General features: G+C 38.6%; 1 protein-coding gene across 2 annotated transcripts; it reads left to right on the top strand.

Annotated features, from left to right (window-relative positions):
* The first annotated feature begins 29113 nt into the window (after positions 1-29113).
* Positions 29114-114640, top strand: LOC149147339 (cytochrome b-c1 complex subunit 9, mitochondrial-like). 2 transcript variants are annotated; one of them, XM_089439701.1, is made up of 4 exons: positions 29114-29413; positions 69010-69057; positions 113686-113743; positions 114174-114640. In XM_089439701.1, exons 1-3 carry the CDS (start codon positions 29297-29299, stop codon positions 113707-113709), a joined length of 189 nt encoding a protein of 62 aa, XP_089295827.1. In that variant the 5' UTR covers positions 29114-29296; the 3' UTR covers positions 113710-113743; positions 114174-114640. The 2 variants fall into 2 exon arrangements, with proteins under 2 accessions (XP_089295827.1, XP_089295826.1); XM_089439700.1 differs by lacking the exon at positions 113686-113743 and having other exon boundaries at positions 29121-29413.
* The last annotated feature ends 29539 nt before the right edge of the window (positions 114641-144179 follow it).

The raw sequence follows: 144179 nt of genomic DNA, 5'->3' as shown, positions 1-144179 counted from the left end.
TAGCTCATCAAAAGAAAGTAATGGATATGCATCTAAGAACGACAAAAAGGAATTCCTACTCATGAAAATGGAATCTTAATGCACTAAGTAAGAGAAATCAAATTCAGAGGAAGAAGATGTTGATGGGAAGGTAGATTTTGAGGGAGAACTTATCAATGCCTTTAAAAAAAAAGACTTAGAAGAAATAATAAAGAGTTGGAGGATATATTACATAAATATGAAAAGAAAGATCATGATTTTGATGAAGGATCAATTATCTGCCTAAAGACAAAACTAGAACAGGCTAAGAAAATATAGGATACATTGATAATTCAGCTAAAAGAAAAGGAAATAAATTGTGAGAAGCTAGAAACAAAGGTTGTGTCATTAAAAAGGGATCTAGAGAAGACAAATGCTTAATTAAATATGAACTTAAAGTTTGTAAAAGGTATTGAAACATTAGATTATATTCATACTAGTAGAGATATCCCTCTACTAAAATAGGTCTTGGATATAAATAAGAATCTAAAAGCTATGCTAATGTGCTCAAAGGATCTAACAACAATGCAAGCAGAGTAAAAAATGAAGCTAAGGATCAGTAGAGACGTGACCCTATCAACAATACAAGCAACATCAGAAATGAAGTTGAGGAACAACAAAGATCTTATTTTCAAATGAAAGAGAGCAACACCAGAAAGGAAGCAAAGACTCAACAAACTTCTGAGTTTCCTCTCAAAGACAGTCGGAATGGGTTCAAGAGAACAATTTCCCTAAGAGGGTCCTTCACATCTAAGTATCAAAATCACTTTTATGGTTATTTCTTCTTATGTAATAATTTTTGTCATAAGGCAATATATTGCAAAGCATATGTAAGAAATGACTATATGAGGAATAGGAGTAGGGGATCATATAAGATCTCAAGGAATGGTTGTGTGAGAAACAATCCTATAAGTTTTAATGAGAATGATATCAAAAATTACAATTAATTTCCCCCCTTATTAGATCATGTTGAATGTTTCAAGTGCAATAATTTTGGGCACAAAGCTCAAAATTGTAGAAGTAATACATTAAGGCCTCTAAATCTAAGCAGAGAAGAAGGCGTTGTCAGAAATTCAAATAAAAGAACAAAGACATGGGTAAGGAAGCAAGAGAAGTAGGAAGAATGTGGTCTAACTCTATGTGTTCAAAACGAAGAAATCCAATGGTATGTAGATAGTGGATTTTCACATCATATGATAGGATATAAAAACATATTTTTCTCTCTAAAGGAATTCAAAGGTGTTAATGACACTCTTGGAGATAATAAATCAGGAAGAATAATGGGTAAAGGAATAGTTAGCCTTGATAATGAAAAGGTTAAAGTTGAAGATGTTTTGTTTGTTGGAGGTTTAAAGCACAATATTTTGAGTGTAATTCAAATGGTTGATAAAGGACATGAAATCATATTTTATTATAAAGGTTGTAAAATAAGGAAGGAAAGATATGGAAGATTAGTGGTGAAAGCAACGAGGACTTCAAACAATGTATATGCACTTAATAAAGGTAAAGGAGAAGATTGTTGTATGAGAGTGTTATTTATCTCATATTATCAGTAGAAGGCAAATGAGAGACTACAACACCTCAGGCCACATTAAGAAGATGGGGACATTTGGGAGTGAGTTGTAGGAAAATGATGATGAAATGGAAAGTTTGTGGGATGTGAAAATAGTTGAAAATGAAGCGAATGGTGAAATTCAATTGGAAAAAAATTCAAAAGGGGGAGAGTTACAAATAAGGAGAATCATCAATTTAGAGGGGGCATCACTTTGATGTCAAAAGAGTTAAATTGCAGACAAAACAAAGCATAAGCCCAGGGGGAGCGGTCCGAAAAACAAGAAGTAAAAGGAAGTTCAAGCACAGGGGGAGCAGTCTCAAGAGTAGAGCTACAGAAGAGGAAATATTCCATGCAAGCATAGATAGACACAACCTTGATAGGGGGAGCATAGTTGCATACAAATGAGAAGTAATCAATGAGAGGAAGTAATTATGTTGTTTTTAAGATCTTAAAGGGAGAAATTGTAGCCATAAATAAAAATAGCCCTATGTAATTATTGTCAAAGGGGGATAATACGCAGACATAAGGAGATATAGAAAACAACATGAGTAGATGCAATCACTAAGAGAAGTTACAAACAGAGGAATATTTTCAAACACTAAGAAAATTTGCAAACAAAAGAAGGATTGCAAATAAGGATAAGCACAAGCTCAGGGGGAGCATCCCTTTTCCATTGATGTCAAACCGGAGAAGTTGCAGGCGCAAGGAGAATAGTTGATAAGGGAGTTCTACAATATTATCATATAATTGATTAAGGGTTGCCATCAATGACAAAGGGGGATATTGTTGTCATTGATATCAAATACAAGGAGAGACTACATAAGTCCAAGATAAATATTAGAAAAGAACATTGTTGGAAATATTAATATTGGACTTTTGATATCCCATTGGATACCCTATATTTGAAGGCATATTTACTTCAATTACCTAGCTCAAATGGGAGCATAGGATATATGGTTGGAAATCTTACCTTGCGACCTTTCCAATGGTATATGGAACTCCGTCTAATTCCATAGGAATGAGGAGATATTAAAAAAATTTGTAAAGATGACCCAACTAAAGTATAGGCAAGTTGACCCAACCAATTTTACAAGTTAGCCCCATAAGTGAATGTACAAACATTGTAAATAAAGGGAATATTAACTCATTTGTACATAATCAAAGTGAGAAGATATCTCAGGTCAAAAGAGGAGCTAAGGAATAATTTTTGGGGTGATTATTGGAGTCTAAAGGTGGAAGCAAAAATGTGATTTATGGGGTGAACAATCCATCTTGGAATTTTCACTATAACTTTTTCTTTTGAGATGTTTTGAAACATGAATCTTGGAGTGTTAGGTGAACAAATCCTTCTTGCAGACTAGATGGATCTCCCTAGATCTCAAACAAAACCTAGTAACAAACAAGAAAAGAATGACTACCTTTCCTTAGCTTATGACTGATTGAAACAAGTAATATGCGAAGAATCACTTACTGATTTAATGAAGTGCATGTTGAAGTCCTTTCTAGTGCTTTCCACAACTTTTCCATGATGTTCCCAAAGAGATATGCATAGACAAAAATGCATAAAGTATCAAATCATCTAGCATATAGAATAAAAGATAAATGAAGTTCTTAACTTAGTATACATCATAAATTGAATCAATAACTAGTTGAAAAACCATGTGAGTGATCAAGGAATCTCACAAATAATATCATAATAGACATGATTAGGAAAGAACAATTGATTTTTATTGAATTAAAAGGAGAATAAGCTTACAACCTGATTTCCTTGATGTCACAAGCCTCTTCCCATGATCTCCAACCTTCTCCTTAGATAAAAAGCCTTCTAAGCCTATTTCTGCAGCATAATCCTACCTTCAATGGTCCTCTCCAACCCTCTGGCCTGTGTTTGATTTATAGGCCAAGAGGAGGAGGTTAGGGATCCTCTTCCTAAGGAATGTGATCCACAAATGATGGGATAGGGGATCCACAAAGAGAGGAAATTAGCTTCATGACGAGAGGGATCGGGCTTGAGTAAGCATCAACTCGAAGTTGTTAGTTGGGAAGGATTCGACTAACAAAGCTTCTAAACTTTAATTTTTAATTTTTTACTTACGTTGAGTCATGTGCGCGGGCCATAGTGTAAGACAATTTACTTTTGTGCTTACTTTAATTGTCAACTCTGCGTATGCAGAGAAACTGACTAGGGAACTGCGCATGCAATCAAAAATAGGTTTTTGGGCCTTATAATCCAAAAATTCCATTCTCCTTGGGATTGTTTAAGTTCTAGCCTTCTAGGGGGGTGCTTTGGAACACTTTGATGGATAGAGAAAGATCTAGATTAATGGTCATTTGCCTAACACGACAAAATGACGTGTAACATGGAGGATATAGATAAAATATCTTCATATACCTGTGGTTAAAATTCCATACCTTGGTTTGCTATAATTTTGGAGATATGGTATAAGGAAGTTAGGCTTCCTAAATGCTCATCAAACATGTTAGCTTGGCATTTTCACTATAACTTTGTTATGGGATGTTTTAGAATGTGAAACTTGGAGGATACAGATATAAGATCTTCATGTACCTGTGGTTAAAATTTCAAACCTCAGTTTGCTACAATTTCAAAGATATGATCTGAGAAAGTTAGGCTTCTTGAATGCTTATAAAATCTACTTCAAGCATACAAGCTTGGTATTTTAACTATAAATTTCATTCTATGATGTTTTAGACATTGAAATCTGGAGGAGACAAAGAAGAGATCTCACGATACATGTGGTAGAAATTTCACACCTTGTTTCTCTATAATTTCATATATCTGATATGAGGAAGTTAGTGTTCCTTAATGCTCTTGAAATAAGCTTCAAATAGGACATCTTGGCATTTTTACTATAACTGTATTTATAAGATGTTTTAGATTTTGAAATTTGGATGAGACAAAGAAGAGATATATAGGTACCTATGGTATAAATTTCATAAACATATTTGAAACATTGGATATGTAACATGTTGTGAAAATTCGTTCTTGGGAAGAAGCCAAAAGCAACAAGTTTTGGGAGAAGTAGACTTGAACATAGTTATTGATCAAATGAGAACTATTACCTCAAAATGAGAACTTTAGCCAAAAAACCCCAAAAAAAACATGAAAAAACTGGATGAAAATGAAAAGTGTTGATGTTGGAATAACATTTTTTTTCAGGGTACATTTTCAACATTTTTTAAAAATGACAATCAAAACCAAAAAAAACTGTGCAAAAAACACCCTGAAAATGAAAAGTGTTGATGATGGAATAATGTCTTTTTTTTAGGGTAAATTTTCAACATTTTTTAATAATGACATTAAATAAAATATCATGACTCTGAAAAAACTTTAAATTTCCAATGATTTTCAAACATGACATTAAAGATAAAATATCATGTCTTTGAAAAGTCTTAAAATTCCAACGATTTTTAGGCATGACATTAAATTTAAAATATCACGTCTTTGAAAAACCTTAAAATTCCAACAATTTCTAGGCATGGTGCTAAGAAAAAATACTTATAAGTGTTTTCAACCATAACATTAAAGATAAATATCATGACTTGGAAAAAATTAAAATTTTGACAATTATTTAACCATGGAATTAAAACCAAAGATTATTACTACAAAAAAGTCTTAAGTTTTCAAAATATTTTAAGCATGACATTATGGAAAAAAAAAAAAAAAATAAATAAATAAATAAATTGTGACTAAAAAAATTTAAAATTGAACCCCTGAATGAACGAGTTATTATACCAAGAGTAAATTATTTTTTAAATGCTAAATGTATGGAGATTTTAAAATCTTAGCCTAAGACAACTTGATACATTGCAACAAAAATTTAAAAATCAACCATCAAATTGACACAACCCATTGTAATGAAAACTTAAAGACCAACCATGAAATTGACACATTGTGGGGGCATAGTCGATTCATTATAATGAAAATTTTAACTATCAAATTGCATATAATGAAATCGAGTTGCTATATGAGCATCGACATAGACTCTGCAACATATATATATATATATATATATATATATATGAAAAATAAAAAAGAAAACAAAAATTCAAATATTGGAAAAAAAAAGGAACAAAAGATAATACAAAAGAAAACAAAAATTCAAATATTGAAAAAAAAAAAAAAAACAATAAGAAAAATAATACAAAAGAAAACAAAAATCTAAATATCGCAAAAAAAAAAAAAAACAACAACAACCCTATAAAATGTAAAGAGAGTCAAAATTAACTTGTAAAATTTAAACAAAAAAAAGGGAAAATGTTTCTTAAATATACATAATTTAAGTAACAAAAAAAAATAAAAATTAATAATAATAAAATCAAAAACATTTTTTTAAGTTAAAAATATATAAATAAATAAAATTAAAAAATTAAAAAAAAAATACCAAAAAAAACTTAAAAAACAAAAAATAATAATTTAAAGAAAAAACAAATTAAAAAAAAACCCTCCATGCCCACCCTGCAGCCCAACCGGCTTGGGGTGGCAAGGGGTCGATTTCAAGAATTGGCCCCTTGCCACCCCGGGTCAATTAGGTCGCAGAGTGGATGAGGAGGGAGCTACCAAGAAGAAGATCCAACACTTCCATGAAAAGTCATTAATAAAAATGACAAAATATTTGTGTCTGGGAATGGAGGCTGTCAAGAAAGGTCCATAGAAATCAGAGTGGATCCTTTCAAGAACTTCATGTGCTTTCTTGTCCCGATCATGGAATATGGATTTTGTGTACTTCCCCAAAGTACATCATTTGCATACATCATGTTGCTCAAGTGATCCTTTGGGAGGCCTATGGTTATCTGTTGCATGATCTTCAAAGCACCATGATGCAAATGGCCAAGTCTTATATGCCAAAGTTCACTGACATCGCGACTCTGCACCTTCTCTACCTTTGTGCTTAATGCAACACAATCCTCCACATCTAACTTGTACAAGTTCTTCACACAAACCTTGATCTACTTCACCTGCCCCATGGCTATGTGTCTCAGGAATGCCTTTCCTTTGTTGAAGATCACATCATAACCATGGTCTTCCAAAACTGCAACAGAGACGAGATTTTTCTTTAGGCCTGGAATGAACATGACATCCTTGAGCCTAAGTGGGGGAGACTAACTCCCTATGAAAGGTGACTGTACCAATCCTGGTCAAGCTATACCTTCCGTCGTCCCCTATCTCAATGTGCATCTACAAATATTTCTCCTTCAGGTCACTAAAAAAGTATCTACACCCTGTCATGTGGAATGATGCACTTGAGTCCAAGTACGACACACTCTGCATCACTGTGTTGGTCATCCATACAATTAGGATAAATTCAAGCTCAAATTGTGAAGATAAAGCTTCACCTATTTCTCCTCTTGAGGTCTTCTTGCTTGTCTTCTTGTGTGGACACTTCATGGCATAGTGCTTGAATTCATGATAATGGAAGCATTTAATTTTTTAAAAATCTTTCTTCTTGCCACCTTGACTAGATTATGGTTTGGATTAGGATTTCTTTCCTTTTCCCTTCTTTTCCTTTCTAGCTAATGTAAATTTTTCTTCATCCTCACCCTTGGATGAAGTCCCATCTCTGGTATTTCGCCTTATTTCCTCCTGTACCAAATCGAACCATAAGCGTTCCCAATTCAGTAGTTTCTCCCTCTCATTCACAGAATCTTCATAGTTATGCCAGATCTTGGGAAGGCCCAAAAGGTCTAGGCTTACCAAGTCATCTTCAGGGACAATAACACCAACCCCGCCCAACTCATCATGGCATTGTGTGAACCTGCTCAGATACTGCGGTATAGTGACATTGTTCCACATCTTGATACTTCAAAGTTTATCCTTGAGTGCCAACTTCCTGTGGTCACTACTATTCTCGAATAATTTTGTTAGTGTTTTCCACATCGCAAATGGAGTTTCTTTTCCATGGATATTCGAGACAATATGATCTCATACTCCCTCCAAGATTATTCTCCTTGCCTTGGCTACATCTTTCTTCCATTGTGCAAGGTCCTGGACATCAACTGCCAGTGGTCTTTGAATATTTGTTTTGGCATATTCAAGCAATCCATTGTCATCCAATACTACTTCCATGCAACAAAATTTGAGGTGCCTTCCAAGACATACTCTAGCCTTAGTCCATTGAAGGCCATATTCTATGCTCTGAAGAAATCCTGCTACACTAATCTTCAAATTCAAACCTCTAAAAAACAACTTTGAATTTCCTACTCTACTACTGAGGATGGATTCACATTAGAGCAGGAAATTCAAAGTTGTTTCTCAGGGTTCGAATTTGAAGATCAGTGTAGCAAGATTTCTTCAGAGTTGGAAAGATGGCCTTCAATGGACTAAGGCTAGAGTATTCCTTGGAAGGCACCTCAAATTTTGTTGCATGGAAGGACCACATGGAGGAAGTATTTGATGAAAATGGATTACTCGAATATGTCAAGACAGGTATTCCAAGACCACCAATAGTTGATGTGTGGGACCTTGCATAATGGAAGAAAGATGTAGCCAATGTGAGGAGAATAATCTTGGAGGGATATGGGATCATATTGTATCGAATATCCATTGGAAAAGAAACTTTGTTCATGATGTGGAAAGCACTGACAGAATTGTTTGAGAATAGTAGTGACCATAGGAAGTTGACACTCAAGGATAAACTTTGAAGTATCAAGATGCAAAAGAATGACACTATACCACAATATCTTAGTAGGTTCACACAATGTCTTGATGAACTCGGTTAGGTCGGTGTTATTGTCCTGAAGATGACTTGGCAATCCTAGCCCTTCTTGGCCTTCCCAAGAGCTGGCATAGTTATACATATTACGTGAACGAGAGGGAGAAACTACCAAATTGGGAGCGCTTATGGTCTGATTTGATACAGGAGGAAATAAGGCAAACTACCAAAGATGGGACTTCATCCAAGGGTGAGGATGAAGAAAAATTTGCATTGGCTAGAAAGGCAAAGAAGGGAAAAGGGAAGAAATATCAATCCAAACCAGAATCTAGTCAAGGTGGCAAGAAGAAAGATTTGTCAAAAATTAAATGCTTCCATTGTCATGAATTTAGTCATTGTGCCATGAAGTGTGCACACAATAAGACAAGCAAGAAGACCTCAGGAGGAGAAGGAGGTGAAGCTCTAGATTCACATTTTGAGATTGAATTTACCCTCATTGCATGCATGACCAGCACAATGATGGGGAGCATGTGGTACTTAGACTCAGGTGCATCGTTCCACATAATAGGGTGTACATACTTTTTCACTGACCTGGAGGATAAATATTTACAGATGCACATTGAGATGGGGGACGAAGAAAGGTATAGAGCGACTTAGATTAGTATAGTCACCTTTAAGAGGGAGTCGAGCTCCCCCCTCAGGCTCAAGGATGTCATGTTTGTTCCATGCATAAAGAAAAATTTCATCTTTGTTGCAGTTTTGGAAGACCATGGTTATGATACGATCTTCAGCAAAGGAAAGGCATTCCTGATACACATAGCCACGGGACAGGTGAAGCAGATTGGGGTTCGTGTGAAGAACATGTATAAGATAGATATGGAGGATTGTGTTGCATTGAGCACAAACGTGGAGAAGGTGCAAAGCCACAATGTCAGTGAAATTTGGCATAGAAGAGTTGGCCATTTGCATCATGGCACCTTGAAGATCATGTAACAGATAACCACAGGCCTCCTCAAAGGAGCACTTGAGAAGTAGGATATATGCAAGGGATGTACATTGGGGAAGTACACAAAATCCACATTCCATGATCGGAAAAACAAAGAACATGTAATCCTTCAAAGGATCCACTCTGATGTCTATGGACCTTTCTCAACAGCCTCCACTACCAGACACATATTTTGTCATTTTTATTGATGACTTCTCACGGAAGTGTTGGATATTATTCATGTGGAAGAAGGATGAGACATTATCCAAGTTCGTAGAATTCAAGGCATTGATTGAGAAAGAAATGACAAAGAAGGTGAAGGCTCTCAAGAGCGATAATGGAGGTGAGTACGTGTCGAATGAATTTAAAAATTTATGTGCAAATGAAGGCATTTGACGAGAGTTGACAACACCCCACAACCCATTGCATTCTGGGCATGATTACACCAGAAGTGGCTTTCTTGGGGAGAAAATCGAATGTGACACACTTCAGGATTTTTGGAGCCTATGTTTGTTGCAATGTCTCCAAAGAATCAAGGAAGAAGCTAGATCCGACAGCAGAATTGGGGCATTTGTGGGTTACACTAAAACTCCCGACAACTACCATGTGTACTTTCCATCCCTCAGAAGACAGTTGTGCGAAGGGACGTAAAATTTGATGAAGATAAAGTGATGTGGTGCTCTTTTGAGGGAAGCTTCAAATCCCACCAAAAGAGCGTCTTTTAGCTCTAAAGGAGGAGCCTCAAGGATTTGTGGAGCAACCACAAGTTGAGGAGAAGAGAGTGGAAACAACCACTCAAGCAAAACCACCAGAGAAGGTAGGAAAAGGACCATGGAAGTTGAGAGACTTGTACAAGATTCGAGTGAGAATGTGGGTGCTTCTTCAAATTAGTGCAAGTAGAGAAGGTCACCAGATAGGTACACTGGCTACATGGCTCTAATGACTGAGCTTGTAGAGACCGAGCCATCCTCTTTCGAGGAAGCAATAGAGTAACCTGTATGGGTTGATGCAGTGGTGGAGGAATACAAGTCCATTGTAACGAACAATGTTTGGGAAGTGGTCCCAAGACTAGTAGATAAATCAATTGTATGTTCGATATTGATCTTCAAGGTAAAGCATGTAGCAAACAGAAGCATAGAAAAGTACAAGGCCATATTTGTGGCCAAGGGGTACTCTCAAGTTGAGGGAATTGACTATGAGGAGACCTTTGCTCTTGTAGCAAGGTACTCATCCATTAGATCAATTATTGCTCTAGCTGCACAAATCGAGTGGAAGATCCACCAAATGGATGTAAAAACAACATTCCTCAATGGACTTATTAAGGAGGAGGTGTATATCGAGCAACTAGAAGGCTTTGAGACTTTTGATCGAGAGTCTCATGTGTGTATACTCAATCAAGCGTTATACAGCCTCAGGCAAGCACCATGTGCTTAGTACACCAGAATCGATAGCTATCTCACCGGTTTAGGCTTCACCAAAAGTGAAGCAAATGCAAAACTCTATCATATCTTGATAGAAGGTAAATTGTTGATTATTGTCCTATATGTTGATGATTTGATTTTAACTGGTGACGAGAAGTTGATTAGAACTTGCAAGGAGGACCTTGCGAGAGAGTTTGAAATGAAGGACATGGGTCTCATGCACTACTTCCTCAAACTGGAAGTATGGCAACGTGATGGGGAACTATTTACCTCTTAGGGCAAGTATGCCAACGAGATTCTTCATAGGTTCTGCATGCACAGTTATAAACCCATGGAGACACCTCTAGCGACCAACTTGAGGAAAGAGGATGTCACTTAGGGTGAGGAAGTGGATGCTACTGTTTATCGACAGTTGGTGGGTTCACTAATGTATCTTGTGAACACACAGCCAGATATGTGCTACACAGTCAACCAACTAAGTTGAGTTATGGTTAGGCCAACCAAATTATTTTGGAAGGCAGTTAAGCATGTTCTATGGTACCTCAGAGGCACTACCCAATTTGGACTATGGTACAAACATGTTATAGGCCATTTTGTCGCATCCCATCAATAGTCTTGCAAACCGAATCAATCTTCATCCGTTAACATGTTTTCATCATCCCTACACAAAGCCCTGAGCATGGCCTTTCCAAATAGTTGAGTTTTTCAGTCTAACTACTTTAAATCAATGCTTTTAAGCCCCAGCACACCCTACCCCTTTAGGTACCTGCACTGAACAATAAGTTGCTCCTTTTTGTACCAACGGTGATCAACAACAACTTTCTCCTTGTTGAGGGGTGCATTGATTCTAGAAATTCAAAAAGAATCTTGAAGTTTCCTCTTCCAGAAGCTTTCAGGGGTTGTTTTAACCATTTACCTTATGTAAGAAGCTTGTATCCTATCTGATCCTACCTTGGAGACTTCACCTCATATCCCTTGAGCTCATCCTCCCATCATAAGTGGATCACAAGCTCATTATGGTAAATACTAAACTACCATCCCTCTCCTATAAATTTACTGCCATCTACAACATCAAGGTTGGATTTTGGAGATTGATCATGCCCTCATGTTGTTGCCTTGAATATAAGAGAGTCACCATCTTCATATATTAGGGTGACATTAAAGTGTGTTTTATGACAAGGAAGGACAAGTCAACTTGGGGATACCTCTACAAGATTAGTTGTTATTGTTGATTGTAAAATCTCTCCTATTTCTATTAATATGAAGAGTGAGTTGTTTTTCTATATGTGCTATGTTATGTTCACATTCGTGTATTTTAATGCGTCGTTGATTCATTGAATATAGTAATTGAATTATGCTATGTAAATGTTGTGGATCCTTGGCTTGTTGTGGTTATATGTGCAGGTTCTAATTATAGCAATCAAACCTACAATTGGATCTTACAAGCCGAGAGGAAAGTAAAGCTTGTGACGGATTCCAAGTAAGGCTCTTTCTTATTCTTCAATTTCTCTAAGGGAAACCTTATATTCTTTGCTTTCTATTGTTCTATACCAGTCCACTAGGTCCAGGGAAATTACTTTTGTCCACAATTGTAAATTTCACATAACAAATTGGCGACTCCACTTGGGATTGTTTCTTTCCCTCAATGGTTTCCTTGACTTTAGCACTTGTTTCACCTCTTGAATCGACCTTCATTTCCTCACTCAGATCTTGATTGACCCAAGGAAAACCCTTCTTTGAGCTTGATTTGATTTTTTGTGTCATAATTTGGTTGGATCTACATCAGCGCTCCCCCTGGTCTAGAGATAGAGCACCCCAGTGCACCTTCTCCTTCTCTACACCTGCGTTGTAGAGTAGTGGTGCCCTTTCTACATTTGCGCTGATCATGAAGGATGCATAATTGCATTCCTCTTCCTTGCTCTCTAATATGCTTTGGTCCAACAAGTTTTCCTTATGTCTCTGAGTGTGTCCCTATCTCTGCAAAGTCAATCCCTTGTGTGAAATTGCGTGTTTTTGCTTGTATTTTTGCAAAAAAATCCCCCTAAATTGCATACGAGTGTTAATCACCTTTGAGTGTCATCACCTTTTTTATAATATTTTATTCCATTATTTCTTTCGTCTTATTTTTATGCATAGTAACATAGTTACTGATCAAACAGGAACTATTACCTCAAAACAGGAACTCTAGCTCAAAAACCCTCAAAAAACATGAAAAAAATAAATAAAATAAAATAAAAATGAAAATTGTGTATTCCAAAAGATGTTTTTTTAAGGGAAATTTTCAACATTTTTTAAATAAAAGTAAAAACCATTTTTTTTTTTGCAAAATGGATGAAAAAAACACCCTTAAAAAAAGTGTTGATTCTGAAATGACAAAAAAAAATCGGGTTACAATTTTGACATTTTTTAGCAATGGAATTAAAGATAAAATATCCAGACTTTGAAAAACTGTAAAATTTCAACAATTCTCGGACATGATGTTAAAGATAGAATATCATATCTCAAATTCTAATAATTCCAACAATTTACACCCATGTTGTTAAAAATAAAATATCTTGACTTTAAAAAACCCTGAAATTGTAATTATTTTCAACCATAGCATTAAAGATAAAATATCATGACCTAGAAAAACATTAAAATCTTGACAATTTTTCAACTATGCAATTAAAACTGAAGATTATGACTACAAAAAAAACTCAAGTTTTCAAAATATTTCAAGCATGACATTATGAAAAAAATTATGACAAAAAACTTTAAAAATGAACACCCGAGAGTAATTTATTTTTTAAATGCTAAATATATAGTGATTTTAAAATCTTAGCCTAAGACAACTCGATACATTGCAGCAAAAATTTAAAAATCAACCATCAAATTGACACGTGGTGTAGGTGAACTCCACTGGTTGTAATGAAAACTTAAAGACCAACCATGAAATTGATACATTGTGGGGGCAAACTCGATTCATTATAACGAAAGTTTTAAAATAAACTATCAAATTGCCCATAATGGGATCAGGTTGTTAGATGAGCATCGACACTGACCTTGTAGAGAAAAAAAAATGATAATAAATAAATAAATAAATAAAATTTATTATTCAAATATTGAAAAAAAATATAAAAATATATATATATTGGAAAAAAAAAAACAAAAAAACAAAAAAGACAAAACACACACAGGCAAGAAAACAAAAAATATAATATTAATAAAAAGAAAAAACAATGAAAAAAAACACAAAACAAAATTTAAATATTGAAGAAAAAACAAAACGAAACAAAATTTGAATATTGAAAAAAAAATAAAAACAATAAAAAAACACAAAAAATAATATAAAAGAAAACAAAAATTAAAATATTGAAAAAAAATAATAAAAAAACACAAAAATTAATGCAAAAGAAAAAAAAAAAATTAAAATATTATAAAAAATTAAAAACAATTAAAAAATAAGACAAAAATTCTAAAAAAACAACATATTTCTTTTTAAATAATAACATGAAATAAAGCATTAAAAAAAAAACTTTAAAATGTGACAAGAAAAAAATCAACTATAAAAAAAGGCAAAGAAACCTTCAAAAAATGTAAAAAATAACATAAAATTAACTTAAAAACATCATAAAATAATTAAAAAAATAAACATAATTTAACCCAAAAAAAATAAAATTAACAAAATAAAACTAAAAAACATTTAAAATAAATAAATTAAAAAAAAATCAAAACAAAACAATCAAAAATTAAAATAAAAAACAATTAAAAAATTAAAATAACTAAATTAAAAATAAATAAATAATTAAAAAAAAAAAAAAATTATGGCCACCCATCGGCAGGGTCAGCCGCGAGCGGCGTGGAGGCGGCTGCATGCAGCTTGCCTCCCCGCCCTTTTCATTTTTTTGTTTTAATTTTTAATTTTATTTTAATTTTATTTTAATATTTATTTTAATTTTTTTTATTTTTATTATTATGATTTTTTTTTTAACTTATTTATTTTTATTTTTGGTTTTTTTTAATTATTTTTTAGGTTATTATGTCAGTTATTATGGTGGTTATTTTGTTTTTTTAACTTAAAAAACTCTTATGGATGTACTTATTTTTGGTTTAATATTCAAATTTTTTCTTTAAATTTTAGGTTTTTGAAATATTTTGCTTTTTTAAATTTATTTTTTGACATTTTTATTTATTTTTTATTTTTGGTTTATTTTTTTATTTTTTTTACAATTTAATTTTGTTTTCCTTTTACATTTTTATGTGTTTTTTTTAGTTTCTTTATATATATATATATATATATATATATGGGTTTTTTTTTGTCATGTTTAAAAAAAAAATTTAAAAAAAAAAATTATGTTTTATTACAAACATGAAAATCACAAACATTTAAAAAAAAAATATCCCACTTAATACATTAGAAAATTTAAGTGAAAAAATAAGCCGTCTAAACAAAAAGGGTTGATGTTGTATCAACATTTTTCAAAATCAAGATGAAAATCACTAACATTTAAAAACGTGTTCATACTTGATACATAAAAAAATTTAAGTGTCAAAAATAAACTCTTTAAAAAAATGTTGATGCTGCATCAACACTTCTCAAAATCAAGATGAAAATCACTAACGTTTAAAAAAAATGATCATACTTGATACATAAGAAAATTTAAAGTGCCAAAAATATGCTAAAAAAATTGTATCATGGCATCACCATTTTTCAAAATTGGGTGATTGTTTGCTACCTCAAAAAAACGGGTACTAGTTCATTTTCTCGTTTGATCGGTAACTATGTTATATATTTTGAAAAGTAATTTTTATATTATAGTTAAAAGTCTGTGTGGTTTCTTTTTTCTGTGATCAAGTTGCATTCATTTGTTTCTTTGCATTTGACACATTAAAAGAAAAGCAAATAAGAACAATTATTTGCATTGCATATAGGGCTTTGATTTTGATTGGAATAGTGTAGTTGAGGAAATCGATTATCGCATCACTTGTTTGTTGCATTATTGATTGATTTCTTCTTCCCCTACTTATTTATGCCTTTCATTATTAAAAGGAAAAAGAAAAGAGTTGTTTGTGTCATATTAGTTGCATTATAGGTGTGTTCAGGTGACAACGAGTTTTGAGCCTTGGAAATTGAAACATAATTCAAGATAAACTTTAAAATTTACTGAATCAACCTAAGCAGCATTTGTAATATTAACGAAAAACATAGAAGTCTAGGTTAGAGACGTGTTCCTACGTCTTTAAACGTAGTAGTTGTCATTCTTTGTCAGTGTTACATTCCGGGGTTGATATCACGTTCCACGTACGTAAGTGCATAAGACCGTTCTCCATGTACTTTCAGGTATATCGGATGGCGCTCCACACATGAAAAGTATATAAGAACGCTCTCATCATACGGTTACACATTAGACAACACTACCACAGACTATGCTTCCAAGTACCTTCAGGTATATTTTGGAAGTCCCCTATAGGTTGCTATCCCACCATAGGTAACCGAGCCAACTGCCTTGCACACTGTGATACATCGAAGACAACATTTGGGGAGATTTCCTAACCGTACGTAAATCCTTGGTTCATCAAAGTGGTATATTGCAGTTCATAGTGACTTGGTAAAACCTTCTACCTAGTTACCCCTTTATTTTATATTATGTCTTTAAATTCTTAAAATCAATTAATTGATCATGGAACAACATCCTCCATGTGGAACAACTCCTTAGTGGATCTTAGGTTGAGACTAATGGTGATAGTTCGCAAGTCTACCAATCAAGGAAACCCCTTTGATGAGAATCTTGGTCCTTTTCCTTCTTTCGAAAATATTGGTGCTCCTTATATGGCAACGCTTTCCCTTCCCAGATTTACCATTGGGTTGCTAGTTTAGCTATTTTCGACCCCTATGGTTGCGAATGTCCAAACTACTTCTCAACCAAGTTCTCCTCCACCTAAACAACATCAACCTCAGGTTGATTCTAAAGCTGACCCTTTGCCTTCTTCACCTATTGTTTCTTCATCCCTTTCTTCCTCCTCGCTTGGTGAAAGTCTTGATTCTAGTAACTAGAAAGCTAAGAATAAGAAGAAAAAAGGTGAAGAAGAAGAAGCAAAATAAGTAGGGGTCCAACCAAGAAAACATTGCTATGACTACAACTAATGTTGAGAAACCTTCAAAGCCCCGTAAAGTTGAATTCCCTTGCAAGCTATGTAAGGGTGACCACCTTCTTAGAGATTGCTCTGGTATTCCACATGTATTAGAAGTGTGGTCCACAGGCTCACACCAACCTTTATCGTCAACTTCTGGAGATCATGTTGGTGACAAACCATCGATTAGTGTTCATAAGGTTCACAGGAAAAAGGGTAAAGACAAGTTTCCATAAGATATGTGAAGGAAATCATCCTATTCAACTTTGTACTTATATGGATTAAGCCTCTAAAGTGTTGGAAAATCTTACAGATTCTCAACCTCAATTTCTGGCTAGTTACTAGAAGCTTTCCCCTAATCCTCCACTAGTTGATGAAGTGATTGATCATAATCCAAATACAGTCAATCTCACTCTCTCTAAACGTGATTCCAATTAGTTTGTTCTCGACCAACCACTAGTAGAGAACATAGTTGACTTGATTCCCCCTTTAGTTCATCGTACCTTTCTCATAGATAGTGAGTCTCATATCACTCAAGTTCTTCTCATTTCTTCAGGTTCCAATGAACTGGGAGGCGATCCTCCCGTTCCCACAGCACAGGAGGGTAATTCTCCCATTCCCATGACACAGAGCGGAAATCCCCCTGTTCCCATAACACAAGGGGGTAGTTCTCCTATTCCCATAGCATAAGGGGGAATTTCTCCCATTCCCACGACACCCCCTCCAAGTAGTATGGCCGCTTTCTTTGATTGGAGTCGATTGACAGGATATCGTCTTCCTCCTTACGTACCCTTCCAAATCATAGTATAAGCCTATAATATGCCTGTACCTGGCATAATCATATATGAAGGTGCATCTATTAGTATGTTGTCCTCAAGTACTTGACAAGCTTTCAGTTCTTCGCAACTTGTGCCTGTTACCTAGAATTTCTTAGCCTTTAATAGAGGAACCAGTCAACCGTCAGGGATCGTTCCTTAGTTTCCTATTACTTTGGGAGGGAAGACTGTCTATATCAATGTGATGGTAGTCCAAGTCCCTTTGGATTTTAATTTACTCCTTGGGCATGATTATGTTTATGACCTTAGAGCTCTTGTCTCTTCACTCTTTTGTGTGATGTGTTTCTCGCATGAAGGAAGAATCGTGACCATTGACCAACTTCAATTCGTTGGTCCTAATTTGACTCCCAATCAACCATCTTCCCTAAATGGTCCTTATATTCAAGTGGTATCTCCCCCTCCATAAATTAATTATGTGGCAACTTGTCCCATGCCCATACCTACTTATGAAGATGAGCCTTTCACAGCTTGTTCCACTCCTTTTGATCTAGATCCAGTAGGTGATATGGTAAATCATTTACTGGGAGCATTGGCGCCTGATATTTCCATTGGATCCTTTGATATGTATCCCTTCCATAGCATTTTTATCCCACCGAATGAGATCCTCTTGGAAGCCGTGGTCTCTGAGGAGCCATGATTAATATAACCAGAGATCTCATAGCATAGTTCCTTTTTCTTGTGTCAAGCTCGTCAAAAAATGAAACAAGGTCCCTTTAGCATAGTTTTTTTCCCATGTCAAGCTCGTTAAAAAATGAAACAGATCCCCTTCCAATTCAAGTCTTTGATTAGATCTCGCAAATTCCCAGTTGATTCTTTTACTTGATCTCATAAATAAACCTTCATTCCATCCACCTGTTAGTAACCAATAGTCTACTTAGGTGAATGAAATGAAGCTTGGGGGGAATATGCCTAGAATTGAGTCATTATGTTGGGGGCATGCAAACTTATTTCAAGCATAGTTTTTCTCTATTTCAAGCTTGTGTAAAAATGAAACCACTCTCAAGCATATTTTTTCTCATGTTTCATTCTTGTGAAAAAATTAACCCATCTTCAAGTATTCTAAAGCATAGTTTCCATATGTTTCAAGATTGTGTAAAAATGAAACCCTTTTCATCCTACCTCTCGTGATTGCCATTTTTATCAGCCTATTTATGCCAGTTGAGCCTTGGTTTTCTCATTCCATCGTTACCATCTGCTTGGTTGATCATACACTTTCACTTGGTTTTTTTACCCTTTCCTAAGGAATTATTGCGATGAGTACTCTTATTAGCTAGCTTCTCGACCTTTACGTGTTTTGAGCAGTTCCATCATAACATAACCATCTACTACTCTTTATACCACTCATTCCTCTAGAAGGAGTCTTGTTTCAACTCTTTTCAGACTCCCTAAACATGAAAATATCGTCGAGAACTTGTCTTTTCGAACTCGTTAAAGTAAATGAATATATGTCTAATCAATATAAGTTTAACCCTTTTTTGGATTGGGATAGACTATTTACGAAAAAAGAATACCTAAGTTGAACATGAATAAGAGGTTCTCATGAGTATCATTTTCTACCTTTCAGAGTCAAGAGACAAGTTTACGAAAAGGAACCTTTGGAGTTTTCTTTTTCACCTCTTTTTCAAACTCTCTAAACATGACAAAGGAGTCGAGTTACACCTTCACTAGACTCGTAAAGGCATCAAACAATGATGGACTCATCGAGCATGACGGGACCGAGCCACTCCTTCCCAGGGTTCGTTAAAGATACTCAAAGGGATTTATCTAAAGGATGAACTTACATATCAATCATATGTTATCCTCCTCACACTTGTTAAGAAAATAAAGAGGTATTGACCATAAATTGTTGGGGAAATTAGGAAAGCAACCTACTAATGGCAGTGAGTCACTCTTGAACATGACACTCTTCCACTTCATATTCATGGTTGTTGGGTTGGGAACTCTAGTTGTCTTTTTGGTTCATCACGCTGTATCAAAGCCGCCGCTTTTAGTTTTGGGTCAATGCTACCAAATCCATTCAGTGTCATCGATATGTTCAAGAGAAGTCATTCAATTGATATTTTCTATGATACTCTTAAGCCTTCCTTCCATGTATGTCATCCCTGAATCAGTTCACATCAACATCATTTTTTCACAAATCTTGATATGCATTTCGTGTCGTTGATGGGGGATACATCAAGGCCCTCCTATGACGAGTCGCTTCCTACCAACATCAACTCATTATCTAGGAAGTTGATTTAGAAATTCCCTTTGGTACCTTGGAGCTTGCATACATCAATGACAAGTTTCCTCGCTCTCGGCAACAGGTTTTCATAATTTTCCTTCGACCGAAAAATTAAGTGTGGTGTTTGACTTCAACTCATTCAGTCAAACCACACATATTGTACTGCAGTGTCTTGAGAGTCATTAACATCATTAAGGGTTTCTATCGCATTTGTTAACAACTTCCATCATTGTTCGATAATCAGACGGTGTATGTCATGTTCGACTCCAACTCCTTTACTTACATGGTTAGACTCGTACATTGGATGATTGAGTGAACGAGATAGAATACCCCAAATCTAGTTCTATCCATATGGGTTGCACTTTCGGGATCAATACAAGATTACAAAGCATGATGGTTATGACCATAGAGACAATCATGAATCCACACTTTTTCGTCAATGGAAATGACTTCTTGATCATTGTACATGTCATGTTAGCTTATGTGTTGAGCATGGGTATGCCTCCCTCATAAGAGATATCACGATGAAAATGTGTTGTAACAAATAATGATCTCAACTAGTTGCTCTTGATCTGAACTTGTCGCAAGGTAAAGCACTTCATTCATCAACTATTGTTTCTGAATTTGTGCTTTAGGGGGTGATATGTTATATGCCATTTTGTCGCATCCGGTCAATAGGCCTGCAAACCAGATCAATCATCATCTATGAACATGTTGTCATCACCCCTACACAAAGCCCTAAGAATAACCTTTGTAAATAATTGAGTTTCTAGGTCTAACTACTCTAAATCGATGCTTTCAAGCCCCAATGCACCCCGCCTCTTTAGAGACCTACGTTCAGCAACATGTTGCTCCTTTCTGCACCAACGTTGATCACCAATAGCTTGCTTCTTGCTGGGGGTGCACTGACTTTAGAAATTCGGTAAAATTAAAAAGAATCCTAAAGCTTCCTCTTCCAAAAGCTTCCAAGGGTTGTTTTAACCATTTACCTTGGATAAGAAACTCAAATCCTATCTGATCCTACCTTAGAGACTTCACCTCTTATCCCTTGAGCTCATCATCCCATCATAAGTGGATCTCAAGCTCATTATGGTAAATCCTAAACTAACATCTCTCTCCAATAAATTTACTGCCATCTATAACATCAAGGTTGGATTTTGGAGATTGATCATGCCCTCATGTTGTTGCATTGAATCTAAGAGAGTCATCATCTTCATGTAGTAAGGTGACATTGAAGTTTACTTTGTGACAAGGAAGGACAAGTCAACTTGGGGATATCTCTACAAGATCAACTACTATTCATGGTTGTAAACTCTCTCCTATTTCTATTAATACAAAGAGTATATTATTTTCCTATATGTGTTATGTTATGTTTACATTCACGTATTTCAATGCCTAGCTCATTCATTGATTAGAGTAATTGATTTATGCTATGTATATGTTGTGGATCCTTGGCTTGTTGTGGTTATATATACAGGTTCTAATTATAGAAATTCGAGCTTACAAGCCAGGAGGAAAGTAAAGCTTGCAACAGATTCCAAGTAAGCCTCTTTCCTATTCTTCAATTTCTCTAAGGAAAACCCTATATTCTTTGCTTTTTGTTGTTCTAGACCAATCCACTAGGTTTAGGGAAATTACTTTTGTCTGCAATCTTAAATTTCACATAACAAGACAGACGAAGGGAGTGAAGTTATGTGGCTTCACAAATGCAAATTGGGCATGGAGTCCATCAGATCGAAAGAGTACACTAGGTGGAATTTTCAATCTTGGGTCCGCAACAGTTTCTTAGTACAACAGGAAGCAAAGATCTATGGCACTCAGCTCGGCAGAAGCAAAATACATGGCTGCTAATCAAGCAACATGTGAGGCGATTTGGATGAGAAATATACTTGTTGGATTGTTTGGTTAGATGATGGATCCAACTGTGATAATCAAAGTTACATCAAGCTCTCTGAAATTCCCATTTTTCACGATCGATCCAAGCATATAGATATCTGGTATCATCTTTTGTAGGATTGTGTGCAAAGGCGGATAATTTTCTTGCAGTACATTCTGACAGAGGAACAAGATGCTGACATTTTGACAAAGGCCTTGTCAAGAGGGAAGTTTGAGTTCCACAGGTGCAGGATAGGGGTGGTTGATAATCCCTTTCTTGCTGAGAGGGAGTGTTGAAAAATGCAACAAGAAATTCTCAATTTGATTTTGCCTTGATTAAATTGAGAAAATTCAAATTTCCACATCAACAGACAACTTGGATGATGTTAACTTGTGTGACATGGCTTGTGTCACCTAGTTTACTCAGTAAATTCGAGTTGGAGGAGTTAGAGTTCAGTTAAGCATGTGTGATTGCTAATTTGTAGCAATCAAGGTCAGTTATCTAAGGTTGTTTTCAGTTAAACTAGTTCCAATTATTGGAGGAACTAGTGGAGGGTCAAGTTGTGCAGTGGGACTTTAGTCAAACTCAATGATCATCCAGTTAACTGATCAATCAACCCAAAATAACTAGTGCATGCAAAGAATTTGAGTTCCCCAAGCTTGGTGGAGATTCCAAGGCAATGTAACATCAGTTGTAGACTAGTCTTGAGTGTACAGGTGTTGCATGCAGTTAGATGATCAGCCTAAGGAATTGTGCAATTCAATTTGAGGAATGTACCAACCCTAGTTAAAAACTCATGTAAAATATATAAACACCATGGATGACAGGACATGTATTCCAAGTTGAATGGTGGGCAAGACATCCTAGTGTGGGTGTTCATTTGGTTTTTTATGGCTAAGGAAATTGGCAAAGGCAATGGCTAACGCTTCAGAAAGGCAAAATGGCATTTTTGGCACATTTATTTATTAAAATAATGGAAATTAGGAGAAAAGGAAGGTGAAAGGTCACAGGTTGCATGTGAGGAGGAAATTGAAGGAAAATGACAGAAAATGAAGAAAATAGAGGCCTCGTTGAGAAAAAGGCTTATGAGGATCAGTTGGCAAGCTTGATTAGTTCAGTTTTGGAGCTCTCTCCTACTCTCTCTCTCTCTCACACTCTTGGACACTTAGAGTTTTCTTGGAGCACTTTGGCATTGGAGCAAGAAAGGTAGAGAAGGCAAGAGGAAGCAAAGATCAAGCAGGGAAAGGTAGGATCAAGTAGCTACAACAAAATTCATTGCAAGTATCGATTTGCATGTGTATTTTCCTTGTTAGATTTGGCATGCATTGTATTGCATGTGTTTTTTGCAGTTGTGGCATGGGTTTTCCTAAGTGTAACAACGTTTTCAACCTAGCCTTGCCATTTACAGATAGCCATGGTGTGATGGGGTTCTCATGTTTTGGTTGTGTTGGATTGTCGGATGGATTCGAAGCTTAAGTGAGGTGGATCTCTGTAATGATAGAACACATGGCTTAGTAACCCCTGAATTAGACTGTGGGTTGTGGTAAAGCCAGATTTTGTGTTGCCTCAGATGGCCTAGGAATCCTTGCTGATGAATGGCGGGATATACGGTAAAGCCTAGAGGTGGTTTACTCTCCATTGGGCCTAGTAATCTCGGGTTTGGGGTATTGGTAAAGCTTAGAGAGTGGGTATCAGTTTAGGGCCTAGTGATCTAGTGTGGATTGCAGTAAAGCTTGAGAGACTGGGGTCTTGGTTTAGGGCCTAGTGATCTAGGTTTGGATTGCGGTAAAGGCTGAGAGACTAGGAGACAAGAAAATTCCTCACGACGTAGGTGGAAAAATCCGATGGCATCCATGCTTGTTGGTGATCCAGATTTAAACAGGAATGCAACAAATTATATATATAACCATAAATACAGAGATGCAACAAAAATAACACTTCATTTCATTAATATCAAACACTGAAATATGCTTACAAACAAAATGGAAATAAGACTAGCTCAACCGATGGTAGCTTATCTCTGAGAAGAGATGTGGCGGCTACATGCCTCTGAACTGAGTTACGATGAGGCTCAAGGGCCATTTTTTTATTGAACAATAAGGGAAAACCCTAAACAACCAAAACCCTAACCCGAGGAGATGTATCACCAAGAGTTTATGACCCCTTTGGGGTTAGTTGGGTAGCCAACTTCCCGGGGTCGTAACTTGGTCATATTATCTCTATTTGACGAGTATAATACCTCATTGGAAATATCTCTCTGAGGACTAGAACTACTAATGTGATTTCTATAACAATTAATTAATCTATTTTTCCAAAAAAAACATCGTTTAAGGCCTCAAAACAGATTTGGAAGTTCAGGACTCGAAAAACTGCCAAAAATAATAAATTGTGCTATAATTAAGGAAACTGAAAAATTGAAAGAGACAGTGGTGGGGATCCAAGTGGGATAGGCAGGTGGCCACCAACATCCACTTGGACCAGTTGGCCTAGTGATCAGGTGGAGATGATGGTAAAGCTTGTTATGATGTGTTCATTGTGTCGTCCTAATAATTCGGGATGGATTACGGTAAAGCCTAGTTTCTATTGATGAGAGTGACGTGGTTTAACCTCCGTATGCCCTGGTTGGTTCTTTTTGTTTGAGTCCCACATTCATGCTTGGAATATGGCACGAGGGTGAATGGTTGAAGAGAGATTTGCCATTCTATGGTTGGGTGGAACATGGAAGTCCCATCCCAGGTTTGGTTTTTGCATCATTAATGAAAGGTTATTTCTCCTTGTATTTCTATGAGCATTTTGATGGATTATATGTGGTTTATATGGCTATACTTTCATGAGTATTTATGTTGTTATTATGCTGGTTATATGTGTGTTTTATGACAACATCTATGTATGGCTCTCAACATATTTTTACTTGTAAATGAATGGATAATGTATCTATGGTTTAATAGATGGTAATGCAGCAAATGACATCAGGGAACAATGGTTCTTAGCAATTCTCAGATAAGTACAACATCTCCATGTTTAATTATGTTGGGTACACCTATAGATTACATGCTTGCGACATGTTTGACGAAATTCCTGTCATGGCTAGTAAGTGTCTGATTAAGGTCTTGATTAACTTATTTCTTTTGCATCATTGATTCCCTATTCTTTTAATACTCCTAAGTTATCATTCCATTTTGGGCAGTGACCTGGGCTCTAGGCCTAAAAAAGTGGCTCAAATCTCAGAGTCGCTGGCATAACACTAGCAAATTGAGTCTCTGGACGCTGGCAGGAAAGCCTGTGAGAGCGACTTTGGGTTTCTAGATATTTTCATGCCTATAGCATGAGAGCGATTGAGGCTTAAGATGTCCAGAACATCAGTGGGACCTAGGGACAAGATGTCTGAGTGGCTGACATGTCTCCTGAGGGTTTTGTTGCTGATGTGGATAGGTTGGTTGATGTGTTCCGTCGATTCCACTTCCTTAAGGTCACATAGGAGGTCGAATCCAATCATAGTAGCCTCTTGTCGCATGTTTACCTCATTTGGCTGGTTACTTGGGTAGATTTGTGAGGAGGGTGTTACTAGGAATTTCCTAAATAATAGGGGCCTAATTCCTCAATGAACAACACAAGGAAATAGGAGCTCAAGCTGAGGTAAAATTTGATTAAGTCTCGGTCAGATGACTTTAGTGAGTAGAGACATAGGTTATGCACTTGTAGGGTGTGCTCAATTGAGAAAAGCAATTGTAATACATCACTATTCATTTGATTAATGAAAGCAAACATTGGGGTTTTTAGCATATTGCTTTCCCTAGATAAAAATATTTGTTGCAAGTGTGTTATTTCTTCTTGTATGTCTGAGATTTTGTTATAAATTGTGAATTAATGTCCTCAGAGCAGTAGCCTGGGTTTATGTCTTGTGATTTTGATTAAAACTTCATGAGCAGTTGCAAATCTACAACATAGTTTCTACAAGAAAGAGGTTGCAAAAACTTCTTTTTTGGTTGGAAATTGCACTGCCAAAAACCCAAAATTGAGCACTTTGAACTTTGTGGTTCTAAATTTCTTACTGAGTGGTGCACTTCATTACCACCATCAGTGGTCCAAAGTCCAAACTTGTGAACTTCATCTACAAGTGCATTACCCTCATTCATGTAGTGGGCTAGCTCGAACTCCTTGACATATTCACCCTGCCTTGTAAACAGTGAGAAAATTGATAGCAATAACTCCTTATTTCCCAAGTCAACAAAAAATTCCTTGCAGGGATGGGTTGCACAATTTCTTTGCATACATTTATGTTAATTTTGCCTTTGCTACTAAATAGAGAAGGCGATTTGCTTATTCAACTAAAACCATGCCACCATTGCAAAATGAACATGATGAGAACTAAGGGTGTGCATTATGAATTATCCCTCACTCTGATGATTGCATATTATCATAAGGTCAATTATGTGTTGGTAACATTTGATTGACATATCCCTATCAACACATTTTCCAAGTATCTTACATGCCAACCATGTGCAATAACATACCCAAAACAAAACAAGTCATCTCATATCCTCAACGATCTTCCTTAACACATCCAATTAATGCTAACTTTTCTCTAATAGGATGTACCCTCTAGCGTTCCTTCATAATATTTCATCTTTGTTATGCACTTGGATTGTTCTCCATTAAGTTCGTGCTACAAGAATATATACCAGCATTAGGATATCTATGTGATTCATACATATAATGAAGACAAACTGATGATAGAGCAAGTGGAATGACCTATCCTTCAAGGTGAAATAATTTGTTGTATTTGGAATTTAAAATTCACTCTTTAATCTTGATATCCAAGGGTTTAAAGTTGATATTCTTGATATGATTTTATCTTGTTGGTATTGATATATCTCCTAGAATAATCTATCCCTTTGACACTCACAAGCACACAACACTTCTTGATCTCAACTCTTTAGTACAATTTGATAAGGGTTTTAACATGTCTTTTTTGGGCCACATTTCATTGCTATCACACTCTTTACAAAGCCATTCTGGATGCTCTAAGCCTCTAAATTCTCCTTTATGACTGTGATTGGCAAGCTTTAAAAATTATGGGCATTGATATTACTTGGGTCATCTTTGAATATTAAGTTTGAATGGTGTGAATTTGCTATGAGAAGAGTTATAACTTATCCTGAACATGGTTTGAATATATAGCTTGAATAACAATATGATTAGATAACACTTGTTTTCGTGATATGAAGTTTGCAACAAGGGGTAACACTCCCAAGCATGGGTAAATGAGAGAAGAAGAGCACCCTATCCTTATCTAATGTTAACCTAGATTGACATTAATATGCATGCATAGACAACAAACCCCAAAACACAAAAAAAGTGCTCATTTTCCAGGGAAATTAGATTAACAATTACATCAAAAGTCCGTAGGTTTTCTATTCCAACAATCCCATAAATTGAACTTGTATGTATAGAGGCCCTACACAACCTTAACAATGCAAAGACATTATCATGCTGGTTTATATGCTACTTGATCTTTAAGTCCACAACATATTTACACTAAATGGGGATAATATAACATTGCATATACATTGAATAAAAAGGTAAATCAAAGAAATTTACTGATTAATAATATAAAAATAGTTATAGCTTGCCTTATTTCTCTTTCTTTTATCAAGTTTGCATACTCTCCCAAGTAAAGAGGAAATCAATAGGCATAAATAAGCAGTGAAATATAGAAATATATTTGTCTTGATGTTAACTTATCCTTTGGGAAAGTCCTATAACGTCCAATAAAGTACTTGAATAACCTCTAAATTGAAGAATGCTAAGCTTGAACTATATCAAAATTTCATAGTTTTTGCAATTGGGAAAACAAATATAAGATTAAATTGTAATACAACCTTGCAGGATAATACAATGTTGCAAAAAAACTTCGATTTAACAATCATGATGCAATTTCTCTAGGAAAACTAGTTTCAAGCCTTTGTAATTAATGAAATTTGATTGTGAACAATTGCTCTCGTGGATTTTCCATTTTGTTATTTGCCTACAATTTGAATAGTTAATATGCTTTTAAAAGCCTAGATCAATCTATTGTGATTGTATACTTTTACGATGAATAGTCATTAGATTTTAAAAATCTATGTCATATTCAAATGTTAGTCCCACTGGACTGAGGAAAACCCTATCCAAAACTCTACAATGAGGAAATATATATACTACCATGATTTTCCCAAGATGTATTGTTTTGTTCTAGGTTTTGCCATGATTTTCCAAAGATGGATTGTTTTGCTCTAAGGTATTGGCAACATAAGTCCCATGATTTTCCTGGGATGGACTATTTTGCTTTAGGTTTTTAGCAACATAGGTCCCATGATTTTCCTAGGATGGAGCATTTTGTTCTAGTTGTTTGGCAATATAGGTCTATAGGTTCACTTAATATCCACTTCTTTCGATATGCGCTAGACCCTTCAAGTAATTTCCTAGCTACAAGTAGCCACCACCGTTGTCCAATGTATTTGTGGCATTAACTTAGAATCTGTATTTTCTAAGGAAAGGTTTCCCTCGTCCTATTACCTGAACTGTTGTTTACTGCATTAGAGTAGATAAGAAGTTACCACTTCCAAAGATTTATCAAAACTACTGCAAGTACAACTTGGTAAAATTATTACTCATCCATGTTTGTTTATGTTGCTATCAATATACTCTACATAATTGTACTATTATGACATGTCACTAGCTAATAATAACATACCCATAACGCAATACAATTCATACCAACATTTGATATTCATTATTTGAAAATGATTCTCAAAGATAAAGTTTGAATAGTCATTATCACTATTACTAAAACAAAATAATCTAAATGAAAATTGGTTAAAACTATTAATATGAAAAATTTGACTAATTTCAAATAAACATTTTATGATATTCGTATTAATATTAATATTGCCAAACTCAATTGGCTTCTCTTACTTTAAACTACTACATTTTGCTCATATTAATTTAAACCACCAACAATAGTTTCGTATTTGATTTATATGGCTAAAAAATAAATGAATAAGATAATTTATATTCAAAACCAACATAGAAAATAATAATTTTAATGTTATTTATATGGTAAAAAAAAATGAATAATATAATTATGTAGAAAGGTGTATTCTATAATCTAATATAACCTAATAACCTAATATAGTATGAGGGTGATGTGTGATTATTTCTATATTTGATGTGAAATTATATACACATCTTCTAATTTTTTTTAAGCGTAGATGCATAATAAATTCAAAAATAAATAAATCTAAACTTGTTTATATTCAAACCAACTTATAACAAATAAAATTACTAATACAATAAAACTTATTCATATTAATATTTTTTAATATGCCATAACTTACCCCGTATTAAAAGATTAAATAAGTTCTGAATTTCATTTCCTTGAGTGGCTTTACAACTCTCTAAACCCGTGGAAGGCCATCTCCGCCGTAGGTCACTTCTATCTATATCGATCCCGAAGGGCATTTGTGCTTCAGGCATTATTAACGCTGTCAGTCTGCTTATTGGCAGGGTAACAAAGCAAAATTTTCTTCGAAGGGTCCATCAATCACGAATCTGGCCATGGATCCAACGGCGAAGAGAACAGGAGGCCTCTTGGAGGGGGCTTATCGCCTTCTGATGAGAAGGAATTCTGTCTACGTGACCTTCGTTGTTGCCGGCGCTTTCTTGGGAGAACGGGTAATACTTTCTTCTCATATGCCCATCAGATCCGTCTAGGGTTCTTCTCATGTACCCGGCGGATCCGTTTAGGCTTCTGATTTTTGGGGAGAATATTTGTTATCTCATTGTTTATATTTTTTCTCCTTTGATTGCATGTTAGCATATTTGCATTTTGAACCAAGCAATGAATCTATCAGAAAATTATTTTCAGATATTCAATGTCAAATTGTTATTACCGAACCATTTTATGAAGAGTTTTTTCCCCAATCAGCAAAAGCTATCTAAAAGTTATTTCTGAAAAAAATGCCCAATTTGAATGTTACGCTTGGTTACAGAGATTAACAGATCATAAGCGTATTGGAACATTTTTATAATCGCCAATCCCAACTGTCCATACCAACCAACATCATTGTTTTTAATTCAACCCAAAAATCCTCGCGCTCATCAGGTTCCTCTTCAAGAATGCCTTTTCTCCCTATTCTTTCAAAATCCAACAATCTACCACGAAGTCAATGAATTATTGTTTCTTCTAGGTCAAGGGAGTACTGATTCATCCACCACAGTTCCATTCTCGTTGCGGTTAGACCCACCCAAATGGAATGTTAGAAAATGGATAGGGCTGGGTGCAACTCTCACGAATTTTGGCAGAACTGATACCACTCAAAGCTAGCACCATAGCCGAAGGAAGTTCTCGTGGTGCAGCACCTCGGGCGGAGGTGTGCTTTTCGAATCAACTTACAAAATAAAATCCAACTTTCTGTTCTTCCCTTAATCGACCAATCCTATCCCAATCAATTTTTTTTACTTCATCCCTCTTCCATCACGTCCATATCTATGTCAAAGGGCGAAATGCACAATCCCCTTCTGTTATCGTGACACCTGTTTCATGGATATATAATATATATGTACAATCCCCTCTGGTCATCATGAATTATTGTTTCTTCTAGGTCAAGGGAGTACTGATTCATCCACCACAGTTCCATTCTCGTTGCGGTTAGACCCACCCAAATGGAATGTTAGAAAATGGATAGGGCTGGGTGCAACTCTCACGAATTTTGGCAGAACTGATACCACTCAAAGCTAGCACCATAGCCGAAGGAAGTTCTCGTGGTGCAGCACCTCGAGCGGAGGTGTGCTTTTCGAATCAACTTACAAAATAAAATCCAACTTTCTGTTCTTCCCTTAATCGACCAATCCTATCCCAATCAATTTTTTTTACTTCATCCCTCTTCCATCACGTCCATATCTATGTCAAAGGGCGAAATGCACAATCCCCTTCTGTTATCGTGACACCTGTTTCATGGATATATAATATATATGTACAATCCCCTCTGGTCATCATGATACGCCTTTCATGGATAAAAGGAGGATTTAATATTCTAATTTATGGACGTCTACATCATTCAAAAGGTTGGTGTATTTCTATTTATATTATTCTCCCGAGGGAAGTGTGAAGCCCTTCTGTTTTCTGTCATACAAAAGCTTCTATTTCTAAAACTTGAATTAGGAAGGCATTTGTGAAGTTTCGAAAGGGTTTTTTAATTCTCATTTGTATTTTTGTGTTAAAGGCCAGATTGGGCGCTACATTAGAGATTATTTCATTGTTAGCTAACTCTAAGAAAGTAAAATGCGTGCAATATATTTATTGTGGGAGCTCTATTCTTTTATTACATGCCTTGTTGCACAAATTGAGAGCTAGGCTTAGAGGTCACTTGTTTTGTAGGTCTTTGGTAGATTGTTAGGTGGTCTTGACTTTGCTTGGTTTGCCATTATGTGATGTTAAACACGTAGTAGTGTGGCATTTTAAGGAGGAAGTACATTGTGTGTTGGTTGATTTGATTGTTGCAATATGTATCACTGTATCTTTCTTTGTTGTTTATTGACTGTTGTAGTGTGTCAATGAGGTTTATAGGTTATGGTTTTGTTCCAAATTAGTCAGTGTTGCACTAAAATCTTGCCCAACATATAAGATTTTGGTGTGACGTTAATCATGATTCCAACATTTACTATTTGAATTTTGATTCTACCCAGTTTTGAATTTTTGTTTGAGATGATTCCTTGTCAATTGTATAATGAGAAAGATCAAAAGTCAAATTTAGACAAGCATCCGGGAGCATTGAGGATAAATAAAATGGGTATCCGTGGGTATTAATAAGAAGCCCTTTCTGCAGCTATGGCATGCAAACCTCTCACTAAGAAAGGCCATTGTTCAACTTCTTTTTCCCCTTTCATTCCCATCCATCACTGGATCATCATTCCAGTTCCTTGATTGTCAAATGAAAGTAGGCTTTGGAGATGCCCCACATGCTCTTTTCATATACTATCCAACATCTTGCAATATGACACTCTAATTTCTTAGAGTTTGAATCTGATAGAATCTCCCCATAATTCCTCTAGGTTAGAAGATATTGGCAAATGTAGCTCTTCCAAACATCCAAGCTCACTAAAACCTCGTGAAAGTTTTACCAAACTCTTACATTTTGATAAGCTCAACACTGTTAGACATCAAGGTTTGCTAAAATTTTAGGTACATGACATGTCCAATACTCTAAATGCTACCAAAGAATGAAAGTCACCAGGTAGTTGCTCCATCCAATCAGAAAATGGCAAGACTTAACATCTATAAACAAATAAGTAGCCTTGGAAGCCTCCTATATCAAGAAATGTTTATTTTTTCCAATGCTTCCAAAGAATGAAAATCGTTAGGCAGTTGCTCTAGCATTTCCATCCATCTCTAGTAATAACACTTACAAAGAACTAAGCTCACTAAAACCTTCTGGGAGTCCTGAAAACCCCCCCCCTACAATCACATAAATGCAACTTTGATGAACATCTTAGTTCTTAGAATCAATTGGGAAGCATCTTTTAGCTATAACAGTTTCTTATAGACACTTTGTCATTTTAAGATTGCGAAGTCCTTTTGGTAGTCTTTTCAAATATTGACATGCTTCAAATGAAACAAACACTGACAAGGATGTTAATTGTCCAAAGTTGGCTGGAAAACTTCTCAGTGGCATAGACATTCATACATCTAGATGGATTAACGATGTTAAGATTCCAAACCTTTCAGGAAGTAGAAGCACGTTGCAGTAATGGTACAATGTCGAGACTTGTAATCATGCAAGTTTTTCAAAACTACTTGGAAACTCATAGAAATCGTAGTAATTAGTCAACTTGAGCTCCCTAAGAATCAAATTGACCACTGGTTGTTTTGATTCCTGAAAAATTGTTCCAGAAATATAGGAACACAAGGAAAATATATTTGTTCATGAAGTTGAGCATTAAAACATGAACAAGTCCACTTTGTATTGTTTTTGATGTTGCTAGCAGTACCTTTGACCTATTTGTGGTCACTTGTTGGACATTCATTGCACAATTATGATTGATTCTTTCACGGGGGAATGTGTAAGAGTTATTTTAAGATATTAGCATAAGTAGGGTGTTGAAAATAGTACCAAGGAGGTGTTTCCAAGGCATTTCTCCTTTTGGCCTAGGAAGACACTTAAATCCTAAAGCACTTAATGGGTGCTATGAGTTTATTAATATAAAAGGGGCTACTGTACTTTTTATGTGGAGACTTACTAGGTACTTTATTATTAAAGTCACATGTGATTTAAAAGTTAATTTATGTGAAAAAGTACAAAGTACACTTTATTTTATTAAAGTGACTTTATAAGGAAAAAGTGACCATGGTACTAAAACATTAAAAATACTAGGAAGTCTTTTTAAAAGAAGGGGACCGCATGTAGGAGGGGTCAGGTAGGGGACTCATCTCCACCCTTGATTTAATGGTTTGATTAAATCTCAACCATTAGATCTTAGGGATAGGATTGGATAGGGTTCCTATCTTATTGGAAAGACAAAAAGGGAGTAAAGGAGGCAAGAGCTCATTTATTATTCTTATGAGAGCATTGAGGAGAAGGGCAAGGAGAAAGGAGAGCTTGAGAAATTTCTACAGCAGAAAACAATGAGCCATCACCTACAGCAGTTTGATTATGATATTCCTCTAAGGGCCGAGTTACAGATTTCAGAGGAGCTAGAACATCAAGGCTGAGAGCATATTTCTTAGCTGCTACGGTCTGGATTGATATAAGGGTGGTTTCCAGCCTAAAGGAGGCTGTGTATCTACCCACAGACAGCCACTTATGGATCCTGGAATTTTAGGGACTGTCAGCAAAACTCGGGCTCCCGAAATTTTAGGGTCTGTCAGCACGAAACTCGGGGAGCAGTCTGAGACCTTTATGGGTTGGTTTCCTCAGCCAATATCATCAGAGGTTCAAGGCAGAAAAGGGGTCTGCTTAAATGTAAGTGTTATCAGCTGAAGGAACCTGAGGTATAGTGAAGATTGAGCTTTAGATCATGGCTTTCTGGAGCAGACAAAGAGATTCAATTTCCTGTGCGTGAGAGCTGCCAAGAGAACAAATTCCTAGCTGGAAGGAGGATGACTGTGTGTGCATCAGTCAATAGTTTCAGTGTGAAAGAGGATATCTGATCAGCTTTTCAAAAGGGAAGAGATAAGTAATCTCTTATTATTATTTTTGTTGTAAAAAATTATCTGAAGAAGCAAATAAACTCCTTATAAGAGTGGTTTTCCCGAAGAGGCTGTGGGGTTTTTCCAGGGTCAACTTGACCAAAAATCACTGTGTCTAATTGTATGTGTGCATATAATTTGTCTTTTGTATTAGCTGTGCTAATTAAATGGTAGAATAGTCCTAATGTTTTATGTAAATGCAATTATCAGTCTCATGTTTCATGATGGGTTTGGGCATTAAACCATGCAAAACATAAAACTGGGTTGGGCTACAAGTTAGACCCAAATTTCTACATAGGGTGCGTTGCTTGGGAGAGATTCTTTTGTATGTGGGTTGCACTATTTGAGGTTTATTATTAGCAGTTAAGTTTTGTAACCACTTTTGTCATGTTTGATTTACCGAGGAGAGGGTGTATGGTTATATATTCATACATGTGACATGAATGAAGGCTTGAGAGAGACCATTGAAGCCCATCCTGGACAATATTATAATCCTTCTATTGTGTTAATGAGAAGATAGTCATTGCTGTTACAAAATTCCAGATTGCTGCAAATTACACAGATGCTGCAGATTTCTTAGATCAACATTCATCTTTTGTAGGACGAATCTTGTTTTTTTCCAAGGAAAACTTGTGGGGGAACCGAAGGGTTATTTCCCCACATTAGTGCATGGCATCCCTAGCAAACATGTTGGCATGGATTACTAACCTTACTTAGGGGGTTGTTTGGAGTCCCTTGTTGGCACAAAACTGGCAAAGTGCCCAACAACATTGGTGACAAGCAATTAAGCTAACCCCTGGGCCTTTCTGTAGGATTGATCTCATCTACGAATATGTGGTGTTTGCACTTCCAAGTTTTCCATTCAACACTTTTGTCTATGCAGAATTGAAGCTTTGAGTGATGTTTGAGTATTTTTGTTTTTGTTGTAGGAAAAAATCTCTAGTATAGGACTATGTGTTGTAGATATGTAAAATTTTGACATGGTATTAGAGCTATCAATTTGAGATTCTTGATATTTATGTATGGTGTGGATTGTTACCTATGAGAGGGCATTGTGGGAGGATCTTACTGAGTGTGATGCCCAACAGACTCCAGAAATTTGAGTGGTCTTTCCTTGTGAGAGGCACCAGGCTCTGTGAGATTGTGGGTGGTATACTCATGTAGCTCCCATGATTGGAGTGAATCTGTAGCTTGATATAGGCACAATGAACTTGTGATAGGTTGATTTTATTGGTTGGTCTATTTGTTGAAGTGTGTTCTAAGTTTGCAGGATGATTGATCTCATTCTTAGAGATAAGATAAATAAGTTTATTAATGTCTAACAAATGACCACAAAAGTAGCTTAATGGGACCAAGTGCAAAAGGCAACTCCTAGGTAACACTAGAAGTAGGATGAAGAAAGCGAAAGAAAAGGTGCATCCTAGAGAAGTGTTTAGTTAAGCCAATCATTAGTTGTAACTAAACCCAAAATATATGTAAGTGTCAGACATGTAGTGATACAAAGTGAGAGTGCGAGTGGGAGTGCAAAAACAACTCCTAGGTAATGCTAAAAGTAGGACAAAGAAAGCAAAAGAAAGGGTGCATCCTAGAGAAGTGTGTAACTAAGCTAATAATTGGTCTAACTAAAACTAACCCCAAAAGATATATAATAGTGTCATGTGTAGTGATACAAAGTAAAAGTGTGAGTTTGGACATCCTGATGCTAACTAAGAAGGAGAAATATGGATGATGTCAAAGTCTCCTAGCCTTGATGAGCAAGGGTGAAGGGAGTGATGAGGTTATTGCGACTAAAAATTTCAACCATTTTGAATGTGATGTGAGAGTGCAAAGCAACTCCTAGGTAATGTTGAAAGTAGGATGAAGAAAGTGAAAGAAAAGGTGCATTTAGAGAAGTGTCTAGCTAAGCTAATCATTAGGTCTAGCTAAAACCAAATCCAAAAGATATATAATAGTGTCATATGAGTAGTGATACAAAGTGAGAGTTTGAGTTTGGACATCTTGATGTTAATTAAGACAGAGAGATATGGATGATGTTAAAGCCTCTTGGTCTTGATAACCAAGGGTGAAGGGGCCACTTAGGGTGTTGGCTCACTGTTGGAGTTCTCAAGAGCCATAGTGGGATTTCGTTGTATGATCCTTGGAGGATGTAGGTGTGGGAGAGCCCATCTCTCTTACCATCTAAGGTCGAAGGAAAAAAGGCCTTAAATAGAGCTCTTACTACCAGTGTTGTGAAAAGCGCGATCGGGATTAAATCGGTGTGAGGAACGAATCGGAAAAAATCGGAAAAATCGGGAAAAAATCAGAAAAAATCGGGAAAAAATCATTTGGTACAAAAATATTCATTTTTTTTCTTTTTTTTTTTCAATTTTTTTAATATCTAAACCATCTACAACATAAAATAAATACATTGACACATAAATATGATAAAAAAACTAATATATAAGATGTTTAATATCATTTCTAGTGCTAAAATCACACATAACATTGAATCATGTCCTGAATAGTAAGTCCCGACTCCTGAGTCCCAACTCAGCCTCAAAATATCAACAAAAAATATGATAATGTATCTCATCATGTCATAATGTCATATACAATAAATGAAAGTCTAATCCTATTGATTTCCTCTGCCCCTCTTTCGAAAAAATGCCACAGCTTTCCCTTTCCCTCTAGATGTAGATGCTGGTGCCCGTGCTGGTGGAAATGGCAGTGGAGTCTGATGTGCTCTAGAAGCTAAAGAACTAGAAGTAGGAGCTATAGGAGGTAGACCACGTCCTCTACTGGTGGTAGTGGTACCCCGGGCAGGCGGTGTCGCCTCCTCCTCTTGTTCCTCCTCCTGCTCCTCCTCCTCCTCCTCCTCCACCTGCTCCTCTTCCTCCTCCCCCTCCACTACATCCTGCACTAACCAATCATCAGTAGAATCCATGAGAGGCCTCTCGGCCTCAACCCTCCATGCAGCAGTGGTGTCAATCCCATCTAATGAGATGGCATCCACATCAGGTGTCCTCTCAAGTTGCCTCACCCACAATCGAAGATTGTAGTAAACGTAGACCATGTCATTAAGTCGCTGGGACTCCAACCTGTACAAAGATCATGAAATAATAATTAATAATTAATATTATAAAAAAAATTTGTTTAATGAATTCAAAAATTTATTTGGAAATTTGCAATATTTTAAATATTTGAGTGTTAACCTGCTGCGCTTCTTGTTGTGTATTTTTTCAAATACACTCCAGTTGCGCTCACATCTTGAGGAGCTGCATGTTTGGCTGAGGATGCGAATGGCAAGCTTTTTCAAAAGGGGTACCCTGCCACCATACATTTTCCACCATGCATCTACCCTCTTCTCCAAGAGCTCCTCTTTCCTCCGCGCGCGCCACTGTCCAAATGAGCAACTGAAAAACCAAAAAAAAAGTTTATAAAATCGTGCTGCCCCGACCCCGCACGATTTTTTCAGTAAAAATCGCGATTTTTTGAAAAAAGCGTGATTTTTTTTTTTATTTTTTTTTATTTATTTTTATTATTTATTTATTTATTTATTTTTATTTTTATTTTTATTTTTTATTTTTTATTTTTTTATTATTTATTTTTTTTTTTATTTTTTTTTTGCCAGTAAAAATCCGCAAAAAAAGTAGGCGATTTTTTCGTATAAAAATCGCGATTTGATCGGCAAGCTGAAAAAATCGCTATTTAATCGCGATTTTCACAACATTGCTTACTACTTTGTTGAAGTTGGAAGGTAGTCTGATGGGTGGGGGGTGCCTTGCTTTGGGTCAGTTTGGGGTTTGAATTGCATGTCACTACAATAAGGTGTGGATGGAGGTTTGGTTTGGCTCCTCCAAATTGGTCTAGGGGATATTGGTTGACCACCCTAAGGGGAAGGTTAAGGAGAGACATGGGTTTTCACCACTTTATGGTTTGAAATACTTTGAAGATCACCTTGTCTCTCGTTGCCTTGATTTGGCGGGGCGACATGAAAATATAAGGATCCTTCTTGTAGTCTCACTATGAGGTATAGGTGTAAGAACATGGATTTGTGGCTAAGTATCTCCTTGATCAAAAGGGCCAAGCATCTTTGATTGTGATATCGGAAGAAAGTTAAAAGGGGGCTCCTTGAATCCCCATAGAGGTGTTGGTATTGCCCTTTGATCTCATAGGAGGAGGGACACTTGAAAATGAGGTGCACTTTTGTCTCTGGTTTTTAAAGGTGGTGCATCTAGCATATCTTGTTTGGTGGACGAATATGGTGATTAGTATCCATCCAGAGTCCATGAAATCCTATTGGTGTTGGCCTTGAGGGATCCTGAGTGAATGCATCCAATGTTTATATGTGCATGGAGGGTGGACGATGGTGCCATCTTGCAATCTCAGGAAGTGATCTAGATAGAAAGACATCATTGAGCCTAGGTTCTCCAAAGGTAAGGTCCAAGTAATTGGATGTACAATCTGTAGATGTCCTCTTTGATGGCCCAATTTAGTTCTAGTCTAGTTGGTAAGAGATGGATTAGCGTGTCTAGGGAGTACTTAAAGTGGGGAAGGCACTTTGGGGAGATGGTCATCAACTAAAGAAGTTGAGAAGGTTTTGAAAACCAACCTTGTGCATGATTTGTAGGGAATTATATAGTAATGGTCTTTGAGGAGTATAGTGCAAGGTAGGGATACCTCTCTCTCTTAGTGTGAGAGTCAACAAAGATCCCAAGTCTATTTGGGAAAGAGACTAGATGAAGGATGACCTTAAAAAGGTGAAAGGGGTGGACTCTAAATATCGTTTAAATAATGGGCTAGGGAATTGTGTGTTTGCATTGAATGATGTGATTGAGAAGCAAGGTTTGAACTCTCTCTATTTGTAGCAAGCTTGGTTTCCCAATCTTTGAACCATAGAGGGCCTTGGGTTTAATAATCATCTCTAGGAGGTAAAATTTTGAGGAAATGCCCTGAAATTGACTATGGAAACAACATCTATCGATGAGGGCTAGGGAGTCACATGCTTTGTTGAGTTGAGGTTGGAGAGCTTGTCACATGCTAAAGTGAGGCCTCGTGGATTGGACACCCAAGTAGGTTGAAGTTGTTGTGATCTCAATCTCTGCCCCTTGGAAGTAGAAATGTAGTTCAGAAAGAAGATCTTTCATGTATTGAAGACCATTGCCTGGTTTTACGGTTACCTAGGTTGATTGTCAACTGTTGAAAGGTCTCAAAACTTAGCCAAAACATCAATTTACCTTGGTAGACCCTTAGGAGCAGAGGTCAGCAAGATCAGATCATTGACAAAAAGGAGTAGGGAAATCAACACTTATTGTAGAAGGTTGATCACCTTCATCTTGGATGTGCTTGTCAAGATAAGTTTCCAGCTTGTCAATGAAGATCCCAAAGGGAGTTGGCGAGAGGGGCCACCCTTGCTTTATCCAAATGGTAATTAAATCTCTCCATTGATTCCTTGAGATCCTCATACCTAACTCCTCTCCTTGTCTTCATCTTTGCTTCATTTGTAGACTTTTATTCTTAGTCTACTTTATTAACATATTATAATGTTTTCATAATATATCACAAGTAGGAATTAATCCTTCATACTCCACCTTAACAAATACTTGTGATTTCGATATTCAATCATCATCCTTTGTCTCTTCAACTGGTCCCTCGATGCTCTTTGTCTTCATCATCTATCTTTAACAGTCTTCATATTCGATCTTCGTCATTCTTGACCTTCAATCCTTTTCAATTTCCATCTTGTACATACAAAATATAAACATTGTGTTTGTTGAAGTTCATATAAATAGTTACTATCCACCAAAGTACATGCGTTGCTAGCCACTGTATCCATCAGTTCTTTAGGAAGGTTTTCCTTTTACATGGTTCATAACAATTCTTGAACAACAAATCTTCATACTAGTGCCTCATCATCAATCATCACCTTGGGTTTTCTTTGGCTTACTCATAACCACACTCTAGGTTTTGTGTGGATTACCCTCAACCATCACATATTCTCATTTTTACATCGATTTACCCTTAACCATTACAATTCTCAAGTGCTTTTAACTTACCACAAACCATTCATCATATCAAGTGGTTTCTAGTTGACCAAAAACCTTCATTTTTTCATGGAAAGTGGTTTTTGGAAATATCCCATGCCAAAAAAATGATAATTTGACAACCATGCCTCTAACTTACTTGTCACTATACCGAACCCTCATCTAAAGGAGCTTCCAAAGGTGTCCTTGCCACTCAAAATGTTATTTAGCATGCTGGTCAATTTCATCATAACAATACACACACACATATGTATTTATATGTATCTGTATATATTAATTTTAGTTTCATTACGGTGTTTACCACTCTTGATCTAAACATTTATTTGCCATCCTTGCACATTATGCCTTGAACACCAATTTGTCCATAAGAAAGGACTTTGTTTCCTTTTGCTTCAACTTTAAGTGAAATTCTGTAACTAGAGGTTGTATTATATGTGTACCATCAATGGATTCACTAGATCAATTTCTTTTGCTGTTTTTAATTTGAGCATGCTCTTCCTTCCTTTTCTCTTCGAATTGACAACCCTCCTCTCTCGTCACCCAACCCACTTACTATTTTCCATTTTGATGAAGGGGACCCAAACACCTTTGCTTTGCTAGATGCTCCCATTAGAGACCCAATTCTCCTTACTACACTCTGCCTCTACCAAGTATAATAACCTTGTATCCATCACCTGGGATGTAGCCCTCAAGTCCTACCCTCACTCAACCTGGCCCACTTCCACATCTAAAAAGACCAACACTTTCCCTATGAACTAATGGTATGATTAGACAAGGTTGTCCATCACCAATGTTGAAAAACATTCACCCATGCTCACCCCTCTTACCCCAACATCAAAGCCTTTTATCGTTGTCTTTTTTGCAGCAAGAAATGCCTCTTTGTTTCTCAAAGGAGATGGGTTTTGTGTACCTCATTTACTCACTCCCCTAAACATTTTTGGTGCATTATCTTTCCTCACCACTCCCCCCTCCTATTTGACCTTAACCATGGATCCATGTGCTCTCACATCTCGACTCTATGATATTCTTCAGCAACCCCAAATTTGGGTTACATCTCTTCCTTCTTCATGCTTCCTATTCTTAGATAAGGACATTAGAGAGGTCGTTTTGGTGATGAACAACATTAGAGTGATAAATGAGGATGGTTTCTAGGCAGAGTTCCTTAGGCACAGTCCTCATCCTCTATTTCCTTACTTTGTTGATCTCTTCGAACATGTGGTCCATATAGGTTTTCCGTTGACATGGTCACATCATGTCATTCACTTGATAGACGAATCAAGTCCTAGCTTTGATCTTGATAACTATAGGATGATCATGGTGGGCCACATGTTCTCAAGTTTCCGTGCTATTTTTTTCCATTTGAAGCTCTCTATTGAGCCAGGTAGTGGCGTCTTAGAGCTAGAGAGCAAGCTTGATTTCAATCTGAGCACTAGACTATTGATCACATCCTTACACTGAGGGCCATCATTGAGGAAGCATGTACAACGTGTTAGTTTTTTTGGTAGCATCAGACATGTTTTTAGTCTCGATTTGTGTCGAGGGGCTAAGGAACAAAATGTCTCCAAAACCCAGAAAATGTTTCGGGAGAAAACACCTAGACACCACTCAATTAAGTTAATTAATTAATAATTAAAAAATGCTTAAGTATAACTTAGAAAAATTGATTAATTAACAAAAATTAATTGAGAAAGATTGAGAAAGGTCTAGAGACTCACAGACCGAGTCTAAGATGATATTAGTCATTGATAACGATTTAATCATGGTTGTTGGTGCTCCAACAAGAGGTTATAAGGTCATATCGATGGGATTGAGATAGATAAATGTGTGAGACACAGGGAGAGTGAGTTCCTTAGCAGATCGAGCTATCCAATTGCAGAGATTGAGCAAGGAAGAAGAGTGCGAGCCAGAAGGAGATCAGGAGAAAGAGGGAGCAACAGAGAAATTTTGGAGGAATTTCCCAGTGATTTTTCATTGCCGCAGAGCCAACATAGAGGAGGCCGAAATATTCTGCAGAGAACGCTATCTAGGTGGTGAAAGTTAGCCAGATTAGCAACGAGAATTACCAGAAAGGGTTTGGATCAGTTGCTGGAGACTAGAAAGACAATCTAGAAGATAGAGCAAATTTTTCCAGTGGCAAGAGAGGGCTAGACAACTAGTTTTGGAGCAGTTCCATAGGCTGTATGAACTGCACAGATCAGGTGTGCGAGCATCCAACAGGTAGTGCGAGTAGGCCAGGAGGGAGGTCGAATTTATCTGCAGAGTGAAAATTTTTCTCCAAATTATTTATGGCGAGATTTTTGCTGTAGGATTGCTAGTAGGCATCCAGATTATTGTACTTGGATTTTACTGATACATAATAATAAAAATAAACCCTCATCTGTTGCACCGGTTTTCCCTTCGGGGTTTTCCTAGGGACTATTGTCCAAAAATTAGTGTCGATTTTATCATGTGTGTGCATATATTTTCTTAGTTCCAACATTTTATTTAGCTTTTGTAGAATTTATTTGCGAAGAATTGCAGTGTGGTTTATTCGGTATTAATTAGAAAATTAATAAACTGCTAACCCGTTGAAAAAGTAAATTCTAGTGACTGCAATTCAAGAAAATTTCACACAGTATCAGAGTGATTTTGATCAAATCGGAGGCTCAAAGGTGAAAGGAGAAAATTTGTTCAACTTTAGAGGGAGATCTGGGCACAATTTCTCCAAATTTGCGCGGGCTAGCCAAGTGTGCGAATTGTAGAGGCACAGGGTTCAATTTTCAGTTACACGTGCAGGAAAATTCGATCAGCCTCAGAAACAAAGTTTGCAGACAATAGAGTTGCTGAATAGAGGGTTCCAGTGAGCAAATCAGTTAATCCGTTGAGCAGATTTGGGTGCAGTTGGGTTACAACAGGTTTTGCAGCAACAGATCAATGCAAAGTGGAAGGGAAAAGCACACGAAATTATACTTAGGATGTCATCAGTAGATTCCTCAGATTTCTCCAGTATGGCCACAAAAAGATTTGACATTCAGGAGGCTACAAATTTGTCTTCCAGATTGGAGGATGAATTTGCTTAGATAGCTTGCCTCTCTAGCTCAACTTCACAAGGAGTTTGGTATATAGATAGTGGAGCGTTAACTCATATGACAAGAGTTAGAGAATACTTCTCCAACTACAAGGAGGAGCAGATGGACTTCCAAATTCAGATGGGAAACAAGAATAAATGTATTCCAGTTAGAGCAGGTACCATCAAGATTCAGAGGGAGTTGGGAGCAAGCACTAGTGTTACAGATGTACTGCATGTGCCCGACTTAGGTATGAACCTTATTTCAGTATCCAAACTACAGGATAAGGGATATGATGTCCACTCTGTAGGGAAGAAGGTGCTTATTAAACACCAAGATTGGAAGAAGAAGGTGAAGCAGATTGGAGTTCTAAGCAACATGTTATACAAGTTGCAGCTCGCTTCTCCAAAGGCACTAGTTAGCAGCAAGTTGCCAGCAACAACAATGGGAGAGACCTGAATGAACTATACATTTACACCATGGAGCACTTAGGATGCTTAGGGAGACAGTGATAGGTGTTCCAGAATTAAGCATAGAACACGATGATGTGTGTAGAGGGTGAGTGCCTAGGAAATATACTAAGACAACATTCCTTAGAAGTGACAGTAGATTAGATGGTGTATTACAACTTATACACTCAGATATTTGCGGTCCTATGTCCACGATCTCTTAGAGGATACGAGTACTTTGTCATCTTCATCGATGACTATTCCAGGAAAACCTGGATCTATTTCATGAAGACCAAAGATGAAGTCTTCAGTCACTTTAGAGAGTTTAAGGCTCTAGTAGAGAAATGCGATAGGAAACAAGATCAAGGTACTTCGCTTAGATAAGGGAGGAGAGTACACATATAGTGACTTCACGAGATTTTGGGCGAAGGAAGAGATCAGAAGGGAGTGGACAACTCCATACAATCCACAGTAGAATGGGGTAGCAGAAAGGAAAAACAGGTCTATAATTGGGGCTGCAAAGGGTATGTTATATGATCAGGATTTGCCCAAGTTTCTATTGGTAGAGTCATGTAACATGGTTGTGTATATACCGTACAGGGTTACTCACAAGGCGTTGGGGAAGATAACACCAAAAGAAGTCTTCTCAGGGAAGAAGCCAAAAGTTAGTCACTTTAGGATCTTTGGCAGTGTAGCTTATTGCCATGTGCCAGATGAGAAGCGCACTAAGTTGGATTAGAGTGCGAAAAGGGGGTTTTTCGTTTGGTATAGTGAAGCCTAAAAGGCATACAGGATCTACATTCCTAGCAGCAGGAAGATTATCGTGAGATGGGATGTAAATTTCATGGAGGATAGAGCCTTTAGGAAATCTCGCGAGTTGCTAGCAAGTGATCAGAGTAGGCCAACAGAAGCTCCATTAGTCTAGTAGCAGGGGTAGCCACAAGGAGAATCATAAGGACAATCACAAAGATCTAGTACAATTACTAGTATCAACACGACCTTAGGTGTAGGAGATCCAATGAGTTCGCAATAGAGGCAGGATGAAGAGTTGGTCGAGCTGTTGAGAAATATAACTAGTTTCGGTCTTCATAATTGTTGTTTCATTACAATATGTATCTTATGTAACAAACAAGAAAAGAAGAAAGAAATTTATTATTATTATAACATGGGTTTCATGCTCATTATTGATGGTCTTTTAGGTAAAAGCATGTTCTTCGTGCTTCTAGGCTTTGGTAGGTCATAGGATTTATTGTCATGAGCCAGTGGAATCAACATCATGTTTATAAGACCCTTTCAGGCAATTTGTAATTGTAAAATGAATTATTTTTGAGTCTAGAAAGTCTTGGAATCTCCAAGAGTACAAGTCGGCCCTAGGGTCCTCAAGTCTGCCTAAAAGAGGGAATTCGACCCCTTGAGAAGGCTATATAAAGCAATATTGCACTAATCGTTATCGGGATATTATCGGCCCGGGGAAAAATCGTAAAAATCGGGAAAAAATCGGTAAAAATCAGGAAAAAATCGTAACATACCAAAATATTCATTTTTTTGCAATTTTTTTAATATCTAAAGCATCTACAACATAAAATAAATACATTGACACATAAATATGATAAAAGAATTAATTTATAAGATGTTTAATATCATTTCTAGTGCCACATCACACATAACAGTGAATCATGTCCTGAATAGTAAACTCATGACTCCCAACTCGGCCTCGAAATATCAACAAAAAATATAATAATGTATCTCATATCATGAGTCATAATGTCATATACAATGAAATGAACCAAATAACTAAAGTCTAATACTACTGATTTCCTTTGCTCCTCTAGATGTAGATGTCGATGGAGTTGGCAGTAGACTTTGCTGTGCTTTAGAAGCTGAAGAACTAGGAGCTATAGGAGGTAGACCACGTCCTCTACTGGTGACAGGGGTAGCTTGGGTCACCTCTTCCTCATAATATTTTTTTTTGGTTGTTATTTTGTTGTTGTTTTTGTTCTTTGTTGTTGTTTTCAAGATTTTTTCCCAAAAAATCAGCTAAAAAAAACTCGGTTTTATCGCCTGATTTGAAAAAATTGCGATAAAACGATTTTATCGCCCGATTTGAAAAAATTGCAATAAAACGATTTTATCTTGATTTTTTGGCGATTAGTGCAACACTGATATAAAGAACAATTCGATTCATTTGGAGACACACTTAAACGCAAGTTCTATATCCCAAGAAAGAGTTCAATCTATAGCTTGGTAGCTGCAAGGAGGAGAGCGAAGATCCAGATGAAGGAAGAAGGATGAAGTTTCTTGTTTTTTGGGCTCTATCTTTCTCACATGTGCAAAATTCGAGGGTTTTTGGGTTGCAGGAAGAAGTCGAAGTTGTATGTTCGAATTGTAGTAGGACAAAGTGCAAAAACTTGTAGCTGGGAAGAAGGAAACTCTGTCTAGACCTCACTGACCTTAGGAAGAGCTGTCTTGCTCCTGGAAAGTCCCAGAAGGAGGATGTATTAGGGTTTCTTTAGGAGTTGCAAGGTTGAAGTTGCAAATAGAGTAGCAGTGCTATAAATGGCAGGTCGAAGTTGCAGTGTGTAGTGGTTTGGTGCAGATTCAAGGACGACTTGAGGAAGGGTTGACTTGGTATTCAGAGAACTTGGTCTAGGGATTTGGGTCTTTATATCTATTTGAAGCAGATTCTAAGAAGATAAGAGTTTTCGGGTTTTCCCCTTAGAGGGGTTTTGTCCTGGCTCAGAGCCTACATCTGTGTCCTCTTTTGTTGTTGCTGTTTCTTGATATTGTTTGATGAAAAGGATCTAACTAAAAGAACATAAAGAAGATAAAGAATTACAAGCAAGTATCAAGGATAAAGAAAATAAGTTTAATAAGCTGCCACTTTATCATTTTCTAACACGACCCACCCACCACTAGTGGCCGAACCAACATAGAAGTTCGTCAGATGCTAAACTATGTAGAGGTGTTTATTGGGACTCCCAGGACAGGTTGGAGAGAACGCATACAACTAGATAAGTACAAAGAATTGGTGGCACAAGTTGTAGAACCTTAAACTATCAGAAGGCCACAAAACATCAAGTGTGGGTAGATGCCATGGTAGAAGAGTATAGTTCTATCATGACAAACAATGTTTGGGAGCTAGTGCTGAGGCCTATGGATAGGTCAGTTGTGGGTTCTCGATGGATCTATAAGATCAAGTACACTATAGACAACAATGTGGAGAAGTATAAGGCTAAGTTTGTGGCAAAGGGGTATGCACAAAAGGAAGATTATGAGGAGACCTTCGCCCCAGTTGCTAGATATACTTCTATTTGGTTAGTTATATCTCTAGTGTTGATTTTTGGTAGTTTGGGAGGTACTCCAAGGCCTAGTGTTCGGGGTTTGGAAGGCAAAGTGTCACAAGTAAGCTTGTGAGCTTGAAACCCAAGCTTGGGGTTTTGCACCCATCGGGATTTGGGCCAAAACCATGAGCACATTTCTACATGTGATGGATGAGGATGATAGCTCTCGATGAGATGAATGTAATGCAACGAGAATCATCTGATTCTGAGTTGTAGAAATGGAGATATGAATTTTTGAACGTTATAATTGGGTTTTGCACATGTGTGTCTAGGTCGGCTTAGAGTTAATAAGCCAAGTGACAGCTGTTCAAGCCCTATTGTGACGTTTTGGAAGCCCCCATATTAGTGTATAAATATGAGGTGATGTGAGGACATTTTACTCATCCAACAAGAGCACAACACAACACAAACATAAGGGTTCGTGGAGAGGCAAAACACATCTGTTGGAGGCTGCAACAAGAAGAGAACAGACCAACGAGGGTACAATGTTGTTTCAGGGCTGTTGGAGGGTGACTGAGCTCATGGAAAGAGGGCCGAGTTGTTGTTCTTGAAGGCCGAGGTCATTGGAGACTATTTTATGGTGAAAGGAGGGTGGGTTGACCCTTGTGGTGCATGCCGCAACTTGGATGAGGCTCGCTGTAGCAAGCCGCAACAGTTTGGAGGGAGGCCGAAGGGCTGGAACAACCCAACATCATTGCGAAGGGCCATATCCCCTCATGAAAGGGCAAACACACTTCTTTGGTGCAATTCTTGGCAGAATTAGAGCGCTGTTAGGGGCTGAGTCATTTGCCTTAACCAGACCTAGATTGCAGCAGTGGAGCTACAACAAAACAGTAAAAAAGGTATGTGTTTTTGGTGAATGTTTATAGGTGTTGGATCCTAGTTTTGGGTCAGATTTGGATCAGTTTACCTTGCAGCCTGTGGGTGCTATTTGGAGGAATTTTCGTGGAGGTCAAAAGTCCATCCTAGGTGCAAAACTTGCAGTGAAGCGTTGAAACCTAGATTTGTGCAACCACTCCCCTATTGCAGAGCAAAGGGCAGATAAGTCTGTGGGCAGCCAATAGAAGGGTCTCCTAGGTGTGAGGATGCCCTAACTAGGAGCAGATGCTACAATGTGTATTAGCCACTCGTGGATTGTTGGAGGGCAACGTGAGAGTGGACCAAGTGTGAACGTGGATTTTATGGTCTGCTGGAGGACAACGTGGTAGTGTCCAAGTTGGAGCTCGATGTGCAACACCTTGATGGACAAAGGTAGTTGCTAGAGTGGCAGTTGTTGTCATCAAGGGTTGACGAACCAGAGGAGCAATTGTGGAGCCTGAGACGTGTGTGGAGAAGGACATCTACAACAGATGATGGGCAGTCCTCCTAGCCCGTGTTCATTGTGGGAGATGGACATATTGCATTGATAGGTGGCAACCTTCCATGCCCTATGTTGGTCTTTAGCGGAGCAGCGCAGGAAGACCATAGTGGGCTGAAGTCCTTGAGTAGTTGAGGAGCAACAGTGGGCAGTTGAGAGTTGTTCACAAGTGGAGCTGTGAACAACTCGACAGGAGTCTCGATGTGTTGCGGCGTTGATGGACTAAGGCACAACTAGAGAGCAGATTGACAATCAAGGTTCAGTGGCCAGGTGGACTTGGAGCATTGATAGAGGCAAGAGCTGTAGATTGGAGCCAAAGGACTGAGCAGGTATAGGGTACGACCGAGAGGCGTTGAGAGCGTGGACTACATCAACTAGATGGTCAGAGTATCTTTTTGAGGGTAGATTGGTTGTTAATGGACTACCACCAAGCCCCAATTTTGTATCTTGTACTAGTGGATGTATGAGGGGCCATTATCCTTGGTACAGGAGCCCTAGACTGTTGTATTATATGTTGTTTAATATAACGAAGTTGCGTTGAAAAATGTAAAAAGTTGTCTATATTTTGTGCATGTGTGATTTACTGCTGTTTATATTCCGCTGTCTAAAGTAATATCGTTGATATTGTTGGTTCGGTAGCATCAGAGATTTTAAGATTCTAACCTAGACCCAAGATCGTGGAAATTCAACATGGTATCAGAGCATATCTGAGCTACTTTGAGGGACAGTGAATCAGAGTGTACACATCGAAGCAACTTAGAGAGAGTTGTGGGTGTTTAGATCATGTAGCAGGGGTTTCAGTTGAAGACATGGAGATGTTGTCTTGACTGGCTTGGCAACAAGATTGGTTGGGAGTTCTGGTGGATTGGTGGTGAGCCTAGTGAACAATAGTTTGTTGTAGGGCAGGTTGCTGATCATGGACTTCTGTTGATTTGTCATGGATGGTTGGGACAACTCGAGGGTTTCCTTGGCTTGGACAAGATTAGATTGGTCGAGATGGCTTCATGTGTTGGACTGGATATTGGCAGGCTAGAGTTTTCATCGGATTGTGATGTTGCATATCTGAGATTGGTGGGATTTGCACGAGTAGTATTTGATTTAGGAGGATGAGTGCTTGTAGGATTGAGCTAGTGGAGATCGTGTAGGTTGAGAGGGAGCAACCCTATGGAGGTTTGGGATCTTCAGGTTCAGATATGATGAGGTAGAGGCACTATCGAGATTGTCGGGTTCATTCTACAGGGTACGCTGTAGCGATGGATGCCAGATGGGCTAGTGTGGTCGCAGATGATGATGATTACTTCCTAGTCTTGGAAGTGCCTCCCTCGCTAAGAGGGAGTGTTGATTTTGGTAACTTGGGAGGTACTACAAGCCTTAGTGTTCGGGGTTTGGAGGGCAAAGCGCCACAAGTAGGTTTGTGGGCCTGAAACCTAAGCTTGGGGTTTTTCACCCATTGATATTTGGGCCAAAACCATGAGCACATTTCTACATGTGATGGATGAGGATGATAGCTCTCGGGGAGACAAATCTAACACAATGAGAATCATCCGATTCTGAGTTGTAGAAATGGAGATATGAATTTTTGAAGGTTATAATTGGGTTTTGCACATGTGTGTCTAGGTTAGATTGGAGTTAATAAGCCAAGTGATAGCTGTTCAAGCCCTATTGTGACGTTTTGGAAGCCCTCATATTAGTTTATAAATGAGGTGATGTGAGGACATTTTACTCATCCAACAAGAGCAACACAACACAAACATAAGGGTTCGTTGAGAGGCAAAACACATCTATTAGAGACCGTAGCAAGAAGAGAGCAAACCAATGAGGGTACAAGGTTGTTTCAGGGTTGCTGGAGGAATTTTTAACTCATGGAAAGAGGGCCGAGCTGCTATTCTTGAATGCCGAGGTCATTGGAGACTATTTTGTGGTGAAAGGAGTGTGGGCTGACCCTTATGGAGCATGTTGCAGCTTGGAGTTGGCTTGCTGTAGCAAGCCGCAACAGTCTGGAGGGAGGCCGAAGGGCTTGTGAGGACTGGAACAACCCAACATCATTGCGGAGGGCCATATCCCCTCATGAAAGGGCAACCACACTTCTTTAGTGCAATTTTGCGGAGAATTAGAGGGCTGAGTCATGTGCCCTAACCAAGCATAGATTGCAGCAGTGGAGCTATAGCAAATTAGTCAGAAAGGCATGTGTTTTTGGTGAATGTTTGTAGGTGTTGGATCCTAGTTTTGGTTCAGATTTGGATCAGTTTACCTTGCAGCCTGTGGGTGCCATTTGGAGGACTTTTTGTGCAGAACTTGCAGTGAAGCGTTGAAGCCTAGATTTGTGCAATAACTCCTCTATTGCAGAGCAAAGGGCAAATAAGTCTGTGGGCAGTCAATCAAAGGGTCTCCTAGGTGTGAGGATGCCCTAACTAGGAGCAAATACTACAACGTGTATTGGCCACTCGTGGACTATTGGAGGGCAGCGTGAGAGTGGACCAAGTGTGAACGTGGATTGGGCATTTATGGTCTGCTGGAGGACAACGTGATAATGTCCAAGTTGGAGCCCGGTGTGCAACACCTTGATGGACAAAGGTAGTTGCTAGAATGGCAGTGGTTGTCATCAAGGGTTGACGAACCAGAGGAGCAATTGTGGAGCTCGAGACGTGTGTGGAGAAGGACATTTTGCAACAGATGATGGGCAGTCCTCCTAGCCCGTGTTCATTGTGGGAGATGGACATATTGCATTGATAGGTGGCAACCTTCCGTGCCCTATGTTGGTCTTTATCGGAGCAGCGCAGGAAGACCATAGTGGGTTGAAGTCCTTGAGTAGTTGAGGAGCAACAATGGGCAGTTGAGAGTTGTTGACAAGTGGAGCTGTGAACAACTCGATAGGAGTCTCGATGTGTTGTGGCGTTGATGGACTAAGGCACAACTAGAGAGCAGATTGACAATCGAGGTTCAATGGCCAGATGGACTTGGAGCATTGATAGAGGCAGGAGCTGCAGATCAGGAGCCGAAGGACCGAGCAGGTACAAGGTACAACCGAGAGGAGCTGAGAGAGTTGACTACATCAACCAAATGGTCAAGAGTATCTTGCTGAGGGTAGATTGGTTGCCAATGGACTGACACCAAGCCCTAATTTTGTATCTTGTACTAGTGGATGTATGAGGGCCATTATCCCTGGTACGGGAGCCCTAGACTGTTGTATTATATGTTGTTTAATATAACGAAGATGCATTGAAAAATGTAAAAAGTTGTCTATATTTTGTGCATGTCTAATTTCCGATGTGCAAAGTAGTATTGCTGATATTCTTGGTTTGTTAGCGTCAGAGATTTTAAGATTCTATCCTAGACCCAAGATCGTGGAAATTCAACATCTAGCAACTTAGATGGGATGGAAAATTCACCAAATGGATGTCAAGACTGCATTCTTGAACAGGGTGATAGAGGAGGAAGTATATATAGAACAACAAGAAGGCTTCGAGACACATGAGAGGGGTGCACATGTCTGCAAACTGAAGAAAGCTCTATATGAGATCAAGCAGGCTACCAAGGCATGGTATGGTCAGATCGACAACTACTTGCAGCCTATGAAATTGGATTCCTCCTCCCCCTGTGTCTTGAATCCCATGAATCAGACATGATTCTCTAGGACACGTGTCCGATTCTCTAGGACACGTGTCCGATTCTCTAGGACACGTGTCCGATTCTCGTGTCCAGTGTGTCTAGGAGTGTGTCCTGGAGTACACCCATCTATCATTGTTGAAGATTGCAGATACATGGTTTGCCTCTTCATTCATCATGTTGAAGAGGTTAAGGGAGGTCAAGACCGCTCTTGGGGCCATGGTTATTTAAGAGTTTTGGTATTTTTGGAGAAAGACAGATCAAGTAGCCTTAAAAAGAGTGAAGGACACAATGTTAGATGATGCTTGGTGGGAGAGGGTAGATCTCACTATTAAGATCATGGACCCTATCATTACTTTGCTACGATTTGCAGATACAGACCAACCTATCCTAGGTGAGGTTTATGAGGGATGGGATTCCATGATTGAGTCTGTGAGTACCATTTTTTTACAGACTGAGTGCCTCGAGAGTGAGACATCGTTAAAGGCCTTCTTCACCACCATATAGGATATTCTTGTGAGCAAATGGGACAAGAATTTTACACCTTTGCATTGTTTGGCTCACTCATTGAACCCAAAATACTATAGCCATGAGTGGCTGAATGGTGGGCCTTCCTACAGATTCCCTCCTCACATGGATGCTGAAATTTCACAGGGGAGGAAGGATGCATTAAGGCAAAATTTTCAGGATAGAGCATCCATCGATGAGGTGGAGGATGCCTTTGTAGAGTTTTCCATTGGCACTAGGCAACTTGCAGGCTATGATGTGATTAGAGACAGTGGGGCTAAAAAGCCCTATTCTTGGTGGGCAACTCATGGGGCAATAAACCCTCCTCTACAACAGTGAGCCATGAGGCTCCTCCCTCAGGTGACTTCATCCTCTTGCTGTGAGAGGAATTGAAGCACATATGGGAATTTTTATTTTGATGACTTAATGAGAAAACTGCAGTTTCTTGTCTTTCTCCTATTGATCATTGATGAATATGTCACAATTGTATTTGTATGCATAATGCTACTTTGTAAAACTTACAAATTTTAAATTTACAATGTAGAATCTAGATTATGTCTGAATTTGTATCATGAACGAGAATTTGTGTAGGGAATATCTATTTAGTATATATATATATATATATATAATAATAATATATAATGTGTCTTGTTCCGGGGGGTCAACGTGCTCGTGTCGAACACTTGAATTTTCGTGTCTTGCGTGTCCCTTGTCCCTGTGTCAGGTGACTTAGCTTGCAGCAAATGGGATTTGTCAAGAGTGACACAGATTCCCAATCTCTACTATTTGATGGTAGAGGGTAAGCCACTCATCCTAGTGTTGTATGTGGATGACCTCTTCTTAATAGGGTCATCAGGGCTCATAGAGGATTGCAAGAGCAACCTAGTAGCAAAGTTTGACATGAAGGATTTGGTGCTGATGCATTATTTCCTAGGCTTGGAAGTATGGTAGAAGGATGGGGAGATCTTCCTTGGTCAAGGGAGATATATTGCAGAGATTCCGAAGAGGTTAAGGATGCAGGACTGTAGGCCTATGTCTATACCTATGATTACGAATTTGAGGAAGACAGATGCATCAGAGGACGAGGACGTTGACCCAACCTTGTATAGACAACTTATCAGCTCCCTCATGTATCTGTTCAATACTAGGCCAAATATCTACTTCGCGGTCAACACTCTTAGTCAGTTTTTGGTGGAACCTAAGAGAGCGCATTAGACAACAACGAGGCATATACTAAGGTATTTGCGTGGCACAGTCGAGTATGGATTGAGGTATACTCGAGGTGATGGTGTCAGACTATGTGGGTTCACGAATGTAGATTGGGTAGGCAATTCAATGGATCAGAAGAGCACATCTAGGTATTGTTTCAACATTGGATTAGGGGTTGTATATTGGTGTAGCAAGAAGTAGAAGTCCGTGGCACTGAGTTCTGCAGAAGCAGAGTACATGGCAGCCAACATGGCCACATGTGAAGCTATACGACTTCGAAAGCTGGCTTGTTTAGTCAGAGGTTGGAAGCGACTAGTATCTATTGTGAGAATCAAAGTTGCATCAAACTCTCTGAAAATCTATTATTTCTTGATAGGTTGAAACACATAGACATTTGATACCACTTCATCAAAGATTGTGTGCAGCGTGGAGCAGTCTAGCTACAACATGTTCCCACAGAACAAGAAGTTGCAAATATACTCACGAAAGCTCTAGGGAGAGCTAAGATTGTGTATTTCAGAGAACAAATGGGTATAATGTAAAAATTTCTTATTTCCCACCCCGGTTTTCAGTTTCCCCTTATTTCTCCCATAATAGTTAAATGCCCTTTTCCATATCCATACATTCAACAACTGAAAAATAAATTTTGCTGAAAACACAAATTTTGGAAATTTTACAGAATGCTGGAAAATGCAGAAATAAAAATCAGCAGGTACAGACAGCCATTTAACACATTTAAACACAGTGATTTTTGGTCAAGGTGACCCTGGAAAAACCCCCTACAACTCTTGGGGAAAACCAGTTCGAGAGCTCTTTCTTATTTCTGGAAAATGCTTTTACAGTAAGAGAAATATTTCAGCAAAAAAATCAGCAAACAATTTTACAACTTATCTCGTTCTTTGTGCCTCACAGCCAACTGGAAAAACTTGCTACAGCAAAACAAAACAGCAATAAATGCTGTACAGCCTCCTAGAAAAGCGTGCCCAAAAGTCTGCCTTTCACTGTGTGCTAACTCAGCTGTATGGACTTGCTGGAATGCTGCCTTGGAATGTGTTCCAAGCTGCTACCTCCTTCTCCTCCCTGTCCAGAAATCTCCCTTGCTCTCTTGCTCTCCTTCCCCCAATATGCTCATGAAAGAATGAATGACTTTTTCCTCATTTTCTTCCTTTAATCTAACCTTAAGTGACTTTTGGGTGATCTCTAAATCCAATCGCTGAAATAGATTGAGATCTAGGGCTGAGATTAAATGCTCATTTAAATCTCACTTTCTATTTTTTAATTCACCCCACTTTAATAAAGACCCACTTAGTCATTTATTTCCAAAGTCACTTTTCCTTTCTAATTTTACATTGACTTTATTAAAGTCACTTTAAAATTAGACTTTAGTAACTTTATCACTTAAAGTCACTTTTAAATTAGATTTGACTTTATAAAAATTATAAAGTCACTTTAGGAGAAAAATTAAATTCTTTTGGACACTTTTCCCTAGGCCAAAGATCAAAGCCTTAGGGAACCATCTGTACTTCGGTACCAAATTTCAACACTTCCTCTTACCGAGGAAGGTGTTCCTCACCACACCCATCCTGTGTCTGAAGTAGACATGCTTGTCCCGTGGTAAGGCTTTGGTAAGAATATCTGCAACCTGCTCATCAGTGGGAAGATACTCAAGCTTTACAGCTCCCTTCTGAACATAGTCTCGGATGAAATGATATTTGATCCCAATATGCTTTGATCTGTCATGGAATACTGGATTCTCCGTGAGTTTAATGCAACTCTGATTATCACAGTAAATCATTGAAGGTCTCAACGGCTGACCAAATAAGCCAAACAACATCTTGCGAAGCCAGATGGCCTCACAACTAGCTAGACTGGCTGCCATATACTCTGCTTCTGCTGAACTCAATGCTACTGACTGCTGCTTCCAGCTGAACCATGACACTACTGCCGAACCCAACCCAAAACAGCACCTTGAAGTGCTCTTCCTATCAGAAGCACAACCTGCCCAATCAGAATCAGTATAACCTGCCAATCTCACTCCATCCCCCTGCCTGTAGTCTAGACCATAATCCACTGTCCCCTGCAAGTACCACAAAATGTGTTTTGCAGCCACCCATGGAAACTTCCTAGGCTCACACATAAACTGACTCATCGTGTTGACTTCAAAACAAATATCTGGTCTAGTGTTGACCAAATACATCAAGGAACCAATCAGTTGCCTGTATAATGTGGGATCCACCAACTCGGAATCCAAAGCATGAAGCTTCTTCTAGTTGGTGATCATCGGTGTCGACATGGGTTTACAATCGTCCATGTGGAATCTGCCAAGGATGTCCACAATATACTTCCCCTGCCCCAGGAAGAAATGCCCCTCCTCCTGCCACACCTACAAACCCAAAAAGTAATGCATTAAGCCGATGTCCTTCATCTCAAACTCTGCCGCAAGATCTCTCTTGCAGTGCTCTATGAGTCTCTCTGCACCTGTAATGACCAAGTCATCCACATACAACACCAGAATGAGAGGCTCCTCACCTATCACAATATAGTAAAGGTTCGGATTTGCCTCACTCTTTGTGAAACCCATCCCCTGCAAGTATGTATCTATTATGGAGTACCAAGCTCTGGGAGCTTGCTTCAGGCCATAAAGGGCCTTCTTCAGTCTGCACACATGGGACTCCTTCCCATGCACCTCAAAGCCCTGTGGCTGCTCAATGTACACCTCCTCCTGTATGAAGCCATTGAGAAATGCAGTCTTCACATCCATCTGGTGGATCTTCCAACCCATCTCTGCTGCTATTGATATAATGGAGCGGATCGAAGTATATCGAGCCACGGGAGCGAAGGTCTCTTCATAATCAACTCCCTCTACCTGGGAGAACCCTCTAGCCACAAACCTCGCTTTGAATTTCTCAATGCTGCCGTCTGCAGCATGCTTTACCTTGTAAAGCCATCTGGAAGTAACCACGGATTTGCCCTCAGGCCTCGGCACCACCTCCCAAACATCATTCTTCATGATAGAAGAATACTCCTCCTGCATGCCTCTCTCCAGACTTGCTGGCTAGCTGCCTCCTCATAGCTAGAAGGCTTAGAGTCAAGGATGCTGGTAGCCATTGCCATATAGCTACAAAACCTCTCAGGTGGTCTACTCTCTATGATCGACCTCTTAGGCTCAGCAACAGATGTGGCATCTCTCAAGGCGTCCTGAAGCCACTTGGGCTTCCTCTTCCCTGAGCATACTTCTCCCACATGAGAATGAAACTCCTTCTCATCACCATCAGTAGCCTGAACTCCTGACTGCCTGTCTGCTGTCCTCCTGCTTGCACCTGAACCTGTAGAAGCTGAGGTACTGTGTGAACTGTCCATCAGTGGACTCCCTAGTGAACTACTTTGTGAACTGCTCTGCATGCTGCCCGGAGCACCACCCCTCTGGCTCGGCGAGCCACTGCTCACTGACGGACCTGACATCCTCATAGATGTACCTCCGGATCCTCCTGATCCCTGCCCACTGGATCCTTGCGACTGACTCAACTGCTGCTGAGGGTCTCGCTGATCCAGATACTCTAACTCCCGTGACCTCCTAAAGGCCCTGTCCTCCTCGAACTTCACATCCCGCTTGACAACAACTTTCCTCTGTGCAGGAATGTAAATCCGAAAGGCCTTTGAGGTCTCACTATAGCCCACAAAGATACCCTTCTCTGCGGTGGGCTCTAGTTGGTCCTCTTCTCCTTGGGTATGTAGGAGTATGTAATGCACCCAAAGATACAAAGATGACCAATATCAGGCTTCTTCCCAGAAAAGCCTCTTCCAGAGTCATGTGCCCCAAGGCACGATGCGGACTCCTGTTCTGCAAATAAACAGCGGTGTTGCAGGCCTCTGCCCACAAGAACAATGGCAACCCTTGATCATGTAACATGGCTTTGGCAGCCCCTACGATGGATCTGTTCTTCCTCTCCGCAAACCCGTTTTGCTGGGGGTTGTAAGGAATAGTGAACTCCCTCCTAATGTCTGCCTTCGCACAATAGTCAACAAACTCTCCAAGTGTGTACTCTCCCCCATTGTCCGACCTGAGGGACTTGATCTTCCGACCTGTCTGTGTCTCCACAAGAGCTCTAAACTCCTGAAATCGCTTGAAGACCTCACTCTTGGTCTTCGAGAAATAAATCCAGGTCCTCCTGGAGTGATCATCAATGAATAAAACATAGTATTCATATCTACTCAAGGAAACATGAGACATCCGACTGTTCACATCGGAATGAATCAAATCAAGTATCCCAGTCGCTCTGCTGGGAAATGGGGATTTGGCAAACTTGCCCATCGCACATCCTCTGCAAGTATCAAAGTGATCAGTGCTGAAATCTGGCACACCTGTAGTGATCTCCCGCAAGGTCCTCAAGGCTCCATGATACATATGCCCCATCCTGTGGTGCCAAATCTCACACAGCTCAGAACTGCTAGCTCTGCTGTCGGTACTACTGCTCAATGCCAAAAGGGGCTGGAATGCAAACTTGTACACCTTTGCATGGCGTACACCTATCACTCTAGCTGAATCAGCTAGAGTGCCCCTGGGATACATCAACACCTGTCCTCCCCTGAATAGTACCTCATATCCTCTGTCCTCCAAAGCTGAGACGGATATGAGGTTCTTCCTCATCCCTCGCACATAAAGAACATCTGACACCTTCAAGGGAGGTTTGGACTCCCTCTGAAATGTCAGTGTCTCCACACCCACTGCTCTAACAACTCTGTCATCACCGAGTACTACCTCTATATCAGTGCCACTCTCTGAAAGCTTGGAGAAGTACTCACGGACTCCTGTCATGTGACGTGAAGCCCCACTGTCCACATACCAGATACCTGAAGATGCTCCGCTAATCGAGGGAAAAGCATGCTCCCTCTGAACCTGTGTGGCAGGTGATCCTGCACTAGAGGACTCATACGCAATGAACGCAAACTCCCGGTTGAAACGACCTGCAAAGTCCCCAACCTCTGCTGAAGCTGCCAAGCTCTGGTCCTTCCCCTTCTTCTTCTTCTTCTCTGGACACACAACTGCATAGTGTCCCATTTTTTGACAATTCCAACACTTCACCTTGGAATAGTCCTTTTGTGTGTTAACCTGTTTACCTTTACCTTTGCCTTTTTCCCCACCATTGCTTGTGGAAGCCTGCTTCTTTCCTTTGCCTTTCTTGCCTTCTACCAACAATGCTACATCCTCATCCTGCTCAACTGGATTGGCTGTCCCAAGCTGACCTTTCCTGATCTCTGTCTGAATGCAATCATCCCAAAACCTCTCCCATGTGGGAAGGGTCTCACGTGCACAAACCCCATTAGCAAAGTTCATCCATGAACGGGGGAGGCCATTGACTGCAATCCGCACCAACTCAGTGGGTGGAATGACCTCTCCAACTGCTGCCAACTCATCTCTCACATTAGTAATCTTTGTGAGATATCCAGCTGCAGCCAACTCATCTCTCACATTAGTAATCTTTGTGAGATATCCAGCTGCACTATCATTACCCATCTTAATGGTCTTCAAATTCTCCTTCAGGACCATTTTCCGGTTCTCATTGGTACTCTGGTAGAGATTGGACAATGCTGTCCACATCTCATGGGCATTGCTCTTTCCTCTTACATGAGGAATGCAATGGTCTTTGACTCCGTCTATAATCAGTCTCTTACCCTTGTTGTTCTTTTTATTATAATCAGCCAACTGAGTAGCATCAGTGCGTACAACAACAGGGTTCTGTGCGGTATGCACCATGATGTCCCAGACTTCTTCCTCCTCCAAGATACTCTGCATTCTCTCCTTCCAAACGCTGTAATTTGTATGCCCATCCAACCTATCCTCCACCCTCAATCCCAATGACATCCTGCTGTCCTAAAACTGAAAAATTGCATTGCTGTAGTAAAGATAAAACTGCTGTTTGTGAAAAATCAGCTTGCTAGAATTTTCTGAGTGAAAAATCAGCAGGCTGTAATTTTCCTCCTTGCTGTTCCAAACTACACTTCAGCCCTCAAGCTTTGATACCATGTAAAAATTTCTTATTTCCCACCCCGGTTTTTAGTTTCCCCTTATTTCTTCCATAATAGTTAAATGCCCTTTCCCATATCCATACATTCAACAACTGAAAAATAAATTTTGCTGAAAACACAAATTCTGGAAATTTTACAGAATGCTGGAAAATGTAGAAATAAAAATCAACAGGTACAAATAGCCATTTAACACATTTAAACACAATGATTTTTGGTCAAGGTGACCCTGGAAAAACCCCCTACAACTCTTGGGGAAAACCAGTTCGAGAGCTCTTTCTTATTTCTGGAAATGCTTTTACAGTAAGAGAAATATTTCAGCAAAAAAATCAGCAAGTAATTTTACAACTTATCTCGTTCTTCGTGCCTCACAGCCAACTGGAAAAACTTGCTACAACAAAACAGAACAACAATAAATGCTGTATGGCCTCCTAGAAAAGCGTGCCCAAAAATTTGCCTTTCACTGTGTGCTAACTCCGCTGTATGGACTCGTTGGAATGCTGCCTTGGAATGTGTGCTAAGCTGCTGCCTCCTTCTTCTCCCTGTCCAGAAATCTCCCTTGCTCTCTTGCTCTCATTCTCTCAATCTGCTCATGAAAGAATGAATGACCTTTTCCTCCTTTAATCTAACCCTAAGTGACTTTTGGGTGATCCCTAAATCCAATCGCTGAAATAGATTGAGATCTAGCGCTGAGATTAAATGCTCATTTAAATCTCACTTTCTATTTTTTAATTCACCCCACTTTAAAAAGACCCACTTAGTCATTTATTTCCAAAGTCACTTTTCATTTCTAATTTTACATTGACTTTATTAAAGTCACTTTAAAATTAGACTTTAGTAACTTTATCACTTAAAGTCACTTTTAAATTAGATTTGACTTTATAAAAATTATAAAGTCACTTTAGGAGAAAAATTAAATTCTTTTGGACACTTTTCCCTAGGCCAAAGATCAAAGCCTTAGGGAACCACCTGTCCTCCGGTACCAAATTTCAACATATAATAGAGAACACTTTTCAGTAGCAGGAGGATCAATGTTAGTAGGCGTAGTCAACTCTTGAGAGAGTGCATAGATTAGTTGCAATCAGTTACTAGAGGGGCACAAAGATAGATAAGCGCAAATGATTACTTAGCAGGCATTGCAGAGACTAGTTGTAGTCAGAGACTCACGAGACAATTGCAGAGCCAGTAGAGGGACACATTGGATCTGTAGATCAGTTCTCAGTTGCAATAGTTGTAGTAGCAACAAAATGTGATCAGATGCAACACAGGCAGTGTTGGCAGTAGTGTAGGGTGGCACAAAGCAGTGTCAGTAGCAGCGCAAATGCAGGGTGGTTCAACTACAGGGTTAGGTGGTGAATCAAAGTATGCACAATGTTGATGGACAGTGAGAGCTAGTTGTGTCACAATTGTCAGACATAAGCAACGTGAGGTGGTCCAGCTATAGGCTACAAGTTACACATCAGTTGATGGGTATAGTAGTAGTGTGATCGAACAGGAGTTCCAGTCTCGATTTGTGTCAGAGAGGCTAAGGAACACAAGATCTCCAAAACCTAGAAAAGGTTTCAGGAGAAAACACTTAGAGACCACTCAATTAAGTTAATTAATCAATAATTAAAAAATGCCCAAGTCTAACTTAGGAAAATTGATTAAATAACAGCAATTAATTGAAAACGATCGAGAAAGCTCTAGAGACTCACATGGATAGTCTAAGATGATCTTAGCTGTTGGTAATGATTTAATCATGGCTGTTGGTGCTCCAACGAGAGACTACAAGAGCAAATCGAAGGGATGGAGATGGATATAGTTGTGAAAGACGAGGAGAGCGAGTTCCTTGGTAGATAAAGCTATCCAGTTGTAGAGATCGAGCAAGTAAGAAGAGTTCGAGCCAAAAGGAGAGTAAGATAAAGAGGGAGGAACATGTGATTTTCTAGTGCTGGTGAACCAATAGAGAGGAGGCCGAAATATCCTGCAGAGAAATCCATTCAGGTGGTGCGAGTTAGCTAGATCAATAGAGCGAATTGCCAGGAAGGGTATGGTTCAGTTGCCAGACGCTGGAAAGACATTCTGGAAGATAGAGGGATTTTTTTTAGTGGCAGGAGTGAAGCGAACAAAGTTCCTTCTATAGATTAATTACTCCAAAAGACTTGGAATGTCAAGATATCCATTTAGGATATAGATATTATATTAAATAAAAATGAATAAGAATGAATGATTTACAAATGAGAACAAGAGACTTGCTTATATACCAAGCAAGTGTCTCTTCATGAAGAGTCATGTCTCATTTAGACATGCCTCTTCAACCTAATTACTAATTAACTAATAATTATTTATGATTATTATCATTTATATTATTTTACATTATTTATATATATTTTATTCGTTACATTGCCTCCTTCCTCAAAGAGCTTTGTCCTCAAAGCTTGTCAATGAAAAAAAGGCTTGATCTCTTTTTCAGCTTCGAACATTTTTCTCTCTTGGAATAGTCATCCTCAATACAAGTTGATATGATCTTCTTAGTGACAAACAAAATTGTCGCACTGAGAAGGGATCAGACCGTCTGAGATTAATCTTCTGTATGGTATTTTGATCACTGGAATTTTGTAACGACTTGTTAGCATAAAACTAGATTGATTTTACGTCATTATTCTCTGAAACATCAATTTGTTGTTTCTAGTCTGAATAGTCCCGATATGTAGCATGGTTGATGTAGCATGGTTGATTCGTCTGTTCTCATGATTCGGATGCCAATATGGAACATTTTTGGTTTGATTTCTCCTTACTAGGCATGTGGCCATTTTTATACTTTCTTTTTGCGAAGATGTTGTTGTGTTGGTTATGAAACATTCACTGGAGATGTTCATTGTCTGAACTACAACATCTACATGTGTCCTTTCTTCAGCTGACTTGTCTTCTTGAGTTGTCATATTCACTGGATCGGTATTCGTTCCCTTATTTTCAACTTGAACTGTTGCGACTGGAGATTTCGATACTTCTTCTTGAGTGACTTGTTCCAACTTGTCTTTTAATGTTTTCTTATCCTCCTTAAGTTTCTTAGTTTGATTGAGCAGACTTTGATTATGATTTCTCAGACGTAAAAGTTCTTTGGTTTTTGATTCATCAACCTTATTTTCAGTGTCTTGAATTTTAAGTTTTTCATCTTTTAGATCTCTGATTTGTTCTAATAAATTTTTATTAAGGTTCTTTAAATGTAAATTTTCCTCTTCTTGTTCTGATAAATGCTGCTTGAGTTCTTTCTTTGAGAATTTAGTCTTCTTCACTTGTACCAGTAATTTTTCGACGTGGTTCTTGAGACGAGAAATTTCTTCGTCCTTTTCCATCATTTCTTTGTAATGCATATCCACAAATCCAACATATTGTGATTTCTTGTTTTACATCTCTTTGGAATTGTTTTTGTTCTTTTATCTTCTTCTTTTTTTTCAACAATTTATTTATTTCTATTTTTTTATGATATATTCTCTCCTCTCTCCTCTTTTTTATTTCTTATCTTTTTTATTATATAATCTCTCTTCTTCTTTTTTTACTCTTTTTATAAAAAATTTATATAATAATAATTTTTTTTAATATATATAATTATAAATTATATATATTATATAATTTTAATTTATATATATTATAAAATTATAATTATATAAAATTTATATATACTTTTTTGAGACCCGCTTTTTCTTTTAGATGTAACTATATAAGGCTTATATAGTATCCCTTTTTATAATTATAATAATATTTCCTTTTCTCAAAAAATTTGGATGAGACGTGACTCTTGGTACCGTCACAATTAAAATTATTTAGATCACATCTTTTTTTCTCTCTTCTTCTTTTTTTACTCTTTTTATAAAAAATTTATATAATAATAATTTTTTTTAATATATATAATTATAAATTATATATATTATATAATTTTAATTTATATATATTATAAAATTATAATTATATAAAATTTATATATACTTTTTTGAGACCCGCTTTTTCTTTTAGATGTAACTATATAAGGCTTATATAGTATCCCTTTTTATAATTATAATAATATTTCCTTTTCTCAAAAAATTTGGATGAGACGTGACTCTTGGTACCGTCACAATTAAAATTATTTAGATCACATCTTTTTTCTCCAATGTTATCAAAATATCTTTTACTTTCAAAATACCATGGGCAATTACCATGGGTTGTTTCTAAAACCTCGGTTAATGTTCTCCACGTAAAATGTAAAACTTACCACTGGTTTCTAAAACTACGGGCAATTACCATGGGTTTCTAAAATACCATGGGCAATTACCATGGGTTGTTTTTAAAACCTCAGTTAATGTCTCCACGTAAAATGTAAAACTTACCACTGGTTTCTAAAACCACGTGCAATTACCATTGGTTTTAGAGCTTCTCCACGTAAAAAGTCTTAAATATACTTGAAAAGATTCCCGCTTATCTTTATTATGCATTTTTTATCAACAATGTAAAACCTTTATATATATATATATATTTTCACTTTTTTTTGTTTGTTCAAAATATCCTTTCCTCTTTTTTTTTTATATACCCTTCTTCTTTATTCTTTATTTATTTATTTATTTATTTTTTTAAATAGTAGCAAATAGCCAAAGACCTAAAAAATGGAGAATCTCCAAATGTGTGGCTAAACGCTTCAATTATGACAGCAACAAGGTTGATGATAGGTTGATAGCCAACGTGGCTCTGATACCAAATGAAGCGATTACCATGGGTTGTTTTTAAAACCTCAGTTAATGTCTCCACGTAAAATGTAAAACTTACCACTGGTTTCTAAAACCACGTGCAATTACCATTGGTTTCTAAAACCACGGGCTTCTCCACGTAAAAAGTCTTAAATATACTTGAAAAGATTCCCGCTTATCTTTATTATGCATTTTTTATCAACAATGTAAAACCTTTATATATATATATATATTTTCACTTTTTTTTGTTTGTTCAAAATATCCTTTCCTCTTTTTTTTTTTTATATACCCTTCTTCTTTATTCTTTATTTATTTATTTATTTTTTTAAATAGTAGCAAATAGCCAAAGACCTAAAAAATGGAGAATCTCCAAATGTGTGGCTAAACGCTTCAATTATGACAGCAACAAGGTTGATGATAGGTTGATAGCCAACGTGGCTCCGATACCAAATGAAGCGAACAAAGTTCCTTCTACAGATTAATTACTCCAAAAGACTTGGAATGTCAAGATATCCATTTAGGATATAAATATTATATTAAATAAAAATGAATAAGAATGAATGATTTACAAATGAGAACTCTCTTCATGAAGAGTCATGTCTCATTTAGACATGCCTCTTCAACCTAATTACTAATTAACTAATAATTATTTATGATAATTATCATTTATATTATTTCACATTATTTATATATATTTTATTCGTTACAAGGAGAGGGCTAGATGGCCAGTTTTGGAGTAGTTCCAGAGGCTGTACAAACTGCACAGGCCAGGAGGGAGGTCGTTTTTATTTGCAGAGGGAAAACTTTTCTCCAAATTATTTCTTGTGAGATTTTTGCTCGAGGATTGTGAGTAGGCATCCAGATTATTGTACTTAAATTTTACTGCTGCACAATGATAAAAATAAACTCTCATCAGCTGCACCGGTTTTCCCTTCGGGGTTTTTCCGGGGACTATTGTCAAAAAATTATTGTGTCAATTTTATTATGTGTGTGCATCTATTTTCTCAGTTCCAGTATTTTATTTAGCTTCTGTAGAATTTATTTGTGAAGAATTACAATGTGATTTATTCGGTATTAATCAGAAAATAATAAACTGCTAACCAGTTAGAAGATTAAATTCCAGCCACTGCAATTCAAAGAAATTTCACAGTGACTGGCAGAGCTTTTACCTCCTTTAGAGACTAATTTTTCAACAACACATTTAATGCACCTTCAACTGAAATGCCTCTCTAAACTAATCTCTTACTAGATAAAATTTCCAAATCTCTACATACCTGGCCAATATAATCACAGAAGAGAAATAAATAATTGACAGTTTCTTGACCAATCCTGCATAGTGCGCATATGCGTGGGGGTTATCCTAGGTGAAAATCTTATAATCGAGAACTAGCCACATAAAGATTCATCCCTTGAGGGGACTTCTGTTTCCACAAGCATTTCTATCACCTGACCTGCCTGTTCACCCCAGGATAAATGCACATTGACTTGTATCCCTCGTTGGGTGTGTAGATTCCACCACCAGGGTTTTTTGACCATCACTTCATCAGGACAGTCCTTTAATCTCACATGCTTAATTTTCAGTCTTCTCATATATTCTCCCCAAGCGGTAGCCTCATCTTCAACCAATCCTATCATATTAGTTGACTTCCATTCCTGGATCCCTATGATGTTTGAATTGGAACTGCACCTGTGATAGAATATGTCTGTACCTCTCAACTGATCAGCCAGAGGGATTGATAATCTATACTCCTCCCCCCATCCTGCCCAAGGATCTTCACCCACTCTGTTTGACCACTTACTACCTCCTTCTGGACTAGCTAAATCTGTTGCTTTCCAAATTACTGATCCATTCATATGAGATTCTTTTGGGTTTCAAATGCAATCCTCCATTGAAGCTGGCCTGTTGTATTTCTGTTGTATTATCTGACGCTATAATCATTTACAACTTAGTAATCTCGAAACACTCTTAGCCGCCAAAGCTTTTGCCAAAAAAGTGGGCTTTTCCAGACGCCATGCCCCTGCTTCCTGTTCAACTGCTATCCTTTCCCACCTCACAAGTGGAACATGTTGAATTGTGTAGCTTGGGAGGTACTCCAAGCCCTAGGGTTCAGGGTTTGGAGGACAAAGCGCCACAAGGGCAGCTTGTGGGCTTGGAACCCAAGTATGGGGTTTTGGCACCCATTGTGTTTTGGGGCAAAACCATGATGGATTCACGGCATGTGATGGATGAGGATGATAGTGCTCGGAAAGACGATTCCAACACATCGAAAATCGTCCGAATCCGAGTTGTCGTTAGAGAGAGATGAATTTTTGAAGTTGACATAATTAATTAATTGTCAAGTAGGCTGACTTGATAAGTGTCACTTCAAATGTGACGTTGAGCCTTCATATGTGTATAAATATGAAGCGTATTGAGTCATTTTAAGCATCCATTTGTGGCAATATATCTCTAAGAAGAGCTCTGAAATTTCGTGGAGGAATATCTCTGTTTAGCCACAGCAAGAGGAGGGTAAAGACAGTGTGAAAGAGGCCAAGGGACAGCGGGGGTACTTCTATGTGAAGGCAGTTTGCTGTAGGTGACAGCGAAGTGTGTAAAGGGCTGTTTGAAGGCATGTTTAAGGGTTGTTCTTAACCGTGGATGCTGGGCAGTGAAGGCCGCAGGGCTGTGGAGCAAAACAGAGCTGCGTAGAGGCTGTTTGGTGGTGTTTTGGAGGAGGCTGTAAGCCTACAGCAGCTGCTGTGCTAGGCCGCAGGCCATAGCCAGCAGCTGGGCCATCTCTAGGGCTGAGTTTGGGGTTAAACAAGGCAGACAGGGGCAGCGTAGGAGTGGAGGCATCTTCCCTTAGTGAACCGCAGCCTTAGAAGGCTTGCATTGCTGTGTGTTGGGTGGAGGGCAGCGTGGTGTGCCCTAACCAGTGGTACAGTGACAGCAGCGTTTTGAAGAGGTAACATATATAAAATATAACAAAATAATAATAACATATATAAAATAATAATAAAAAATAATCAAAGGTCACATGTCTAAAAGGCATGTCTATTCAAGTGTGTGATCATTCAATGTGTACTTATACACAATGTCACATGCTATTATATATTCAGTACATTATATTAATCCTATATTTTTTTCTCTGTGTTGTCCTATTCATTTTGGTTATTTGCTATATGAATCACTTTGGTTAATTACATTAATACTAGAGCCCAATTTGGTTTGATGTTTGTGGGATCACTCCGCTGACCTGTGGTCGACAAATTCTAGCTTGTGGCCTGATTCTTTCTTCAGTACGGAAATGTTGGCTTATGGCTAAGTACTGCTGTGAAAGAAAAAATAAAAAATCCATTAATAGTAAATATCATTCCACTGCCAAACACTAAAAAACCACTGCATGAAGGAAACACAAGACATCAAACCAGAGAACTACATAGAACAACAACAATTATCTTGTATAATAAATGATTTTCTTATCTACTAGCAATTGCTGTTTCATAACCACAAGTAATTGGTATAGTGTCTGCACCTAGAGCCTATTGAGCCGATGAAACCAAACCCTCTACTACGGGAGTCAAACATGAATGGGAAAGGGATGCAAGCGAGCACACAACAAAATAATAATTGTCCAGTTCCTCACGTGTTCCAGAACTACATGAAGCTCAAATCACTGAACCACTGGAGCTAGGCGATTGGGCTAATCATCTCTCATATTATATATTCAATACGTTATATTTATGCTATATAGATTTTTCATTGTTGTCCTATTTATTTTGGGTACTTGTTATATGAACCACTTGGTTCATTACACTCCTCTACAAAAAGTATCAAGGATTTAGCCTTTTGCTGAAAGAGGCTAAGTTAAATGCCAACTAGTACGGACATTAAGGTATTTATGCTATATAGATTTTTCATTGTTGTCCTATTTATTTTGGGTACTTGTTATATGAACCACTTGGTTCATTACACTCCTCTACAAAAAGTATCAAGGATTTAGCCTTTTGCTGAAAGAGGCTAAGTTAAATGCCAACTAGTACGGACATTAAGGTATTTGCACATTTTACCAAGGGAGTATATCTATAACAATTCCAGTTATGATCTGTAATGGCAAGCTAAATCACTACAGATATATTGGCTACATATCTTTAGTATCAATCAGTGGTGCAAACATCTCGATAACATCCCGATTTTATCTTGAGATCACGATTTTTTGGCCTAGCCGATGTTTGTTGATATTTACCAATATTTTGATGGTATCTTAATTTTGCTGATGTCTGCTGATTTTTACTGATATTTTCCTGATTTTCCTGATTTTTTGTTTTTCCAGACTCTAACCGATTTTATCCTAATGCCGATGTTTGCAATATTGGTATCAATGGAACCAACCTGAAACTACCTTGAGAGCATTTGGATTTGAATCAGCCTCTATGATAAATTATTTTTCAACTGTTATACACATTCTAGATCTTTTGCATGACCACAAATATGGGAAGATGTGTCAGATGTTAAAGAAGCTTGATGACCTAAGCATTATACTTTCCCATTCCATAATGCATATGTAGATAATCATATCTGGTCATCATTACTGTCTCAAGGTTTGTGAAAAGAGAATTAGTAGGCATCAAGCTTTCATGTCTTTGCAGTGGTCAGTTGTTGAACAATGCATATTTAAATAATCATATCTGGTGAACAGTGCTGTCCTAAGTTTTGACGCTCAAGTAGTCATCATTTTTTTCAATCTTTGCAGTTGTTAGGAGTTGAACATGAGATGGCACTTACGAGCCGTATAATTTCTTGTGGACTAAGGTGCTTGTTATATTTTGGCTTGCAGATGGTTGACTATGGAGTAAACAAAATATGGGAATACAACAATGTTGGGGTAGGTCATTTATTCACTTGTTTATATACTTATGTTTTAATTATTGTGCTTTCACTTTCACGTTTTGGCCAACCTTTATCTTTCCTGTCTTGCTTCAAAGTTGTGACAAATTCAAGGTAACCTATTTTAATGTGACTCTTGCATAAATGAGCAGGCTTGTGATCAAGCAGAAGTTAACTCACTAGAACATAAACTCTTGTATGAATGAGCAGGCTTGCGATCAAGCGGAAATTAACCAACTAGAAAACAAACTCTTGTATGAATGAGAAGGCTTGAGATCAAGCTGAAATTAACCAAGTAGAAAATAAACTAGTTTGTTTCTGACGGACATTTTAGCATATGTGGTGTTGCGAATATCTCTCAGTTATTGGAAATATTGCAATATTTTTGATAATTTGGCCCAAATGATAGATTGTGACATGGCAATATTTTCAAAATATTACAGTATTTTGAAATATCACTGATGTATGCAAAAAAAGTAAAACAAATGAATTTTATTTCTTATTTTATATTTTTGAATCCCTGCAGATATTTTGCTGATTTTTTCAATCTCTTGATTTTACGACCCTGTCAATATCTTGTTGATACTGATATTTGCAACAAAGTTTGTCATATGAATATTAACAAATTTTATGATACGACCATAACATTTCGTTAAATATGTTGATGTTTAATAGGGAGAGAATCTAGAAAGAACATCTTAAGATATAAATGGCGGTCTCCATCGTCTTGAAGGGCTGTGGTATTAGTTTATATTGTGAAGTTGGTTTGAACTTTAGACCCTCTTACTACCATTGGAAGGAAATGGCCATGGGCAAGCACGTAAAGCATAATGCTTCATTCTAAGTGTTGTTCAAGTTGTATAATATTCTAATTATATTTGTTCTTAGATGGGAGAAAACATATATGATTGTGAAATGTATCAGCTGATTGCTCAAATGACACTTTGTTGGATGATGAAGTTTTACACTCTTAGATTCACCATCTTTACTAATTAATTATTTATTTATTTTAAAATATTTCTGTGGGAGGCAAAAAATGTTTCCTATGAGTATTAAGATAAACAGAGTACAAATGTACAAGTCATTTTATAAAAGAAAAGGGTTAGAGATGCAACCACTACAATCTAGTCATACTTGGTGTCTAAAACAATTTTTTGCCCATCTTGAAGTATAATATTGCCTCTCTCAAAATACAACTTGCTTTTTAGGTTTAGTAACCAAGTGCATCCAACCCACGGGGCAGCTCAATTGGAGATTGCCATGATATGAAGTATTATGTAAACAATGACATTCAAGGTTCAAACCAACAAAAAAAACCAAGCACATCCAAATAATAAGCATTAAAACATAATGTTGTGCCAATTTGCTCACATTGTCCAAAATCCAAATAGTATAAAGCTTAAGTGTTAAAATTGGCAACTAGGGCCAAACTCCATATGGGTCATCTTATTTATGACAGCTGATATATTTTTTGGATTCCTCTCTTTGAGAGGTGTAGGATTGATTTAAAGATTATCCGATTCTAACATGTACAAATGAAGTTATGAATTTATTTTGATTATGGTCAAATTGTCAAGGCCAACCAACAAACTTATGTAGGCTCAGAAGCGCAACAATGATGTCTATTCACCCTCAACATTGTATATAAATAGAAGGTGACTTAGCCTCATTTGGGCACACTCATCTTCACGCTTCTCTCTCTCTCTCTCCTCACTGATTATGTGCGGATTTTTGGGTCTCTCTGTCTCTCCACACAGCCGAAATTTCAGGAGAGCGGAATTTCAGGAGGTCGAAATTTCATGAGAGCAAAATTTCAAGAGGCTGAAATTTCAGGAGACCGAATTTCTGGACAATTTGACCAAGTGTTGACCAATGTTGACTGCAGCTAGGGCTAACCGCAGGTGGGCTGTTTGACCAGACTTTGACTTGGCTGAATTTCACTATTTTGAGCGCTGTTTTATCTAGCTGTTTGGACGCTGAAGTTGGCCGATTTGCGGAGGGTCAAATCTGCCTTGTTGACCATCGTTGACTTTTCTAGGTAGGGCTATTTTGCTGCTGTTATAAATTATCAGATTTGTAAATTTTACTCTCTCTGCCGAACTATTGAAGACTAAAAGAAGATTTGATCAAGGGTTTCCCCACATTGGGGTTTGTCCTTGGCTAGTGCCACATCTTGTGTCCTCTTGTCTTGGCTTGTCTTCTATTGTTTATGTTTATGTTTTATTTTCGTTTTACTATCATGTTGATGTGATTGCTAATCTGAATATTGATACTGGGCTAATAAAGAAATTGAAGTAAAATTGCTCTAAAGCATAGAACATACCATTGTTGCCTAAAATTAACATGGTATCAGAGCTGAGGTGAAGACAAAGCCCAAGCAAGAGTGAAAGAGCAATCACCAAAGACAGTTGGACTAGGACAAAAGTTTCAATGGGTTCCTCATCCTACTTCCTAGCTGAAGACAAGCTCCATGATAAATTTGATTATCATGGATGGAAGATGTCTCTTGATTTGACCTTGGAAGAAAAAGAAGTGATGGATTGCGTGCAGGGTAAAATCCTTGAACGTCCTTCAAATGCACTGGTTGCTGCAAAGACCAAGTACAATAGGGTTGAAGTCAAAGCAAAGAAGATTATCAGGGATTCCATTGACAAGCATTTGGTGGCCTACATCTCTGAATTGAAGACCTCCAAGGAGATCTACGACAGGTTGGTCGGCATGTTCAAGGTTAGTAATGCTAATCAAATTCTATTTCTCAAGAATAAGTTGAAGGATATTAAGAAGGGCAAGGACGAGGATATTCAATCCTATTTCTTGAGGATTACTGAGATCAAGAATGATCTACTCTCGATTGGAGAAGTCATTCTTGACAGGGAACTTACTCTCACCACCCTTGGAGGACTCCCACCTGAGTGGTATGTATTTAGAACCATCATCCTCAACAATGATCGAATTCTAGGGTTTGAAGAATTGATGTCGAGATGCATTCAAGAAGAAACAAGAATGGTGGAGCAAGAAATGCCTTCTAATAGAAGCAACCCCATTGCATTCTCCGCTCATGCCAAAAGGAGAAATAATGCAGGGTCTAAAGGTCATTTCCATGGAAAGCCTGGATCTAAGGGAGGAAGGAAGGGCAGGTGCTTTGTTTGCAATAAGTTTGGCCACTATGCAAGGGAGTGTCCAAATAGAAGGGACACATCGCATGATGATGATCACAATCATTCCAGGGGCAACTTCAACAACAACGATCAAAGGAATGGCAGGTCCAATAGCAAAGGAAAAAGGAATGCGGGACATCAAGGAAATGGTCGACCCTCCAAGAAATCAAGGAACTCCAGGTATGAAGAATCAAATGTTGTTAACAATAAGCAAAAAGAGTACTATCTTATATTGGCCCTCTCCACTGCCTCTCCTCTGGACACTTTGGGAAATTGGCTGATTGATAGTGGTGCCTCAAGGCACTTCACCGGATACAAGGAAGCCCTCTCTAATATGATAGAAAAGGAGACAAACTTGGAGACCATCCTTGGAGACGATGCCACCGATCCCGTGAAGGGAGTAGGGAATGTTACGCTTCAATTGAATTAAGGTAACACTATTCATTTGCATGAAGTACTATATGTACCTGATCTCAATAAGAAACTGGTGTCCATTTCAGCCATGGAGGACAAAGGATTCAAGGTGGCATTAATCGATGGAAAGGTACGTGTTTGGAAAAGAAGTTTTAAAGATGCTTTTACTCTTGGGTTCAGGTTTGACACTTTGTATTAAGTTGGAGGAAGTCCATTGGGAGCCATGTCTTGCGACACATCTCTACACTCTGAACTATGGCACTGAAGGTTTGCAACTTTTCCCATCTTCATTATAAGGCCTTACCTGATGTGAGATAGATGGTGATAGGTATTCCTGAGTTCAAAGTAGAAGGAAAACTTACAAGCAAGACCACAAATATATTGCAATTGATGCACTCCAACATATCTGGTATGATGCCCGTAAACTCTTTGGGAAGATACTTAGATTATCTCACCTTTACGGATGATTATTCTCGTAAGACCTGGATCTACTTCTTGAAGAAGAAGCATGAAGTGTTCACTTGGTTTCGACACTTCAAAACCTTGATCGAAAACCAATGCGAGAAGAAAATCAAGATATTGAGGACTGATAATGGGACCGAGTACGAATCCAATGAATTCCAAGATTATTGCAGAGAAGCTAGCATTAAGAGGGAGACTACAACGCCATACACTCCTGAGCAGAATGGTGTGGCTGAAAGGAAGAATCACTCTATTGTAGAAGCAGTTTGTGCCATGCTTCATGATCAAGGCCTTCCGAAGTTCCTATGGGCTGAAGTTGCAAATATCGCCGTGTATGTTCAAAACTGATGCCCTCATCAAGCATTGGACTCCAAGGCTCACGAAGAAATGTTCACTGGTAAGAAACCCGTTGGCTTTTGTTGAAATTTGGTACTAGAGGACAGGTGGTTCCCTTAGGCTTTGATCTTTGGCCTAGGGAAAAGTGTCAAAAAGAATTTAATTTTTCTCCTAAAGTGACTTTGTAATTTTTTTATAAAGTTAAATCTAATTTAAAAGTGACTTTAAGTGATAAAGTTACTAAGTCTAATTTTAAAGTGACTTTTATAAAGTCAATGAAAAATTAGAAAGGAAAAGTGACTTTGGAAATAAATGACTAAGTGGGTCTTTATTAAAGTGGGGTGAATTAAAAAATAAAAAGTGAGATTTAAATGAACATTTAATCTTAGCCTTAGATCTCAATCTATTTCAGCCATTGGATTTAGGGATCACCCAAAGTCACTTGGATCACCCAAAAGTCACTTGAGGTTAGATTAAAGGAGGAAAAGGAGGAAAAGGTCATTCATTTTTTCATGAGCAGATTGGGAGAAAGAGAGCAAGAGAGCAAGAGAGATTTCTGAGCAGGGAGGAGAAGGAGACAGCAGCTTGGCACACATTCCAAGGCAGCAGTTGAGCAGATTTGTACAGCTGATTCAACACACAGTGAAAGGCAGATTTTGGCACGATTTTCGAGGAGTGGTTTGCACAAAAATCGAGGAGCAGTTTGCTGGTTTTTCTACACGCAAAATGAGGGCAGTACAATGCATTTATTGTAGGCCGTACAACGCATTTAATGCTGTCCATACAGCTGCATTTAATGCTGAAAGTGGGCACGAAAATCGAGGAGGCCTTACAACATTTATTGCTGTCTTGTTTGCTGTAATTTCCAGATTGCTGTGAGGCACGGGAAAAGAGATAAGTTGTAAATTTGCTTGCTGATTTTTTGCTGAAAATTTCTCACTATAAAAAGGCAATTTTCAGAAATAAAGAAGAGCTCTCGAACTGGTTTTCCCCAAGAGTTGTAGGGGGTTTTTCCAGGTTCAAGTTGACCAAAAATCTCAGTGTTTAAATGTGTTTTAATGGCTGTTTATCACTGCTGATTTTTATTTCTGCAATTTCCAGCATTCTGTAAAATTTCCAGAATTTGTGTTTTCAGCAATATTTATTTTTTTCAGCTTGTTAAATGTATGGTTATGGGAAAGGGCATTTAACTACATGGGAGAAATAACGTGAAACTGAAAATCGGGGTGGGAGATGAGAAATTTCTACATGGTATCAGAGCTTGAGTGCTGAAGGACAGTTTGGGACAGCAAAAGGAAAAATCACAGCTGTTGATTTTTCACTCAGAAAATTCCAGCAAGCTGATTTTTTTAATAAACAACAGTTTTATCTTTCCTACAGCAGTGCTATTTTTCAGTTTTAGGACAGCAAGATGTCATTGGGATTGAGGGTGGAGGATAGGCTGGATGGGCATATAAATTACAACATTTGGAAGGAGAGAATGCAGAGTATCTTTGAGGAGGCAAAAGTCTGGGATATCATGGTGCATACCACACAGAACCCTGTTGTTGTGCCTACTGATGCTACTCAGTTGACAGCTTATAATAAAAAGAACAAGAAGGGTAAGAGGCTGATTCTAGACGGAATCAAAGACCATTACATTCCTCATGTGAGAGGAAAGAGCAATGCCCATGAGATGTGGACAACATTGTCCAATCTCTACCAGAGTACCAATGAGAACCGGAAAATGGTCCTGAAGGAGAAGCTGAAGAACATTAAGATGGGTAATGATAGTGCAGCTGGATATCTGACAAAGATTACTAATGTGAGAGATGAGTTGGCAGTGATTGGAGAGGCCATTCCACCCACTGAGTTGGTGCGGATTGCAGTAAATGGCCTCCCCCGTTCATGGTTGAACTTTGCTGATGGGGTTTGTGCACGTGAGACCCTTCCCACATGGGAGAGGTTTTGGGATGATTGCATTCAGACAGAGATCAGGAAAGGTCAGCTTGGGGCAGCCAAGCCAGTTGAGCAGGATGAGGATGTAGCACTGGTGGCAGGAGGCAAGAAAGGCAAAGGGAAGAAGCAGGCTTCCACAAGCAGTGGTGGGGGCAAAGGCAAAGGTAAAGGTAAACAGGAGAACACACAGAATGACTATTCCAAGGTGAAGTGTTGGAATTGTCAAAAGATGGGACACTATGCAGTTGTGTGTCCGGAGAAGAAGAAGAAGGGGAAGAACCAGGACGTGGCAGCTTCAACAGAGATTGAGGACTTTGCAGGTCGTTTTGACCGGGAGTTTGCGTTCACTACGTGTGAGTCCTCTAGTGCAGGATCACCTGCCACACAGGTTCAGAGGGAGCATGCTTTTCCCTCGATTAGCGGAGCATCTTCAGGTATCTGGTATGTGGACAGTGGGGCTTCACGTCACATGACAGGAGTCCGTGAGTACTTCTCAAAGCTTTCAGAGAGTGGCACTGATATAGAGGTAGTACTCGGTGATGACAGAGTTGTTAGAGCAGTCGGGGTGGGGACACTGACATTTCAGAGGGAGTCCAAACCTCCCTTGAAAGTGTCAGATGTTCTTTATGTGCCAGGGATGAGGAAGAACCTCATATCCGTCTCAGCTTTGGAGGACAGAGGATATGAGGTACTGTTCAGGGGAGGACAGGTGTTGATGTATCCCAGGGGCACTCCAGCTGATTTAGCTAGAGTGATAGGTGTACGCCATGCAAAGGTGTACAAGTTTGCATTCCAGCCCCTTTTGGCATTGAGCAGTAGTACCGACAGCAGAGCTAGCAGTTCTGAGCTGTGTGAGATTTGGCACCGCAGGATGGGACATATGTATCATGGAGCCTTGAGGACATTGCGGGAGATCACTACAGGTGTGCCAGATTTCAGTACTGATCACTTTGATACTTGTAGAGGTTGTGCGATGGGCAAGTTTGCCAAATCCCCTTTTCCTAGTAGTGACAGCAGAGCGACTGGAATACTTGATTTGATTCATTCCGATGTGAGTGGTCGGATGTCTCATGTTTCCTTGAGTGGATATGAGTACTATGTTTTATTCATTGATGATTACTCCAGGAGGACTTGGATTTATTTTTTGAAGACCAAGAGTGAGGTCTTCAAGCGGTTTCAGGAGTTCAGAGCTCTTGTGGCGACACAGACAGGTCGAAAGATCAAGTCCCTGAGGTCGGACAATGGAGGAGAGTACACCCTTGGAGAGTTTGTTGACTATTGTGCGGAGGCAGGCATTAGGAGGGAGTTCACTGTTCCTTACAACCCCCAGCAGAACGAGGTTGCAGAGAGGAAGAACAGATCCATCATAGGGTCTGCCAAAGCCATGTTACATGATCAGGGGTTGCCATTGTTCTTGTGGGCAGAGGCCTGCAACACAGCTGTTTACTTGTAGAACAGGAGTCCGCATCGTGCCTTGGGGCACATGACTCCGGAGGAGGCTTTCTCTGGGAAGAAGCCTGATATTGGTCATCTTCATATCTTTGGATGCATTACATACTCCTATATACCCAAGGAGAAGAGGACCAAACTAGAGCCCACTGCAGAGAAGGGTATCTTTGTGGGCTATAGTGAGACCTCAAAGGCCTTTCGGATTTACATTCCTACACAGAGGAGAGTTGTTGTCAGACGTGATGTGAAGTTCGAGGAGGACAGGGCCTTCAGGAGGTCACGGGAGTTAGAGTATCTGGATCAGCCAGACCCTCAGCAGCAGTTGAGTCAGCTGCAGGGATCCAGTGGGCAGGGATCAGGAGGATCAGGAGGTACATCTATGAGGATATCAGGTCCGTAAGTGAGCAGTGGCTCACCGAGCCAGAGGGGTGGTGCTCCGGGAAGCATGCAGAGCAGTTCACTAGGTAGTCCACTGATGGACAGTTCACACGGTACCTCAGCTTCTACAGGTTCAGGTGCAGGTAGGAGGACAACAGACAGACAGTCAGGAGTTCAAGCTCCTGATGATGATGAGGTGGAGGAGTTTCATTCTCCGGTGGGAGAAGCATGCTCAGGGAAGAGAAAGCCCAAGTGGCTTCAGGACACCTTGAGAGATGCCACATCTGTTGCTGAGCCGAAGAGGCCGGTCAGAGAGAGTATACCACCTGAGAGGTTTTGTAGCTATATGGCGATGGTTACTAGCATCCTTGACTCTAAGCCTTCTAGCTATGAGGGGGCAGCTAGCCAGCAGGTCTGGAGAGAGGCCATGCAGGAGGAGTATTCTTCTATCATGAAGAATGATGTTTGGGAGGTGGTGCCGAGGCCTGAGGGCAAATCCGTGGTTATTTCCAGATGGCTTTACAAGGTAAAGCATGCTGCAGATGGCAGCATTGAGAAATTCAAAGCAAGGTTTGTGGCTAGAGGGTTCTCCCAGGTAGAGGGAGTTGATTATGAGGAGACCTTTGCTCCCGTGGCTCGATATACTTCGATCCGCTCCATTATATCGATAGCAGCAGAGATGGGTTGGAAGATCCACCAGATGGATGTGAAGACCACATTTCTCAATGGCTTCATACAGGAGGAGGTGTTCATTGAGCAGCCACAGGGCTTTGAGGTGCATGGGAAGGAGTCCCATGTGTGTAGACTGAAGAAGGCCCTTTATGGCCTGAAGCAAGCTCCCAGAGCTTGGTACTCCAGGATAGATACATATTTGCAGGGGATGGGTTTCGCAAAGAGTGAGGCAGATCCGAACCTTTACTTTATTGTGATTGGTGAGGAGCCTCTCATTCTGGTGCTGTATGTGGATGACTTGGTCATTACAGGTGCAGAGAGACTCATAGAGCACTACAAGAGAGATCTTGCGACGGAGTTTGAGATGAAGGACGTTGGCTTGATGCATTACTTTTTGGTCTTGGAGGTGTGGCAGGAGGAGGGACATTTCTTCCTGGGGCAGGGGAAGTATATTGTGGACATCCTTAGCAGATTCCACATGGAGGATTATAGACCCATGTCGACACCGATGATCACCAACTAGAAGAAGCTTCATGCTTCGGATTCCGAGTTGGTGGATCCCACATTGTATAGGCAGCTGGGTCAACACTAGACCATATATCTTTTTGCAGTCAACACGATGAGTCAGTTTATGTGTGAGCCTAGGAAGGTTCACTGGGTGGCTGCAAAACACATTTTGCGGTACTTGCAGGGGACAATGGATTATGGTCTGGATTACAGGCAAGGAGATGGAGTGAGATTGGCAGGATACACTGATTCTGATTGGGCAGGTTGCGCTTCTGATAGGAAGAGCACTTCAGGGTGTTGTTTTGGGTTGGGTTCAGCAGTAGTGTCATGGTTCAGCCGGAAGCAGCAGTCAGTAGCACTGAGTTCAGCGGAAGCAGAGTATATGGCAGCCAGTCTAGCTAGTTGTGAGGCTATCTGGCTTCGCAAGATGTTGTTTGGCTTATTTGGTCAGCCGTTGAGACCTTCAGTGATTTACTGTGATAATCAGAGTTGCATTAAACTCACGGAGAATCCAGTATTTCATGACAGGTCAAAGCATATCGGGATCAGATATCATTTCATCAGAGACTATGTTCAGAAGGGAGCTGTGAAGCTTGAGTATATTTCCACTGATGAGCAGGTTGCAGATATTCTTACCAAAGCCTTACCACGGGGCAAGCATGTCTACTTCAGAGACAAGATGGGTGTGGTGAGGAACACCTTCCTCGGTAAGAGGGAGTGTTGAAATTTGGTACCAGAGGACAGGTGGTTCCCTTAGGCTTTTGATCTTTGGCCTAGGGAAAAGTGTTCAAAAGAATTTAATTTTTCTCCTAAAGTGACTTTGTAATTTTTTTATAAAGTTAAATCTAATTTAAAAGTGGCTTTAAGTGATAAAGTTACTAAGTCTAATTTTAAAGTGACTTTTATAAAGTCAATGAAAAATTAGAAATGAAAAGTGACTTTGGAAATAAATGACTAAGTGGGCCTTTATTAAAGTGGGGTGAATTAAAAAATAAAAAGTGAGATTTAAATGAGCATTTAATCTTAGCCTTAGATCTCAATCTATTTCAGCCATTGGATTTAGGGATCACCCAAAAGTCACTTGGATCACCCAAAAGTCACTTGGGGTTAGATTAAAGGAGGAAAAGGAGGAAAAGGTCATTCATTTTTTCATGAGCAGATTGGGAGAAGGAGAGCAAGAGAGCAAGAGAGATTTCTGAGCAGGGAGGAGAAGGAGACAGCAGCTTGGCACACATTCCAAGGTAGCAGTTGAGCAGATTTGTACAGCTGATTCAACACACAGTGAAAGGCAGATTTTGGCACGATTTTCGAAGAGTGGTTTGCACAAAAATCGAGCAGTTTGCGGGTTTTTTTGCACGCAAAACAAGGGCAGTACAACACATTTATTGTAGGCCGTACAACGCATTTAATGCTGTCTGTAGAACTGCATTTAATGCTGAAAGTGGGCACGAAAATCGAGGAGGCCGTACAACATTTATTGCTGTCTTGTTTGCTGTAATTTCCAGATTGCTGTGAGGCACAGGAAAAGAGATAAGTTGTAAATTTGGTTGCTGATTTTTTGCTAAAAATTTCTCACTATAAAAAGGCAATTTTCAGAAATAAAGAAGAGCTCTCGAACTGGTTTTCCCCAAGAATTGTAGGGGGTTTTTCCAGGGTCAAGTTGACCAAAAATCTCAGTGTTTAAATCTGTTTTAATGGCTGTCTATCACTGTTGATTTTATTTCTGCAATTTCCAGCATTCTGTAAAATTTCCAGAATTTGTGATTTCAGCAATATTCATTTTTTTCAGCTTGTTAAATGTATGGTTATGGGAAAGGGCATTTAACTACATGGGAGAAATAACATGAAACTGAAAACCGGGGTGGGAAATGAGAAATTTCTACATCTTTCATTTTAGAATTTTTGGAAGTCCCTTATATTTTCATGTGTCGAAAGAGAAAAGAAGCAAATTGGGTGCATTTGGGAAGAAAGGAATCTTTGTGGGCTATAATGAAAATTCTAAGGGATATAGAATTTATGTGGTTGGTCAAAAGGAAGTTGAGATAAGTCATGATGTCACATTCGATGAAGGTATGGCCCCAAGGAAGATCAACAACCTTCCTATCATAAGGAAGGACAAAGAAGCTGACATCGGAAATTGGGGTGCAAAAGAAGACAAAACGATGCCTGATGTTGATGAACCGATGGATCTTATTGATCCTCCTCCTCATGAGCCCTCCTCCAAAAGGGAGACTCTCGAAGATGCCGAGAGACACATTGCACCAAGGGGGACTTTCTGTGAAAGTAAGAAGCCGAATAGATATCAAGAATATTTTACTGTCATGAGCACTATCATTCAAAATGAGCCTTCATCATTCGAAGAAGTCGTGAAGCATCAACTATGGAAGGATGCTATGATTGAAGAATGCAAGTCAATTATGAAGAATGATGTCTAGGATGTGGTCCCTAGACCGCAGGACAAATCGGTTGTCACCTCTAAGTGGCTCTACAAAATCAAGCATGGCGCTGATGGAAGTGCATAAAAGTTCAAGGCTTACTTTGTTGCTCGAGGCTTCTCTCAAAGGGAAGGTGTAGATTACGATGAGATATTTGCACCTGTTGCTCGATACTCCACCATCCGCTTGATCGTAGCCCTTGCTGCCTTGCATGGATGGAACCTACATCAGATGGATGTCAAGACTGCTTTCTTGCATGGTTCCATCAAAGAGGAAGTCTATGTGGAACAACCTGAGGGGTTTGAGGTTCATGATCGAGAATCTCATGTATGCAGGTTGAAGAAAGCTCTCTATGGATTGAAGCAAGCACCTCGGGCTTGGTATGAGAGGATTGATAGCTATCTGATGAAGCTGGGATTCACTAGAAGTGAAGTCGATCCGAACCTTTACTTTAAAGTTGAAAATGATAAACCTCTTATTCTGATATTTTTTGTGGACGACCTCTTTCTGACAGGTGCAGATCCTCTCATTCACAAATGTAAGAGAGAGTTGGCTTCTGAATTTGAGATGAAGGACCTAGGACCGATGCACTATTTCCTAGGGTTGAAGATTTGGCAAAAGCCAGTTGAAATTTTCCTCTCTCAAGGAAAATATGTTGTGAAGATATTGGAAAGATTTGGGATGGTGGACTGCATGCTTGTGACTACTTTGATGGAACTTAACTTTAAGAAGTTATGTGGTAGTGTTGCTGGACCTAAATTGGGAAATGCTTCCGAGTATTGTCAACTCATAGGAGCACTGATGTTCTTTCTGAACTTCCGTCCGGACATATGTTATCTTTTGTAGTTAACACATTGAGCCAATATATGGTTGAGCCTCATCATATACATTGGATTGGTGCCAAGAATATTCTGAGATATCTTCGGGGTACAATCACTCATGGACTGAGATACACTACCGGAAATGTGAGGCTGCATGGTTATTCTGATGCTGATTTGGCTGGTAGTGTGGTGGATCGCAAGAGCACTTATGGATGTTCTTCTTCTTTGGGTTCTGCTTCGACATCCTGGATGAGCAGGAAGCAAATATCGGTTGCCTTGAGTAACGCCGAGGCCGAATACATAGCTGCTAGTATGGCCTCCTGTGAAGTTGTCTAGTTGAGGAAGCTTTTTAGTGAGCTGTTTGGACATGTGCTGGATACCACCGTGAACTTCTGCGACAACTAGAGTGGGATCTGATTATCGAAGAATCCCATGTTTCATGATCGCTCCAAGCATATAGATATCAGGTACCACTTTATTTGGGATATGGTACAACGAGGAGCAATAAGGCTTCATCACATTAGGATTGGTGAGCAGGTCGCTGATATTCTGATAAAGCCCCCGGGGAAGGTCAAATTCTTGGCCTTCCGAGAACGACTTGGAGTCGTGGAGAGACCCTCTTATGAGGGTCCCGTATGAGATGGACATTGACCTCAGGGAGCTTCGGGGGGCTTGGGTTACTTCTTAGAGCAATGAACAACCATAGGGTGAGTGGTTCAACCTTCCCTTGGTGGTTTGCTGTGTATAGGGTGAGTGGTTCAGCCTTCCCCTGCGATACCCCTTGGTGACATGTAGGCAGGATGAGTGATTCATCCTTCTCCCTCTGAGACATTCTACCCATGTAGTCTGGGACTCATGGGAAGTACCTCTCATCTGGCCAAAGAGTAAGGAAATGAGGATAGGGACCATAGTACTACCGATGGACGCATCGTGTACTACCGTACTCCCTATGCTAGGATGATCGATATTGATCTGAGATCAATTGGAATTGATTTCAGGTCAGTAAGAGTGGTATGAGACACTCTCTTTTGATTGGAAATGACTTCCGGTCAGTAAGAGTGGTATGACACACTCTCCTTTGATTGGGACTGACTTTGGGTTAATAGAGAATGGTATGATACATTCTCGATCACTTCTCTTCTTCATAGTTTAGCAGAGCAGTGCATTGATGGCAGAGATAGTACAGATTGGCAGATGGATTAGTAGATGGAGTTCTCCCTAGTTGAGAGAGAGTGTTAAAATTGGCAACTAGGGCCAAACTCCACATGGGTCATCTTATTTATGACAGCTGATATTTTTCTTGGATTTCTCTCTTCGAGAGGTGTAGGATTGATCTAAAGATCATCCGATTCTGACATGTACAAATGAAGTTATGAATTTATTTTGATTATGGTCAAATTGTCAAGGTCGGCCAACAAACTTATGTGGGCTCAGAAGCCCAACAGTGACGTCTAATCATCCTCAGCGTTGCATATAAATAAAAGGTGACTTAGCCTCATTTGGACACACTCATCTTCACGCTTCTCTTTGTCTCTCCTTATTGATTGGGTATGGATTTTTGGGTCTCTCTCTCCACACGTCCGAAATTTTAGGAGGTCGAAAATTCAGGAGACCGAATTTATGGACTATTGTTTGACCAAGTGTTGACCAACGTTGACTGCAGCTAGGGCTTACTGCAGGTGGGCTATTTGACCAGACTTTGATTGGGATGAAGTTGATTGTTTTAAGGGCTGTTTTATCTCGCTGTTTGGAGGCTAAAGTTGACCGATTCATCGAGGGTCAAATTTGCCCTGTTGACCAATGTTGACTTTTTTGGTTGGGGCTCTTTTGCTGCTGTTATAAATGATCAGATTTGTAAATTGTACTATCTCTCTTTGCTGAACTATTGAAGACTAAAAGAAGATTTGATCAAGGGTTTCCCCACATTGGGGTTTGTCCTTGGCTGGTGCCACATCTTGCGTCCTCTTGTCTTGGCTTGTCTTCTACTGTTTATGTTTATGTTCTATCTGCTTTTTACTATCATGTTGATGTGGTTGCTAATCTGAATATTGATACTGGGCTAATAAAGAAATTGAAGTAAAATTGCTCTAAAGCATAGAACATACCATTGTTCCTAAAATTAACATTAAGCCACATGACACGATGCTACAGACATGGAGGACAAGAAAATATGAGCTTTTGACCCAAGACATGGCCACTTGGGAAATAGGACACGAAGGACACACACGCACACACACACACACATATATCAAATTAGTGAATTACACATACAAAAGTGAAATATAGACAAAGATTCTATTTTTTTTAGAATTTCAAAATTAAAACATATACAATATTGCATGATGATGATGCAAATTCAAACATACAACTTTTGCTCTTGAGCTTGCGGTCTTGGTAAATCAATATTTTTTTAGCATTTGAAGCTGCTGTTGCAGCCTCCGTTCCAGCAGATGGAGCACCAACAGACCTTGAAGAAAATGAAGGACGGGGGACAACATCAGTCGGGGCATTCCTCACTTTCCTTTGACCTTTTTGAGCTGCCCTTGAAGATTGAGCCATCATCTCTGTGAAATGAGGAAGAAAATGGACTGCTGTAGGAAAAATATTTGAAGATTTGTGTACAAATCCACTTGCCTATCATTTGGAATCCCTTTTAACATTGTACAATAACCTTCAGTTGCACTACAAACCAAAGTGCAAAAAGTCGCGATAAAGTCGTGATAAAATCGGCAAAGTCCGATTTTTTGGACTAGCCGATTTTATCCGTCGACTTTTTGGTGATTTTTTCCCAATCGAAAAGGTCGGGATTAAATCGAGAGTTTTTCCAAAAAATCTTGAGGTAGTTTCTTTAATAGCTTTTTATTTATTTTTGAAAAAATGGGAGTTTTTCTTTAACAACTTAAAAAAAATAAATTTAAAAATGAATATTTTGTATTTTTTTTTAAATTTTATCGACTTTTTGAAGAACCTCCTCACTTCATCGACTTTTTCAATTTTTGGATCCTTGCCGATTTAATCCCGACTTCGACTTTTTCCACATTGCTCTAAACATCTCACGCCTCCAACTATTGATGAGTGAGATGAGCTCAAGTGTGTTGGGCTGCGGGCCTCTTTTACAGGGGGCATGGTGAGGGCACATGTCCTATGAATAGGACAAATGCCAAACATGTGTTGGACCTATGCCTTAATGTATCTGTGTCTGACATGTACGATACGAGACACATGCCCTGTTTGGATGAGGTCCCAGTGACAACATATATAGGGAAAAACTCAGATTGTCAAAGCGTTCCTTGTTAAAGAGGTGATTCTCCTCTTTTTTTTTAAACAAGGTCGGGTAGTTGATATATTATCAAAAGCTTTGTTGGAGCAAGCTCCTATTACAAATGACTACAAAAAGATAAACATCTAAGCCAGGAGATGGGAATATAGTCTCTTCTCCTAGGCTAGTGTTCAAGACTTCATGTATTTTTATGGGTATTCTAGTGTACTGCCTAACAAACTGACCTATTAGAAAGAGAAATTTACATGCCATGGGTTCTCTCACAGTTTTTCAAGGCTTATAGACTATTTGCTCTTGAGTTGGCTGTTTCTTCTTTTCATATTTGACCAAGTTCTCTCTATCATTACTTGTGATGCTGATTTTGTAATGTGCCACTGTGGTTCCATTTGAGTTGATTTCTTGTTCTTCCTTTGGCTTTGCATTCTGCTTCTTGTTTGCTGTGCTTCCTTGGATTTGTAGTGCCTAAGGTGCTTTTTCTTCTTCTAGTGTTGACTGCTTTCCTTATGTCGGGCACGGGGGCCATTGGAATCGACGAACGGGGTTTTCAGTTTAATAACTGCCCAGATTAAGTCGCAACGTTCGGAATCATGGGATGGACGGTAGAGATTATCCAAAGGTGTTGTAGTCTGGAGGAACCGTCGCTGCCGTCAATGAATCAAATCAATGGTCATCGGGCACGAAAAGGTTCGAACGATAATCAATGAGAAAGGCGGGATTAAAGGCGAAGGTGGTATTTTGGGCGGATAAGAAACCGTGAGTGGTAAAAAGGGGAGGACGCCCGATTCCATTGATCGGGCGACACGTAGCAGCGGAGGAGAGAGAGAAAACCGCTTTTCGGGCGGGTAATCTCCGAGCATGTTGTCGGCCCGATATCGATAAGAACCGTCAGATCCGATGGGGACAGATCGACGGTGGGAGAAAGTCGCACAAGTTTGGATGGGCGGGCTGATCGCCAACCGTCAGATCAGGCGCCAGATCAATGATCCAGCTTTGATCGGAGATCAGAGAGAGGAGGGAAAAGCGATGCGGTGAAGGCTTGGGGGGGTGGACCTGGCGATATATTTAGGTGCGAATGAAAGCTTATTTGAAGTCTGAATTAAGCACTTAGTCATGATTTTCCATTGTATTTCGGTAATAATGAGGTCCCAGAGAGAGGACCGAAATCTGGACATAACAGAGGCTTTACGCTGCAATGGGGCACTGGGTGGAGGGAGTGGAGGGGATGGGGGGATATGGGGTGAACGAGCTGGGTAAGAAGAGGGGAGAGGGCTTAATATGAAGTCTGCTCGCTTAGTAGAGGTAACGTTGAGGGCTATTATATAAGGCAGGAAGGGGCTTTGAAGCCAAAGAAGCACTATACTGACCTGGAAGGTGAAGATTTCTTCACTGAGATTGCTTCTGCGATGATTGCACCCTCTGTTCTTATAGTGCTTTAACGCCGCCCGATCCCTGCGTTTGATGAAATAGTTTGCAACATGGTTCTTGTGGCCATGGTTGCAATCTTCCTTCCTGCTGTTTCTCATGCTAGAGTCTAAAGTTTCATGGATTTTCTTATGCATTTCCATGACTTCCTGGTTGTTACTGCAGTGATGAGTCCTTTGTTGCTTTTTGACTGTTGTTTTTTGATTTATTGCTTTTATCCTTGTGGTTTTTCCTTGATTTTGGTGATCTTTATACTTGTGCTTTTTGCTGCTCATTAAGGAACAGAGTTATGATATTCTTCCTGGTTTTCACGAACATGCCCTTCATTTTTTTCCACTGCTTGGTTTGCAAAATAATCCGCCTGTTGATTGTGAATTCTCAAGACATGTCTGAAGATTACATTGCCAGAGCCTTCCAAGTTCTTCCTTATTCTTCTAAGAATTTTGTTCATGAACTCATTGCTTGGGTTTTTGTTTCTTGCCATTGCCTCTATTATTATGGCTGAGTCACCTATTATGATAGGATTTTGAATTTCTCTTTTTTGATTATTCTTGTTCCCATCAGCAAGCTGTATGCTTCTGCCTTATTATTTGAGATTTGTCCCAATCCCCATTCATATGTGACATTTTCTTTCCCATCAGGATCTAGGATTATTCCCCCTGCCCCTGCCTTTCCCGGGTTATGCTTTGAGGCCCCATCAAAGTATAGACAGTATCTGTTCTGATTTTTCCTCCAGTTTGTCAGTTCCTCTTCACTCATTCTTATTTTCCAAATATTTCCTGAGTTTATCTTCCTGTTTCCTTTTTGTCCATTATTGTTTATTATGGCTTTGCTGAGCCAATCTCGCTCTTCCTGCTGAAGAGTGCTATAATCTGTTGGTGTTGTTCCTTTGACATTGAGGATTTCAGAAGTTAAACCCCATGTTTTTGAGAGGGTCTTCCCTATCCTTGGAATTTGATTTTTGAATATGCACTTATTTCGTGTCAACCAAATTTGCCAACATAGAACTACTGGGATGCACTTCCATATCCTCTGAATTGTGACTTTCTTCTTTGTTGTGTATGTGTTAGTGTCAGTCTTTCCAGCCTTCCTCCAGTGATCAAATATGCTCTTACAAAGTGGTCTCAGAGTGTCAAGGTCAAATTTTGTCATTTCAAAGAGTTTTCAAGCAAAATTTGGTCACTAGGCATTAGGTCTAGGGTTTGCTTTCACTCCTTCTAAAGTTGTCCAAATGTCGGTCCATGTCATCATTCAGCTGAGTCTATCATCATTCAGAGGGTTGTTATCATCATGTCAAGTTCCATTGGGTCATTTTACAGCTTATTCATGCTTCAGTTGCGCCTAGGCAAGGTTCATTTGCCTCTCCTAGGGTTTTGAAGGCAATTTCTCTTGGATGGTCAAATCATTAGCAAAACTGGTATCCAGATGTTCATACACCTTCCCCTATCATTAAAGTGCCTTATCAAACACTTCCCATCACTGAGATTCCCCAAAATCCTCATTTTTGCACAAACCCTAGTTTCTTGCCACAACTTGGCAATTTTCTAGGTTTGGCCTATGTTTTGCCCTTTTGGACCCCTTCCCCTCACTCAATCTCTGAGATTCCTCTTTCCCCTGCTTCCTAACATCCCTCCCTACTTCCAAAAATTTTCTCAAGAATTTAGAAGCCCCTCATCTCCTTCATTTCGCTTCATTTCCACAAAATTCCTTGTTTCACACATCGGGATAAGTTTCACTCAAAAGATGTTTCAGAGCAATCAAAGATGAATTTTGGAAAACTGAGAGAGGTTTTTGTCCACAACATGCCAAAGAAGAAAAACCTCCTTCACTTTTTACACAGGTGTCATGGTTTTAGAGAAATGTCAAAAATATCGTTGCCTCAGGAGAATTGAATGCACCTCTGAAGTGACCTTGGGAAAATCAAGTTTTCTCCTAGCTTGGTTGGCCAAATGACTTTCTTGATGAGTCAAATGATAACTAGACACAAAGAGATTTCCAATGAGCTATCATGAGCTCAATTTGGAGTTGAGGAAGGCATTCAAAAGTTGACTGCAACAGCACTCTGCCTTGAGGCAGCCTCATTTGGCACATTTTGACCAGTCTTGGGAGATTTGATTTTTGACAGGGCAAATGAACTCCAAATTGAAAAATTCCAGTTTTGTTGGAAAGTAGACTCAAAGACCTTTCCAACGAGCTATCCTGCGCCCGATTTCGACACCGGGAAGGCCTCCAAAATCCTCCTGCAAAATGCACTATGTAGCTGGGTGTGCGCTACGCATCAGGGTTGGCGTGCTACGCATCAGGGGCGCGCTACGCATCAGCACGATTTTTCCTGTGTTAATTTGTTCGTGCGCTACGCGTTGGGTGAGGTGCGCTACGCGTTGGGTTTTTCGCCCAGTGACTTGCCAGCAAGCTCTCAAATTCTCTCTTAACTCAAGAAAAATACAACATTTGAAAAAGTCAAACAGCAGTTAATTGGGTGCAAAGTCAGCAATACATTTCAGCCATCTTGCCTTCAAAACCATGTCAGAAACCGAATCAGATTATGAGCAGAGTTATGACAGTGATTCAACACCGGAGGTAGAAGTGCCAAGGAGGCATCACAAGGGCGGTAAAGGTGGTCCAAATTCATCATCATCGTGAATTAGCTCGCTTGTTTGTTCTACATTTACAGGATGGTCATGTAAACCTTGCCGGAGTGAATTTCACCTTGTCACCCGAGACTATTGCTCAAGCCACTGGGATACCAAATGTAGGGGAGGAACGGCTGAAAAGGGCCGATAGAGATCATGCATTATTGAAACACATGGTTATGCATTACAAGGTCCAGAACCTGGTTTGCAAGGCACGAATTAGGAGTCTTAAGGCAAAATTGAGGAAAAGGGTCAAGAAGCAAAAACGACAAAAGGAGCTTGATCGTCTTGGGATTTTGGCCGAAGCCTCTTTGACTGAGCATAGTACTTGATTGGGGACCCCCAGCCCAAATTTCAAGAAATTTGGGGAAAATTTTGTCAATTTTGAAATTTTTATGTAAAAAACAGGTTTTTGGGCTCAACGCATAGCACGCTGCGCGCTACCCTGAAGATGGGAAGGTCCAAATCACGAAAGGCTTGCATTTTTGGATTTGTCATGATAAAATACACCTGCTCAGCCACTGCCAAGACATTTCATCAAGTTTTGGGCCCCCAAAAGGTCAAAAAACATGCAAAAAATGACCTTCTGCCCCTTTTTGGACACACAGGAAGCAGTCTTGGGAGAATTCATTTTTGGAGGGGCAAATGGGCACCAAATTGAGAAATTCCATTTGGGTTGGAAAGTAGACATCCAGACCTTTCCAACAAGCCCACCTGAGCCTCATTTGGATGCCGGGAAGTGCCCCAAAAGTGGGCTGAAAGGCGCGCTACGCGTAGAGATTTGGCGCGCTATGCATAAGGGAAATTTGCCAGTTTTTCACCTTCCAGCTCAGGAATTCGCCCAGCTTTGACCAGTTTTGACTTGTGATGGGATTTTTCACCCTCCTTGATGTAATTAATGTAATTTTATGTTGACTTGACACTTATTTACCTATTCTAGATGATTCATTCGTGAAATAGCAAACATTTAATGAATGGATTGGTTTCCTAGCTTATAGAGGCAAGTTGTTTTGATTGCCTAGATTGTAGTGCTTAGTTTAGAATTGGTTGAAACAGCTCCTAGGATGATGAGCTCGACCCCTAGAGGCAAGGGAATGTGTTAGCTTGCCTATATTATGTATTTTCTTAGTCATTTTCAGGGTTGGACTCTGGAGGGATAAGCTTAGACTGTATTACACATTGTATCTCTGCAATTTTGGCAAAGGAAAGACCAGGGTTTTGCAGCACTATTTGGGATTCCTGTGGTGATTTGTGTTGATGGTGTGTTTCTCTCATGTACTTGTAAGTTTGTTATGTGTATCATTTTCCTACTCTTCTCTTCTGCAAATTAAGTAAATGAAGTGTTAAGGTAGAATTCATGGTTTCTATGCTTTGCCTTTAAGTTTGCTTAATATCTATGTTTTCATCTGTTTAAGGAGAACTCTTGATGGTTTCTTGCTCTCCTTAGCTCCTCACCTGTCATACCTATCCATTCACTTCCTTCAAAGGCATCAAGACAATCTCCTACCTTGCCCCAAAAAGACCTCTGCAAAAACTGTGTCTCATCCCCGCACCCAAAATTGCCGTGCTCAGTTTTCCAACAAAACCCTAAAAATTTGAAATCAAACTTTCCCTATCAGTTTACTAGCTTAAAATCAGTGTTCTTTATTGGTCATCTTTATTGGTAGGGCTAGCTACGAGGCTAAGTGGTTTGATGTTGCCTTGGATTTTGCCTTCCTTAGCCTGAGGCCAAATTCGAGCGCTAACAGTATGGATAGGCCTTCTCGAGGGTTTGAAGAAAGTCTGGCAAGGGCTGTTCAAAATTTATTCTTATTTCGAAAGGACTTATCAGCTGCTGCCAACATTCTTTGGCAAAGGTGCATTCTTGGAATAAGTGCTGAATATTTTCTTCAGCCTGCATGCATAATGGGCATTGGCCCTTTTTTTTTAGGTTGTCACTGGTCAATATTCTCCCTTTTAGTAGAGTCCAGATGAACATTTTGATCTTAGGCAGACTTTTTGATTTCCAAGCTATTTTCCAAGAATCCCAGTCTTGTGATTTGGTTGTTCTTGAAGGATTTTATATCCAGTCCAAACTGTGTAGTGTCCACCGCTTGGGGCCCAAAGATAAGCATCTTCCTCATCAAAGTAGATTGACGCTGCCCCTTTTAAGTGCTACCTGATTTGGCTCCATTGCCTTTCCAGATCTGTTGGGATTGCTAAGCTTTTCCACTTTTGCCACTCATTTTGATTCCAAAGAGATATAGTGTAAGGTGTTGAAACCTTTATCTTTCATCCACTATTGTATGTCTTCAGTTTCTAGATGAGTTTGTAATGGTTCTTTTCTCATGATTTTGTCTTCCCAAATTGAAATTGTTTTTCCATTGCCTGGGATTTTAGAAATATATCTACTCATTAATGGAATTGTTTTTTTAACCAGCTTCCATACTTGGGTACATGGTCTTATTGGGATATTTCCATTGAGCAGTCTTTTCCTGGTGCCATCCATATATTTTGTTATAAGAGTCTTTTTCCACCAGCTCTCTTTTCCTGTAATTAGTCTCCATACTATTTTCATTCCCAGTGCTGCATTCATGAGCCCAGGTTTCCGTATTGATAGGCCTCCTTGTTCATAAGGTAGTACTACTTTCTCCCACCTGACTAGGCTAAATTTTTTGTTTTCTTGCTTCCCCCCTTGCCACATAAAGCTTCTTAAAATAAGCTCCATTTGTTTGTGGGCACTTGCTGGGGCCATGATTATGGCATATTGATAGATAGGTAGTGCTGCAAGGAGTGCTTTGATTAGAATTACCCTTCCTGCCATATTCAGCCACATCATACCCCAACTTTGTATTTTGTTTTTCATTTTTTCAATTTATTGAATTGAGGCTTCTGTGATCCATAATAGTTGTAAGCAGAACTTCGGCGAAAATCACATGAGGAAAGACCTTTGTCGACGCGTTTCGAACCAACCAGTGTGGTTCATCGTCAGGACAAGTTGAAGAAACAGATCCAGCTAAGCATGTTAAATAGTCTGAGCAGAGACTCCAACGGCTAAATCGACCAACGGCTAATTTTGACCTACGGACCCAGGTCAAATTACAGTTCATTAATTTAATTTTATTATTATTTATAATATTAATACATAAAATATTTATTTAATGGTTAGTTTTAAAAAATTAATTAATTAATTTATTAATATATGTATATATAAATATATATATATTAAAGTACTAATAATAGGTTATTAATAAAAGTTAGGATTCAAAATAAATAAAATACTATTAGGGTTAGTTTAAGAAGGTAATTCACTTATTTATTTATTCACTAATTTTTGTTAATATATATATATATATATATATATATATTCCAATTTAAATATATAGTTAAGGTTAAAAATATCAATAAATAAAATAATATAAATGGTTAGTTAGAAAAGGTAATATTTAATTTAATTAAATTATTTGTTATTATATATAAGTAATTTTTTTTTTAATTAAGTTATTTATTAATTAATATTATATTAGTAAAATAGTCTTGATATTAATATACTATTAAAATTGGTAGACAAAATATCATTATTAATTTAATATTATTAATATTAATATTAATATTAATATTAATATTATTATTATTATTATTATTCTTATTAATATTAATATTAATATTAGTATTATTATTAATAATATTATTATTTATGGAAAAGAGTTAAAATAGGTAAGATAAAATACTTTAAAGGTTAGTTAAAAACTTTAATTTAATTTATTTATTTAAATTATTTATTAATATATATAAAGACACAAGGGCCTGGTTAAACTATTGGGAGATCAACGAAAATGATGCATTGCAAAACATAAATAACATCAAAGATATTGTTACTTCTAAGTTCAAAGAAAAAATGTGGTGTGAGAAAGACTTAGCGGCTAAAAGAAAATTAAGTTATTATAAGAAGGTCATCAACCCCACCCTAGAAGATCAAAAGTATCTCTTTATTTTAACTAGCTCAAAGAAGAAAATTAATATAGCAAAGATTAGAACGAATTCTCATGAGCTCCATAGTGAAACAGGTCGTTGGGCAGTTCCTAAAACGCCATGGACGGAAAGGATCTGCCATATATGTAAGAATAGGAACATCGAAGATGAAAACCACTTCCTCTTAGAGTGCCCCACGTATAACCACATTAGATCTCAGTTTCACAATCTTTGTTACAACACTGACCTTCCTAACCTTTTACAATGTCAAAATTATAGTGAGCTCGGGAGGCTTCTCTCCAAGCTTTTTGAGCATAGGAATAAAATCTTAAATCAAAATAGATAATTTGTTTCTTTAGGTCCGATAGACCATTATTTGGTCTCAGCGGACGTTAACCATCATCATCATCATCATCATCATCATCATCATATATATATTAAAGTAATAATATTCGGTTATTTAGATAAAAGTTAGGTAAAAGACAGTTGAAAAAAAAAATATAAAATAAAATAAAATAAAATAAAATAAAAATAATGATAATAAAACTAATAATAATAATGCTTAAAAAATAATAATAATAATAATAAATAAATAAATAAAAAAATGAAATAAAAAATAAAAATAAAAAATAAAACTAAAAATATATAATAATAATAATAATACTCCTAAATACTTGTAAATATAGGGTATATAAATGAATAAATAAATAAAATAGAGAGAACGACAAAAAAGGGGAGGGACAGGAAAAAGACCAAAACCAACCACAGAGCAAAACGGATCAACCCCAGAAGGAAGGCTCCAGGGGGAACACAGAAAACTACGACGACAGGGCAGGGATCCAACAGCTACTGATTTTCCAGCCGTCATCTCTATTGAGATTGTTAGGCCTTTTTTCAATCTCAATAGCTTCCCTGAATTTGCGATGATGGAAATGAGCAATCTTAGCAACGACCTTGGCATCTTCAATACAAACCTGATGCTTGGTCTTTTCCGCATGCTCTGCTAACGCTGAAGACTTGGTTCTCCCATGTCTTAGGTTAGCTGCATGTTCGCTTATCCTCTGATGGATGGAGCGTCCTGTTTCACCAATGTAGGGGGTTCCACAAGAACAGGGGATCAAGTAGACACCCTTCATGTCCATGGGGTCAACAGGATCTTTCACCGATCGGAGGGACTTTCGAATGGTGTTGAGGGGCCTAAAGGAAGAGGGGATATCATACCTCTTTAGTCCATATTTCTGTCTTCATGTTCTCTTTTGAGATTGGAAGTCCCAAATAAAAGAAGTGTGTCCATTTTTCTTGTACAGGGATGTCTAAGATTTGTGAGATCCTTTGCATAGTTCTGGGAGGAGTGTTCCATCCATATATCCTGCATTTTGTATTGTTTAATAGCCCACCTGAATCTTGTAAAAAGTCATCTAGAACTTTTTTGAACCTCCTTGCTATTATTGTTGATGTCCCTCCCAGCAGCAGTGTGTCATCATCAAAGAGAGTGGTTTATTGTTTTTACTCCTTTTGCTATTCTGATCCCTGTGATATTTATTTCCTTTCTTTGATTTTCCAGAGCCCTGCTTAATGTTTCTGCCATTATAATGTATAGGAAGGGGGAGAGAGGACAACCTTGCCTAAGGCCTCTTGTGCTTTGAAAGAAATCACTGGGCCTTCCATTTATGAGGGGGGCAATCCATGGAGTAGAGATGCATGCCTGTATGACTTCCACTATTTCTCTTGAGAATCCAAGTTTCTGGAGGACAACCATTAGATATGGATGACTGACCCTGTCAAATGCATTTGCCATATCTAGTTTGATTATGAGGCATTTTTCTTGCTTTAGCATACTGGAGTGAACTGCTTCCTGTACAATAATTACATTATCTATGATTTGCCTGTTGGGCACGAATCCTCCTTGATTTTTAGATATGATTATTGGAAGTACTTCCTTGATTCTATTTGCAATTATTTTTGTTATTATCTTATACGATGAATTGCAGAGAGAGATAGGGCGAAACCTGTTGAAAGTTGAGGGGTTTGCTTCTTTTGGGATAAGAGCAAGATAGGAGGATTTTGTGTTGCCTCCTATTTTTTTTTTTTTTGAAAACATTCTTCACCATTCTTAAGAAATCCTTTTTGATGGTATACCAATGAAATCTGTAGAATGCTATTGTGAAGCCATCTGGCCCTAGGGCTTTGTCCGGATGCAGGCTCCATATGGCCGTCACTACCTCTTCTTCGGTGGGATCCTTGCACATGTTGCATTTTGTTCCTTTGAGATTTTTCTTTTTGTGTGCTTTAAGAAGTCTTCACTTTCAACCATTTCTTCGTTGGTTGAAAGTAGGTTTTTAAAGTGCTGATAGGCTGCTTTTTTTAGTTCCTCCGCTCCTTTGACCTCTTGGCTTTCAACTTGAATTTTTTCTATTTGGTTTCTTGCTCTTCTTATCTTCATTGTGTTATGGAAAAATGATGTGTTTTTGTCCCCTGCCTTGAGCCACAAACTTCTTGATTTCAATCTTGCCTCTTCTTCTTCTTTCCTGTTTTCCCTATATATTTCCCAAAAGATTTCCTTCTCTCTTAGATAATCTTGCTTGCTTTCTTCTTTGTTTTCTTTTTCAGTTTGCATGCTGTCCATTTTCTGCTGTAACTCTTTTCTCTTTTCCTTTTTTTTTAATTCATTTTCTCTTGCCCATTCCTTTAATTTGTTTCTTGCAGCTTTTAATTTTGTTTCCCAAATATACTGTGGTGATCCTATTACTCTTGTCTCCCATGCTTCCTTGACTAAGTCGCTGATTTCTCCATTGCTGTCCCAAATTGAGCTGTATCTAAATGGGAGCGGACCCTGATTTTCCATTTTGCCCATGACTATTATCACCGGTTTATGATCAGATGCTGTGGTATGTAAAATTTTTGATTTTATGGAGCTGTGCACTGCTACTATATTTTCTTGTATCAGAATTCTATCCAACCTTTCTTTTATGTTACTTTTGCCCACTCTTTTATTGCTCCAAGTGTATTTCCCATTGTTTGGCAGGATATCTATCAAGTTGTGCTGTTCCATTAATTCTTCTAGAGTATCCCTGGATGGGTCTGTGTGATATGTTCCTCCAAACTTTTCTTCTATGCTTCTTACCAAATTTAAATCTCCTCCTAGTATTATTTTCCCATCTTGCACTTCTTTTAGTGCTTCTTTTAAGGTGTCCTAGCATTGCTCTTTTTCCTTGTAATGATTTGGGGCATATATATTTATGACACTGTACTTCTCTTTTGTATTGATTTGCATTAGATCCGTTTGGATCTAGTGCTGATCTTTTTTGTATTTTATTAATTCCCAAGTTCCTTTTTTCCATATTGTGCATATGCCTCCTGACGCTCCTCTTACCTGTAGTGCTTCCCCTTCATATTTTTTTTTTTTTTTTTGATATTTTCAGTTTCTTGGTTGTTTGTTTTTTTCTCCTGAATCATAAGGATGTTTGGGTTTTCTTTTGCCAGAATGTCTCTTGTGGCATTTTCCTTGATGGGCGATCCCATTCCTCTACAATTCCAGGAGACCACTATCATTATTTGCTTGTTGGGTGGTGCATGGCTCCTTTCCCTCTTGGCTGACTTTTTTCGTTGTTTCCTGAACTCCTTCCTAAGAAGGTTTCCATAGGTTGCTGTGTTCCTAATGCCATTTCCTTTGCTGCTGCTTCATCCCTGATTTCTTTGTTTGTCTTTCTTCTTGATTTTTTTTGGTATTCTACATTTGGGGGTACTTCCTTTGACTGCTTTCTGGTTAGGATTCTGTCTACTGGGGGGGGGGAGGGGTATGAGTGTTTGAAACCAGAGGGGATGAGGGGGGATTGGGGGTATGTTGTGGGGATCTGGATCTGGATCTTGATCTTGGTCTAGGGGATGGGGGGGCTGAAGGGTCCAGAGGTTCAAAAGGGTTAGGGCTAGCAAGAAGGTTATTTGGAGGATGGGGTTCAGAGGATGTGGAGGGCTGCGAGGAAGAGAGATTTGGTTGTTTGTGGACTGTCTTCTTTCTTTTTCCCTGTTCCCATTTGTTTTCCGGATCTTCACTCTTTTTCATTTTCATATTTTTTTTTTTTTGTACATCTATTTGCAAAATGACCGTATTTGTGACATACCTTGCATTTAAAGGGGATTTGTTCATAATCCAGCTGTTGTATGTGCGTCCACTGGTCCACTTTGATCTTGATGGCTTCCAGTAGCCCTTTCCCAAAATCCACTTTTACACATATTCTGGCGCATGCATGCATATTTTCCTTTGGCTTGCACCTGTCTATATATTTCCCAACTGCGTTTCCTATTGCTTTGACTGAATCGTCCCCCCAGCAGTGAAGGGGAAGGTGTGGCAGTCTGACCCAAACGGGGACGGCATTGGGAACATCCATTTTTGGATCGAAATCCGGCGTCCATCTGTTTAGATACAAACCCCTAGTATCCATAAAATAAGGTCCATTCCTAAATATCAGATCTCGATCCTCCTTGGTTTCAAAGTGGAAGGTGAAGTAACCTCTTCCACAAAACCTGATTGAGATTTTCCCATCTATTGACGCAGTCCAGTTCCTTTCTACCCATTTTTGCACAGTTTTGGGTGATGGCCATAACCCAGTGAACTGCCCCACTAATCCACGCTCCGCCAGAGAAAGTGCTGCTCTGTGGGGAAGGGCAGGAGGGAGTGAGATTTCAAGAATATCTTCCAGTCTTTTAACAAACTTGGTGACTGATGGTCTGTTCTTTGCCGGGCCCATTGCAGAAATGAGAGAGGCAAAAGCTTTTGCTGTTCCTTCATTTTCTTGCTGCTGATCTGAAGGAAGCTCTCCGTCCTCTAATGCATCCATGGAGCTCAAGCCCCAGCAGCAGGAGGCCGCTGGGGGGCAGCTGCGTGCTGCTGTGTGCTTCTTGCTGCGTTCGTTGGCTAGGGTTGCACAGCTCCTTCAGCAAGCACGCTCCACTGCAGTTGAGGTGATTCTCCTCTTTATTGAAAGAATAAACTACATAAATAAAAAAAATAATGTATAAATATGAACAAACTATTTTTTATGGGGATTGTATAAAGAATGATATTCATAGTGTATGATTCTCAAAGGACATAAATAAAATTATAAGGAAATTTCTTTCCGGCATAACATTAAGCAAAACACAACTTATCACTGAATCAGATGAAAGAAAAAAATAGACTACATTTGCAAAGAACTTAAATGATAATTCCTTTAAAATCATAGGGATTGAAAGAGTTATGATTTCTGTTTTAAACTCAAAATCTAAAATCACAGTAGTTATGTGTTACTTGGAGTTCTCTGTGGAACCTCAAAAATATACAAATGTTCAAAAGAGTTAAGTTCATAAAGTAAGTGCATTTGCCCAAATGAATTGGGATGGAGCTCCCGTGGACTATGTGAATGAAAATGACTATGCTAGAAAGAGGGTTCTATCTCTCTTGGTACCATAAAGTATCCATTTTAAATGTTTTGCTTTTGGGGTAATCTTTAACTGCTGTAACTGCTTTCCAACCATCAGCCTTCAACTATATTTTGTATTGAGTTCCTTAGTCATTGTTCAATGAATTCCCATAGCGGTGCTACAGTTCTTTGTGTCTGACTCAGATGGCAAGGAATTTACCATAATTTTCTTTAGTCCAAATCCTAGCTGATCTGTCATTGCTTCTTGGCCTTCATTGTGATTGGTAATTAGCAATTTCTGATCTTCTTGGGAAAAATCAATAGTAGTCTCGAAACTCTTGGCCTAGGATTTTTTAAGCTCATCCAATTTTTCTTGGATCTTCTTTTAGTCATCATGGCATCCACTATCATATGTGGGCCATCTATTGTTTTTTCCCTGTTGATTAATTTAAAGAACACAACAATACTCTTTTTACTCCAGGATCCACAATCAGAAATTATTTGTTTTAAAGAATTATCTCTCTCCATTCAACAAGGTTTTAAATGTTTGAGTCTTTGCCTTTGAAGGGAATTTCTGCTCTCTTGTTTGCGTGTTGTTCATATGGAAGACTCTGGCAATGAAATTTATAACTTCTTTGATAAAATGTTCATTAGTGTCCAAATCCTTTTTTAATAATTTCATTGTGGATGAAATCCTAGCAGTGTTAGTGAGTGAACTCTCAGCTAATTCCCAAGCTTCCTTAATTAGATCAAGTCTCTTATTTATGTTTTCAGTAATGTAATTTATTATTCAAGTTAGTAAACTTGATGTTCCTTTCATTTTGTGCTTGGCGCCTGTAATTCTTCAGTAGGTTTTAATTTAGAGAAGGGTTTAGTAAACAACGGTTTTGGACATGAGGCCGCTTCCAGTTCATTGACTCTTTTTTACACAACAACATTTTCTCTCTCTTGCTCACTGATTAAATATTCAAGAGCATAGTCTGTGGCTTGATGAAGCTTGATGGCCTGGCTGAGAATGTTAAGCAGTTGGTAGATGGGGCTGATAGAGGGCTACAACAGTGATGCAGGAGCAGAAAAAAAGGGTTTAGCAAGGATTGGGGTGAGCTGGGCATGCCAGGAGGGCTGCCAAGTCACCAGGAAGCAGTCCAGAGGTGGCTGTAGGCTACAACAGCTAGAAGGAGTTGGCTGGGCAGTTTTAGGAGGGCTAGAAGCACCTGAGTTTGCTATAACAAGTGGACAAAAATCTTTAGTCAAGTGACAGTGGGCTAGGTTGCAAAGGACAGCAACCAAGGAGGACAATGGGCTAGGTTACAAAGAACAGCAACAGCCAAGGAGGACAGTGGGCAGATGAGAGCGTAATGGACTAGGCCTCAGCCTGAGTTGTATTGGTCAAAGGACAGACTTGTTAAAGGCATTTAACAGGGATTGTAAAGGGCCATGATCCCTGGTACGAAAGCCCTAAGATTTTCTTATTGAACTACTAATAAGAAATAAATTTTGGGCCATAAATTCTTGTGTATTATATTGATCTCATTGCTGTTATATTTCCGCTGTGAAAGTTGTTCTGAAGTTAGGCACTGCTAGTGTGTCTATGCTTCTAGTTAAGAGTCAAGACATAGACCAGACCTAAGTTGTGTGGAAATTCTAACATGGTATTAGAGCTACTTTGAAGTGCTGCTAGATCAGAGTGTGCACAGGTTTCAGCTCTGAAAGGGAGCTGTGGGGCTATTGCAAGAAGTAACAATGTTGCCAAGTGAGTTGGCTAGACATGGAGCAAAAACTTCAGATAAGGAGCTATGGATATGTTGGACAGATTGAGGTTCAACAAAGAATAGGTTGGAGATGCGGTCTTGACTTTTTTGGTGATGAGATAGGGTGGGAGTTTTGGTGGGTTGGTGGAGAACTTGATGCACAACAATATGTTGTGTGGCAGGTTTTCGGCGCCGTTGAAGGACTTTAGTCTTTCGTTGACTTGTCAAAGTAAGGTGAGATAACTCGGGTGCCTTGGTAGGGAGTGCTTTGCCATGGATGAGGAAGCTCCATATGGATCACAATTTGATTACTTTCTTGAGATAGTATCTTCATTGGGTTGCAGAGTTGCACATTCGGCAACAAAGCCATGTGCATATGAGGTATTTGACTCAGGAGGATGAAGACACTTGCATAGTTGAGTTGCGCTGGTCTAGAGTGGGCTAGGCCAAGTGTTGAACCACGACTTGGGACTGACCTTGAAATGACACAAGTTTAGGCACAAATTTTCGTGAGGGAAAACAAATTGAGCCAAAGGAAGGTTGTGTAGGCCCAGAGGGAGAGTCTGCTCAATGGAAGTCTAACGTTTAGGATTCAAGAGATAGAGTCATCCAAGCCATGCAAGGAAAAGTCATGGAGCTGGAGATTTCTAGGAACATGGGATGTCATGGCTTGGATGGCCATGCAGGATGCTTTGAAGTGGGAGGCTTCTAGGAGCATAGTATCTTTAGAGGTCTTGGTCTTCTAGAAGGATATGGTTGTCGATCATATTTGGAGGCAAGTGGAAATACCTTCCTCAGTAAGAGGGAGTGTTGATATTTGGTAGCTTGGAAGGTATTTCTAAGTGGAAAACCCCTTGGGGGCTTTGTGTTTTTGAGTTTGGGGTTTTGGACCCAAGGAGGATGAGTCAAGTAGGCTTAGGTCGACCAACAAGGCCAAGGTACACACCCCTTGGGGTTTCACATCCCTTGGAAGTATATATAGAGGTCAAAGGAGAGGCTAAAGCCTAAAACATAAGACATGAAGGAGATCCTCTTGTGGAGAAAGGGAGCAAGCTAGCCACAACCAAGCTAGGGAGGCCGAGTAGAACTAGGGAAAGTCTGTTGGAGTAGAAGGATAGTCTGTGCCTTAGTTTGAGGGAAGGACCGAGTGTAATCTGGCTACAAAAATTAGTAGGAGGGCCAAGGCAGCTTGGAGGATTGGTTGAGAATGTTAAGTGATTAGTCGATGGGGTTGACAGAGGCCTACAACTGTGATACATGAGGAGAAAAAATGGTACAACAAGGATTGAGGGGTGAGCTGGGCATGCCAAGAGAGCTTCCAAGTCACCAGGAAGCAATCTAGAGGTGGTTGTAAGCTACAACAACTAGAAGGAGTTGAATGGGAAGTTTTAGGAGGGCTAGAAGTGCCTGAGTTTGCTATAGAAAGTGGACAATAGTCTTTAGTCAAGTGACAATGGGCTAGCTTGCAAAGGACAACAATAGCCAAGGAGGACAGTGGGCTAGGTTACAAAGGAAAAAAATAGCCAAAGAGGATAGTGGGCTAAAGGGATTTGCCTAGGTATGTACAACATGCAAATTAATTGTTGTAAGTTCTGTTTTATTTTATGGGCAAATGAGAGCCTAATGGACTAGGCCTCAGGCCTTAGCCCTAGTTGTATTGGTCAAAGGATAGACCTATTGAAGGCATTGTACATGGATTGTAAATGGCCATGATCCCTGGTATGGGAGCCCTAAGATTTTCTTATTGAAGGACTATTTTGAAATAAGATTTGGGCCTTAAATTCTTGTGTACTATATTGATCTCATCGTTGTTATATTTCCGCTGTGCAAGTTGTTTTGAAGTTAGGCACTGCTAGTGTGTTTATGGTTCTAGTTAAGACATAGACCAGACCTAGAGTGTGTCAAAATTCTAACATATCCATGGCAATTTACAAATGATTACAACTTGTAATGAGTTCTAAACACTTGTAAAAAAGAAGCCATCTACTACAACACAAAGAATAGCTGATACTGTGCAGATATCCATCCTTCCTGGAATACTATGTTCTTAGTGCCTACTTGAGTCCATACAAGGCTCTCATAAGCACGCACAAATGAGATTCCTTCCCATTTACCTCGAAGCCCTGAGGTTGCTCTATGTACACTTCTTTCTCAATTTTCCCAATAAGGAAGGTTGTTTTCACATCAATTTTATGTATCCTCCATCATGTTAATGAAACCAAGGACATAAAAACTCTATTAATTGTACCTAGTGATTAGAGCAAATGTCTCCTCATAATTCACTCCCTTTCTTTGGGAGAACCCTCTCACTACAAACTTTGCTTTGAACTTCTCAAGGTTGCCATTTGCAACATGTTTGATCTTGTAGAGAGCCGTCTAGAACTTACAGTTACAACTGACTTTCCGTTTGGTCTTGTTACTATGTTCCAAATAACATTCTTCATGATCTAGGTGTATTCCAACATGTCATCCCGCCATACTTGCTGGTCTATTGCCTTTTGAAACCTAGAAGGCCTAGAATCTAGAATGTTGCTCATCAATGTCATACAATCTAGAAACTTCTTCAGAGATTTGTTTTGTTTGAAAGTGCTCCTAGGAGTTTTGACATGCTCTTGCGCATCCCTCTATCTAATTGAACCATGAAGGTCTCTTGACAAAAGTAGAAGGGTTTCCTATATTTCGCTACCGTGGAAATCACTGGTGACCTTAGCTCAACCTTCAGAGCTTCTTGCTCCGCATCATCTATCATTGGAATAAGCTCTTGGGACTTTCTGGTTGCAAAGTCTTCCTCAAACTTTCCTTCTCATCTTTATTGGGAATCACGATTGTCGTTAAGACCAAAACCCGCAGGTTGAGCGCATCACTAGAGATGAGGATCCACGAGAGGTAGTTAGTGTATGTCGCAAAATACACGAGTGCTAGTTTATCCAATGTCCAACAATATGCTTCCCAATGCAAGCCATGTGTGTATCGAACTCGTGACCTATGCTTTGATATCACTTGTTGGGAATCATGATTATCATTAGACTTAATGATCTCATCACCAGAGATAAGGATCCATGAGAGGTAGTTAGTCCATGTTGTGAAACAAACGGGGAGTGTTGGTTTATCCAACACCCAACTGTCTCACTACTATCTTCCTCTGCTCTAGAATTGTAGCACGCCCTAGACTCACTTTTGGGCATATTCACTGCAGCTCAACCTTTGTAAAAACACAATCTTAAAAATTCCGTTTAACTTGGTTCATAATACTTTGATACCATGTTTATTTATGCCTAATAGGTGTTTGATACCAACTATAACACTTCCATGTACTTTGATACCAATTTTGTTATAATATGCCTTGCATGGGAATCACTTATGCAAGTCCCAACAAATATGCAATTCCATGTATAATTATATACATGCATAGTGTAACAAAATTATTAACTCTCATTTCACATAATAATAATCATAATAATAATAATAATCTAATTTTAAGGTCACGACCAAGCCAAACACTAAACTAGTGTATGAGACCCCCTTGTTTGTGGGACAAGGGATCTGCGTCCGCACAATAATTTGATTGCTTAAGTCTATGAAGGTGTACATACTCTATCCTCCCTTTGGATTCAAACTTGTGACCTCTTAACAGGAAACACATGATCTTAACCATTAGGCACACAAATATAAATCACATAAAAGCACCAACTAGTTGCAGACTTCAGATGTTCCACTGGCTATAAACAATACCATTCTATCTCTCTCAATAGTTTGTCACCTTTGAGCATGGGCTATGATTTTACCAAGGTAAAGGTTACCTAGGCCCACTAGGTTTCACAATTAGTACAAAAATGCCTAGGCGAACGTACCAAACTCTAGCTACATTTCCAACCTATAGCTTCTCATTTCACATCAACTTGCATGATCCAAGGAATTCTACCCTCTTCTTTGCTGCACAATCCCTTTGGCTGTATCGTTCCCTTTCCAAGTATCTAACACAAGCCGACTGGGAAGTCTCATAGCTTTGTGGTTCGAGGAACTTTGGTTGTTATAATGGAGTGCCCAAGCACCCTTCGTGCCTCACACAAAGAAAACTATCCCTCAAAATTTTCCCTCTAGGGAACCAACCTTCCCTAAGGCAAACTAAGGAGAATTGTCGACCCTAATTCACCTAGGATACACAGGGTTCTTTGGCACACAACTAACATACCCAAACCTCTGATGGAAAGAATGAATAAGAATGCATTGAGAAAGATGGCATTCTCAATAAGCCTCTAATTTATATCAGTGTTTTCAAAACCGTTTTTAAAAACCGGTTACCAAAACTGGCCGGTTTAGGATGGAATCGGCCGGTTTGTATCAAACCGGCCGGTTCTGTCCTAAACCGGCCGGTTTTAGGCACGCCCACTGAAACATGCAAAAAGCAGTTTTTTGATTGTGGTTTAGGGGTTTTGGGGGCGAACTAAAGGTGTTTTGACTGTTGACAACTTGTTCACTATGAAATAACATCAACAGGTAACAGCTGTAACAAGTAACATGTGTGCTATTATGAAATAACATGAGAAGTGTCTAATTATGAATGTATATATTGAATAATGACTGAATGGTTGTTTACAATCAATCGTGACAGAATATATATAGACATTGGCTATTCACAAGTACGAAGGGATACGACCCTTCGTAAATTAAGTCTTAATATTATCAGAATTTGTTATTATCATTACCTATTATGTATGTTAATTGCCTCCCTTTCAAATAGGGAATATTGGGAGATTCCCTCTTCTTGATTTGTTCTACATGGTACTTTCAGTTTAGGTTGTAGAAGGTCACCCCCTCTGATTTTGAGTTTGAATATTTGCAAGGTTTGTTTCTAATGTGGTTATAATATTTATAAGGTCTTCTATTTTGTCTCTTAGTGCAATGTCTTGATATATATTGACTTTTCTTTGAAATGTTCCTTTTTTGCTGGTTGCAATGGACACATCTTCTGATATAAGGTTCCTGATCCATTTAGCTTACATATCTTTTCTTGCCACTTAAATTCCATGAAATATTCTTTGAAGTTCGTGGCATAAGTACCTAACTGGATCAACCATTCTTCTCAGAACATATCCATCAGACCAAGTTGTAAAGTGTCTGGATTCTGGAAGCTGGTCCATGTAAATTTTGTATGTTGTACACCCACAGGGTAAGCTGCTAATAGTTGCACACCCACTGATAGTACGACAGTATGTACTCATCTAAAAGAAATTGAATTTCTCTTGAGAAAAAGGCTGAATTCTCTTTTTTCCTTTTCTTCTTATGTTTTTTGAAAATAGCCCCTCTTTAAATTCTTAGAAAAATAATAATCTAACTTTAAATTAGGAATAAATAACCTAGCCCATCTTTTAAAACAAGAAAGACTAGCCTATTATTTTTATATTTTTCAAAAACATCAACCTGTCATGTAAACCCAAAAATAAAAATAACCCTAGCTTTCCTTGTCTGAACAGTGAAATTGCTTTCAGTTTCTGTTTGTAATATATGTAGCTCCTGATGATGATCCTGTGGCCAGTAGTGGTGATGAGCTTGATGATTGATCATGTGTACACTGTAAACTTGTAGTAGGCCAATGGCCTCATAGCTTGCAACACTGTTTTTGGACTTTATAGGCCATTTAGAGCCTCATTTCTTATGTATTTTGCTATTTTGTCGATGATATGTATTGTACTCGGTGCCATTTTGATATATTCACCTTTACATGGTATATAAATGAGCAAACTTTGCATATTTTGTCTCTATTGGCTTGGAATCATGGTTTTACATCTTAAAAATAGTTTTGTTTCATTAAAAATTAATTATTTAATGTATTTTTTTAAAACCGGTTCGTTTAGACCAAACCAGTCCCGGTTAGACCGGTTCCGGTCGGTAAACCGGTTCATTAGGTGGACCGGTCCGGTCACCGGTTCCGGTTTTAAAAACATTGATTTATATATCAATGCTCTTTTTCTAAAAAGTGGCAACCCAAGAACTATGTTCCCACACATGATAATTTGTGCCGCCACTTGGAACTTAGGATAAAAATCATGATACAAGACTTAGGATTTTAGGAATATATTATTTTATTCCTTGGATTAAACCCCCTTGACTTAGCCCCCTTTCCCTCTTGTGTAGTCCTAGTGCCTCATACTCTCTTGACTAATCTGTTTTGCAACAATGAAGAAAATCCTAGGACACTTTGGATGCCGAAAACTGACAATCCTACAGAGAAAATACTGGCTAAAATATTGACCCCACGAGAAATCTAGCATTAAAATTGGCCTCAGAAACCCCTATGTGAAACCCTCTATGCAGGCCCTGTGCAACCACAATTTCACACTATTTGGATCTCTTTTTGAACTACCTATCCAACCTGCCACCGACTCTGGAAGTGTCTCCCTCGACCTCTGCGAATTTTTACTGCATCTGGCACTCCGAAATGACCTCTAAAATTTGCAAATCGAATTGCCTCCTAGGGGTTACTGTGCAACCTCTCTATGGCTATCCTTGCCTCCTTGCAAGTGACTCTCCAAAACTGGAAACGCTTCCCTTGGATACTGCTGACCTCTCTTGCCACTCGCAACTCACCCCTATGCTCAAACTCCATTGCTAAATCACTCCTGCTGCTGGGAATTCGAACTACCTAGGGAAACTGAGTATCTGCATTGGTGTATTCTCTATCTACTCATCAACGTCCTCTTATAATCCCTAGTTGGGACTCTAACGATTAAAACTTAATCGATGGTTGAGATCATCTCCAAGTCTATCCATGTGAATTTCTAGAGAATTCTCTCCCTTCTTAATTAATTACTATTAATTAATCAATTTCTCTAAGTTAGAGAAATCTACGCTGCTTCTGACTCTACTACTAAGCCTCCTGTTCTGCTATCAACACTGCACTGTGCTCCTCAACATCTGATTGCCACTAGTCTGCAACTGTCGCTCTGGAATTCGATTGCCTCAACTGGCACTGATCCTCCTGCTACTAAATATTGTGGGGCCCTGTAGCAAGGGTGATGATCCATGAGGAAACACCATTCGATGCTCACCTCAATGGACCCTGCCCAAATCTCTATGCAACTTTGGGACCAAAGCTCGATATCGCCCTACCTCTCTCGTAAAGGTATAGTTGCATACTTGGCAAAATCTTCCTCCAACTGGGAGGATACCTCGTCTATCTCTGCGGATGCTGCCGCCTGATCTCGCTTCTCTTTCTTGTACTTGTTCCTTTGAGGACACTGAGTACTATAGTGGCCAAACTCGCCACACCTGAAGCATTTGATCTTAGATAGATCCTTCTTCTTCTTCTTCTCTCCTTGCAAGTATTGTTGCTGACTAGGACCTTTTGCTTTCCCCTTTGATGTAAGGGGCACATTGTCTTCCTCCTTCACACCTTTCGATCCCTTGCTGCTGTTGTCGCCGCTGATGGAGCTCTTTGCTAGAGATCGCCTCATCTCTTCCTGTTGCAAGTCTGACCACATCTTGTCCCACCTTGGTAATATATCTCGCCCCAAGATACCTTGGATGAAGATTTCCCATTCCTCGGAGACACTGTTCAAGGCCAAATGCACAAGCTTTGTATCTGGAGGCGCTTCTCTTACGACTGGCAAATCATCCTGGATATCCTGAAGTTTGGTGAGAAAGTGATCAATGCCTTCACCCTTTTCCATTTGAATATTCCTCAGCTTTTCTTTCCGGAACATCTCCAGTTGCTTGGAAGGATTTTGATATAGCCATGAGAGAGCATCCCACATCTCTTTGATCATGTTCTTGGCCACTACGTGTGAGACTATATGATCTTGGACTCCATCCAGGATCATCCGCTTCGCCTTGGCCATCCCTTTCCTGAATTCTTTCAGCTGATCTAGATCGATAGGTTCTGCAACAACTTTCACTGCATAGGTTTTCAGGCCATGCTCATCTAACAGGAAGGATATCCTAGCCTTCCAGATGATGTAGTGGATGCTCCCTCCAACCTTTGTTGATCTCTAAGCCTAGTTGTGGCCATTTCTGCAAAAACTCGACTTGTAATGGAAATCTCCCTCTTTCCCTTGTTCGACTGCTAGCATTGCTATTCACACTCCCTTATGGAGTGAGAAAATCTTCCTACTGCAACTGGAAATTTGGATTTCTAAAGCTAGAAACCCTCTAAGAGAAATTCCCTCTGTGTGTGCACTTTTTCTTCCACCCGACACTGAATTTGCTCTAGCAAACTGCTGCAAACCCTCTGTGCCCAAACAAGAAAATCCGCTTTGTAAAAATTCGAGCTGTTGCTTCTTGTGTCTACTAGAATAACGTTTTTGGACAAATCGAATTTTCCTGCCATGACAACTGGAAAATCGAACCCTTGCTCGACAATTCGCACTCCCTGGCTACGCATTGCGCAACCCTAGAAAATTTCGGCCTGCCACTCCCCTTGAACAACGAAATTTTCTCTCTTCTGCCTCTGAGCCTCCTGTTTGTCAAATATGCTTTGATACCATGTGAAAATTCCTTGAAATGCAACAACTGAAAATATTTCTTCTAACTGATAAATTAATTCTACAGTTTATTTTTGTTTACGACAAAATAAAGAAATATTCAAACTACAATTTCTTCACCAAATAGAATATTGTGGAAGCAAAAATAGGAAAATGGGAGATGCTAGCACACACAAAAAATTGACACCGTTATTTTTGGACAAAAATCCTCGGAAAAACCTAATGTGGGAAAACCAGTGCAACAATTGAGGGTTTTTATTATTATATGCACTAGAAAATTCGAGTACAATCTGGATGCCGAAAACTAACAATCCCACAGAGAAAATACGGGCAAAAATATTGTGAGGAAATTTTCCTCACCCCACGAGCACTTCGACACTGAAATTGCCCTCAGAAACCCCTCGACAAATTGGCCTGTGTCACCCTTGCGGGCACAATTTCGCACTGCCTGGATCTCTCTCTGAACTGCCTGTCCAACCTGCCATTGACTCTGGAAGTGTCTCTCCCGGCCTATGTGAATTTTTCTTGCCTCTGGAACTTTGAAATGACTACTTGAATCCGCAAATCAAACTGCCTCCTAGAGGCTACTGGGCAGCCCCTGCGTAGCTTCTCTGTGGCCTTCCATTGCTAAAATGAACGAGAAGGAAGATAAGGAATCTCCTTGTCATAGTCCTCTTGAGGGCGAAAATGTTTTGGAGGGAGATCCATTGAAAAGGATTGCTAAAATGAACAAGAAGGGAGATAAGGAATCTCCTTTCGTAGTCCTCTTGAGGACAAAAATGTTTTGGAGGGAGATCCATTGATAAGGATTGGAAAAAAAGGATGTGGAGACTAAGGATGATACCCACCATATCCATTGATCAGAAAATCCATAAGCATTGAGTATCTGGAACAAAGAACTCCAACTAATACGATCATATGCTTTAGACAGATCAAATTTAATAAGCATACCTGGTCTCTTTGTCGTTCTGAGTGAGTGAATGATTTCTTGCGTTGCAATAATCTCGTCAACGATATGGCGACCCCTCACAAAGCCAGTTTGGGTAGGCAAAATAAGGTTTGGCATGATAGGCTTTAGTCTATTGACTATGATATATGAAATAATCTTGTAAATGATGTTGCAAAGTGCTATTGGTCTGAAACCATTAGGATTCTCTAAATGGCTTGTTTTGGGTATGAGGGTAAAAAAAGTAGCATTAAAACCTAGGCATATCTTCATGGTTTGACATGATTCTTCAACTAACTCATGGATTTCGTTAGCCAAAAAACTCCAACAAGTTTGAAAGAAGTCTGAAGTATATCCATTATGGCTTGGTGCTTTATTCTTCCGCATACTCATAAGTACCATCTCCACTTCTTGAAGAGAGGTTGGACTCATCAAGGCTACGTTCTCCATAGAAGTTACTAACCTGGGGATATGTTGAGTGACAACATTGATAGTCGGTTGCCGCTTGTAGGAATCTTTCGTGAGCAAATCCTTGTAATAAGCTATGAGTTCCCTCTCGATATGTTGGTGTTATAATTTACGGTCGCCATCCTGAGAGATAATTGATACGATTCTATTGACATGTCAGCGTTGTATAATAGAATTGTGAAAGAATTTTGCATTTTGTTTGCCTTCTTTCAATCATTGAATCCTTGATTTCTGTCTCCACAACTCTTGTTTTTGGCGTTGCTCTAATTTGACTAGTGTGATCCCTTCTTTTGCTACCAGATCCTGAGATCTCCCTTCACAAATTATTCTATGCTAGATGTCGGCCATTTTCTGTTCCAAGAGTGTCTTATCCACCAAAATATTACCGAAAACTTGCTGATTCCATTGCTTGATTTTACTCTTTAAATCTGTCAACTTTAGTTGAAAAGTGTGTATCTTGGATGTGCCTTTAATATTGAGTTCCATCCACTAGTTGTGTAGAAGATCTACAAATCGTGGATCTTGTAAACAAAACCGTTCAAAACAAAATAGGACGTTTTTAAAGTCAAGTTCTAACTAGAGTGGCCAATGATCCGACCCCATGCAAGGAAAAGTGGAGGCTTCAAGGAAAATATCCTTTTGAAGGACTCCTTCAGATAGAAGAAACTTGTCCAACCGACTTGCTATTTGATGAGGACCTCCTCATCTATTATTCCAAGTGATTAAACCATTGATTATAGGTATGTCCACTAAGTGCAATTGATTCATACAAGCATCAAAAGCTATCTATGTTTGATCTAATCGTCACACTCCTCCCTTTTTCTCTTGCAATGATCTGATTAGATTAAAATCTCTATCGACAATCCACAAGGAGTCTTCTACTAGATCTTTAATATTCACTAATTGATGTAGAAAGTTATGTTTCTTTGAGAGGATTCACACAAAGAAGAGAAACCGTTTGGAACAAAAATGATTAAATGATCTAGTCTATGTCCAATACAACCTTTGATTAAGAAGCGACCAATTGTTGAACAAAAGACTTGATATAGATCCCATTGTGTTGGAAGATATTGATCCAACATCACATTGGGTAGTGGAGAGTCATCTAGCAGAGTTTGATTCTGATGAGGATTTTGGTATTGATTTGGATTTACAGTCAGAGGCATTAGCTGAAGTTGCTGCTGAACATAGAGTTTAGTTGAATGCAGATCCATTTGTACCAGGCCCAACCCCAAGTCCTCCAGTTGCAGGCACTTCCTCTACTCAGCCACGACGAAAGCACATATCTCGTCTATCTCAGCGTGTAGTTGCTGCGCCTGCTAGTGCTACTACTTCTACAGTTGCAGTTGGAGATGGTGATGAGGAGGAGCTATGGGTTTCCCTGACTGACTCTAATTCAGAGTCGGAGCCAATGAAGTTGGATTTTCTAGCAGTAGGTAGTAGTATTGGTGACTAGTGATGTTTTACATTTTACTTTTGTTGTAGAGGTCATTTAGAGCCTCCTTGCTTATGCGTTTTTGTTTTGATCTCTATATCATGTATGTATTGGACAGTGCACTGGGTGCCATTTTGATATAATGGATATATTCATGAGCCTACTTTGATCATATGTTGTCTTCTCTCTATATTCTAATGCTTTGTGTTTGGAAACATGAATGAAAATATTTAAAATTATGTTTTTCATAAAAAATAAATATTTAATGTATTTTTTACAACGACCGAGTCATTGAAATCAAACCGGCCGAGTCGATACTGAGTTGGAGTCGGAGCCGACCCTCAGCTGGTTCCGAACCCGAGTCGGAGTTTTAAAACATTGGTTCATATATACACATAAGCGTGCAAAGGACATATTCCGGCCTCACCGCGTGACCTCTGAGACATTGACAAACTTCCCCAAGGCTTGACCAATGCCCTCTTGTATTTTCGGTATCCAAGAATCGATGGGAAGAGAATAAAGCCTTACCCATATGGGGGCAGTAGTAAATTCCTCCTTATCCAGGTTATAACATGCTTCCCAATGACGAATATATAACCCAACATTATTGTAAAAGTACGACCCCCCTTCAAAGATACGTTCTTTATCCTCTAAATTGGAGAAGATGACTGTGAAAAAGCCCTTTGAGCCTAGTCTCAAGTCTACTTCCCCTTTGGGCTGCCAGTGTGTTGAATCCAGCATTCAAGCTCCCTCTTAGTGGGCCAAATTCCAATAACTTACAGATGAAAGCAAGATCTCTGATCCGTTTTCGATGATCCTTTAAATATTTAGAGGGTATAATAAATCTAGGGTTTGTAGCTGCTTTTGATATACAAATCCCTCACAGACTTTCTTGCCATTTATCACCTAGGATTGGCACCTGTGACGAACTCGAAGTCCCTGCCTTTAAGTCATGAATGCCCACTGACTGAATACCTTTGCCTGTAAGAGCTGTCTGGAAGGACGCAGATCCTCCCCTCGCCCCCAGGGCTATTATGAAAAAACGAAAGCCCTCAACAAGGATCCACATTAAGGGCATATTGGAATGATCTAGAGAGGTTTGGTGCCAGAATTGAGATGTGAAATCAGAGAAGAAGATTGCAGGGTTGATTCGTCCTGCGTGCACCAGAGCTGCACCGACTTAAAGTTAATGTTCCACTACCGAAATGGGCTTTTCATTATTATATCTTTTGCTTACGAGCATTTCATTTATGTGATTGTTATTGCTGAATCATTCACTTATCAATTGTGTTTACATACTGTGAATTATATGCCGATAACTAATTTACTTTTGGTAAATTAAATTAACTCCTAGAATATTTCTTGTTAACTATAGCTTAGTCAGCCTTAGTTGTTTTTAGGGACTACCCCCGTTGGCTTCGCTAAGAGTTAGCCTAGGAGTTGAGATTTGAGTGACTATAGCTTAGTCAGCCTTAGTTGTTTTTAGGGACTACCCCCATTGGCTTCGCTAAAAGTTAGCCTAGAAGTAGTTGAGATTTGAGTGACAGCAACTCAACTCGAGACTTGCCCACACTTAGTGGATTAAAAATTTCTTCCACGTAGCCCAAGGTGTGGATTAGGTGGCAATCTTTGAAGAAAATCAACAATCCACCTATTATAGAAATAATCTAATCAGTAGTTCAATGTTGCAGTTTGTTTGAATGTAATCATTAAATTGGATCTTCTCTTAAACTCTCCCTCTGTCTTTATGTATATATGTATGCATGTGTTACGTAGTGCTGTTACTCATATTTTTGAGGTTTTCTCCTGCCATTCTTGAAACTCATCTGCATGTCCGTGAAACTTGACATAACACAGAGAACGACATATTAAGAAAAAAACTTGTGCAGCCTACCAACTTGGTAGTTGCTTCACTAGAGCTAGAGAACTTCATTTCTTAATCTCATCTTTCTTACTTTGTGACAAACATTCTAATATTTTCTGTATCTCCATTTTTATATTTTATACTGACTTCGTGTTTAGTCCCCGTTATACTATTGAACTTTTTTGGTATATGCTTTTTACGTATGATAATTTGCTTGCACGACTCAAAAAAGTCAAAATCAAGACATGCTCGTCAATGTCTTTCTTTTAGATGTGCACTACTCTATTTCGTGCTTTGTAAAGATGTTTCAAAAAGACTATACACACTTTTTGTGGCAATTGGAACACGTTCTTGTTTACTGTTCTAAACCACTCTGAATTTAGTGTTTTATTTCTTCTGAGTTTTGGTGTATACTTGGATTTCCCAGAATTTATCAATTTTGGTATTCTGAATGGTGAAACATATGCACCTGTGGGCTCTTTCTTGTAAGTTAATGGATATTAACACTTTGATTTAATAGGAACTTTGAGCTTTTGGAATTGTTGCTGTCAAGTTATTGTGAATTTATGGTTTTTCCTGTGGACGACACGGGATTTTGAAAATTCAGAGTAAAACCATATTGATGAAGACATAACAAAATGCTACTAATCATATAAACCTAGACATTAATATGATTAGAATTATCATTTGTCCGTTTCAGGGATTTCATGTATAACATTTCCCTGAAAGGCATCCAATTCCTCTCCATAGCCTTCCATAAATTACTTCTAGGTGGTTATCTGTTATAAGTCATTTTTAGATTTTTTAAGCTAAATACTGGTACGCTTTTGTTGTTTATTTCCTTTGTTACGACTCCTTGAAAATGTTTTTTCAAATATATGAAGTCTAATTTTGCTAGCTTATTTCTGTTTGCAGAAAAGATACCAGGATATTTCAGTCTTGGGGTCAAGGACTTCTGAGGAATAAATTCATTTTTTTCTTCTTGCCATACCAGTCTTGCAGGCTACTTGAAATAATCCAGTTTTTTATAAAGTTTGGTGCTATTACAGCTCTTTTATTAATTTCCATTGGATTTTGAACTTGTATATCAAGAAATTCATCAGGATTATGAGCAAACTTTCAGAAGGCAGTTCTACTTATCCACAGATCATTTGAGTGGTTCATGATAATTGTGGATGAGAGCTGTTGAACAATTATACTGATACAGAAATATGTGTTTATGCACCGTTCTCATTCCCTCCCAATTTCTTAGCTGAGAAGGATGTAATTTCGACGAGCTCATTACAAGATATTGGTGTGCTAAATGGAAGATTTTGTACACTGCCTCTGTTTACTTTTTGTTGAATTCAAGTAGTAATGAATGATTAGCAAACTTGCACCAATCTGCTGTGAGAAATTACTAACATGAAAAAGGTATTCTTCCTTGCTGCAAATTATACTAAAGATTTTACTTTTCGATACTCCATATTAGAGAAGTTGAAGAGATTTGATGGGTCTTTTCAAGCTGCTCACAAACAAGAATGATGCTATCAGGCTACTTGAGTGTCATGGTATTAACGACAATCATCTTGTCCCCACATTCTGGTTTCCAATTATTGTCACAAGGATAAATATGATTTTGCATATTTTGTTGGGTCAGTTCTCTTTCATATTTGTCTTTTCTCTCTTCAGTAAAGTCTTGCAGAAGTCTCATATATCTAGCTAATGACATGGAATCCATTTCTAATTTCACAGCTTATATGACTAATAACCATATTTTATTATAATGCAAATGGCTCTTGGTGAATTACCTTATATTATTCATGTATTAGAATCTGTGAGAATTTTTTTATGCTATAACAGGCTGAAGACTGTTTTCTGCATGTTAGTCTGTACAAGGCACGGTTGCCACCATTTCAACTTGTTTTTCACTAATTTTCATTGATCACCAGTAGCCTAGGATTGAGGTCATGGAGCTTGAGCTTTTAGTGCACTGGAATGAGCCTACAGATTTTGCAAGGAATAGACCTTCCTAAGATCTTGTTACCTGAACTTTCAGGGAACAAATTGTCTCTGTATGCTTGGCGGTAGATGTTTTCGTTGTCTTCCATCTCTATTTGCATCTTAACCAAAAATTTCCTTAACGGAGACCTTAAATTTGTGAGATTAGAGAACAACACAATATGTTCCTCCTTTTTATATTTCTTTATTCTAAAAAAGCAGCAAATAACAGTAAGCTTGCATTTCAAATATTTTGCACATGCTGGTTTGGAAAGCAAACAATAAATAATAGTAAACAAAGTACTTGAAGGAAGAATATTACATTATTTCAGACTGCAGCTCAAAAGTGAAGTTGAGAACTTCCCTTTGGTATGGGGAAATATCGTTAATCTAGTAACTTAATAAATCACGAGGTATGAGTTTGGGTTATACCACTGTTTTAAAAATCGGCCGAATCGACTCCGAAACAGCCGAGTCAGACTGAGTTGTTGCATCACTGGGTCAACTCGGCGGCCAGCTCGGTTCGGCCGGCCGGGTTGTAACTGAGTCGGCCGAGTTGGTTACCGACTCGGCTGGCTCGGTAACAACCCGGTGGGCTTGGCCAAGTCCGAGCCAACTCAGCTTGCTCGGTGGCAGTGGCCGTAAAGTGCATTTGTTTTTTTGAGTTTGGGTTATACCACTATTTTAAAAATCGGCCAAATCGACTTTGAAACAGCCGAGTCAGACCGAGCCATTGCATGATCGGGTCAACTCGGCGGCTGCTCGGTTCGGCCGGTCGGGTTGTTACTGAGTCGGCCGAGTTGGTTACCAACTCGGCCGGCTCGGTAACAACCCAGCGGGCTCGGCCAAGTCCGAGTCAACTCGGCTTGCTTGGTGGGAGCGGCCGTAAAGTGCATTTTTTTTTTCCAACTTGGGTTTTTGGGGACTCCAAAGCCCATTCTAATGTGCCTTTGGGTTCTTTGGGGTCCATTTCCCTCTCCTAAACCCTATAAAACCTACCCAACCTCTCTCATTTCCTCACAACCATCTCATTGCATTTGAGTGAGAATTTGTGAGGAGTTTGTGAAGAGTTGTGGAGTTTGTTTTTGGAGCAGCATTGAGGAGTTTTGGGCAAGCATTGGAGCAGAGTGAGGAGCTTCTTGGGCAGCCGTTGGAGCAACATTGAGGAGTTGGTTTGTTGGAGCAACTTTGAGGAGACAATTTGTGCCTAGAGGTATTTTTTTTCACTTCTAAAAATCTGTTTTTGCTTATTTATTTTTTTGTGCAAATTTGGAAATTGAAAAGAGTGTTTTTGTGAAAGAAATGAACATTGAAGCAATGCTATTTTTTTGTTTTCATTTTCAGATTTTTTCCTTTCATTTCCAAGTCAAAAAATGGCACCTAGAGTGAAAGATGCTGCTTGGGCATATGTTGAAATGGTTGATAGTCAAATGCATTGCAAATTTTGCCATAGAAAAATTAAGGATGGTCCTGGGGGCATTAATAGGCTGAAACAACACTTGGCAGGGATTAGAGGCCAAATTACTTCATGTGAATCACCACAAATTGGGGAGATTAGGAAGCAGTTGTTAAATAGCTTTGAGAAGTTTAAAGAGGAAAAGGCTAAGCAAAAAGAAAGAGGTTGAAATTGGGGGGAAGAGGAGTATACAAAAAATGATGGCTACCAACCCCCATTTTGATTTCGAGGGTTCTTTTTCTATCCTTTGTACTGATGCATCCAACCCCTTCCAATATGTTCCTCTTTCTTTGGAGTCTATTCAAGAAAAGGGTAAGGATAAAATGAAAAAGAAGGGTGATATGAATATCAAAAGTTATTTCACTGTCACACCCTCCTCTCCATCAGATGCACATGGTCCTGAAGCTAGTAGAACTTTGCAGCCCACTTTAGATGACCATTGGAAGAAAGAACTGAGGGAGACTGCTTGTGATTACATATGTAGATGGTGGTATGATGCTGATATCCCCTTCAATGCTTCCCGTTCACCATATTATGAGCCTATGTTTGATGCCATATTTGTTGCTTGAAAAGGATTCAAAGACCCTACTATGCATGAGATAAGTGGGTATCATTTGCAGAAAGAATTTTCCTCCATTAATGAGTATTTGAAGGATTTCAAAGACTCATGGGAAAAAACAGGATGTACCATCATGTCAGAGGGATGCACTGATCAAAGGAACTGTACCATCATAAACTTTCTTATCTTCTGCCCACAGGGAACCATTTTTCTAAAATCAGTTGATGCATCTGATAGGGTGAAAGATGGACACTTGTTGTTTCAGCTATTGGATGAGGTTGTTGAGGAGGTGGGGGTGGCTAATGTTGTTCAAGTCATCACAGATAATGCTTCAAACTATGTTCTTGCTGGTAAAATGTTAGAGGAAAAACACAAAACCATCTTTTGGACCCCATGTGCTCTACATTGCATAGACCTCATGCTTTAGGATATTGGCAAATTAGATTGGGTAAAAAACACTGTAGATCATGCGAAAAGCATAACAAAATTTATTTACAATCATTCATGGATTTTGAGCCTTTTGAGGAGACACACAGGGGGCAGAGATATTATTAGGCCTGCCATCACTATATTTGCTACTTGACATTGCAATCTATGTTTTCACAACATAGAAACTTGCAAAAGAGATTTTCCTGTGATGAATGGAATCAAAGCCAGTGATCTCTCAAACAGGAAGGCAAAGAATTGAAAAAGAAAGTTAATGAAAAAATATTTTGGAGAAAGGCAATAGAGATTGTGAAGGTTGTTGAGCCACTGGTTAAGGTGTTTCGATTGGTGGATGTGGAAAGATGGCTATGGGCTTCATTTATGAGGCTATGGATCAAGCAAAGGAGCAAATAAAGAGGGCATACAAGGATAAAGTGGCTAGGTATGGGCCCATTTGGCCAATCATTGATGAAAGATGGAACAATCAACTCCATCGCCCTATACATGCAGCTGGGTATTTTTTGAACCCACGATATCATTATAAAGCTCAGACGGCAGGAGCTTTGAGTGGGGAGATTAGAGATGGATTGATTGACTGCCTTGATCACATGATCCCATTGGAGTGTGATCAGCTGGAGATACATTGACAGATCACAACCTTCAGCGAAGCCACAGGTACCTTTGGGAAGAACCTAGCAAAGTTTGCAAGGGAAGTAGATGAGTCAGGTAAATAAAAATTTCAATTTTCAAGTTCTTAATACTTAATTGTTTATTGTTTATAATTTGAAAGTTGGATATAATTTGTTAAGCTAACTCATTACACTACTATGTGGGAGGCTTTTGGTAGCTATTGTCCTCAGTTTCAGAAGTTTGCAATTCGTATTTTGAGTCAAACTTGCAGTGCTATTGGGTGTGAGCGCATTGCTTTGAGAGGATTCAAACAAAGAAGAAAAACCGTTCGAATAAAAAATGGTTAAATGATCTAGTCTATGTCCAATACATCTGGCTCAGATGCAACCAATTGTTGAACAAAAAACCTGATTCAGATCCCATTGTGTTGGAAGATATTGATCCAACATCAGATTGGGTAGTGGAGAATCATCCAACAAAGTTTGATTTTGATGAGGATCTTGATTTGGATTTACAGACGGTGGCATCACTTGAACAAAATGTTCAATTGACCGCAGATCCACTTGTACCAACCTCAGGGCCAGCCCCAGGCCCAACCCCAAGTCCTCCAATTGCAAGCCTTCCTATGCTCAAGCCTCAGCCATGACAGAAGCGCATATCTCGTCTATCTTAGCGTGCCGCTGTTGCACAGCCTGCTAGTGCTACCACTTCTACAGTTGCAGTTGGAGATAATGATGAGCAGGAGCCATGGATTTCCCTGTTTGACTCTGATTCAGAGGTTGAGACAGATGATGTTGGCTCCTCTAGCAGTGGCCAGTGGTGACTAGTGATGTTTCATGGTTTACTTTTGTTGTAGAGGCCATTTCTAGCCTCCTTGGTTATGTGTCTTTGTTTTGATCTCTATATCATCATCATGTATGTATTGGACAGTGCACTGGGTGCCAGTTTGATATAATGGATATATTCATGAGCCTACTTTGATCATAAGTTGTCTTCTATCTATATTATAAGGCTTTGTGTTTGGAAACATGAATGAATTTTTTTAAAATTATGTTCTTTTTTTATAAAAAAATAAATATTTAATGTATTTTTTACGACGATCGAGTCATTGAAATCAAACCAGCCGAGTCGATACCAAGTTGGAGATGGAGTCAGAGTCGATGCTCGGCTGAGTCGGAGACGAAGTTTTAAAACATTGGGTTATACTAGTCTCATATCGCACCAATAGGTCAATGTTTGGAAAGCCCTATAACCAATTGTCCCCTTTTTGAGCATCCCATGGGATTTCACTTCAAAACAAGCACGGAGGATGATATCTGGCTAGAATCTTGCCAGGTTGATTTCCACAGTTAAAGGCTAATTAGAGTAGGGTGTCAAATCTGCAACAAGATCATTTTCTTGTTTACTTCATGGATGGGAACCTGTCGACAAGGCTGTAGTCGCTAATTGTTCTATGTTTTGAAGGTTTTCCAGTGATTCTCTGGTCAAATTTCCTGAAATCCGGCAAGAATTTGTTGGAATCACAAGTTTGATCTGTGAACTCTGCACAACCCAAGTGCCACAGAGGTTTCTCAGGGTGTTGAATCCATTTATGCTCTCAAAAACGGATTTCAAACAACAAAAGAACAAGATCTGACCAAAAATTGTTTCACTGGATTCCGGCCAAAAACTCCAAAATGTAGAATAGTTCGTCAAAACCATTGACAATACTTCACCTGATTATGGGTAGAGGTAGAGCTCGCTCTAGCAAAATGTTGGATAAAACAATTAGAATATTAGATTGAACCAGACCAAGCCTTCACAATGGTTCAAGAAGCCGTTGATTATTGCATCTAGGTTGCTTTGACTCTGCTCAATGTAAACTGATAAAGAAAATGTAGCTCTCATAATGAACTGATATTGGTTGATTGGTCTGCAGCCATGGAAACTGTAAAGGGAGTCTTCGCTTCTTAGACAACTTTATGAATGAGGCTGGTGGACATGAATGTGGTCTAATCTGGCGTCAAGGGCACAAGGAATTGTTATATTTTTAAGTATGGATGGGCATTATTGGTAGATAGAAAGTGGAACTTAATTTCTTTGACTTCGGATCTATCCAGATGTATGATTGTGAGGTTGGTATAATAGTTTTCCTGTTGCAAATGGCCTGGTCTCTCTCTCCCTTTCTTTTCTAGTTTATTTTCACATACTCAAACTCTGTATTTAGCTCTGTGATTGGAAAATTTGAGAAGCTTCTTGGGTGGTTGTATGTATCTACTTTGGATCAGTGTAGTACGATTGTGAGGGCTCCCTTAATAGTGCCGCAGTTTCAAATGGCACAAGGAATTGTTGGATTTCGAAGGGATGGGCATTAGTGGCAGATAGAAAGTGGAACTTAACTTCGGATCTATCCAGATGTGTGATTGTGAGGTCAGTATAATAATTCTCCTGTTTCAAATTGCCTGCTTTCTCTCTCTTTTTAGTTTGATATACTCGAACTCTGTATTTAGTGCTGTGGTTGGAAAATTTGGAAAGCTTCTTAGGTGGTTGTATTATCTACTTTAGATCTATGTAGAGGTACGATTGTGAGGGGGCCCTCAATAGTGGCCCAGTTTCAAATGGTCTAGTGTCATTCTCTTTATTTTCTGGTTTAGTTTCATGTACTTGAATTGTGTATTTAGCACAACGTGATTAAAAATGTTGGTTAGATTCTTAGCTGGTGGCATGCATCGTCCTAGCCTCCAAGGTTGGAACCTTGCAATTAAAGTTTTAATATTAATGAAGTGGTCAATGGGGTTGTGGATGCATATGCCAAAGTTCAAACTGATACAAGGCAATGGTCAAACCGAAGCCAACTACGATTAGGATCAGGTGATTGATCTACCTTACAATCTTTATGATTTTAGTTGCCTTGCTCTCTAAGTAATTGTAAATTGGATAAATTGGCGTCATGCTAAATTTGTGGTGTTTGGACGAGTAGTGCAAGAGAGTATTACCTTAAAGGTAAACTAATTTATGTTACAGATTTTCATCTTGGAATGACAAATTTGCTAGTGAGTTGCATTGTACTCCACTCTAACCATGCATTTTGTCAAGAGAAGCCTTTCTTTTCCAAACATTGTACTTCTTTCTAACCATGCATGATGTTAAGAGACGCCTTTATTTTCCATGTTTTTTCAAAGCAAATTAGAGTTCTGCAAAGCGGTTATAATGTATGGATAACGCAAGTGCTGTACATGTTATTGTTAATCGCATCTATAAGTAGTTTTGCTTGATTAATGGATGGTTTTGTTAAAATTGATTTCCTTTCTCATGAGGGTTATATCTATAAAGTTTGTTAAAAATGTGATTTCAATTTAAAACTGATTTGCAGTTTAGATGCTGAAGATGTCCCAATCATTGAATACTTAAAAATACATTTATGAAAAACCTTTTAGAACTAAAAACACTATAAAATTTTAAAACAAAGAGTTTAAAGATTCATAAAGGTTTTTCAAACAAAGAATTTAAAGATTCATAGAGGTTTTTCATCTTGGTTAAGGCTATTAAAATATAAAATAATATTCTATTTAATTATTTTAAAAAAGTAATGAATTAATTTAAATGTGATGTTAATTAGGATTTTAAATATGTTAATGTTCAATCTGTTTTATTGATTGTGTGAAAGCCCCATGTTGAGATTTTCTGTTTGAGTCAAATAGGCAAAAATCTCTGAAGGATGACAACAATAGGGATTTAGTTCCTAGATTAGCTCCAGGTTGTTGGGAGGGAGTTAATGCCTCCTATATTTGATGTGAGGGAGTTATGAGGTTGTTAGATTCTCTATGCTATTTAACAGGCAATCATTCAGATGTTTGCTATGAGAGAGTGTGAGGATTTCATGAAGTAATCTCCAATTTAATTAATAAACTCCTGATGCCTATGTTTGGTGGACGTAGCCTAGATTGGTTGGGTGAACCACGTTAAAAGCTGTGTCTTATGTGCTTGTTTATTTTTCTGCTGTATGTTTGTGTTAATTGCTGTGCACCTGATCCAACACCCCAAGCATTGAGATGATAGATGCAGGTAATTAGGAGATCAACTATTGTTACATTGTGAACTCTATCTTGATCTCTACATTGGCTCTCGTCCAGCACAAGGAAGGCTTCCCTAGTTAGGGTTATTGTGAATTAACGTTGTGAAGTGCAAGGTGATATGAAGGGTAATTTCCAACAAAACAAATTTTAAAAAGTTACAAAAATATAGTGTGCCTAGCCCATTGGGCGAATGTGGGGTCATAACGAGGATCAAATAGAAGGTTGTTCTAAAAATGGTAAAGGAACAATATGACTGAAAAGTACAAGCAAAAGTCTCATTTTCTTGTTTCCTTGTATTGCAAAAATCTGACCAAGAGTGTTCTATATGTAGAAAACACCTAATATTTGAAGATATTAATGCTATCAAGAGCCATGTATGAGAAGTTCCAATCCATGAGTAGAAAAATAAACATATTCATTAGGCAAGTTATACTGGTAACAAGTTATAAGACATGAATGGTACATCAACTCCAAACCTTGAAATTTATATACAACTATATCAACAACAAAGCATTAGGGTAATTTTAACGTCTAAAATGAGTCTCCTAAGGAAAATAATAAAATAATAGTTATAACAAAATAAGATTTATGGGTTTTTAAAAAAAGAGAAAAGGAAATTGGTTTTGTTTGTTTGTTTGTTTTTATTTTATTTATTTTTTATTTATTTTATATTTTCGACTTACTTCTTTATAGGTTTACTCAAATTTCAAGTGTAGACACCCGTTGGATGTTCAATTAAATTCCACATCCAATGAGTACTTGCTCTGCATATTTCTGAATTGGCCTATATCGCAAAATACTCGAAGGGATGATGACGACAACAACAACAATTTCAAAGGTAATGGCAATCAAAAGAACAACATGTTCAACAACAAAGGAAAGATGAATGCTCCTGCTGCTCGAAATGGAAATGGTTGACATCCCAAGATGACAAGAAATGTCGGGTATGATGAAAGTAATGTTGTAGAAAAATAAGATGAATTTTATCTTATTTCCACTCTATCTACGACCTCTCCTTTGGATACGTTGGATCATCGGTTGATTGATAGTGGAGCCTCAAGGCACTTCACTAGATACAAAGAGGTCCTCTCAAATTTGGTTGAAAAGAAGACTAATTTAAAAATCATACTTGGATATAATGCCACCTACCCTGTGAAAGAGATAGGTACTGTCATGTTTCACTTGAATCAAGGTCAAATAATTCATCTGCAAGAAGTATTGTATGTGCCCGATTTGAAGAAGAACCCGGTGTCTATTTCTGCGATGGAAGACAAAGGCTTCAAGGTAGCATTCATTGGTGGAGAGGTATGTATTTGGCAAAGAAACCCTAAAGATACATTTACTCTTGGATTTAGGATTGATAGTCTCTATCAAGTTGGAGGAAGTCCTTTGGGAGCTTTGGCGAGTGATACTTCTCTACAATGTGAATTATGGCACCAAAGATTTTCCTACCTACATTACGAAGGCTTACATGGGGTAAGGAAGATGGTCACAGGTATGCCCGAGTTTAACATGAACCATGAAGGTGTTTGTTAGGGTTGCGATGTTGGGAAACATACAAAGGGACCATTCCCTTCTAGTGAGAGCAACACAACCAATATTCTTCAATTGGTCCATTATGACCTGTCTGGTATGTTACCCGTAACGTCATTGGGAGGATACTCATATTATTTAATCTTTATGGATGACTCGCAAAACATGGATCTATTTCTTGAAGAGGAAGGATGAAGTGTTCAAATGGTTCATTTCTTTAAAAGCATTGGTGGAAAATCAAACAGGGAAGAAGAGCAAGATATTGAGCACCAACAATGGAACCAAATTCAAATCAAATGAATTCAATGACTTTTGTAGAGTGACTGACATTAAGAGGGAGACCACTGTTCCATACACTCTTGATCAGAATGGCATTGCTGAAAGGAAGAATCGAACAATAATGGAAGCCACCTGTGCCATGCTCCATGATCAAGGCCTACCAAAGTTCTTATGGGGAGAAGCTGCCAACACTGTCGTATATGTTCAAAATAGGAGCCTGCATCAAGCCTTGGATTTCAAGACACTCGAGGAAGTCTTCACTGGTAAGAAACTTGATGTTTCTCATTTTAAAATATTTGGTTGTCCTGTGTATTTTCATGTGCCTAAAGAGAAAATGAATAAGTTGGAAGCTTCTGGGAAGAAAGGAATATTCGTCGGCTACAGTGAAAATTCAAAAGCATATAGAATCTATGTGCCTGGTCAAAGAGATGTGGAAGTAAGTCGTGATGTTACCTTTGATGAAGACACTACCCTTGGGAAAGCAAGAGATCTCCCTATCCCAAGGAAGGACGATGATGATGCTGCGGAAAAACAGGATGAACCTTCGACAAATGAACCTATGCCCAATGTTGATGGCCCAATGGATCCTATTGATCCACCTCTTGGTGATTCTTCTACCTCAAGGAAACATCCACTATGGCTCAAAGATACTCTCGAAGATGTTGAAAGACATATTGCTCCAAGAGGGGCATTTTGTGAAAGTAAGAAGACGAATAAGTATCAAGGGTACTTGGCTGCTATGAGTACTATCATTCAAGCTGAACCATGCGCGTTCGAAGAAGTTGTAAAACTCCAAATATGGAAGGATGCGATGAATGTGGAATATGAATCTATCATGAAGAATGATGTTTGGGATGTGGTGCTTGGACCCAAGGAAAACTCTGTGGTCACCTCAAAATGGCTTTACTAAATTAAACATGGAGCTGATGTAAGTACTGAAAAATATAAGGCCAGGTTTGTTGCTTGTGGCTTCTCTCAAAAGGAAGGAGCGGACTATGACGAGATATTGCACTGGTTGCCCGATATACAACTATCCGATCTATTATTGCTTTCGCTGCCAACCAAGGATGGAGCCTACATCAAATGGATGTCAAGACTGCTTTCATGCATAGCTCGCTTAAGGAGGAAGTTTACTTGGAACAACCTTAGGGGTTCGAAGTACAAGATCAAGGGACACATGTATACAGGTTGAAAAAATCCGTCTATGGGTTGAAGTAAGCCCCTAGGGCTTTGTATGAGAGAATTGACAGTTATCTTATGAAGTTGGGATTTACGAGGAGCTATGCTGATCCACACCTATACTTCAAGGTTGAAAATGACACGCCTCTCATTTTGGTCTTTTATGTTGATGATCTCTTTTTGACTAGTGCAAACCCCTCTCATTTATCAATGAAAGAGGGAGTTAACTTCCGAGTTCAAGATGAAGGACTTAGGACTGATGCACTAATTCCTAGGCCTGGAGGTTTGGAAAAAGCCACACGATATTTTCCTTTCTCAAGGAAAATACATTGTGAAGCTTCTAGAGAGATGTGAGATGGTCGATTGCAAGTTTGTGTCTACTCCGATGGAACTCAACTTCAAGAAGCTATGTGGAAGTGCTGTTGGGCCCAAATTGGCAAACCCTTCTGAGTATCGACAACTTGTGGGGACCCTGATGTTCTTGGTAAAATCCTGACTAGACATATGCTTCACCGTGAATACTTTGAGTCAGTTTATGGTTGAGCCTCATCACATTCATTGGAATGTTGTTAAGAATCTCTTGAGATATCTCCGTGGCACAATCAACTATGGGTTGAAATACACTACCAGGAATTTAAGGCTTCACGAATATTTTGATGTTTCTGGGTTTACAATGTGGTAGATAGAAAGAGCATGTTAGGATGTTGCTTCTCATTGGGGCCTGCTTCGATTTCTTGGATGAGTAGGAGGCAAAAATCAATTGCTCTAAGCACTGTTGAGGCTGAATATTACAGCTTGTATGCCCTGTTGTGAAGCTATATGGTCGAGGAAGCTCTTCAGTGAGATGTTTAAGCACGTGTTGGATACCACCGTTATCTATTGCGACAACCCGAGTGGGATTTTCCTTTCAGAGTAGCACTATACCTCCCGTCATCACCCATCTCGATATGCATCTGGAGATCCTTATCCTCTAGGTCACTGAAGAGCTCCTTGTTTCTAGTCATGTGGAATGAAACTCCATTGTCTAGGTACCATAAACTACCCATCATTGATGACACCATTCATGCAATGAGGCAAGAGCCTCATTGAGAGGTAAGAGCCTCACCCACCGCTCCTCTTGAGGAGTTCTTCTTGGACTTCTTGAGCGGACAATTTGTAGCAAAATGTCCCATATCGTGACAATGAAAGCACTTGAATTTTGACATGTCCTTCTTCTTGCGTCCATGACAAGAATATGATTTGAAATGGGACGCCTTCCCCTTCCCTTTCTTTTCCTTACCCGCTAAGGCACAATTTTCCTCATCATCAGTCTTTGATGAGGAACCGTCTCTAGTGTTCCTTCTGATATCTTCTTGCATCAAATCCGACCACAGTTGTTCTCAATCTGGCAAGTTCAACCTCCCATTGAAAAAGTCCTAATAACTATCCCAACTCTTGGGGAGTCCTATAAGAACTAGGTTCACCATATCATCCTCGACAACGATAATCCCAACACTTCCAAGCTCATCTTGATAATGAGTGAACTTGGTCAAGTATTTCTGAATTGAGTCACCCTTCTCCATCTTGATTTTTATGAGTTTGTCCTTTAGTGCCAACTTCCTATGGTCACTGCTATTTTGAAACAGGTCCATTAATGTCTTCAACATTTAGTATGGAGTTTCCTTGCCATGGAGACTCAAGACAATGTGATGTTGAACTCCCTCAAGAATAATCTACCTCACCTTTGCCACACACTTCTTCCATTAGACTAGATCATTAGCATCTGATGCTGGTGGCTTAGAAATGTCTTGATCAATGAATTCGTTGAGGCCATTGTCCTCCAAGACTGCTTCCATCTTGTACTTCCATGCTATGTAATTTGAGTTGCCTTCCAAGGCATACTCAAGTCTCAAACCGTAGAAAGCCATTTGTCGATCTTGACGTATGAATTTCAAATTTGAATTTCACCTGTAACCCCAATCTCGAAATATCCTCTAGTATACTATCTTCAACTCTGATACCATGTAGATTTTCCTGTAGATTCAACATCTCATGTAATTTTCTAAAACACAAGACAAGAATCTACTCTAGTTTCAATAGCGAAAACCAATAGATTGATGAAAACAATAATCAACAAGAGGAAGATAATGAAGTGCACATAACACAATATTTCTCTAGGGAAAGCAACTTCTCAAATCCTTGACTATTTATATTGCATTAATCAGAAATCTAAGATGAAAATACAATGCTTGTTCTCACTAGAATAATCCATGTACAAGTATAATAAACTCTCTACCTCACAAGCCCGCTCTGGACAACACTTAACCAATTTTGCTGCATGCCAAGCCCCTATTTCCTTGCGAAATTCCTAAGAGGATCAACCCATATTTAATTGGGAAATCCTTCTTCCAAAACTACGCTATCCAAACTTAGGTCCATAATTGATTGCATGCATGATCTATACAACTCGGAAAATCATACAACTGATAGTACATTGTCCCTACACTCTAGACTCAACCGGGTCTTTCTCTGAAATGACATGCATGAGCTTTTCTTGAGTGAATCTCTAGTTAGCTGGAGTATCATTGAGGATGCACCATTGCACCAACTCACTGCTAGACCTCTACTAGTTCCTCCAACAGTTAGAACTAGTTTAACTGACCATAACTCAGTCAAACCGAGTTATCTAATTACAACTCAAATAAACTCATCATGGACCCCTACAATTTAGGGATCACACATACATGACTACATAAAGACTTCCAACTCAAAATTCCTAAGTTAATTAACTCAATTAAACTTAATTAATTATTTACAAATTGCTATGAGAACAAAATTCGATTTTAATTCACAATTTGATTTAAGGACAAATTAAACTGGAATTTCTTGTTTCCATTTCTCAACAATAAACAACAAAGGGAACTTGAACAAAGATATAGAAACATCTACGCCAACAAGAATTTGTTGGTTCTCCAAGAAGCTCAAAGGGAGAGAATTCTCCCCAATCCAACCATCCCAGAAATGAAGAAAATAACTCTTTTATAGATAAAGAGCCTCATAAAAACAATAAGAGAATACCATCGGTGCCCAACAAAGCATGGGGAAAAACCATCCATGAGCCCTCTCCAATAGTCTTCTCAAATCTAATAACTAAATCCAAAAATAAATTAGCACGTTCAATGTTCATGAATGGATATGCAAAGGTCTCATTTGATATGCTAAGCAACTAAGATATATCATAGGAAAAAGGTGTTTCTTTCTAGGACTTCAATGACATCCTTTCATGGTCAAGGAACCCACATATTGGTTAGAGTGGTTCATCTTGTATATTTTTGACATGTTCATGGGTTGGTGTCTTCATGTATGGGGTGGACCATAGTAAAATGGTTCCATAATGCAATGTTCCCATGTCTTGATACCACTGACCCCATCCAACATCTTGGAGTGATGTCCATGGAAAATGAAATAATAGTTGGCAACCCATTGAGTTTTTTCTTAAATAGTCTGGAAACAACAATTGATGGAGAGTCTCATAAGCACATGCATGTGTATCCATGACAAAGGATGACCAAGTTTTTATACTGTGATTGTGTCCAAGGCATAAACAAATAAATGCATGACATTAATGAAAACAAAAGATATATGGAATGGGCCCACAATCCTTAACATAGTTTAATGATGTTCCATGGTTTAATAAGAAGGAAGGGAACCCCCTTTAACAAAATATTCTCTAACATTTGTCATAATGCTAAGTTATCATCCCATATATTTATTTAATTTTCACTATCCCTTTTTTATAAGGACATTCTTACTATGCGTGTTTCACTTTACGTGAGAGGCACCCTCACAATATAATAACATAAATTTGTTTTATTTACTTTATCATTATGCATGTTAAAGTGTAATGGGGTATCTCTTTATTAACTTTATTTTACATATATCTTCATCTATAAAATGGGGATGGTCTTTTTAGATTATTCTTGTCACAATATTCACTATAAACCAACTATGCTATGATCAATCCTTTATACAAAGGTGCAAGGAATCATTGGAAAGGATCTAGCACAATTTCATAGCATTTAGAAGTCTTATCAACTTTAAACAAAGCATCATAACCATAAAATTCTTGACCTCAAAACTGTTGGAGCATACAACTAAACCAAAGACAAACAATAGCAGATACACATCATAAAAAAAAAAAGACACAAGGTTTAATATGGTTCACCCAACCAATCTGGGCTACGTCCACCAAACATAGGCATCGGCAATCTTTATTAATCAAACAGGAGATTACATAATTAATCAAATCCTCACAAACTCTCACAACAACCAAACCATCCCTATGGATACCTATTTTATAGCAAGGAGAATCTAACTACCTCTCACATCAAATTTAGGATGCATTAACTCTCTCCCAACAACCTGGAGCTAATCTAGCAACAAATTTATATTGTTGTCACACTGGGATTTTTGCCTATTTTATTTAAAACAGAAAATCTCAACAATCTCCACCTTGACAACAATTAGCCTGATGCCCTGTTTGTTTATTATTTTATCTTTTCTGCAAGCCAAGAGAAGCCAAACACCAACGTAGCTTCTCTAACAAAACTGGTTTCGTGAACATGTTTGCACAGTTTTCCTTTATATGCACCTTTTCAAGAGAGACTCCCCTTTCAGTGATAACCTGTCTTACAAAATGGTACTTAATTGGAATATGCTTTGATTTACTATGATAGGCCAGATTCTTAGCCAAATGTATTGCACTTTGACTATCACAAAGTAACCTGATGTTGTCTTGTAACCTACCAAACTCACCAAGCAAACCTTTCAACCAAACCGCCTCTTTGCAAGCATGCGAAGCAGCAATGTATTCTGCCTCAGTAGTGGATAAAGCAACAATGTTTTGTAGCTTTGACATCCAGCTAATAGCTCCACCTGCAAGAGTAAAGACATACCCTGAAGTTGACCTTCTCTTATCCAAATCACCTGCAAAATCAGAATCAACATATCCGCAAATAGATTCACTACTCTTATTGTAAGTAATACAATAACTACTTGTGCCTCTCAAATACCGAAGCACCCATTTCACTGTTGACCAGTGTTCTTTACCCGGATTTTCCATATACCTGTTGACAATCCCAACTGCATGTGAAATATCTGGTCGCGTACACACCATCGCATACATTAAACACCCTACTACATTAGCATATGGAATTCGAGACATAAATTCCTTTTCTTAATCTGAATTAGGACATAAACTCGAAGAAAGCTTGAAATGGGAAGCTAAAGGGACTGACACAGGCTTCACATTGTTCATACCAAACCTCAAAAGTATTTTCTCAACATACTTCTGTTGTGATAGCCACAGCTTACCATTGCCCCTGTCTCTGAAAATCTCCATGCCCAAAATCTGTCTTGTTGCTCCTAGATCTTTCATATCAAATGTCCTTGCCATCTGAGTCTTCAACCTGTTGATTTCATCAATGATTTTGCTTGCTAAAAGCATATCGTCAACATACAACACTAAGATAATGAACATGCCATTACTTAACTGTTTAAAGTAAACACAATGATCATATTCACTTCTTATATATTTTTGACTCAACATGAAAGAATCAAATTTCTTGTACCACTGTCGAGGCAACTGCTTCAGACCATACAATGACTTCTTGAGCCTATAGACAAATTTCTTATTACGATGCTGAACAAACCCTTCCGGTTGTTCCATATAAATTTCCTCATCTAAATCACCATGTAAAAACGCAGTCTTAACATCTAGTTGCTGTAATTCTAAATCAAGCAAAGCAACTAACGCTAACACAATTCTAATTGAAACAATTTTAACAACTGGTGAAAATATCTCATGAAAGTCTATGCCAGCGTTCTGAGAAAACCCTTTGGCAACCAGCCTTGCTTTGTATCTGTCCTCTGAATCATTCACACCCTGTTTCACCTTGAAAACCCATTTACATCCCACAGTCTTCCTGCCTTTCGAAAGTTCAACCAGATCCCATGTGCCATTCTTACTTAAGGCCATCATTTCTTCCTTCATGGCTGCTTTCCATTTGTTACTCTTTGAACCTTCTACAGCTTCCTGATAACACAAAGGTTCATCATCGTTAGCGGTCAAAGCAACTGAAGTAACATAATCATCATACCTTCTCGGAGGACGTTTGATCCTTGTAGACCTCCTTAAGGATGTTTCTGGTGCTTCCACAATTGGCTGTCTATCATCTGTAGGAACTTCTTCATGATCGCCATCTGAGACCTGTTCATGACCTCCATCTGAACCCTGTTCATAATCTGACTCTGAAACCTGTTCATGACTAGAATCTGAACTATGGTCATCATGACTATCATCAGAAGTGCTGTCAAACTGAATGTGCTGAAAATCAGATACATCATCCTGTTTCAATTTATTATCTACATCTAACTGTACAAGAGAGGATTCATCAAACTTTACATCTCTGTTGATGATGATTTTGCAGGTAGTAGGATCCCACAATCTAAATCCCTTTGTTCCATCACCATACCCAACAAAGACATACCTTTTCGATTTTGGATCTAATTTAGTTCGCTGATGTTTAGGCACTAGAGCATATGCATCACAACCAAACACTCTGAGTTTAGAATAGTCACAAGGGTGTCCTTTCCATACCTCTTGCGGAATCTTGCAGCCTATCGCCGTTGATGGAGATCGGTTTATCACATAACAAGCTGTTGCCACCGCTTCCGTCCACAACTCCTTTTGCAACCCGACGTTACTCAGCATACTCCTTGCTCTCTCTAGAAGAGTCCTGTTCATGCGTTCAGCAACTCCATTCTGCTGAGGAGTATAAACCGTGGTCTTATGTCTCTTGATCCCTGCATCCTTGCAATAGATGTCAAACTCCTTGGAAGTAAACTCACCACCATTGTCAGTTCTTAAACATTTTATTGTTCTACCAGTGCTGTTTTCTACCAATGCTCTAAACTGCTTGAAAAGTGAAAACACATCAGACTTCCTTTTCAACATGTAGACCCATACTTTCCTAGAAAAGTCATCAATAAATGATACAAAATAAGACGAGCCACCATATGAGGTTGTAGGGGCTGGTCCCCAAACATCTGAATGGATATAATCAAGTATGCCTTTACTAGTATGTTTGCCTGTTTTAAATTTTTGTTTACTTTGTTTGCCAAACAGACAATGTTTACAGAAATCTAACTTTCTAGATCTTAGACTAGGAAGTAACTTGCGATCAGCCAAAATCTTTAACCCTCTTTCGCTCATATGGCCCAACCTCTGATGCCATAGGCGAATGGAACTATTGTCCTGTTCAAACACTGTAGACACATGAACTGACCCTGTTCTTCCTTCTAACTGAAATAGATTTCCTACTTTCTTAGCTTTCATTACTAGTAAAATACCTTTGTAAATTTTCATTACTCCACCTTGAATGACAGTTTTACATCCATTTGTATCAAGTAACCCCAGGGAAATTAGATTTTTTCTTAAATCTGGTACATGTCTTACATCAGTTAACATTTTGGTTGTCCCATCAAACATTTGCAGCTGTATACTCCCTATTCCCACAATATTAGATGTGACATCATTACCCATGTACACGACTCCATCATTCATTGATCTATATGTCTTAAACCAGTCTCTATGAATACACATGTGGTTTGATGCACCAGAATCTAGCAACCAATGTTGATCATGATTTGACAAATTAACTGATAAGACTTCGTCGCTCATACCTGAACCAGATGCTGAACCTGTATCAGTCGTGTTCGCTTCCTTCTTTTCTGTCGATGAAGCTTCTTTAGAAGTTTGTTGTCGCTTCCAGCAATCCTTCTTCAAATGCCCTGATTTGCTAGCACTTGACTTTACTCTTCTTCCCCTTGGACTTTGAACGCGAATTGCTGCGCTTACCAGAGCGTCTTTCTCTAGAACGACCTCTAGCCATCATTGCCTCTGATGTAGAGGTGTCAACATTCGACCGCTTCCTGGTCTCCTCGGACAACAAAGCTCCGACGACATCATCAAATTCAATGGTTTCGGATGAACTAAGGCTTATAGACGTCACAAAATGATCCCGCTTTATCCTCGGCTTCAATTTTTACTTCTATGCTTTCTAATTGCACCATTAAAGTATTAAAAACATTCAAATGATCAGTAATGGAAGTACCTTCCTTCATTCGCAGACTGTATAGCTGCCGCTTCAGGAGAATCCGATTTGTCAAGGATTTCGTCATATACAGCTTCTCCAACTTCGTCCACAAACCAGCTGCAGTCTTCTCTGACACGATGTTAAATAAAACATCATCAGCCAGACACAATCGAATTCCACTCAAGGCTCTTCCATCCAATTCATTCCACTCATCATCTGTCACGGGGTAAGGCAGTTTGGATCTGCCCAACAATGCCTTTGCCACGCCCTGCTGTACCAGGAGATCATGCATCTTTACCTTCCAGATCTCGAAATTATTTTTGCCGTTAAATTTCTCGATTTCAAATCGGGCACTCTGAGTTTTCGCCATCTCGTCTTAAAACAAAGAATCTCCAAATTTCAAAGAAGTTAATAAATAACACACTGCCTATGCCTTATTGTACAATTGCCTTTGCTGTTTGTATTTCAGATTTCAATTTAAAACACTGTGTAAATAAAAATTGGCGCTTGCTGATGAACACAAGAACCGCGCCATTTAAAAAACGCTCTAAGTGTTGACAAAATGGCGCGTGTATACCTCTAAAATACGCGCTTACCAGAAAATTGGCTCACTGGCGCGACTGTTATGGAGTAATCCGCGCCATTTCAGTATTGTGGCGCGACTGTTATAAAATAATCTACGCCAATCCCAAAACTGAAAGACAAAAAAAAACGTATCTGCGCATCTGGCAAAGCACTCAAGAATGTTTCTTGCGCACCTGGCACCGTTTAACGCTGGCAGCAGCTTTCAACACAGCAATCATCAAAGTCTTTATCCACGGGATCAAAACTTTCCACCGCTGAACGCACAACAGATTTCTCTCCACGCAGGTTTGGTAAACTCCACGCAGGTCTCAATGCTGGAGTACGCACCAGCAATCATGCGCTCTTTAAAAATGGAATAATGACTAAAAAATCATTACAGTCACCACGTCCACAGTGGAAGATGGTGTGTTATTCCCTGGAGGACGCCAGCTGCCATTACACAACAAACATTCTACGGAGTCGAAGATCAATAACACATTAAACGCTCCGACGAAATCAATAACATCTTCTACTCTCTTAAATTCAATATAGGCCCGAGAGTATGGTTGATTCAAGTGGCTGGCCCTCCCGATGCGAAAAGAAAAACCAGTTGTAGCGCCCAGCAAAGCGGGCATCAATCTGGTCCTTCAAAGCAGCCTTGCGTCCAATATATAGCTCCACGCAGGTTGGATGTCAGCGCACCTCCAACAATCAACTGCGCTCTAGTACGCTGCCTGATCCAATCTGCTCTGGTATACGCACGCAGTTCAATAGGTTATACGCACCTCACCAGCATTCAATAAATTATACACACGCTCAACATTCTCGACCTCCACGCAATCAGTTGGTCCACGCAGCAAACTCAGCACCCTCACGCTCACATGACGCCTCCAAATTGCTCTGATACCATTTGTTGGAGCATACAACTAAACCAAAGACAAACAATAGCAGATACACATCATACAAAAAAAGACACAAGGTTTAACGTGGTTCACCCAACCAATCTGGGCTACGTCCATCAAACATAGGCATCGACAATCTTTGTTAATCAAACATGAGATTACATAATTCATCAAATCCTCACAAACTCTCACAACAACCAAACCATCCGTATGGATACCTATTTTATAGCAAGGAGAATCTAACTGCCTCTCACATCAAATTTAGGATGCATTAACTCTCTCCCAACAACTTGGAGCTAATCTAGCAACAAATTTCTATTGTTGTCACGCACTGGGATTTTTGCCTATTTTATTTAAAATAGAAAATCTCAACAAAAACTCCATCTACCAAGATATGCCACCAAGAAGAATCAAACCATGACAATCCACCACATAAGTGACTTCTCATCCCATGCCATTAACAATCTCCACCAATGTCCCAAGCTTTAGAAGGCTAAGATCATGAAAGTAATTAATAAAACTCTGAAACCACATGTGCAATACCCTTGCAATAGGGTGGGTAAAGGTGGATCCAACTAGGGTCATGTTCTCTCGAGGAAGAGTGCATGTGACTATGAATATTTGAATGTGCCTATAGAGAAGAATAAAGGAATAATAACGACTAGGTAGCAGCATGGATACATACCACATCTCTAAACACCATGTATCAATTAAATTTTTTACGTCAAAAAAATGCTCATATGTTGAGCTTATTGCTTCTACTCTAATGGTATTGGGAGCTTATTCTTCCTACTACTTTAGTTAATAAAATGAAAAGAGCTAGGTAAAGTCATATTTCCAATGTAGCCATGCTAGCTCTTTGCTTACATCATAAGCTCTTTCATTGTGCTTAGAAATGAACCAAAACGTGGCAATATCAAAAAAAAATGATCACAACCTGGAATAAAAATTACAACTTTTAATCATCACCTCTAACTCATGATAGGTATTAGCACTCCTTAGTTTTCCTAGGTTGAGGAGGAAAATTACAAAGGTAACCACAAACCACTTTCAAAGCTGGGATCTAGTCCTTCCAACTTTAGAGAGGGCTCTCTCTGTATGATTTTCAATGTTAGTGTTTAAATTTTAGGTTAGGTATGAAAGGAAAAGATATATATATTTTTAAGTTTTGGTTGTAAAATGGAAGGGAAGTCCATTGGGCATGGAGTCATAAGGTCCTCAGTGATCAATTAAAACAAATAGAGGAGCATGAAACATGGCGAGGTAGGAAAACTCCTGGATCTCGTAGAGGTATTGTAGTGTGAATAAGATGAATAAGAATTAAGTTCAATTAAATATAGATCATACACAAATGAATTCTATACTTAATATCAGAAAGAAAACATTGATATTGTTTAACAAGCCAGAGCAAAGTACTCAAAGTAAATTCAACCCTTAATCTTCTTGTAAACAATTTAAGAAGGAAAACATTCATGTGAAACTTGGAAGGAAACAAATTTACAAAGAGGGAAGAAACATCACCATTTTCTTGACACAAGAATCCTAAAACCAAATTGCCTCAGTATTATTGAATTAATTACTTAAAAAATATATTTGAGTGCTTACAATCACAGAAAAATATTTTCTTCTTGCATAATCCAATCCTTACTACGTATTTTTACAAAGTATTTATAGGGTTGGTCTCAAATTGATTCAGACTTCAAATCAAATTTATTACAAAATAATATCTACTAAAAACATGTAGATATTTCCAAAATAGAACTAAGTAATAGGAAATCTAGACTATTTTTTATTTTCTATTCAAAATTTGAGGTGAACTGTTGGTGACTGTAGCTACTCTTGTGCTTATTCTGTTTGCTTGCTCCCAGAAACTGTAGGATTTATATTTATCTTTATTCAACCAATTCTAGTAATTTATCCCATCGCTCTTCACTTGGAATGGAAAAATTTACCATGTTCCTGAATCTCTCATCTACTTTTGTGTATGTCTCAAAAGTTTGCTTGTTCAGAAATAGATGATGGGTTTCATGTTGAATAAAGAGATCATGCCATAGGCCTTCCATGAAAGCTTCTCCGCTTATATTTCCTTTGACTTTAGAAAATTTAAATGCATTTGCAACAATGTTACATAATTGATCTTGATATTTTTCTAATGGAATCAATTTTCCATTAGAAGCTCTTAAGGCTGGGAGCTCTTTCTCCTGCAATACATTAATTTTTTTGTTGAATCTTTTTACCTGTAACTCCAATTCTTTGTACTTATTTTATAATTGCACCATAAGATTTTTCTTTGTCAACACTCTTTTGACTTCCATCACTGCATCTATTCTATCATGAACTCTGAGCTCTTTAAGTTCATCTTTAGTTTTGGAATTCAACATTTTTATAATCCTATGTGCTTCTACTAGTTTGAGCTTAATTTCAACTTTTGTCTGCTCAATTACTGTCTTAACATTCTTCACCAGCTCTTCTTGTTAAAAAATGATCTAAATAGATGGCCACAATTCTATAATATTTGCATTAATATTGTGCCAAATGTTGCGCTTGGCTTCTGCTAACATTTGAGTTGTAAGGGATCGATCTTCATATTTTTGAATATGATGAATTAATTTAAAATTATTTTTTAGCTCTGCAAGGTATGCATTATTTTCTTTGATCTTGCTTTCCTCCATCTTTGTGAGTGCTGTTGTTAACTTCTCCTTTTCCTTATTTGTTAATGATAGTTCTCCTAAAGCTTCGACTAACTTCTCAGAAGAATCTGAAGTTGATGCTTGTGTTGTTTGTTGTGCTTCTTCTTGTGTTGATGTACCTGTTGTTGATGTACTTGTTGATTCCAATTGTTCCTTTTCCTTTAACAATGCTTCCATGTCTTGTTCCATCTTCTGGATCTGGACATTCTGTTCAACTACTATTTTGAACAACTTTTCTTTTTCCATTTCCAGATTGGTTACTTCTTTTGCCTGAGGGTGCTTTCTTGTTGGAAGCTTACGCTATTTCCCAAGGGCTTGAATATCTGCATTTTTGTTTGTAATTATCTCCTCGACTGCCTTAACATCACTAGGATATCCTAGTTTGATAATTAAATCTTATAAAGTTTTACTTATGGTGTCTTTGGCCAGGGAAGACATTATTTCAATATTCAACTGTAAGTGCATATTATTTAGAGATGTTTGTAACTTGGAGGCGACCATGGATGACCTGGTCAGCGTTGAGTAGATCATTTCACTTACCTGCTTATGCAAATCAATTTGATCGATTGCTTGAACCTTTTTGGTATCAACAGAAAATATTGAAGCCTTGTAATCTTCTGCACTTTTGGGGGCTGGTACTGTAGGTTCCAAAAAGGCCATTTGGAACTGCACCTTTTCTATGTCAAATGCATATAGTGGTGGTAGTTTGCTTCCAAAATTTGAATATGTTGAAGCCTTCAAAGCTTCATTATTCAATTTGATCTCCCTGTATCTTGCAAAAATACTCTGTTGTGCTAGCATATGAGATGTAGAAGAGATTGGAGGCTCAATTGAGGCTCCTCTACATATGGGAAAGAAGTGGTAGGAGTACGTGTGAAAACCATTGTACTTTACTCCTGTGAATCCTTTTCTTCTGAGGATTCTTCTTGAATATTTATTAATTGAGGATCAGTCTTAGTAGTAGTCTTTGGATCCTTCTTCCTCCTATTGAAGGAACGAAAATCTGTAGCCTGAGCTCTTGAATCTATAGGGGACATACTGTTGGAAATACTGAGAGTGGGGGTGAATCAATATTTATTTTCAATTGTTATTTTTACCAATTATATCACTTATAATTAGAACAGAAAATGAACAATAAGAATAAATACTTTTATTAATTTATTCTTCACAATAAATCCAATACAATATAGTGTAGGACTCAAACCCTAGATGAAGACACCAATCTTCAATCTCCCAATCTCCAAGCTGTATTTTTCCAAGCACTACCTTGGACTTCCCAAGGCTCCAACATTTTCCCTTTGAGGCACCAACCTCTAGGGCTCCAACCCTATTTCTGGTACAGGATCCAACCTGGTCTCTTAAGGACACCTATCCTCTAGGGCTCCAACCTTATCTTCCAAGGCACCAACCTTGTCTCTATGAGGCTTCTACCTCTAGGGCTCCAACCCTCAACTTCAATTCATCAAGGTAGGTTTAATGATTCTTCACGGCTCCCAATATCTTGTTCAACGAGCCCTGTCTATCTTCAACAATGCCTCCTCCAAATCACTTCATCAAGGACAACCTTGTCTTCTTAGAAGGTGTCACCACAACTCTTCATGGTACCCAAAAAATATATCTAAGGTCACCTCATGATGACATCAACGATGCATCATGATCTCCAAGGATGCCTCCAAGAATATTCAATATGATGCTTCACAAAGTTCTTCAATGCTCTAGTTGTCTTGCCTGCTAACCACTGCCCTCAATAAATCTGCCCTCCAAAATTCAAAGAGTCTTCAACAATGCTTGGTGATGTGTGAAGAAAACTCCAAACTATATTAAATGATGCCTCAAGGTGTCTTCAATGAATTGCCAAATTCTCAAGGTCTTCAATGTTGCTGCTTAAAGGATGCTCCAAGATAGTTCAAAGATAAAAAGGTGTTCAAGGATCACTTCACTTGTCCAATAGTTCACCAGATCCCTGTTCTTACTTTGTCAACCTCAGGCCAGGTCATTTCTATAGTTCGAGCTCCTATAGTTGACCGTCTTCCCTTAATCCAAGCTGGAAAAATTGTTCTAATATTAATTTATCTTCAACGTCTCCAAACACCGATCTTCTACAGATGGGTGGCTTCAAATTCTAGTCACTGTCCAACACCGAGTTCTCCAACAAGACTAAGCCACCAAATCCACAATCTGAGGTATAAAGGTTCTTCCACATGGAATTAGTCTGAGTCTTCTAGGTGTTACTACAAGTCTGAGCCCGACATGATTAGGACTGACTGTGGTGAAGTCTGTTGATAAATTATGAGCTTGCTGAGATATCACTACAGGTCTGAGTGTTTGAGCACTGTCCGAGTTGTGGTGGTATCTGAGGGTATAACCATGTTCTATGATGCTTGTCCAAGTATTGTTCGAGTTTTGTTGTCTGTAGCTTAAGCTTGCCAAGTATGCCCATGGTTATATTTATATACATTATGTTATGAAAATGAAGGGACGTGACCCTTGGAGGGAGGCTGACATGAGAGATAGGGTATAGGTCGGCTAGATGTCAAAAAATATTTTTATTTGTCATTTTTCTTGAAATAAGAGTGCCCTCAACAACTATCCACGTCATCTATGTCATCAAATCCTTTATCAAGTGTCATCAATGGCATATGTGGATGGGTATCAGAGGTTTGGGTATCATAAGATTTAACATGACACAACCTGCAAAACTTGCGATATAGGAAAGTTTCGACTCAACAGACATGATATTATATTAAAAACGTTATGATAAAGCCAATTGGATCTGCAACCATATTGACAATAAGAGATTAGGTCTTATTGGAGGTGCCATTTCAAAAGTTCTGATAAAGTGGCGGATGCGATTTGATAATTAAATCATTAACTTAAATCAAGTCGGGTCCACATATCGGAAATCAAAGCAAATCAAAGGTTATATGATATCACATATTGGAGGTTGGAGGTTTTGAGTTGTGACACACAATAAAAACGCCGATATGATATTTATCTAATATGGTTTTATTATATGCGTTACAATATATTTTCATTTGTGAACTTTGGTTAAAAGACTTCCAAAGTTTATTACTTCGATAATGGATTATTATTCAAAGGCCCGATTTAACTTTGGTTTAATATAAAAATATTAAAGTCACAAGATAATATATGTCATCATATGTCATTAAGTCCTCTAATAGTGAAAATATCCATCAAGGGTAAGGACATCATATTGTTAGGGTAAGGGCTTGTATATTAGGCACATAATTGGCACTTAAATACTATACATCAATCTTTTATGTATAAGGGCATAATGAGCATCTTAGACTCCATTATTTAGAGAAAGGACATCATCATGGTTTATGGCTTCTTTATCAAGAGCAAGGATATCATAATATACACAAGGTTATGATATCTTCATAAGAACTTTCATCACTAGGGAATTATGATCAATGGGTATCTTAGGGCAGCATCACAGATCACATGAATTTTCCATCACAAACAATGCCATATTGACATCAATGACAACCTTGAATAACACATAGTTTCCCTCGACCTCTTGATTTATTTGTCTTTTGGAATAGGAGTTTGCACAGATGATTGATTGACTATTTGTTCTTCAACCTCCTATAATGTGTTCTCTATCCATTACTCTTGATTAGCATACTGCTCTATCTCTGGCCTAGGTGTATGTGCATATGGAGTGCTCTTCTACTCAACTCTCAACTTTGAAATTATCCCTAAAGGATCATAAGTCATGAAGAACTATCATTGATGAAGAAAATACAAAGGGAGAAGCATATCAAGAAGTAGCGTGATAGGGGGAGTACTTGGGCACCCCGTTTTCCATTGATGTCAAAGGGGGAGAAAATGTTGGAAGGGCAAGAATATTTCCATCAATGACAACCTTGACTAACACATACTTTCCCTTGGCCTCTTGATTTCTTTGTCTTTTGGAATAGGAGTTTGCGGGGATGATTGACTGACTATTTTCTATTTAGCCTCACAAGTCATGTGCATATCTATCATGAAGAACTATCATTGATGAAGAAAATACGATGGGAGCTGCATAACAAGAAGCAACTTGATAGGGGGAGTACTTGGGCACCCATTTGCCATTGATTTCAAAGGGGGAGAAAATGCTGGAAGGGAAAGAATATTTCCATCAATGACAACCTTAACTAACACATACTTTCCCTTTCCCTCTTGATTTATTTTTCTTTTGGAATAGGAGTTTGTAAAGGTGATTAATTGACTATTTTCTCTTCAACCTTCTGTAATGTGTTCTCTGTCCATTACTCATGATTATCATATTTATCTATCTCTGGCCTAAGTGTATTTGCATATGGAGTGCTCTTCTTCTCAACTGTCAGCTTTGAAATTATCCCTAAAGGATCATAAGACCATGTGAATCTTGGTTTAAATTTCATCTTCTTTAATATTTCCTCCACTTATTTTGCTGCTGCTCTGGTATTTACAATATAAGCCCAACATTTGCCTTCAATTTAAACTGTACCTTATTTTTATTTGATAGAAAATGCAATTCATCCATGTTTAACACTGTCTAGTGTACTGAAGGGCAAAGACTCTCACTGGCACAAACAATGGAAATCTATAGGGAGGAAGTTCACACCCATAGATTCTAATTTTTGTATAATTCTGGTATAAATACTAGTCTCCAAATTTTGACTGCTCTGAAAGATGCAAAAACCTTGATCTCTGGTGAAATCCTTGGTATAACATCACTGCTGAGTAGACACAAGGATGTATGTAGAAACTTATCCACAAAATCGGTGAATGAATAATCTTCTGACTAAAGAAGTCCAGTGAATGACTGATAATGGACTTCCTTGGTCATCCATCTTTTGTAATTGGAACTTGAACCTGTCTGCCTGGTAAAATAACATCAGATATACTAAAACTATTTGGTATTTTAACATACCTTCAACTTTAAACTCAAGAAAATGCTTATGCATAACATATGATAAGAACTTACTATAATTGAAAAGAATTGAAGGCCTCTTACTAGCTAAAAATTCTAATAAAAACCCTAATGCTACCTCATCTACCCATTGGTTGGTATGATAAACTAATAAACAAGTAACCATGGAAATGACTTGTCTTGACATCTCTGGGAAGATAGAAGCAAAGTATGGGGTATTTGTTCTAGGCAATTCAAAATTCTCAGGTAGAAAACATTCAAAAATATGGGCTTACTAGGGGAAAGCAAGATTTTTATATATTTCCATGAGTGCATCAGTGGAAAAAGGGTGCAGAGAGGCCTGAGGATTTATATGAAGAGCTTGAAAAATAATTTATGCGGAAATTGAAAACAAGACTTCATTTTTGGGTGATTACTGCTTTATAGCTGGGGAGGTACCTGAGATGACACCAGGTAGCGAATCCTGGGAAAACATGAGTCTGGGGAAAGGTAAATTGGGGTAGGAGTGATTCCTAGATATTTAAATCATCACTATGGTCTAAATACTTCTGTTTTTCCCAATTATGAAACTCATACAGATCAAACTCACATTGAGTTTCTGCTATCTTGTACTAAGTGTCAATTAAAGGGGTCCTATCTAAATCAGGGACATGGGGTACCATTGAATTCTCATCATGCATCTTTCCCTTTCCTTTATGTGAATACATCTTAATTTCAATGGTAAAATTGGGGAAACAGAGTTACAGGCTATAGTTAACTCAGATTTGCCGAAGGAGATCGCTTTGCAGAGGACGCTGGTAGGCTTCAAAGATGCTTCGAGATGAACCTGCGTAAATCAAACTATTGTCGAAAGGGAAATTTGCAAGTTGAGGCGATATTTTTATAACGGAATTTGAGGCCGTTTAATGATATCGTTACCGTTTTTGGAGCGCGCCATTAATGGGAAATTCATACGTTGGCGGGAGAAATTTATTATCCAATGTTTACATGACTGTTGGCAGGTGATTTTAATGGTAACGGTCATATGACATGGTAGATAGGTGACGTGGATGGATGGCTGAGTGACAAATGGCGTGGGTGGATAGTGCGGGAATGAATGGGCATAAGGAAACATTAGGTGGTGGTTTTCGGGGGGGGGGGGGGTAGGAGTGGTAAATGGTATCGGGAAGGGACCCACCAAATTTTTTTTGAAGTGGACGTGTGGGGTGGGGGGTGGGTCCGAACTTCATCCCCCACCATTGATCTGGTTGGGGACGATCTCAATCGTCGAAAAGTGCAATTGTTTTATACAAAATGACAAAATGTCGTATCAACTTTATTTCAAACCTTTAAAACAAACTTTAATAACAATTTCAATTGGATGCATTTGAACTAGCGCGCCCTTTGTGGTTTTATTATTTTTTACTTATTTATATTTCTTTTCCCCTTTAATTTTTTCTTTTTTAATAGGCTAGACAAACTAAAAATGAAAAATAATTTACAATATCCTTGTGGGATAAATGGCTAAATAACCATACATGGAGTACTATATTTATAGGACCCTAACAATAGGGACATACAAATCATGGAAACATTGTCATATCAATCAACGAGTCCTCTCTATCCAACT

The sequence above is a fragment of the Pinus tabuliformis genome, chromosome 9, assembly GCF_031772625.1.
Source record: "Pinus tabuliformis cultivar Carrire ecotype Pingquan chromosome 9, CPIR1, whole genome shotgun sequence".
NCBI classification, from domain to species: Eukaryota; Viridiplantae; Streptophyta; class Pinopsida; order Pinales; family Pinaceae; genus Pinus; species Pinus tabuliformis.
Note: the sequence above shows the minus strand (reverse complement) of the source record. Positions and strands in the feature narration are given on the sequence as shown.

Bases quoted from the DNA above. Each gene is read 5' to 3' on its own strand.
- LOC149147339 (XM_089439700.1), top strand. From the start codon at position 29,297: ATGGATCCAACGGCGAAGAGAACAGGAGGCCTCTTGGAGGGGGCTTAT. The intron at 29,414-69,009 runs GTAATACTTTCT...TTTGGCTTGCAG, and splicing joins GCGCTTTCTTGGGAGAACGG to ATGGTTGACTATGGAGTAAA. The intron at 69,058-114,173 runs GTAGGTCATTTA...TTCTGTTTGCAG, and splicing joins GGGAATACAACAATGTTGGG to AAAAGATACCAGGATATTTC.